Source organism: Crotalus tigris, unplaced genomic scaffold (genome assembly GCF_016545835.1).
Source record: "Crotalus tigris isolate CLP2741 ecotype Arizona unplaced genomic scaffold, ASM1654583v1 scf7180000017601.7605149639:7615979, whole genome shotgun sequence".
In the NCBI taxonomy this organism is placed as follows: Eukaryota; Metazoa; Chordata; class Lepidosauria; order Squamata; family Viperidae; genus Crotalus; species Crotalus tigris.
The window spans coordinates 2,153,362-2,270,491 of NW_024096505.1; the positions used below are offsets into that span (position 1 = coordinate 2,153,362).

The following is a 117,130-nucleotide window of genomic DNA, read 5'->3' on the forward strand; positions in this document are numbered from 1 at the left end:
GGGATTGCAGTCAGCACCTTGAAAGGGCTCTAGGATTAGGGCGAATGTCTCAGAGCTGTGCAGTAGAATGGCCTTCGAATACAGAATAACAGAGTTGGAAGGGATCTTGGAGGTCTTCTAGTCAACCCCTCTGCTCGAGCAAGAACCCTATGCCATTTCAGAGAAACGATTATCCAGTCTCTTTCTGAAAGGCTCCGGTGGTTCTGATAAGCCTCCAAAGAAGCCTTGCCACTCAGCAGCTCTCTGCATCGCCCTTGTCTCTCTCTCTGGCTCGCGGTGTAAGCTTAGGGCCTGAAGAGCCGGAAAAGAGGAGCGCTGCGCCAAGAGCAGGACGTAGCTGGTAGCGGGAGAAATCCCCGCCCGGCTCCTCGGGAAGAAGAGGCCGCAACCTGGGTCGCCTCCGCTTTTCCTTTCGGGCTTGGGAATGTTTTCCTTTGGTGACCCGCTTGGCCGCTCCTCCCGGCCGGCGCCCGCGGGCGGGGGGGGGGGTGCGGCGCGTCAGTCAGCTCAGCGGCGCGCGGGGCCGCTCCCGTGACGTTGCGTCTCCCGCTCGCCGCATCTTGCCGGCTGCGCCTCCGACATCTCCAGCGCGCCCCTTTGGCCGAGGCGGAAGGCGAACACCTGGCTCCGAGCCCTGTCGCCAGCCGCGCGCTTTCGCTCCGAGCCGCGGCTCTGGACTTGGCCAAGGAGGGACCGGAGGGAAGGACGCATGCCCGGTGTTTGCCGCGGAGGGAAGGCGTCTTGCCATGCGAAGGGCTTCCCTGCTCTTGAGAGGAAGAGAACCGGCCCGGTAAATATGGTCAGTCATGTCGTGGCTGGCTTGCTGGCTGGATGAACTCCAGCGGTTCTCGCTGCTCTCCTTGTTTACAGCCGCTTTGGCCGTCCTGGCCGTCTACCTGGTGCGGTATGGTCTCAGCGTCCTGCGGCAAGGCGGTGGGAAGCCGCCTCCCCGGCCGTCGCGCCCGGGACTCCTGCAAGAAGACGAGGGGGGCTCCCTTTTCACCTGGCTGCTGGCCCTGAGCAGCTGGAGGGGCGAATGGCAGAAAGCCTGGGTCGCAGCGCTGAACAAGGAAGCCGGATTGCGGGAGGTGAGTGAATGCCCGGATCCCCGTCCAGCAGGGTTTTTTTTAAAATGAGACGTCCGTGAGCTCCAGTTAACTTAGGTACTTTTAGCCAGGAGTCTCAAAGGTGCCTTTTTACGAGGCAGCTGGACTTTCTTGTTTTTCTTCGAAAAAGTTTCGTTTCTCATCCGAGAAGCTGCTGCTGCTGCTTCTTCTTCTTCTTCTTCTTCTTCTTCTTCTTCTTCTTCTTCTTCTTCTTCTTCTTCTTCTTCTTCTTCTTCTTCTTCTTCTTCTTCTTCTTCTTCTTCTTCTTCTTCTTCTTCTTCTTCTTCTTCTTCTTCTTCTTCAGAGCTAAAGAAGCTTCTCGAATGAGAAGCCAAACGTTTTCAAAGAAAAACAAAGAAAGTCCAGTTGCCTCGTGAAAAGGCACCTTTGGGACAACCATGACCTGGATGACTTGAGAGGCTCCATAGACTTTTTAGCCAGGAGTTTTTTCCGCATCAGAAGTAACTAAACCCACAGAGGTAAAACTAGAACGCAAGCAGCGCCTTAGTGATAATCATTGTACTGGGGAGCTTCTACAGCTAAAAAGTGTGCCTTGACTATGGCGTGTAAAGGTTTGCACTGACCTGGTGACAGGTAGTGTTTTGTCTTGTGATGCAGTCCTGTTTTGTGTGGGAAGGTGACTTAAAAAAAAAAAATCAACAGAATGTGCTTAGTAATGGTTCGATCCTAAACAGAAATTATCTTGAATTCAATGGGGTGGAGGGTCTCTTTCAGGGGAAAAGATGATAAGCTTCCCTAATCCTTAAAAGTACAGGCAGTCCTCAATTTACAACAGTTCATTTAGTGAATGTTCCAAGTTACAATGGCACTGAAAAAAGTGACTTACTGCTATGACCATTTTTCACACTTATAACCATCACAGCATCCCCATGGTCACATGATCAAAATTCAGATGGCAATTGGTTCCTATTTACGACAATTCTACTGTCCTGGGGTCATGTGATCATGGCAAGCAAAGTCAATAGGGAAGCCAGATTCACTTAACAACCGTGTTACTAATTTAACAACTGCAATGATTCATTTAACAACTGTTGCAAGAAAGGTTGCAAAATGGGGCAAAACTCACTTAACAAATGCTTCAATCAGCAACATAAATGTTGGGCTCCATTGTGGTCGTATCTCGAGGACTGCCTGTATTTGCAGATATAGTCATGATGACGCCTTCCTAAATTTCTAGAAAGTAATAGTAAATAGGATAAAATGATAGTTAATTTTCCCCTGCTTCTTCCCGAGCAATGGCTGAGAGAATTCATTTATCCTACTTAACATGACTTTCCAGCCTGCTATTGCGTGTGTTCCAGTAATAATTTTTAAAATGGAAAATTAAACAGTAATTTGGGGAAGAGGGTCAAAGAGTAGGAAACAACTTACTGTAGAAAGTCGGATAGGAAATTAGCAGTACCTTGCCTGCGTATATCCTTTCCAAGAAAGCAACTGCATCCTCTTCAGTTCACTGCTTGGCAGACAATGTTTCTGCTTCCTCACTCAGCCTTCCAAACTCAAAACAATGCTGTCATTGCGAAACTGCATTTGTTTTTGCTGCTTTGCCACCACAACAAACAAGACTTGGAATAAAGGGAACACAGTCCATCACAAAGCACATGCCACAGATGTTACGTTCTTTATTATTATTCACTACAGCCTAATAAATTCCATGGTTTAGATTAAGATATTAATTTTGGAACTACTGGTGCATTTGACAATATAGATGACACCTGAGTTCTGTTCTCCATTGGATATTTAAATAAAGTGAACATGTTTGTTCCCTCTCTCCTTCGTGCTGTTTTCCACTAAAATTATTCCTTATATTTAAACACATATGGAAATGTAAAGAAAAGAGAGCTCAGTCATAAATATATCAGTTCATTTTATTGCTAAACAACCATGGGTTTTGTGATAAACATTTATATTTAATATAGCAAAATTATACTATATAGTACAGTATACCACAGTCTATGAAATTAGGCCTGACTGTATAATAAGATAATATTTCTGTGTGCCTGACTGCCTTTTGTCAGGAACACATTCAAAACATAAATCATTTGGTTTGGCCTCTTAAACTAGATGCAGAAAAGGTGGAGGGGCAGCCTGTGAAAGGATCGCTAAGAAAAGATGAGGAGCTGAACAGCTTTCTCCAATCTAACACTTTCCAGATTAGACCTAACTCCCATTATCTTTAATCCACATATTCAACTACAGTACTAGAGAAGGGTGATGGAAGGATAATCAAATACACTGAATGAGTAAAATCGTATGCAGCATCTTCTGAACCAGTTTGGAATTTTGGGCCTTAAACTGTAGCCCTATATAATATTGTACAACTGGAAGTCATATTTACCATATAGCAATGAGCAGAGCTTACTCATGTACTCATTCTAAGATAATCAGTACTCATCATGGAACATAGTGTATACTGGATTCACACATCATATTAAACCTCTATGCAATTTGTTTCTGAACCAAAGCACTGTAATATATAAACTTTGATTTATGGCTTAATAAATATATGGAGCTACTTATTTATAGCTTACAGATAGTCCTTGACTTACAACCATTCATTTAGTGACCATTTGAAGTTACACCAGGAAACTTCATACTTACAAAAGTTGCAGCATTCACATGATCACTTAATCAGAATTTGGGCACTTGGCAACTGGCATGTATTTCTGGCAGTTCTCTTTATACTTTGTTGTTATAAAGTTCTCTTTATACCAACAAAGCCTAGATGAAAAGAAATACTTTCAGAAGGTAGCTAAAGATATTATATGAGCAAGTCTATTACAATGCACTGTAGGACTTGTATTGAGAAAACCAGCCAGAAGTAGGATTTTTATAGGTCCGTAGGGATTTTTATAAACTTGATGGCAAAACTGGACATGGACATCCAGCAAACCACAGAAAAGGTTTCTTAAGAGCACAGGCAGATATATTTAAATTTGATTAACAAATTGCAGTTAGTTACAATTCCCAGTTATTTATGCCCATGGAAGTTTGAAACCAAAATGAATGAAAAGCCTCACTGGATATGTCCATACAAATCCATTTAATTATTTGGTTACCCACCTTATTTTGGTTCACATATTTTAATTCCAGTGGGTGATGTTGATTTTTCATAATATTACTTAATCTATGATGATTACAGGTAACACAATAAAGAATTAGGGATGTGCATTCAAAACCTATTTTTAAAACTCTGTGACTCAACATTAACGATAAGAATGATTTGAATTAATTTTACTAAGCAATAGACTGGCAACAGAGTGCAGGTGGTTACTAGGGACTTCCATAATGAAATACATTAGCAAAACTTTGAAATGGCAGAACTCTTGATTTATAACGAAGCAGCGTTTAGTTGAAGATTGGGTTCTTAACTTTGTTCATTAGCACCACAGCCTAGTAGAATCTAGATATCATGATATTATTTTACAATGATAAAAATTGCTGTAATTCAGCAAAAGCTCAAGCATCCCATTCAAGGGAAACTGAGGGACTGCACAGAAAGCATATTGCCATGCGCAGTGCTTTTTTTCTAAAAAAAAAAAAAAAGGTGCCAGAACTCACACAGGTCATACAACCCACCTTGCCTACCCTACAAGGTTCCATCCAAAAAAGGTGCCGGAACTCCATTCTGGGTGTTCTATGAGAAAAAAAAAGCCCTGGCCATGCGTCTTGTTAATAAACATTATTTCAAGCACAACTTTCACTGGTTTAGACTTCTTCAGTGTTTGGCTGATTCATTTTTTCAATTTCAGTAATGTTCAGGCCTTTTTAATAGCTTTGTTTATGTCACTTTTTCTCTTTCTTCCTATTTCTTCTTTTCCAGAACACTTGCTTGTTTACAATTGATGAGCATGCAGCTCATCAGAATCAAGAGCTTCGAGTACAAGGAATGATAAGTCTAGTAAAATCTGCTGAAGAAAAGGTGAGCTTTTCTTGGCATTCCTTAATTTATAAGCTGGAGCCTGATGTATAAAACTGGTCAGCTGCTTATGCATTTCCCTACCATGCAGGCCCATGCATGCTCTCTCTCTCTCTCTCTCTCTCTCATCATTAGCGTGTACAGGAAAACGGGAAAATATTTCAAACTGGGGAACATGCCCTCAGAAATCTCACTTCAATTTTTGTTACTTGTTTGCTGTTTTGCACTATTAGGTAAATATAATCTATGGATTGTTATCTTTGGTGTATTAATCCTTACATAAAAAGTATGTGTATTAGGAATTAATGCTTAGTTGTAAAGGGTAGATTTGGTGGATTGATATTTAGCTGTACAGTAGAATATAGTGTATCGAAAAGAAGAGTTGCATAAAATTGGCAAAATAATAAAATGGATACATTAAAAATCCTTTCTTTAATAAATATGCTAGTAATTGGGTTGCATGGCAGAATCCAATCTAAACAAATTACATGATTTAACTGATGATACATGTTTTTGAGCTGTTTGCAGATAATAGTTTTCAGCTTACTGTTTTTTCACATAGAAAAAGTAGGCCAAGAATACTGGAAGCATATTAGTATGGTATACCAATGTCTCATAAAAAGCAGAGATAACTATTCAATTTTTCTGACATCAAATCATTATTTTCCTGCAAAATGAAAGCATAGTTATGAATAAAGAGAATATAAGGGGCATTATTGAGTAAATACAGAAGTATAATCTAATCCTATGTAAATAAGAGTAGGGCAAGATCAGTTGGCAAACAAACCTTTATATTTGTATGCTTCTTTATGTAAAATGTTTTACTTTCCCTGGATTGTAGCACACCTTAAGCAAAGTTCATATTGCTTTGATTACATTATTAAATACATATTTTTCTATCTAGAATTGGGCATGCATTTATGTTAATAATTGATTTTTAAAAATCATCACAGACTACAAATCAAAAGGGTGATAATTATTGCTACATTTCACCCTCCTAGTGATACCCCTAGTTAGCTCTCTCTGAGTCTTTACAAATAAGCAAAATGTTAAAAATCACTTAAATGTGTTAACAGATTTTTTTTCCTGATAATCAGAAACGTAGACTAAACATGAAGTTAGGAATATGGGGCAGGATTTGAAAATTAGGGAAGAATATGTAGACTTACTCTGTTTTGAAAACAACATTATGTCAGCTTTTTATTTGGTCTGTACTGACTGTTTTCCTAAAACAATAATAAAGTTTCAAGATCAAAGAAGGCTGTATTCTTCCTCCCCCCCCCTTCCCTTCTTTAACATCCAGATACCCCCAAAACTTGTTCAGTATTACTGTGCATGAAAGGTTGGTTTCTTGCAATTGGTTACTGTACTTGTAAATTGCTTATGGAAGGACATGGCTTTAGAACTGGCAGCGCAATCAACAGTCACTCCTTTGTCAGTCATCAGTAGCTTTACTTAGCTTTCTATGGGAAATTACAATTTCTCTCCTACAAAGCTGATTCCTACTTGAGCAGCAATTGGCAGCAGCAGTCAATTATGTTCTGACTTAAATCATTTCTAATAGCAGCAGACTAACTCAAGTTTCTGATTAAAGTCCAAAAGGGTTATGAGGATAAAGGTAAGCAAGAAAATCGTTTATCTGATTAGCGTACAAAGGTATGTTTTTAAGGCACTTAGTCTGGTATGAGCTATATTCAACCTCTAAATTTTCATAGTTATTTCTGGCTCTTTTCCCAAGCTTGTTTTTGCAATTTTTTAAACCTCAACGTGTTTAAGTGTGTGGCAGTCTTTACTTCATAATACTCTTGTTCTAAGCTTTATAAGGTAGGTTAATCAATTTATACGGCTAAAATACAATACCGCATACAAGTTGCAAAAGTACAGATAACCATTACATGCTAATTCTTTGCTGTCATCTAGTGGTAGTCCAGATTTTTGAGCAGCTTAGAAATTAAAGTGATTCAGACAACCTTACTGTCAGGAATGTACCTTTATCAGTTGGAGGTGAATGCAGAGGAAGAAAGAAATTGACAGCATTGAAGGAGAAATAAAACTTTCATGATTGTCCTGGTATTTAAGAAGAATTATAGGTTTTATTCCATTTAGGCTCTCATCTTTCAGGTTGTACCTAATTATTAGGACCAAGGAACACTTCAAGGCTGAATACTTTGTACTTACCTAAATAGGTTTCCAGCCTTCAGCAAAAAAAGAAAAGAGAAAGTGTGTATATGTAATTTTTAAGTGAAGAGCAGCCTAAAAGGAAATATTGTAAATTTGTCTAAAATAAAATTTGATGTTTTAGGTCCCCCCCTCCCTCCTCTGTCTCTGTCTCTGTCTCTGTCTCTGTCTCTCTCTCTCTCTTCTCTCTCTCTCTCTCTCTCTCTCTCTTTCTCTTGGTACTACAGTGATAAAAAAGAGAGCTTTTGGTTCACTAGCTCATCTATTTTGTTTTCTGTTCATCATACTGCATTTAAAATTGTGTATTGTAAGCTATTTTGGAAAGCATTATGAGTTATTCTAATTGAAATGGGTTTTGTTTTTAGTTTTGTCTTGGCAAACAAATAGTAATGGAGCTTAAATTTGAAACATGGCAAGAACAAACAATATAATCAAATAAATGTTTAATTTGTATGATAACCAAGATATATATATTTCTATACATTTTATTGCATATGTAATAGAAAAAAACATTCTTAGTAGCCGATTTGCATAGAAGTATGCAGATACTTGTGAAAGTTCAAACAAAAGTTTGATTGCATTGGTAATCCAACTGCTAAATAGGAATTTGATTCTGAAATCTATATAGTACTAAAACACTAATCTTCATGGCCTTTAGCTGGACAAAATAGCCCATCATAGGGCAACAATTTTCGGACCAAGGTATTCAAATGGGTTACTTACAGAATGCACCCAAAATCTAAAACCCATGACTCTTGAAGGAATGAAATTTGGGGAAATCATGGCTGCTTCAGGGATAGAGGCTGGTGCTGTGGTCATGTGCTCATTTTTAGTATTTTGTGACTATTTCTCAGTCAGTCTCGCAATCCTTCCCTCCCTCACCCTGCAGTAGTCTCTCACCTATCTGCAGGAAAGAGAAGGAAAGAAAGGAAGAAAGGAACAGGAGGAAGGAAACTCACATACTCTTGCTGGCCCGTGTACCCCTTGAACAACTTCCCGAATGCCCTCTGCAGGTCTTTCCCGACCTACGCAGCACCTCCTGCGTATGCTCATGTACCTTCCCAGATCAGTGTTGTCTCCCATGCACTTTCCCTGACCCATGCAGCACTATTATGCACTCACACACACCCTTCCCAACCTGTGCCCCTCTTGCATGCCTTCCTGATCCATGAGGCACACCTTCAGGCTCACACATCTTCCTGATCCAGGCTGCCCTCCCTGAACACCATCCCCAACCAGCATGGCACCTCTTGTGCACTAACAAGCAATTCAATGCATCTTCCCAGATCCTGCCATCTCTACCAGCACAGGACCTCACACATACCCCTGCCACCCCCTTGGATTGTTCTTGACCCATTCCACCCCCTGTATACCCTACCTGACCCATGCAGCACCTTTTACACACCCGTGTAACCTCCTCTGCACCCTTTTTGATCTGTGGCACCCCCTCACACACCCCTATGAAACCTACACAGCACTTCTTTTTTTAAAAAAATATATTTTATTGGTTTTATAGTTTTATCAAAAAGTGTTTAAGACACACCGTGGTGTTTGGATAAACAAAGATAAAATCACACAATTACAGCTCAACTTAATACATTCGCTATCATCTCTCTATTTCCCTCAAGTAACACAGCAAATTTAATATATTTCATTTCTATCCTAAATTTCTATTACTACTAAACTTGTTTATTAAAACTTTAAATCAATTTCAATTACCATAATCAGATAGTGTTTTACATCAACATATTATCACTTCAAATACCTCTTGCAAATATATTCAAGTTCTTAATCCCTCTCATCCCTTTTTTATCACCAATCTTATTTATTTCTTCTTCCAATAATAACTAGTTTAGTTAAAAAAAACAATATTATCATATCAAATCGTATTAATATACACAAACATCTCTTAAGTAATTAAACATTACACATGTATATAGTTATAGTTTTCTTACTTCTAAATCTAAATCATTATCCTTAATTTTTCAGCCAATAAGTCCATTTTTGTTACTTATAGTAGTCTTTGACTTAATTCATTGCCATTCATTAAAGAAACCAAATTACATCCAATTAATTATTATACCATATCAAGACGTATTATTATACACAAAAATCTCCTAATTAATTAAGCATTTCAAAATTTCAATCTATTATTCCAAGGAATGTATTCTTAGTCTCTGTAAAGCCAAGTTTCTTTTTTCACTCCACATTTAACTTTCATATTTCCATATTAAATTTCCATAAAACAAAAAAGTCATCAAACTAAATTAAACACACATAAATATAATTGTAGACTTCTTACTTCTAAATCTAAATCATTATCCTTAAAACAATCCATAGAACCAACATTGCCTTTTAATCCATTAAACAGTTTTTTACTAATTTAAACACGCATGTATATAATTGCATTTTTCCATTCTAGATCATTAGCCTTAAAACAATCCATGAAATCAACATTGCCTTTTACTCCATTAAAGATTTTTAAATTTGTTTTTCAATCTTATTCTGGGTTTCTTTCTATACCACACAGGCTTCTATAAAAATGCTTCCCTTTCAACCAATAAGTCCATTCTCAATGCTTGTAATAATCTTTGAGCAAATGTACATCCCTTTCTCTGCAGTAAACGTCTTTTTTCTCTTTCAACCAATAGATCAGTTCTTATTGCTTGTAGTAGTCTTTGAGAAAGTATAAATCTCTTCCTCTGCAGTAAACGTCTTTTTCTGTTCTCTTTGCAATATAGTTGCTTTGTATTTTGAAGTCTTAATCTTTGCTTCTTCTGGTTCTCTAAGTTGCTGAAGAGGGGATTGTCAGATGAAATAAGTTCCACTTCTATCTCTGTAGATTCCTCTTCTGGTACATTTTGATTTATGACATGATCAGTTGTAACCTGGACATCAGCTTGAGCAAATGTAGTAGAGTCTCTGGATCTTAATTAAGTACAGTTTTTAAATGTAGCACAAATTTCTGCAGTGGCCTCATAGATCTTTTCCAATATAAGTGCACAGTTCAGTTATATCTGAGGTTTCTCCATTTTAATACTCTTAAAAGGAAATCTCTTTTTCTTTTTTTGTAGAGGCTTTGTTTAATGTAAAAACATCCACCCCCACAGCATCACAGGTGCACAGCTTATCTTTAATGTTTGAAGTTCATAAAAAAAGTAAGCAAAGTTACAATATTAAATTTTCGCCACTAGATGTCCTCAGTGAGTTAGGAAAGTCTTTTCCAAAAATCAATTCTTTTTTTCTATCTTTTAAGATATAATATGTGTATATATATATATATATATATATATATATATATATATATATATATATATATATATATATATAGTAGAAATAATAATGTTCTTAAAAATAAAGGAGACAGGAAACCTTTTCCTTCTTTTTTTTTCCTTTTTCATGTCCAATTTATAGCCTTTCAGTGTTTATAAAATGCCTTTCTTCCCCCCCCCCCCCCAAAAGCAGAAGCCGCATTTCCAAGCCAGGGAAATAATTTCAAAAGCTCTTTACAGGCACACAATCAAAGAAAAAAGCGGAATAGAGAGAAAAATAAGAAAAAATTCTCACCCGGATTCACCATGGGGGCACTAAAAGCTTAGATGTTTTCTGACTTACGGTCTGAAGCGGCAGGGCGATCGGCCATTTTCATGGCCGATCTTCTTCTCTGTCAGCCCTCAGAGATTCGTCCGGACAGCTGGATGAGCTACCGCTCCTCTGTAGCTGAACTGCAGCCTCCTCGACAGAAGTCGCACCCTCCAGGGCAACTTTGGACCTGTATAAGGGTCCACTGACGAAGGGAAACCTAGTTAACGAGGAGAGGAGTCTCTCCGTACGACTAGTGACGCCGCGAACCGGAACCGGAAGTCCTACACAGCACTTCTTGTGCACCTCCAGGCAGGCTTTCTGCCCTACAACGTCCACCTTCATACCTCCCTGGCCTGCCTGATATCTCTGGTGCATACCCACCCATCTTTCTCAACTCGTATGGTACCTCTTGCATGCCCCCACATACCATTCCTGACCCACACCCCCATGCCTCCCTTTGCTTCCTCTCACCCAGTAGTTGTTTACCTGCCTTGGACCTTAGACTTGCATCTTCCTGCTGGCCTCCCCACTGACTTTCTCTCTGCAGCCTTACTACAAAGTAAATGGGGAACTCAGTAGAAAGTCAGAGTCACTCCCACTCCCTATTTGCTGACTTTGAGTAATTCTGTTTCTCTGTTTAGGTAAGGAAATCACTCTGAAACATTGACCCAAGAGGGCAGGGGTTGTCTAGTTCAGGGGTAGGCAACCTCAGCTCTTTTATGACTCATGGACTTTAACTCCCAGAATTCCTGAGTCAGCTATGCTGACTCAGGAATTCTGGAAGTTGAAGTCCATGAGTCATAAAGGAACTGAGGTTGCCTACCCCTGGTCTAGTTGGCATGAAATTAACCAAGGACTCGCTCCTTCGTGGGTTACTTTGCTTTGTTACACAAATTTAACAAACAGTAAATTATTTACAAAGTGCTGCCTGAATAATAGTACAAATGTTTATGTGTCAAAAACCAGAGAGTCATACTTGTCCATATTTGAAGCAAAAATGATATCAAATGGTTAATATCTATCAGTAGACAAACTTGTTCTTAAAAAAGAAGATACCTTGAGACCGAGAAGCAGAAGTACTGATTGAGATTACAGCAGTCCCAATATTAGCACTTTCAAAGGTTGGGGGGGGAGGGCTTTCTTCCAGGCTCCCCGATAAGCCAAAAAGTATCTTTTGGTCAGAGAAAACTTAAAGTACCTTTAAGCAGAAGCAGATAAAAATGATAGGATTTTTCTCTGATTGCTTGATCGTCCTCGATTAAACCTTAAATTCCTAAATAATAAGTAGAATATGTGTACCTTTTAAGAGAAGAATAAACACCCTGATCTGTTAAATTTGGAACAAAACCAGATATATCTGTACTAAATATAGGGTCCTGTACAGTGGTGGGATTCAAATATGTGAACAACTGGTTCTCTGTGTGAATGCCACTTCCAGAAGTCCATTCTTGGCCTGGGCAACCAAAAAATTAGCTACCGGTTCTGCCAAAGTGGTGCAAACCAGCTGAATCCCACCACTGGTCCTGTAGTGTTGGAATGGAATGTACAGATGTTGGGTTGGGGAAAGGGCAGTTCAAGCTAAAATTTAAGTATACCTGTATCCAATATAATTAAGTATCCCTAACAGAGAGAGTATCCATGTGGTTGAATTTATGGGGAAAATTTTAGGAGGAAGAAAGTAAAAAAAAAAAAAGCAACCTTCTTTCTTAATGTAGCAGTGATATCACTTTCATATCCAAAACCTAAATATGTAGACAGAATCTAAATTTAGATATCTTAGACAAGGAACATGAAAAATAATAGCCTCATCCTTACCAGCCTTTCCATTGAACTCCTCCACATACAACTGAAAAGTTTCTGTTTTAAACTGTTTGGAGCCCAAGTGGGAAAATTTCCTTGGAAGGCTGGGAATGCTTCAGTTCTGTTACATTGTTACTCAATCCTCTGCCAATATTACTCAAATGATATTAATCTTCTTGAGATACCAACATCCATGCAGTTACTTTATTTCTTCAGTTTATCATATTGATGCAGCTATGTACAAAGTTTTTTGAGAGCGCTCTGGATAACAAAGCTTGAAAAATGATCTTACAACATTTCACTACAAGTTCCTGCTTGCTCATTTTAGTTTGGCTATAAAATAATAGCAATAGAATTACATCAATGAGCTTTGTTTCCCACAGACAACATTATATACAAGCTTAATTGACCTAAGAGGCAAAAAAACAACCTACTTTTCTGGACAAATGCAACTGCCAAGAATTGAATTCTGATGTCAAAAAATGGCAATCACTTTAGCATTCAAATAAATGCTCAGGATGTTTTTTCTATAAACATAGCTGATAATAAAACTATATTTTATTATTTTAGGTGGTTTCCTGTAATGTAATTGGAAATTCCTTCCATTTTCTTGTCAGTGTCTCCCAAGCGCCACCTCTTACTGGAGAATGTCAGTCTTACAGTGTAAAACTATTTCCACTTCATTTGCAGGTAATGTTTTGAATTTAAATTAACAAAACTTGCAGTAAGACATCTTACCTATGTATTAATTCATTTAGTCCTCTTGCACATTCTTGTAAGTCAAGGTACATAACTTCTTCTGGTAGAGGACATATCTACTCTTTATGTGATTTGTTGGGGGGACACTCCTTAAAAATAGTATGGTCTGGATGAAAACTAAATTTGATCTAATATTCTTTATATTTACATTGAATTAATATAGTTGATATTTTTACAAATTAATGATCTACTAGTAATTTTCACCTTATTTTTATTAAAAATTACTATTTTAAACAAATTTTGAAGGGTTTGTTCAATATTGTTGTCAGCCATAGACATAGCTATTTCTTCTTTCCATATATTGTTCTCTTAATTTACTGCATTATGGTCCAATTTGGCTACTGTATTGAAAACCTACATGGAATCTCCTTATAATTCTGCTCTGTAGTTAAGGAAACTACATTTAATTGTAGTTTCCTGTTTGACCCAAACAAGGAAATATATTTAATGTCTTTTAAACAAATCAATAGAAGCCAAATTTAAACGACAACTTCATATTATGATTTATTTAGAGACAAGTTTACCAATTTGGATATAATGGGAGTATATGTTTAACTAGCTTCTGGTTTGTTTTATTGCTTGTATCAAGAGAAGAGTGAAGCAGTTGTAATATATGTGGGCATTGATAGCTGGTGCTTCGAACCAGAAAACTCTATTTAAATTTAGAATTTCTAGTCAATACTATAGATAGAAACAAAAACTTAAAATCTGCATATTTGATTGAGTACTTCATTTATAGTTAGTGTAGGACAAACTGATCAGTGGATGCTTGGCATTTACATTTTAAATTTGTTAAATTCTAATGCATACCCATCAGAAATTATGTCAAAATGCTAAGCACTTACTAATCAGTTTGTCCTATACCAATTATGGGGTTTGTAGCTTTCCCAGTCTGGGGCTGGGAAAGAGATGCTAGGATCAAACTCCCAGAATTTTGAGTCACCAACCAAAGATTGTCCAGCTAGCGTGATCAATTATGAAAACTGAGGACTAATTGATCCCAAAGGTGGTTATAGTTCACTGAACTGTGCATGTACTAGATAGCATTTTGATTACAGAGAGTGAACATCCATAACTAGGATAATCAATCTGCTGTTCTTCAAGAATTTTAAACTACAACTTGCATAATTGTTTACTATTGCCAAGTTGCCTGGAATTGCTGGGAATTGAGGCCCAAAGTCTTTGCAGGGAGTGTGTGTATATGTGTTTACATCAGATTTCTATCTGAATTTATATACCCAACATAATTTAAAAATTTCAAACAAGAAAGATTCTGTACCTCATGCTGAACTGCAATTTATATAAAACTGCAACTGGCATTAACACCTGCTTAATTTTGCAAAATAGAAATAACAATCCTTAATAAACTATCATTATCAACAGCTAAAACTTTCAGCAAAATCCAAAGAGGAAGACATCCAGATCAGGTGGTCATTCATCTACTCCTCTGAAACAAATATTGAAGTCAAACCTACTAATGTGAAAAAAGTAAGTATGTTGTCATTTTCTTATATGTAACTATAGCAGATTTAAATATATAATTCTAAACATTTCCTTATCCCTTCTCTAAATCACTAGCCCTTTGATTCTACAATCCAAAGGACTGGCTTCTAAGTAAATATAATTAGGAGCAAGGTTTCTGGCATACTATGTGTGTAATGTGACAGCCTTTTGAAAGGATGACAATTACAGGTGGCTGTAAGTTTTGCAAGAGTAATTATATGCTGCTACTTCTAAAAACAATTGCAATAATAGTCTATAAAGCCTCTTAGTATTTGCCACTGGGATAGACAACAACAGCAAACTTCGGTATACATAACTACTTTACTACTATTTCCTTGGAAATTACTATTTTCACTGTATATAACAGCTGGATTTTTACACAGGATTTTTAAAGCTATATTGATGGTAACAAGAAAGGCTGTTTTTTTTTTCTCTCCAGTTGTTTATTGGACAGAATTCAAAATATTGCTGGAGGTCTCTATTGCTGGAGGGAGGCTTTAACAGATTCTCCCTTTAAAAAAAAAAAGTCATTCTTAAGGTTCAAATGCTTTGTGCTTCCTAAGCACTAACTATGATTTATGAATTGAAGATAATTACTGTATACCCTGTTGAACATTCAGGAATTAAAAAAAGACAGGGCCATGAAAGACCTATAAAATTGGCTATTTATTCATAAATTGTATTTATGAATAAAAATCAGTAGTTCTACATAGTGGGCATCCCACTCCTCCATTCAATGAAATTACAACTCCCTGAATTCACAGTGGGAGGGGGCACCAACTTGTGAAAAGCTGCTATAGATGGATATAGATGGCACAATGCCACAGAGTGAATGGAATAGCATTTATATGGACACTGATAATGCTGAAATGTGTTCTATTGACTTTATTGAGACAATATTCTGTAATTAAATTTCCTGATTAAATATTTATAATTCATGCCTAAACTTTGCATTAAAAATTCACCTTTGTTAAAAAACAAAGCAAGAAAATTTTACATAGTGTAAATTAAATGTCAGCAGGTAATTTCAATCTTGGTGAGCTCTGTGAATTGGCACTTTTAAAAAAGTTATAAGGAGCCCTCTAAAACTAGTCAGGCAGTGAGTGTTCATTGAATTTTGGTTAATGTACATTACTTATCTTCGGAGCTGACTTTTGAAAAATTACTGGATTAATTGAATGCAACTGACAATATTTACTCAAAGCACTCTTTAAAATTAGTGTCATGAAGCCAGTCAACTCATTAGCCTCTTTCTCCTAATGATCCCCATCAAAAGAACTGATTCTCTCTTTTCCCTGCAGCCACGTTTCATTTCCTCCAAAAGTGAGGCATGTCTTTTCTGTCTGTCTGTCTAATTAATGTAGTTTTAACCAATTGTTGGCCAAGTGTGGGCTGAAGATACTCCTGAGCTTTTCAGATATGCTTTGTTTATTGTTCTCGATGAAAAATATAATGGAAAGGAAAAGTACAGTTGGGTGTAATCTAATCTATATATTAGTGACCATTCAACATCTCAGTAACCTTCCCAATATTCAGATATAAAATAAATACTCTGAGGAACCAAATTTGATGGCTCTTGTAGAAGACCCATGAAGCAATACCAGAGGCAATTGCCTGGATAGCTAGATTAGACATCCACTTATGAGGCCACTGCCGTAAAAGTTTTGTGTATAATTACATGGATTATGTGCATATATTTACTTCTCTTTGTCATGTTTTCATGATATGCTAAATAAATAATAAGTGTTTAATCGTTTGCAATTTGATGTTTTGCTGTCTGGCTTTCATAACTATTATGTTTGATGCATTGTCACTGAGATGCGTTAGCATTTTCCATTTTGCCTGCTTATATCTTCTATATCATGGTCTTCATTTCTCCATGATGCACAAATTAGATAAAGTACATGAAGTGATCTCACATCTGTATACATTTGTCTACCTCTACATGTACTATTTATTTTAATCTGAGCTCATTCTTCTTCAAGTATTGGAGGGTAAAATGATTTCGCAATGTAGAATTTGTAGAGTAGATGATGCTGTATTTTGAATCAATGAGCCAAGCAGCATGCTGAATACAATCTTGAAAGTTTTCTCCTATATGCTCGTCAAAGTTTTAAAAGCGATGCCACCGTTTTTCTCTTTGTAGGATGAGACTCTTGGGACATGCACTGTATTAGAAACATTTAAAAGTGTGTTGCAGAATCTCATCAGTTGTACATCACCTGTTATGATTCTGAGTACAAGATCTACTGATATAAAAGGAACACAGGTATAGTTTTATTTAAATTAATGGATTTGCTCATTGCTGCTTTGGCTCCTTTTTCATACTTCCTGTTGAAAGATTTTCATAATTTAATACCTCAGCTGAGTCTACATAAATGATTCATGTGCCTATACAATGCTTGTTGATGTTGAGATTTAATGTATGAGAACAGCATTATTTATTGCACATTTATCTCTAATGAAGCTATTTATTTTTTGCTTCCTATTGACAGAATGTAGGGGCCATTCCTCAGGGTGCTAGTCCTCCTAAGCCTCCAAGGGCTCATGAACTAAAACTGCTCATGAAAAACATCAAAGTAACACTCACCAATCATAATATTGCAGGTATAATAATTTATACTTTGTTCTCCCTGTACCCTCCTGAATTGTATAATATATATTCTGGTTTAATTGCAATCAGTAGATTAAAGTAGATTCTATAAACAAGGAAAAGGAGGCATTTTAATCAGGAATGCATAGCATTATTGACTGGTTTTAATTTCTGTTCTCTATCCTGTTTCAAGTATCAAGAATTTTTATAAATATTTTTTTTTCTATGTCGGCACCTGATATGTATCCTTTTTTTGGCCTTTGTGGGAAATATTTCATAACATCTTTGCAGAATTCAAATTCATACCCAGAGGTCTGTTGTTTCAGGAATTTGAGCTTGCTCTTTACAATATTGTATGGCCCAGTTTCCATTGAGAAGTGATGGATAATGCACACCCAGAGATCTCTATACTTTAATATTGTAAATTAGAACATGCAAAATGTTTGGAATGCAAAGCACCCTATTTCAAGTGCAAAATGCCTCTGGCTCAAATATGAATCCACTGTTTTGAGTCTAAAATGGACCATTTCAAACATTTCATTCAAAACAGGGTAATTTGTATTTGAATCAGTTGGCTGTGAATTTCTTATTATAAAGAATTTAATATCATTGCAAATCAAGTGCAAAGATTTTTTTTAAGCAGTTCTTAATGTTTATAGAAGGGGGAATAGGAAAGAGTTCAAGGCCATCTACATATTCTTATATGAGATAAACTTTTCATATTCTTTCTTTTAGAATTGGCATGTGCTAACAAGTATAATGTACAAATCTGCAATAATATCTTTGCTATACTCTTCTAATCTTTATATATTGAGGCTTCTTAATTTATATGAACACTTGTTGATCTCTCTGTGAGCGATGGCCTTTTGTGATTGTAATAGGACTACAGGCATAAAGAATGTACAGAGTTAAATTGGTGAGACAGTTCTGCTAGCCAAATACTATCTTGAACATACCTCACAAGAGTCAAACATTCAGACAGCTCATAATATCATTATCATCAGCCATTCAGTCATGTCTGACCCTCGGCCCCTGTATGAATCAGCATTCCCCATGCCCCTGTCTCGCATTACCTCCTTCAGATCCATCATAGTCATCCCAATGTCATCTTTTGTAGTGTCCAGCCAGCAGGTACTAGGGCAACCTTTTCTCCCTTTTCTGCTGATGATTCCCAGCATGACTGGCTTTTCGAGTGACTTAGCTCTCATGACATGACCAAAATACGACAGCCTCTGTTTGGCAATCTTGACTTCAAATGATATTGTTGGTGAGGTTCAGTGTAGGATGCCTTTGCTACCTTTGCAGTCCGTGGGATACCTAATTGTTGCCTCCAGCACCACAGTCCAAAGGTGCCCATCTTTCTCCAATCTGCCTTTTTTAGAGTTCAGGTTTCACAGACATAAGCAGCAGTTGGAAAAATTATTGCATTACCTGCATTTGGTTCTGAGGTTTTACTCTTCCAAATGTTATTCATGCCAAACATTGCAATTCTTCCAAGTGCTATATGCTATAACATCAAGTGGTCAAACTTCAAGTACTAAGTCATGCAATATGTGTTTAAAGGGGTGAGTACATAACTTGTCCATCAGGTTTTGTAAGCCTTTACGAGCCTGTGCTTGCATACTTCCTTCAGGGAATTCAGGGAAGATGAGCATTAAGGAAGACAAGTAGTCTACCCACATTGCTTCTACATTCTTTACTGTGTTTTCCTCCTGCTTTCTAAATTTTGGTCCTGTTTTGATTGAATTAATCTTTGAACTAGATTTTGGTTGGTTTAAAATGTGGTTTGGCTATTTTTTTCTTAATGAAGGTGTGCATGACTGGCTAATAATGGCTTTGACTTCTTAAATAATTTTATAATAATAATAATAAAGTTGGAAGGTACCTTGGAGGTCATCTAGTCCAACCCCCTGCTCAGGCAGGAAACCCTACACCATTTCAGACAAATGGCTGTCCAGTCTCTTCTTAAAAACTTCCAGTGTTGGAGCATTCATTGCTTCTGGAGGCAGGTTGTTCCACTGGTTAATTGTTCTAACTGTTAGGAAGTTTCTCCTTAGTTCTAGGTTGCTTCTCTCCTTGATTAGTTTCCATCTGTTGCTTCTTGTCCTGCCTTATTGAGTTTTTTTTTCTCAGTCCATTTTTTTTGTCATAAAAGAATAAATCACTCTTTTGCACATAAGAGACATCTCAAGCTTTCGATATCTCCACCAGTTTACTTCTATTTGGTCATCACACAGATAGTAAACACTGCAGTATTTATGTGTTGGTACATGTTTACATTCATTATTTAAAATCTTCCAAGCACAGCAGAAGTTCTTATATGGATAAGAACTTACATTCCATTAACCCACTAATTTGAAATGCATAAAGCCATTTTTTTATGTAGCTGCACATCAAGTAAGAAAGTCTTGTTTTATTTAAGTTTATTTTTTTTCTATTTCCCTTATTACAGGTATCATTAACCCCATCTGTGTAGTTCAACTCAATGACCCTTTGCAGAAATGTTGTACCTCTTTTGCCAATTATCCCATGGACCTTTCTTGGAAAGAGGAATTTATTTTGTAAGTACTCCTTGTAATACTTTTACAAGTGTGGTAGAAAACAATTCCCTAATTTTTTTTTATCCTCCTAATAGGAAAAATCTTATTAGTTTTCTGAGGCTGAAAGCCTATATACGGTAGTACATAGCATAGCATGAAGAATAAGGGGTATGATCGCATCCTTATTTTTGATTCTTCTGGAATGTCAGTTATACACCCAGATCACACACTGGCAAATATTGTAGCATGGGGACAGGGCAGGATTTTACATTTCTTTTGTTGTATGCTGTTTGAATCTTTGACCATTTCTTGGTCTAATTTGCTGCTGCTGTCTGGAATCTATATTGAATTTTGGGATGGGATAGAATAATAGCTGTAAGTGTGCACGGGATGGGGGTGGGTGGCACAGTTCTGTGCTGGTTTGGCTCCTTTCTTCATGGCAGGTCCCAATCAGTATTGATAGGGAGTGAGAGGTTCAACCCTCAGGTGCTATTTTGTGGTGTATCACTCCTTTTCAACATCTACATGAAACCACTGGGTGAGATTATCCGTCACCAAGGGTTGAGGTATCTATTGACATCCAACTCTATATTGCCACTTTTGGTGACCCAAGTGATGCTGTGGCCACCATCTTGCAGCGCCTGGAGGCTGTGGGGGCCTGGATGGGAGACAATAGACTTCAACTGAAGACTGAATGGCTTTGGGTATGTGGGGCTCCGGGATCCAGAACTTTGTCATCTTTGAGTCTGGATGGGTGGCACTGCCCCAGAAAGACCCAATCTGCAACTTGGGGATTCTCCTGGACTCGTGATTCCTGTTTGAGGAACAGGTGGCAGTCACAGCTAGGACAGCCTTTGCACAACTTCATGTTATGCACCAGTTGCGGCCTTTCCTGGATCAGGATTCCCTACACTCAGTCGTTCAATTTCTAGTCATCGGCTGAACTGTTGTAATGTGCTCTACATGGGGCTACTCTGGAAGAGCATTCAGAAGCTACAGTTGGTACTTTTCAGGGCCCCAAAATGACCCCTCTAACACTACTGCTCCGCGAGCTGCATTGGTTGCCAGTCTGTTTCCAGGTGCAATTGAAGGTGTTGGTGATCACCTTTAAAGCCCTTCATGGCATGGCCCCAGGTTACTTGAGGGACTGTCTCACTCCACTGGGAGTGGTCCGTACCACTTGTGCTGGCAGAGGAGGCCTGCTGCAGGTCCTATCAGCCCAATTATTCTGGCTGGTGGGGTCCAGGATGAGGGTCTTCTCTGCTGTTGCTCCTGCCCTCTGAAAGATCTTGCCCTCTGATGTAAGGTTGACCCCAACCCCAATCTTTTCATAAGGGCCTAAAGACATGGCTGTGCAGTCGCTTGGGGCCCAAGTGCGGGAAGAGCGCAATGGAGGTGGTTGATTAATAACAGATCACACCTCCCCCCCACTCCATGCCCACCCTCCCCATGTTTCCTTGGTTTTAATGTCCTTCTATGTTTTTAACTGTATATGTAACTGTAAGCCTCCCAGAGTTACCCTATGGTAAGATGGGCAGCCTATAAATTTTATAAATAAATAAATAATAAATTATGGCTGAATTTTAGATGGACAGAATATGCTCTTTGTTTCTATATACTCCTGTTTGACTGAAGTCTTTTTCAATAGTTCACATCAGTGCAATCCTATGCAAACCTACTCAGAAGTAAGTTCTACTGAGTTCAGTGATTCCTATTACTGGAGGAGTGGGAATATGATTGCAGATTCCAACCACAGAAATAGAAACAGCTGAATACAAAGCTACACCTTCTTTATAGTTAACTTAATTTAAATACTACAAATTAAACATTGATAAACTTACTGAATTAGTGAAATGATGCTAGCATTGAGTTCCAGTACTTCAGTAAGTTTATTGATGATTAATTGTTAATAAAGCTGAATGCTTTGTTAACTAAACGTTTTCTTTGTTCGCAGTGAATTAAATGCCAAATCAAAAGAGCTGCAAATCAACATTGTGGAAAATGGGGAATTGGATGGTAAGTATTGTAGAGACCTATTCTTTCCAAAGAGGTGCTTTAACTTATGTTCCGTGTTTGTAAAACTGAGGAGAATGCCCAGTGAGTGCAGCAGGAGAAACTGCTGAATACCATAGAAGCCCAGGTGTCATTTCTCCAGCCATTCTTTCCTCAGTGATCACTAAGCAAACAGTGAAACCCGAGATCTTGTTTAACTATCTAATGACTAACCCGTTTAGCTTCAGAAAAAAAAGGATCACCCAGCCATTAAGTACCACATGGTCACAACTATTTAGCAGATTTATATGGCTGCAAATCATAATAAGGTAACTCTGAGCAACTTACAAAAATATAATAAAAGCCACAAGGAAATACCAAATTAAAAATCAATGAGCCTTCTCTTGTGTGTGTGATTAACAGTAAAAAAGCAAAACACATATGCTGCCCTCTATTATTATCCTAGCCCTAATACCTGAGGAAAAGGCCTTCAAGGCTTTCCAGAAGGTCAACAGATTCAGGGCTGTCTGGATCTCGGGAAGGAGGCTATTCCATGGGACAAGCATAATGACAGAGAAGCATCCTTGGTCCTACTGTGGTGGTGTAGTGGTTAGAATGCAGCACTGCAGGCTAACACACTGCTCACTCCAGGAGTTCGATTCTGAATGGCTCAAGGTTGACTCAGCCTTCCATTCTTCCGAGGTCGGCTTAATGAGGACCCAAATTGTTGAGGGCAATATGCTGACTCTGTAACTTGCTTACAGAGGGCTGTAAAGCATTATGAAGCGGTATATAATAGCTATTGTTTCACAAAGCGGTCCTGACAGCTGAGGAGAAATGAACAAAAACCACTGGGGTAACTAGTAACCACTAGTAACTTGACTTTATGCAATGCAAGGCTTTAAAAATGACAAACAGAATCTTGAATTGCACCCAGAAGCCTATATAGAACATGGGCAAAGATGTATAACTAAACATGCTGTTGATTCTCTGCCAATAGATTCGTCGTCAATTGTTTCATATAGATGTTAAATTGGGAATTAGGCCTCAGGAACTTGCAAAATAGGATTAGGGCTGGTCCTCTCTGCCCCACCAGAACTGGAACCAATTTAAAAAAGGAGAACTATCATAAAACTGTGCTCTGCACTTCCAGCTTCCTAAGTCTGTTCAGAAGGATACCATACTCAATGATACTGAAGACTGTTGTGGGATCAAGAAGGCCTAGTACAGATCCACTGCCCCACCACAAGCCTGCAGACATTATCCATTAAGTGATCCTGATAATATGGCTTGATACCCAAATGAAAGTAATCCTGGAAATCTGTTTCTTTCGTGCTCCTTTGAAGCTGCAAAGCCTACCACCATTTCAATAATCTCTAAAAAGAAAAGATTAAAGATTGGACAAAAATTTTTCCGGTATTGTTGAATGGCCTCTTGAGGAGAAGATGAACCACCACTTTCTTTAAAAGAGGTGGGACATGTCTCCAAGGTGGCCTTAATCAATCAGGAGGGATATGGATCTAAACATAAATGGCAGGACTCAAGAGCCCCAATATCTACTTCCTGAGTGACTTCCTTATGAAGTCATAAATGGTACAGTAGAAATAGTAATTTCTTTTTTGCTTTACTTTCAAGATAATTATATTTTAATATAATATGTCCCAAAATATTTAAAGCTTGTTCTCATCATAATTTTCAGTACTGAAAATTTTAATAAATTGCTTCTGTTTTATTCAGGTAACTCTTCTGTTTCTGCTAGTGTTCCTTTGGATTTATTCAGGAAACAGCCTTCTGGACTGCAAAGTTTTGCATTAAACAGCCAATTCAGCAATAATAGCTCTGCAATAGGATCTGTCTCTGCAGAGGTACAAAGTTTAAAATTACCTGAATTTTCTTTTCTTGAATATATCCTGGCCCAACTCATTTGACTTATTATGCATACAGTGGTAAAATGTAGACCCAACAGTAAAGTTACCCCCATCTCAAGCCGATCAGAGGCCATCTTTTTGTACATGATATTTTTTTAAAAAAAAAGAGTGGGACTATGTTGACTCTTACAGGTTTTTGGAATTCCTTTTTCCCACAAAACAGAAGATATATGTTCAACTATCCTTATTTTAAGATGCCAAGTAAACTTCTCTTTCTTTAGTTCTTATACATGGAACCTTCAGAAGCAAAATCACTGCAGGTGCCTGCCAAGCTTCCTGTTGCAAAAGTAGAAAAGGATCGAACTGTGATGCCTTGTGGGACTGTGGTCACTACTGTAACTGCTGTGAAAGCCAAGACTTTAGTGGAAGGGAGATCATCTATTCTGCACTCAGGTGAGAATCCAAGAGGAAGTCTACCTTGCTCTAAGAACCTGACCTTTTAAGACAAATTTGTAAGATGAAAGACAGGATACAACTTGGATTGACTCATTACTTTTCAAACCTATTTGGCTGTGGAACGTTCTGGGACTGAAGATACTGAGAGATAACATGCATGCTAGTTCTTAAAAAAGAGGAATTTTTTTTAGAATGAAAAAAGTGATTAGATTACTTTATGTAATTTTAAAAATGTTCAACCTTTGAATCAATAAAAAATAGTTATGAACCTTAAATAGCCTTACATGTTACCTTGTAACAACCACTTTACTTATGCATATAAAAGAAGTGATTGATTACTTCTTTCTTTCTTTGCACAAAAGATTTTTAATGGGATCAGTGTTTTGGCTTCTGCGCTTGCTTCTTTCACACCATGAAAATCCTGTTTCACATAAATGCAGTGAACAAAAAGGAGGAATCATGTTTCTTTGTTTTGTGCACCTATTTGCATAGTCTTGCAAGTTAAATATTGGAAAAAATAGGCTTCAGATGATTAAGCAAAATCCAACATCATTCAGTTTCTTTGCTAATTCTGTTTGGGAGAGTTGCCCAACACCACAGGCAAATCTTCAAGGCACATGTAAGATTGCAGAAGAGAGAAAAATTTCCCTTCCTGCTTTATTAATGATTAACTATGCAGGTAAAATTATATTGCAGTAATAAATAAAATACAGGACTACAGTAGTAGCTAGTAGTAGTAATAAGCTAGTTATTACTTCTGATACATAAGTCTATTTTAAAGATGTTTAAAATCCGTTCCAAGCATGATAGTAAATTAACTATGCTGTACAAAACAAATAGATGTTACATGTTGTACTGTGAAAACAAAAATAAGAGTGAAAATTCTATGCTATGAGAAAGAATTACAAACAGTAACTCTGTGGTCTGACTGTCTTATAAATGGTTATCTGTCTCTTGAATTTCTAGACAGTATATGTTTGTATCCCAGAAAGCATAATTAAAAAAAACCCCTGAAATGAAGTAGGTGATAGATTGGAATCATACATTACAGTAGCAATAATTTGCTTAATTGTGGTTTGTTGAATGAACCACCATATGCACATCATGCTGTATATATTTCAATAAATGGATTCATACACTGCTTTAAGCTAAGTCAAAAGCAAACAATCAACAGTATGGCTTAGTATAGTAACTGATCAGTTCTATGTATTTAATATATTATCTATTTGCAAAAAGTGAATGTTTTGCTGGGTTTGTCTTTTGTAATGTATAAATGAAACAATAATCATGCTGTTTTATCTAGCAGTTTCACCAGTTCAAAGTCCTGCTAAACTGAAAAGGATTGAAAAGGATTTATCCATTCAAGCAATCCATTGTCAGAATGTTTCAGTAAGCAAGGCATTATCTTCCTCAGATACTGGTGAGTTTGTATTTTCTTTAGAGAGGCATGGGACAATCTTCAGACAGTGGGACTCTAATAAACTGAAACATTCAGCTTGCATGTGATGGTTTTTAGGGTCAGTTTTACAACTGATTTTGAATTGTAAGAAACTAGGTTAAGTTAGTCCCCCCCCCCAAAAAATGCCTGTTTGATACAATGACTTACTTCATACAGAATAATGATAAGCCTGATTTCCATGTCTGCCATACGTGCCAAGGTGAACAATAATACTTAAACTTAACAGAGGCATAGAAATTGAGCAATTTGAATTGGAAAGGAATATCTAGCTGCTCATTCTTGCTTTTATGAAGAAAACATGCTAAAAGTTCACTGCATTTTCTACCACATTATAATCTTCCACTAAGAGAGTTATAGTTATGATAATGCCATAGGAAATATGAAATATCAGTGGGCATCTTCTATGAAGTATTAAGAAAGTATTACTACTCCAGTCTGCTCCTTTGACAATAAAGAGATTCTGTGGGATTTCTCCTGAATTTATCATGTGCTAATTTTTTTCTTTTAAGCAGATTATGATATGTCATAAAGACAGGAATTTCTGCCTCTATTTCTAATTATTTCTTACATTTTTTGAGCTACTAACCACACTGAAATCAGGGAGTAATAATAAATGCATTGATTGTATCTATTCTTTTTTATCAGTGTTTTAAAAAAGGAAAAACTACAGAAAAACATGCATTCCATTTCAATGAGTGCTGCTTCTAATCACTGGTATTTAGTTACAAGAAACCAGTTGATAGAACCTGAAAAGCAAATCTGCCTCTGAAACACTTAGGACTAATTTGATATGAAGCTGTTTATCACATAACCTATACTATTCAAATAATGTATTTTGATTACATGTATACTTAAACTTTGAATTAAATATTGGTGAAATGCAAGCAAAATTTTCAGAACTGTTTCTTGAAATGCAAAGCAATGGAAAAATATTTGTTTAGTTTTTAAAGTATTGAATTTTAATTTATACAAAACAATACCTTTGTACTAAGGCATTTCTGCTTGATTCTGTATTGTGCACTTTATTTTTTTATCTAGTCATTTTTCTTATTTATGTATTTATTTTGGCAGAGTTACTGGTGTTGAATGGCACAGATCCTGTGGCTGAAGTAGCCATTCAACAGCTCAGTGAATCTGCAAAGCAAAAGTTCAAATCTCCCAGAAAAAAAAGCACCATCATAATATCAGGGATTTCAAAGGTACAAAATAATCATGACTGTTTTTTATTTAATGAATTCAAGATCAGGTATTTTTTCTACTAAAACTTCTTTTAAAAAAACTCCCCACTGAGTCTATATGCTATTTTGAAGTTGAATGTTTAGACTAAGACATGGTTTCCCAGAGAAGAAAAGACATTTCTTCTGAATACTGCAAGCGTCAGAAATATTACATTAATTGTTGCTAAAGTTTTTCATGTCATGCGGTAAAAACAAAAACAATAATTTGTGTTTCTCTGTATGATACTTAGGGTAAAAATCATAGTCATTAGACTCAGGTAGTGTATAAATGTAATGAGTTAATTAATTAAAATTTGTCTAGAAGTGAAGAGAAAGTATTTTTTTCAGGCCTGCACAAAACCAGCTTCTAATTTTGTTATTGAAATATGTGATGTAATACCCATGGCAGTTTGGTGACATTAAAGATACTCCCGGCAGTCATTGGCTACTACTGTCAAAAATATCCTGGCTTCTGAAAGAATAATGTCTCTAGTAGAATTAATGTCACAGAAGGAAATGATCACCTCATATACTTTGGATGCTTCTGGATTGAAAGGATTATCCAGCTATAAGCTGTTGCCTAGGGGACGCCCGAATATGTTAACAACATACATTCTTTGGGGAGGCTTCTTTCATGTCATATGTACAGTATACCTGCTCCTTGTGTCCTGACCAGTGTACACTTGAGGACCTCATGGCAGTGCAACAAAACGTAATATTGCTAGTTCCTATTTAATTTGTACATATTTTAATTTTGTATTTTATATTAAAAATTATGTTGTATAGTATGCCTTAATTTAATTGTGATGCTTCTGACACAAATAAACAAAGTAGAATTAGTTCAAACATACCAGGATTTTGTGCTGGATATGAAAGGATAATTTGGCCTTGGAAATTTTTCATAGGAGTAGCCACATAAGTTAGAAGAGATCCCAAGTTGTGCTACACTAAGACATGTAGAGCCCAAATATAGATATTTAAAAGACGAGAATGGGCAATGAATTCAGAAATGAGTGTGTATGACAAAAGATGTGGGGAAGAAGAAAAGGCCATTGAAGAAAGAGAGGAAATGGGTGGCTATAGCTGAGAACCAAAGGAGAAATGATCTTGGGCAAAATGTTAGGTAGGCCCTAGAGAGAAAAGGGTCACATGCTGCGGATGAGAAGAAAAAGAACAGGGAAAAATGCTTAAAGAGGCAAGAGCCAATTCCTAAGAGATGCTGTACCATTTGATGGTTTATACAAGAAGACCAAGAAATCAAGCAGATTTTAACCATTTCTATTTCATCCCCCAGTGACTAAAGATCTATGGGTGTGTATTTCCAAATAGGTTCCCTGCCCCATTATATATGATTTTATAAAAGAAATATTTGTATTAAATTTTACTTTAAAAGTCATTTTAAACAGTAGGAAGAACATAGGGAAAAATAAACATGGTTATGAAATTAAAGGAAGCCCACCTTTTATATCCACAGCATGTCCAAGTGTGTGTGGTGGAACATTGCCACAAATATCTAAGCATACCTAAAAATTATTTTTGATCCTAATTTTATTCCAAACCAATAATGTTCTGGCTGCGGTATTTGTTTTTCATATTTCAGACTAATTTATCTCAGGACAGCAAAACTGCACTCATGATGGGCTATGCAGCAGCCATGGATGGCTCCTGTAAACAAGATGATACTTTTAGTGTTGAAGGGTGTCTTGCACAATCCCCTTCAGATGAAAAAGTATCACTAGCTGCCTCTGAAACGATATCTGCCCTTGAAGAACCCCAGGAACACAGCCATGGTGCATGGACCTTAGATGACAGTCACCATCAATGGCACAACAATGCACTACTAGACCAAGACTGTGATAAGATATCAGGGAGCTCTGTAAGCATCTCAGAATCTGAAACTGTGAAGAAGTCCAAAGGTATGAACCTTTTCTCTTAAAGGGGTATCAATGGTATAGCCTTCTCCAGTTAGGCATTTTCTAAAACGGGGGTGGGGAATTGTGGCCCTTTTTTGATTTGTGGACTTCAGCCCCCAGAATTCCCAAGGCAGCTATGCTGGCTCAGGAATTCTGGGAGTTGAAGTCCAAAAGTCATAAAGGGGCCACAGTTCCCCACGTCTGTTCTAGGCATCTTTGGAATTCCAGTCCAAACCTTTTTAGAGTGCCAGAAGCTGCTCTAATCACTCTTGTGTTTAAAGGGAAGGCAATATTATTGAGCTTTGGGCACACTTAGAAAATGTATAGCATATCACTGGGTATGTGTATCTCCCATCGGGGTTGTGAATGGGGATTACAGTCCACATCAACCCTGACCAACATTTATGAAACAGAGGCAATCCAGTATAGTTATAGAGCACTCAATTGCCATAGTTTAGGGAACTTTAGTGTTTCGAATAAAGTTGATTTGTGAAGCTAACTATATATTTTCATTGTTGCAGGTAGAATATTAAAAAAGAGTGCAAAGTTATTTTTTCTCCGAAGACACCATAAAAAAGACCCAGGAATGAGCCAATCACATAATGATCTCTCCTACCTACAGCAACCCAGATCTGATGGTACTCAAAAGAAAGGAGGAACTTTAACACGAATTCTAAACAAGAAAACTATTTTTAAGAGCAAAACCAAACTAAATGGCTCATCAGTTGGACCACATGCATAAAGTCTAGAACCTGCCAAATTATGTTAGCTACACATGACCAATTGTTTACAGAAAAATGAACTACCATATACTTTATGAGATTTACTAGCAAGGTGATTCACAGAAGATAATAAAGCATAGTTAGGGAATAATTGGAGTTAGAACTATGGTTATTAAACTATAGAGAATAATTCATATTTATTTGGAAAATTAGTTAATTTAATTCAGTAGGCCTTAAGTCTAAAATATAATTTCTAAAAATCAGGTTTAAAATATGTTTTTGCTTGAAATTCAAGTATAGCTGAGAGTTACAATGAAAAACTATTGCATTAATACATATCTGTAGTTGTTGCATTTTTAAAGAGCCACAATGAAAATTTTAAATGAGCTATTGTGCCTGCAGGAAAATGGAAAAAAATAATAAATTGTGATAAGGGTTGATTGATTTAAGAAAACTGTAGGAGAGATCTATAGTAATCTATGAGATCCAAAAATCATATGGAGTCTGGGTTCACTTTTGCAGACTAACACATGTTATTAATATGCATAAGCTTTCATGAACTTTATGAAGGCTAATGAAATAAACTGCAGCTCATGAAAGTGTATACCTTTTAATGAAATCTGAAAACATGCTACCATATTCCTTCAGATTTATGATCTGGGAAATATTTTACTGTGCAGTTGTATGTTTGTGCACACATGTGTATATATATGCACTTGTGTGTATATGATAGGATTAATTCTTGTTGTATGCATTGGAACTTAATCCCAGATAAAAAATGCATAAAATTTCAGCCTTAACATGTTTCTAGAGAGAAAATAAAATATTGAATTGGGAAACCTGATACAGTTGTTGTTAAATAAATATAAAATGGTATTGCTTCTGATAGATGCTAGTAATACAAACTGGTAATTTATATAAATACTTATTAGGAATCTAATTTTTTTGTTCTGTTGGTATCCTTTTAGTCTCTAGGATAATGAGCCCACAGATTACTGAAGCTTACTTTTCTTACTTCTACAATACTTGGGAACAATATTGCCAATATTGCAGTGTGCCTTGGAAATCCTAAAATACAGTATATTAATACTTTAATAGCAGCATACAGACAGCCAGGGCTTTTTTTCTCATAGAATGCCCAGAATAGAGTTCCGGCACCTTTTTTGGATGGAACCTTGTAGGGTAGACAAGGCAGGTTGTATGACATGTGTGAGTTCCAGCACCTTTTTTTTTTTTTTTTTAGGAAAAAAGCACTGCTGACAGGTAACATTAGAACATTAGAGTGCAAACTTTTTCAGTTTCAACTATTATATTTCTGTTTTGACACAAATTGCTTATTTGAAAAAAATAAGGGGACGTGTTCCCCCTTTCTTTATATTCAATATTATAACTTGCTCATTTAAAAAACTGTATTTCTGTCTATCTTACCAAACATTACGTATTCTGACTTAGTGGGGATTTGTTGTGGAATATGTGGCTTGATTGTAGATCCTAGAATCAAGTTCTATATTGCATTTATTCAGGGTAAATCTGGTGCCAGTTCCATCACTGTGATTTAAATCAATAAATGAAGAGGATTCATAGAAATGAGGTTGTGCCTCCTGTGGATCAATGATTTGCATAAACTGCAGTAATGATGTTAAGAATACAGTCTGTTGAAGTCCAACATGCAAAAGAACATTACTGAAATGAAACAGCAATTTCTGGAAAGTTATGCAAATTCTAATTTTTGTAATGACAGCATATTATAAACTGACTGCTACGGGGTTATCTACATGAAATACTTTATTTTCACAGTAAGTGCAGGTTATCCTTGCTTAACAACCCTAACTGGGACCAGAATTTCCATTCAGTGTCATCATGACTTCAAACAGTCACTGAATAAATGATTGTTAAGCAAGGACTACCTATGCTATGATTATCTTAGACACATATCTTTGGATGTAAACTTGCTTCCATGTATCTGGAGTTAGAATCAGTTTGCATGACATTCCGTCTTGTCTTTTTAAAAAATTGTATAGCTTTATGTTGGCACAGGACTTGCTCTGTAACTCTTACAAATACTTGAACGCATTTAAAACTGTTATTTGAATGACTCAAAACTATGTTGCTGGATTTTAAAGAAAAGTACCAAAGGTATGTCACGTGGTTTGTGATTTTTATCTTAATTGCTATAATAGAAATGAGTAGGAATAGCACTTAGACTTATATACTGTTTTATAGTGCTTTACAGCAGTCTCCAAACGGTTTACAGAGTCAGCATAGTGCCCCCAACAATCTGGGTCCCCATTTTACTGACCTCGGATCCTTACCAATCTTGAGCCAGTGAGGATCAGACTCCTGGCAGTGAGCTGAATTAGCCTGCATTCTAACCATTGCGCCACCACGGCTCTAGTAGCATCCTGATACTGCAGTGGAGTGACATACTGACCAACATTACTTCTGTTCAAAGCAAAATGATTATATAAGGAATATACAAGTTGATTTATGAAATTTAAAATATAGTTAAAATGTAAATCATTGGAAATATCTTGCTCATATTCTTCTGAAATTAATTGAATATTTATGCCCTATTTCAATAGACAAGGGAAGCTTTGCAAAACCTCTGATTTTTGTCTTTTATCATTTGATAATATGTGGGGTTTCCTAAAAAGGAATTCCTAAAAAAGAAATAATATTGTTGTCTTCCTTTTTTAACATTAGCTTGCCCAAATATGCCCAACACAGATATTGCAATTATTAATTAGTAGTAACATCCAGAGAAACTGAATGCTTTTCAAGATTACTTCAGACAGTAGGTAGGTGTAAGACGCTAAGAAAAAGACACAGGCATGTCTCGAGCAGAGGTTTGAAGCTGCAGGACACAGCTTGACAAACTCTGAGTTTATTGCTTCTTATATACTTGTTATATACATAGGCTTTACCATTAAATGCTGACATTTTACATTCATAAGTTTAACCATTAGATGCTGACATAAAGTTTCTTCATTGGAAAATTCCTTCATATAAGCAACTATTTTCTAGTAACACATTACCTGGTCAAAGACCAGATAAGAACAAATACAGGGAAATAAAAGCAGAAGGAACTAACAAAGACAGGAAGAGATAGGAAGGAACTTAAGCATATTATCTGTTTAGGTAGCTGAGGCATTAAGTCAAAAGGGTATGACCTTCTGGCTGCTTCACTGGGACAAAGGGTATCAGGTATCAAAAGGTTATGAGGGTTGTGGAGGGGAAAGCATGGCAGTTTGCTGCACATGCATTTTTCCCCACATCTCACTCTTCTCTATTTTATTAGTGAGGACATTATAACTTTGCATTTGTTTATACAAAACATAACTTGTTCCTGAGGTAAGTTAATGTAGTTTAGTATGGAAAATTGAAAGTAGAGAAAAAAAGACATTGAATAACCATATATGTGCATAATTAAAGGATACCTCTTGAAAGGAGGTACAATTTAAAATTCTTTGACTGACATGTATACAATGAAGTTTTTTAGGTGAAGTAGTACAGTTGACAATTTTTGCACAAGTAAGATTTGTAGGCACAGCTACAATTGGTATATGCAAAACAATAGCATCAAAGGATAGCATATAAGAGACAGGACCCCAGTTTGACATAGTTGCATAATGAAATTCATTGTCTGATAGAAAATTGCTTAAACCAGTATAATTTTTTTAAAACTGAAGCTGGAACACACAAAAGTATAAGACAGGTAGAGAGTAGATTTTCCATATCATATGATTCAGAAAGACAAAAGTCTGTCACTTGTGTGACATTAGCTAATTGCACCCAAATATTATATTTCATCCGTGATTCTAAAGGATGAGGTGGAAGAGCTTGAGCCCCCACACAACAATTAAGAAGGAAAGAGAGGCAAAGAATGACTAAGGAATTTGCAGTCAAAACCACAAATATGGCAGCGCATAAATTCTCTTGTGTAGGTTCTTTTCCCTGTTGCCGCAAAACCATCTGTGCTTTGGATGTTAGGTTTTTCACATCGCCTTAGGTTGTTGGTCAACTGCGATGGTGAGAGAGAAAGGGATATTGTGCTGTGTGAAGAGTCACCTGCTTCATTTCCAGTATTGGGTTCTGGACTTGATGCCATGACATCTTTGGCTGGTCGCACACACTGGGCTGGAATCCAGAGAGGGCCTGTAGGAGCAAGCACAGCAGCATAGCCTTGCCCTCAAGTTAGTAAGGGAATTGGACCTAACCAGGTTTTATCAGGCAATTGCCGATAACATACTTTCTGATGAAAGTGACGCTGGTAGGCAGTAGTTTTTTGAAAAGAAATATTTAGCTGATTTAAAGTTATTAGGATTTGACCAGTTATCCATGCCAAATTAGGTACCCTTGATCCCTCCTTTTTTATTTGTTTGTGAAGGCAGTCCTTAAAGGACTGATACAAATGTGACAAACAAAGGATAGCTGCAGTAAAGTTAAAAACAAAGCCATAGGATTGGGGTTGATCCTGGGCATGATGTAAGCACCTGGAAAATTAAAAATAAGTTGGCACACATAATGAGAATCTGAGATTAAGTTAAAAGTCTGTTGAGAAAAGGTGTGGAAAGCTAAAATAGCAGCAGATAATTCTGAGCGTTGTGATGAGAATTGCACTGCAGTGTAGGCAGATGATATGAAATACAGCCTATATAGTCAGCACTGAAAAGATAAGTTATTCTGAAAATAAAATTGAAAATCAAATTTGGGATAGGAAGGACAATATTAATTAAATCAGTCCCATTTCAAGGGCAAGCTCGATTGTGTCCTAAGGTTATTATTTCAGCAACATCCTGGATAAAAGATAAAACATTTTGGGATGGGATAAGTAAAGCCATTCAATACAATATACTTTTTGCACTTCTAATACAGCTAATACTCCTGTAAGTAGCTTACTAGTAAGAAATATCAAAAGTGTTAAGTGACAATTCTTATGTGGAATTCTGTCCACAAATTGAGCACTCAAGTACTTAATTTGCTCAACTGTGGTAAATGCTGCAAGTGGAACTACAATGAGATCTCCAGGTTCTTTTCCTTTGGTCAATAAATCAAATTCCAAGTTAATCAAATACCATTCAGATGGAAACAAATTTCCATTAAGTAGGTTAAACATTTACAAATTTTAAACGAAACAATTCAGAGTCATTTCTTTTGGCTGATAGATATATAGGTCTAACTAAACAATTTAAACTCAACAATTCCCCCCCCCCCCAAAAAAAATTGTCCAACAATTACTGTCTCCTCTTTCAAGTAAAACTTTGTAATCTGAAACTGCAAGACTGGGCATTAAATTTCATCTTCATTCGCAAACCGGAATTCTAAGCAGAGAGGAAAAAAAGTTTAAAATGAACAGTTCCCACCCTTCTTTCTGTCTCTCTTGCTCTTAAAGCAACACAGCCAGTTGAAAAACAAAAGAGACAGGAAAATTTTTTGTTACAAACTTCTCACCACTAAAAAATAGTTTTCTCTCCTTCACATGCATTTTCCATAAATTCTTTCACACATTCTCCATGGGACTCTTCTCATGCAAACACTTACTATTGCTTTTCAATTTACTTTTACAACAATAAAATCTGCAGTTTATTATTTCTTTCACAGCTTGGGAGAGAGTGTATGGGGGGTGGGGTTTGAGGGCTAACACACACACTTAGGTATCAACAAATTAATTCATTCATTTTCATTCTAACTGCTTGTATAAACAAGTCCACATACAAATATTTCATTTCATACTTTCTCCAGGCAAACTATTTATTTTTAAATAAGGCCTTTTTGTGTGATGTTATCAGAGAGGGTTTTGACCCTCTTCCAAGTCTTGAAAATAACACAGAACACAGACAAACATATATACACAAATACATAAAGAAAACGCACATCAATTTGGGGTTTGAGGCTAAAACAGGCCTCCCCTTTTAATTAAAAAGGAGGGAAACATTTATGGTTACTTCCAATTTATCCCAGCAACTTCAAAAGACATTGGGGAAAGACTAAAAGGAATATTGAAGGTGTGAAGGGTGAGGGAAAAGTAGCAGCCTCCTCTCCTCACCTCTGACAAAGGGGAATTGAATAGAGCTAGATTAAAAGGGGGAAAGGGGAAGAAAAAAAACTTGCTTTCAGTTCTTTGAATTTTCTTTTCTTTTTCTTCCGTGGCTTTAGTTGTTATCAGATAAACTAGCCAACCAGAGGCTTACAAAGTTTTTCAATGTTGTCTTGTTAAATATTATTTATACTTCTACACATCAACACAAAGCACTACCAGACATTGTTTGATAGGGTTAAACTTAACAGCTACTTGAAGTTTCAAAAATCCCAATTGTTCAAAACACATTGCAGAGGAGTACATTTTAATTTGTTTCTTTAAATTTCTCTTGACAATTCCCCATATATATTTTTTCTAGTTTAAGATTGTTCCTCTAATATTTTCCTTATGTGGGTGTATGATGGCTATAAGGAGGCAAAAGAATTAGCCTCTTCAGAAGGAGCTGAAAATCCAATTAAAGATGCTTTCGGAGGCACAGTTTTTACTTGATCCTAATCAGGTGTGGGGCTTGTAGTTAATTGTTGCCCTGCTAAAGCATCTGAGCCAAATTTTCCCACTGCTTGATGGCACTGATGCCATTGATGTAATACCTGTACTAGAGCCCGAGATTCAAGATGTAAAGTATGCCCTATCTTTTCCCCATCTTGTAACCTAAGCGTCCAGCGCTTAGGATATCAAGGGGAATGTATCCCTACCTCATCCACCAGCTTCCTTATGTCTGCCTCAGGCGCTTTCACACCTGATTTGTGTAACAGGAATCGGAGTTCCTGTACATGTTTCTGCTGGTGCTGAGATAGATCCTATGGGACCCACTGCGGGGTCCCATAGGATGAAAGTGCACTTAGGGGTCTATTCCAGACGCTGGTAAGTATGTTGTCTGTTGCTCCCTCGGAAGGGGGGACTGTCCTAGTTGCTCCAGGGGGGGGGCTGTCCCTGTTCGGGCGCCAGATGTAAGACGCTAAGAAAAAGACACAGGCATGTCTTGAGCAGAGGTTTGAAGCTGCAGGACACAGCTTGACAAACTCTGAGTTTATTGTTTCTTATATACTTGTTACATACATAGGCTTTACCATTAAATGCTGATATTTTACATTCAAAAGGTTAACCATTAGATGCTGACATAAAGTTTCTTCATTGGAAAATTCCTTCATATAAGCAACTATTTTCTAGTAACACATTACCTGGTCAAAGACCAGGTAAGAACAAATACATGGAAATAAAAGCAGAAGGAACTAACGAAGACAGGAAGAGATAGGAAGGAACTTAAGCATATTATCTGTTTAGGTAGCTGAGGCATTAAGTCAAAAGGGTATGACCTTCTGGCTGCTTCACTGGGACAAAGGGTATCAAAAGGTTATGAGGTTTGTGGGGGGGGAAGCACAGCAGTTTGCTGCGCATGCATTTTTCCCCACAGGTAGAGTAGATGACATTTCAAGTTGGTTTTATGGAAGAAAATGAAGGACTTTTTTATGGCACTCAGAAAAGCAAAATGCAGTTTTCTTCTTTCCATTTGTCTCCTGTTTAGGCTTTTGAATGCTTTTATGAGATTTATATGGATGAAAACCATAGCATAGGCACCCAGGAATAGAGTCAGATGTTTAAATTTTTCTAACTTTACACATGGGGACTATCCTAATTAAAGACATAAAATAGAATATTAATCACACTGTATATTAGCAATTAGCAATTATTATTGGTAAACTATTTTTTCATGTAGCATAAAATCAACTTATAGTATTACCTCTTTTCTCTCATATAAGAACTATGATGATATTATTATGGTCTGATTTCAAATATTGGATAAGCCTACAATTGTGAGATGCAGCTGTAGTTGCTGAATTCATGCACTGAGTTGAATTCAAGTTCTAGATTAAGAATAAGAAATCAGATTCTTAATTATGATTATTAACCTTAGAATTTCAACTCATGATGCAAAGAAACATTATGCTTAGAATTTAAAATGTTTTATTTTACTGAATCAAAACCTGACTACAAAATCCTAACTCCTCCATTTTAATTGTATAAGCTGAGGTCATTTCATTGCAGTTATTAAAAAAGAAAACTATACTGTGTGATGTATCAGTATATTCCAATCTACTTTTCATCCTATTATTGTAAACCTCTGTATTCCTTTAGAAGTAGGATTTTTATTTTGTCAAAAGTCAACCTGATATTCTTGACTGATTGTATTTCATGCAAAACTGAGAAAGGGGAAGATTCACACAACCTTCAGTTTATACTGAAATGTGCATCAACTATCTAACCTTGAAGGAAACATCAAGAAGATTTTTTTTTATCTCTAGTACAATACAGGTAGTCCTTACTTACCAACCACTCACTCAGTGATCATTCAAAGTTGGGACGGTGCTGAAGGACTGGCACTTTTAACTAGGGTCAACTTTTGGCCATTGCAAAACCCTTGCAATGATTTGGGTGATTGGCAATTGGTTTCACTTATACTATTTACAACCTTCCCTGCCAGCTTCCCACAAGCAAAGGCAATGGGGAAGCCAGCAGGGAAGGTCGCATGTAGCTTTAATAAATCCCAATGGACTTCTTGCACTCACTCTGCACCATCCTTCGCTTGGGCCTCCTGTGTTCATGTGCAGCCTCCATCAGGCCTCTCAAGCCTTCCCCCAATCTCCCCCACCTCACCCTGGCCTATGCCGGTCCCCCCAGGACCTCCTTGCAATATCTCTCATCTTCATGAAACATCCTCATGACACTTCCCACACTCCTTACTTGAGACTATATCATTTAGCAATAGCAATCCTAGTCCCAATTGCTGTCATAACCTGATGACTGTCTGTATAAGGCAAAGGAGGGAAAATCAAGTTGCCGAGTTGGAGGTATTAAATTACAAAGACCATATCAGAACTGTTGGAGGAAAGATCCTTCCACGCACAAATACATATAAAATTCTACCAGGCATAAGCCATCAAACTACTGTACTATATGGGCCAGTACATGAGCACAGTTCAGAAGGGCATTGGGAACAACACCAGAGACTCAAAATGCCAGTTGCTCACAAACAGAGTAGTTGCCCAAGACTCAAGGGCTAGACAGATCAATTTGTGCATAGTCTGGATTGACTACAGGAAAGCTTACGACTCAATGCCACACTCACAGATCTGCGAATGCCTAGAAGTATAGAAAGTCAACAGGATACTAACAGCCTTCCTCAAAAGCTCAATGTGACTGTTGAAGACAACACTGGAAGTCAACTCAATATAGGTCACACAAGTAGCTATTATGTGCAGCATATACCACAGTGATGCACTATCCCCATTGCTGTTCTACATAGGCTTGAATCCCCTCTACCAGATAATCACAAGGACTAGATATGGATACAGATTCGAGAGTGATACTACCATCAGCCACTTCTTGTACATGGTTGACATCAAGCTGCATGCTAAAACTCATTGTTCCACCTGACATGGGACTACAGTGAGGACATCAGAATGTCATTCAGACTAAAGAGGTGTGGGCAGATGGTAGTCAACAGGAAGACACAGACCACCTATAAATGTGAAAAGGGAATGTAGAGATAGAGATAGATAATGGAAACTGTTATTTACTTGCACATGCACAATCTAGGAAAACAATTGGAAAAAAATCAATTACTTTCTTTTACTAATATAGAAATGCTGAAGATGAAACATTATTTTCTCTCTCTTCTGTGGAAGAATAGATTCCCTCACTCCATTCAAAAGAAAATGAACTCCACCTACTCCCCAGGCTATCCACATCCCTATTTTATGCAAATAGTCACCAACGTATCTGTAAAAATAGAATAAGTGGTTTAGCTTAAGGACTGGGTAGGGGCCCCAATTGGCAGGGCTTAGCTGGGAATGACAGGAGTTCTTATCTAGTGCATTAGCAGGCCCAAGTTGGAAAAGATTGCAGTGACATCTCTTCCAGCAATTTTCCTGTTACAGCAACAGACAAGTTTGAAAGTTTTTGTGAAGAGAGAATTATTAGGCTGCAACAACTATGCAGCAGCAACCAACTATGCAGTTAACATTATCCTCTTGGGATGTTCCTACATCAAAGCATACTCAGTCAGCCAAGTCAGCCTATTCAAAGATAGTCCAGGGTTCTTCCTCATGACTGCATTCATTCCTCCAGGACCTGAGTTGGCAGAAAAATTTGCCAGCATAATTTGATCTGCTCTGATGGGCATGCTGTAATCTGCCTCAGCAATGCGGTTTCTGGATGGTCCTCTCTATACAGTTTTGCTGAGGGACACTAATTGGTAGATTTTCCTGGCTTTATTTCTAGTGTCATCAGCAAGTGTGTTTTTGCAAGGGGGGGGGGAAATTGCTCTTCTTAAGGCATGTAACTTTAAAGTCATAAGTCATATAAATGTTCCATTATCATCAACCCAGTTTTTTTAATATAGATATGAATATAGTTTTTGACACATGAATGGAGCAGAGAATAAGCTGGGGTGAAGCAGGAGAAAACTGACAGGACACATCTTGAGAGCTATCTCTCATTTCATCCTAGCCTGATCTTCTACCCTATCACCCTCTCAGTTGGGCTATCTTTGGATAATGTTGGTCTTTCTTGGGCTGGCAGGGTAACCGGAAGAACTATTGACAGTTTCAACCCAGATCCCAAATGTACTAGATTGGTAAGCCCTGCTGGAAAGTAATGGTGCTGATAATCAATGGCCAGTTAGCAGCACCTAGAAAATAGCCCATATAATATGTAAAATGGTGTTGTGCTTTCCAAAGTAATAAAGACAATGCAAAACACAGACATGCAAAATTCTTCATTGAAAGAATTTTATTTTAGACCAGCGGTTCTCAACCTGTGGGTCGCAACCCCATTTGGGGTTGAACGACCATTTTACGGGGGTCGCCAAACAACGCGATCCACCATATTTTTCTCTTAGGGGGCGGCGGCACGTCCTTATGACCGGGGTCGCCGTATAAAAAGGTTGAGAACCACTGTTTTAGACAAAACCACCAACAGAGCTCTCTCTGGCTCAAATTCAACTACAGGTCCTTTCTTAAATATTTTTTTTGATAGAAGGGCCTAAGGTAGAAGTGCAGGTCAAATATTATGGGCCAAATGCTTCTAAAGAATCCAGATGTTTCTCCTACAGAGTCCAAGTTGGAATGGACATGGAGAATGTACCTCAGTGACCAGAGGCCAAGTCCCCCCCAGTAGCCTCAACTGGCCAAATATCAGCTCCTGACCATCAATAAGAATGAGATGCACTGTAGTTGTTTGTTTGTACATCAAGGCTTGTGTCAGAATAAAATAAAAAAGTCTGCTTTAAAATGGAAACAGCTATAAACAAATTAAATCTGCCTCCATAATGGACTGGGGATAAAAAGCTGTCTCACTGAGGACCTGTCCTCTAAAAAAAGTGGTCAACAGTGATGAAAATAAGCCTTCAGTCTGGAAATCAGGTAATAATAATGATGGCGATGATGATGATGATGGCGATAATGATGATGATGATAATAATGATAATAACAATAATAATAATATAGAGTTGGAAGGGACCTTGGAGGTCTTCTAGTCCAACCCCCTGCTCAGGCAGGAAATGGTTGTCCAGTCTCTTCTTAAAAACTTCCATTGTTGGAGCATTCACAACTTCTGGAGGCAGCTTGTTCATTGATTAATTGTTCTGTCAGGAAATTTCTCCTTAGTTATTGCTCCATGTTCATATTGAGACACTATGAAATAACAGTTTTATTTTCTTTATTTATTCAATTTATATCCTAATTACAGAAATGGAACTGAAAGCTATACTTACAGCTCCATTCTGAATGCCACTCAAGACATATTCTTGTATTTTAAAATCAAGTCTCCAGTGACAGTTAACATTCGTTGATAACTTGAAGGAACTGTATTAACCATACTAGCTTTATCATATTCGTCCGCTTGATCAAAAGTTGGAGGTAATCAGGTTTTATTCATTCTACTGCTTTTAGGTACGGCAATCCACTTCTATCACTAAGACTGTGCCTTCGTATTCTGTTAATGCCAGAATTTATCCCGGACTTCGATATAGAATGGTTATAATCGAACCAGTACTTTAATGCCCACACAGCAGCTACTAAGGTAGTCATTCGCCCCTTTCCTTTCTTGGCTGATAATTGTCAACTTTTCCGTCCATTCCGTTCGAGCAACCCAACTTTATTCCATCCCGAACTACAATTCCCATGATGCTTTGCGACGTCACACGTTAGCTTCCGGTGGCGCGTGACTTCCGGCTCGGATCGGAACCTGGAGTCCGGACTCGATCCGGGTATCAACATTCCAAAAACAGGTAATGCCAAGCCCCCGCTTTGATCCGCGTCTCTCTCTTACTCTCAGGAACTGTTCCTTGCCCCGTGCGCTAGACCCAGTGCCGGTGAGCCCTTTTTCACCTGTAGATTTTCCCACGGCGGCGCGGCGTGGCTCCTTCTGCGCCCGTGCTGCCTCCTGCTCTTCCCTCCCCTCCGTCCCGCTCGCGTCCTCCACGCCGCCTGTTCTTTGTTACAGGCAGGAGTCGCCAGCGGCCGCGCGCACTGTGAAAGGGTGAGGTGGGTCCGAGGCAAAACCCGGCGGAGCCGCTCCCGGATCCCCAGCCCGGCCCGATCCAGGCAAGCCACTGCCTCCCTGCGCGGAGGTGACGGGCTTGCCTGCTCCTGCTGCTGCTTCTGCCGCTGCCGCCGCCCTGGGCTGTCGAAGCTCCTCCGCTCATCCTCCCCTTTCTTTTTCCCCTAATTCCGCGCCAGAACCGGGTGGGATACCTTGAGAGCGAGAATGAGGCACAAAACAAGCCGTCAGGCGAGCGGCGGTGGGATGGGCCTTTGTGGGTACCACTCGCCAGCCTAGTAAGGGCAAGGGGTTTGGCGTCTGCAGAGGGAGGAGGAGGAGGGAGCCGCCTCGGATCTTTCCTTTCCTCCTTCCTTCGGCCGGGCTTGAGACTCGAATCATCGGCGAAGAAAAAAGCCAGGCGCTCTCTAGTCTGGCTGGGTCGGGCACAACGTTTGTTCTCTCGTAGGCATGGGGTCTCTGGCTAGGGCAGTATAAGAACAGTACCGCACCACATCTGGAATGCAGCGCTTCAACTGCTGCAAAACTCACCTGTTCGATTCTGCGACAGCCTGTTCCACAATCCACGAAGGGCTTTTTCTTAGCGATCGGACGGAAGGGATCACCTCTTTGACCCTTTTACGCATAAATTTATTCTCCAACTTCATATGAAGGAATTTGATCGAGCGAACATTTCTCATTCTTTTAAGTGCAGTATGCAAAGTAACTCCAAGCGCCTATTGCATGGATAAGCAAAACCATGGAAAGAATACTTGGAACCTTAAGCAAAGCACATATTTTTACCATTTTTGCACTCTTATGTTTGCAGAGTAAGAAGTGGAATACTGTATTGATCACTAGCGACTTGATAATTCTTAAGGTGTGGTTAATATTAAACATAATTTGAAACCATATTTTGCATCTATTCTTCCACAGTAGTAACATTTCTTCCTCTATAATGGAGTTAGTGATTACAGATTTATTAGGGAGAGTGATATATGGAGAAATAGTGTCGGAATGGCAAGTTCTGTCTACAGTGTTCAATGGAATATCTAAATATATGTGTACTGTATAGAATTCCACACTTAATCACCATTAAACCTCACTGATTGTGTTTCATAATTAAAATAATGAAAGATCAGAAGTGGACTATGTTTTATGCTATTTGCTTTAATTTAGGGCCATATTTCACTGTTTACTGACAAAACTTAATAAATATGCTGTGTTACATGTACTTTGGAAGAATCAGAAGAATGGCATTTGGACAGGGACACTTTTAATTATAGTTATATGATGTTTTAGCAGAATGTATGCTTTCATTTCAGACTGTTATTTTTAAGTGTTTTCTGTCTGGATTTGCAGTGACATATTTTCATCTTAAAATGTATAAGATAATATCCTATAGTTTCTAGAATTTTTCCTATAGTTCATTTTATTGCAGCACTAATTCTATCTCATCTCTAAAGTAATAATTGTCTGCTAAAATCTCACATAATTACTATTCTGTAAATGAATTAAATTAGAACTTAGAACTAAATTTGTTAACTGATTTACTTCCAGGTAAGTGAGTATAGTTTTAATTTTCTTTCTCCCATTCAGTTGCACTGATACATTCCATCTACTGTACTCTTGGTATTGGTTATAAATAGGACGACATTTTTATCACCGAAGAAATGTTGTCAAAAGTATATTGCATTTTTCTTCAATATGTATGGATTACACAATTTTAGTAACTCTCTCTGGAGCCAGTAGGGGTCAGTTGTGTCACATTCATACCAGCAACCAAGGATTCTTTACATTTTAAAGGAATTGTTCAGGCTTGAAATTAAGGCAACCTTAAATACTGGAAGAGAGTACTGTAAGACATGAAGTGGATTTGGGGCAGGAATCAATTCAAGTATGAATTCATATATTACTCTGTCATCTCCCACCCACATTTCATCTTATTTTTAATGTAAATAAATCAAAAATCTGTTGACTGGGCAAATAGTTTTATAGTATATGTTTATATTTTAAATTTTGCATTGTTTAGAGTTGGTATTAAATGGTTCGTTCAGATGGCCATCCTTTTCCTCAATACTCACTTATGACATAATGATACGACTCTTCTCATTGAGTTTCTTAAATTTATTAGATTTTTATCTCACGTAGCCTGAAGAATAATATACCACTGAACAGATTAGTGCAGATATGAACTATTTTTACCAACTGATGTTATTTCTTCAGTTAGTGTCACTATTCATATATATTGTTTTTAAATGACAGCATTGCAGTGACTATCATTATTTTTAGAGCGAATTGGAATTTGGCCTTTGGTCTCTTAAAATAGTATTTTAAAAGGTAAAAGAACCATTTTATTAATAGGGACGTAAGGGTTTAGGATTTTTACAGAAATCCCGCATCTCAGTGTAAAATATATTAATCTTGTTTTTGTTATTTTGTTGGTGTGTGACTTTGTAAGATTGATTAATAGTTTCTTTCCCCTCCATTCTCACAATTTCTGCTATGAAATAAGCAGAGTAATTTTGATCCCTTGCTTATCTATCTTCCAAAGCTTATAGCAGAGTAAGAATTAAGGAGGCTTGTTTTGAAACTACAGTTCAACATTCTTTTTGCAATTCTACTGGTTGAAGCCTCTGATACAGTTACCTCTACATTGGAGTCTAAGATTTAGTCCTGAGTATTCACGTATCATGGTTTTATGCCACTCAGAGAGTGTTCATCTGACTATAAAACTAACTTTTAAAACTGTAAGAACTAAATAAGTTCTCATAGCTCTCACTCTCCATGTCCTTTCTTCAGTGAAAGCACATCATGATTGCCAAAAGCTAGCAAAGATGTAGTAATATAAAACAGTAAGGGAATATAGCTGTCATCCTAATATTGATAAGCAAGCTCCGCTGAATTGAGTGATTTTTTTTTCAATTGAGATTTGTATAGGATTGCACTATGAAAATTCTAAAAATCAAGCAATATAACCATACGTATGTTTTTAAAGAAAAAATGGCTTAGAGTTAGATTCATAATACTATAAAACATGCCTGGGAATCAACCCTACTGAAATAATAGAATCCTGTAGAGATGTACAGTTTAAAAGAAAAAGAAAAATCATATATACGATGCACTGGAAGGAAGGTAATATTCTCTGTTTTAGAATTAGATCCTAAGTGCTTAAATCTCATACAATCAATGTTCTTTTGTCAGGGATTAAAAATGGCTTCTGTTTTATTGAATTGTTACTGGTGGATACAATTTTTCCTCCAGCTAAATAGATTCTTAATGTCTCATCCATCCAAACTAAATCTTTCTGCAGGAATGGTAGGAGGTAGTGTATTTTTGTAGCTCATACAAAGATTCAGGAAAGAGATTTACTGTCCCATTGTGTGACTATATTATGTAACTCATCTAATAATAATTCTACAATCAAATTCAGGGAATAAAGGTGAGTAAAATTTAAGTGCTACAGCAAAAATAAAGAATTTTACATCCAAAAGCTCCTATGCAGTATACAGAATTGTCTGTTAGCAACTGTAATATTATTTTGACAAAGAGCAAAATGTCTTTATGTTGGTTTAAAGATAAGACTTTGGAGCAAAATGAGCTAACTTCAGAGGCCAGCTCTATCAGATAATTTACCAATTTTGTAAATTTTCATGCCATCGAGTTAGTGGTAACTCTTAGTGACCATTCAGACAGATTTTCTCCACAGACTGTCCCTATGTCAGCGTTTCAGGTCTTGAAAAGATGTACCCATTGCCACTGTGACAGTCCATTCACCTTGCTGTTGGTTTTCCTATTTGCTTCTGCTTTTTCCAACATTAAAACTTTCTCTGGAGAATTAAGTCTTATGCAATGATCCATTTCTTTCAGCCTTGGTTTTAGTAAACTAGTGTGAAATAGTTGAATAGTATTTAATACCATTTAATATATCCATTGGCCATACAGGCAACGGGAAACACTTCTATTGTCAATTCCTGTTAATAATCTAGAACAGTGTTTCTCCAAACTGTTATTTGGATTGCAAAGAATATCCTTTGCAATCCATAGTTTAGCTCCATTGAAATACGTGCTCCCTTTGCACAGTTGTATTGTTTGAAAAGTGTGGTATGTTTAAGATATGGATTAGGAGTTGGAGACACATGTTGCAGTCCACTCTCCGCTACAGAAGTTCACTGGGCAATATTGAGCAAGTCACTCTTTGTCAACCCAATCTATCTCATAGATGCTGTTGTGTGGTGTACTGTGTATACTGCTTTGAGCTCTTGTTCTAAAGGTGGTATATAAATTTAATAAACAAGAAACAGTTTGTTAATAAGTTTGTTATGATTTATTTCTTTCCTTCTCTTATTTTCTGCGGGATCTTGGTGCTCTCTGAACCTAGTTGTTTTCTTAGTGCTAATAGCACTGATGCAGTTACCTAGTTTGGATAATGAAACAGCTACAAGAAAACATGCAAGCTCAGAGAGCACCAAGGTCCCCTCATTTCAATCCGGAGTTACAAATATTCGCCTTTATTTTTATTTTCTGCATTAAATCATTTTTCTTCATATTAGTTTTTTTAAAATTAATGTACATTTTATGTTTGTTAAAGGGCTGGATTATATACTTTGAATTGACCTGCACTGTAAAATAATGTTTTTTTTGACAGGATGCAAATTTCTACCTATCTGGTGATTTCATCACTTTTAGCCACTTGTCTGTTAAATAAATGATTCTGGGTTTTTTTGGTCACTTTAGGGATAGGTGTGGGTCAGGGAGTATCCTTTTGTTGCAACAGAGATAGATGTTACACCCTAGGCTTTGTTTTACACAGTATTGCGAAATATATTGCTTTCATTTTTTTAAAAAAATAACATGGTTTTAAATATGATGAAATGTGGTTTTGGAAATATTCTTGAAAGTTTATGGGGCACAGAGGATGTGTTTTTCAGCCAGGTTCTCTGTTGTGATTTTTCCCTATGCAAGAGTATATTTCTCAGGAGAGTTACCAAATGTTACTACTTTTTCCAAAGTGAAAAGATGCTTCTCTAAACCTCTCTAAAGGTTTTTCATGTGAACCTTTTTTTTTTACTACTCTTACAGCAGTGTTTCTCAACCTTGACAATTTTAAGGTATGTGGACTTCAATTCTCAGAATTCCACAGCCAGCAATTGCTGGCTGTGGAATTCTGGGAATTGAAGTCCACATGCCTTAAAATTGTCAAGGTTGAGAAACACTGTCTTACAGCATGGCAGCTTGAAGAGGTGTGAACTTCAACTCCCAGAATTGAAGTTGCTGGCTGGGGAATTCTGGGAGTTGAAGTCCACACCTCTTCAGGTTACCAAGGTTGAGAAATGCTGCCTTACAGTCTTTTTGAGAGGGAGGCAGATAGACATACAGCAACAATCCCAGTCCATGACTAAAGCAACCCCTTTTAAGTGCTTCAATTTTAAAGTAATGTTTTCCCTCTTCCTCAAACACAGCTTTTACCACAGATACAATCCAGCACACTTCATCAATGATGTGATCAGGCCAAGTATTAGTTGAGCTGCTTATCTCCACTTTAGGCTGTTCTGGGTACACATTCTCCCTTCTAGTTACTGGGCACTGTTCTCCACTACCATTTGGGTTTGGGATGCAGAAAAGAAGATTGAACTTCTCCTTCCATGCAGTCCTCCATGCCTGCTAACCTGACTGACAGATCCCAGTTACAGAGGAGGAAGATGGGGTGAAGTGGAAGGAAATGCTCCTGATGGTCACAACCGCTTCTCTGTACTCATGAAACAAAATGCTGTTTTTGAACATGGACTGAGCACTTAGAGTGCTAAATCTGAATCTAAAAATAATCTAGTGACATTCCTCATCCCTTACTCTTTCTCTGGGGCCTTATTACTTGGTAATTAGGAGAACAAATGTCAGTATACATTTCTGCCGGTTCAAGGATTGGTAGATTGCATCACAAATGCTTAGAAATCTTGCGACTCAAGAAAAGGCATTGGGAGACATTAGAAGTCTGCAATTTACATTGCTTACTTATTTGTTTACTTACTTACTTAAATTTATACACACTGTTAAGCAATTCCTATACCCATAAGGAATTTCATAATATTGACTATATCACAATATATTTCTTGTGTGTCTAATCACACTTGGACAAATAAAGTGTTCAATTCAATTCAAGATGAGATTTTTAACTAACATGGATAACATGGCTGGTCAGTCACACATATGGAATTGAGTTTTGTATTATGGACAAAAAATAAAATAAACATTGGTATATTCATTATATATAGGGAAATACATATTTTTTCTTTCTGGAAACAGTATTTCTTTTGGAATTCTTATGTAATTCAGACAGTCCTTAATAAAAGCCTATAGATAACAGAAAATCAGATCAGAGATAGTATATCATTGGAGATATTTCATTTTATTCATGGTGTACATTGTTTTTAAAGCATGAAACTTGATGAGTTTTCAGATGATTTAGTTCTATCGAAAACATTCTAGTGATCTGATTGATATTTCTGTCCTTTTGGTTTTGACAGATACCAGAAATGGCTGAAGAAGGCAGCGACTTTATATGTAAGTGCTCAAGAAGAAAGAATAAATCATTGCTATGATTTTTTTTGTGCTGTTAAAATTGAATTTGTCATTCTGTTCTTCTATATTCGTCATTTAATAGAGTAAATGTAGGGAAGATACAGGTAGTCCTCAACTTACAACCATTGGACTTAACAACCATACGACCATTGTACATTTGTTTAGTGACCATTCAAAGGTACAATGGCACTGAAAAAAGTGACATGACCATTTTTCATATGACTGTTGCAGCATCCCATAATCAAATGGTCATGTAAATAAAATTTAGATGGTAATTGGTTCATATTTATAATGGTTGCGGTGTCCCAGGGTTATGTGACCTTCTGACAAGAAAATGTAATGGCAAAGCCAAATTCATTTAATAATCATGTTATTAAGCTAACAACTGCAGTGATTCACTTAACAGCTATGGCAAGAAAGATTACAAAATGGGGCAAAACTCACTTAACTATCTCACTTAGCAACATAAATTTTGGGTTCAATTGTGGTTGTAAGTCAAGGACTACTTGTACTTCTGTGGCAATAAAACAATAGTTTTAACTTATTGCCTTTGTATTGTATTAGTGCTATTTTACACAGGTGCTAGTTTACTTTTTTGGTAGCTAGTTTTCCTTTCATGTAGAAAAATGAAAGACTCGGCTCTGTCTAATTGGATGGCCTCACTTCTTTCAGCATTATTTTTATTTAGTATTTATGTTCTAGAAAGCAGAATGCAGAGTGGTGGAAGGAATGCTATTGTGCTATTAGCTCCTTTGAATGTGATATTGTGTCTCAAGTCTCTCTCCTTCTCATAGTTACTTAAATAGTTCTATGTTGTAAACAGAGCCCTTGTCTCCAAATAGCTTAAAAAGAGGAATTTAATGGAAGTGAGATCTCTTACATACAGTGCATTCAGAAAATATTCAGATCCCCTTCACTTTTGGTCAATTTTGTTATGCTGCAGCCTGATTCTACAGTTGTTGAACTTAATTTTTCCCCATTAATCTACACTCAGTATCCCTCAGTATCTCAGTATGTCCTTTTAAAATAAATTTACAGACATTTCTAAAATTCTGTTTTCACTTTGTCATTACGGGGTATTGAGTGTATGAGAAAAGAAATGAATTTCAACAACTGTAGAATCAGACTGCAGTATAACAAAATTGGCAAAAGCGAAGAGGGTTTGAATACTTTCTGAACTTATGCACATACTTAAAATAAAGTACGATGCAAGAGCAAGAGTATATATATAGCACTTAGACTTATATACCATTTCACAGTGCTTTACAGCGCTCTTTAAGCGGTTTACAGAGTCAGCCTATTGCCCCCAACAATCTGGGTCCTCATTTTACCGACCTTGGAAGAATGGAAAGCTGAGTCAACCTTGAGTGGGTGAAAACTGAACTCCTGGCAGTCGGCAGAATTAGCCTACAATACTGAATTCTAACCACTACACCACCACAGAATATTAAAGATAAAGTGAGATTGAGGATGTGCCAGAGACAGGTATTTGCTGTGAAGATTAGAGCTTTTCCATTGCATGCATTTGGTATAAAAGGTCAAGGTAAAGGCTTCCCCAGTCCTTGTGTCTGACTCTAGGCGCTGGTGCTCGTCTCTGTTTCTTAGCCGAGGGAGTCAGTGTTGTCCAAAGACCTTTCCGTGGTCATGTGGCCAGTATGACTATATGTTGAGAGCACATGGAATGCATTTGGTATATGCAGATCTTTTGGGTTCTTTCAAGAACTTGAATCATTTTAGATAATTTTATTTGCTGCGGGAATTTGCTGTGTGCATTAGGGGACTGAATTTGTAGCAAAGGACATAACGATTATCTAAGGCTCCAACACAGCCTTCTATATTACTTTTTCAACTATTATACTTTATTCTAAGCATGTGGTTTGCTGATTTTTAATACAGTTTCAAAACTATATTGAGCTTCATGGGTTGTCCAAGGCATAAAGGATCATGCTACAGGTAGTCATCATTTAGTGAGCACATTAGAGACTGACAACTCGGTCATTAAGTGAAGCAGTTATAAAGTGAAACTGAAATTGTGCTTACAATTTCACTTCAGTTTTCCTTTGCTTTACAGACCAGTGAAAGTTGTAAATATGAGGATCGGTCACAAAGTTACTTTTTCATCACCCTCATAACAGCAAACAGTCATTAATGAGGCAGTTGCTAAACAAGGACAGCCTTATACTATTCATTTATTGATTCTGTATTACTGATAGCAATAGCAATATCACTTTTACCGATCTTGGAAGGATGGAAGGCTGAGTCAGCCTTGATAGGTAGAATAGTTTTTTAAAAAGAATTTCAACAGCTGGCAAATTTTATTTCAGAATTTTGCATTTTATCAGCAAGGTAAATAGATAATATGTGAGACATAATTCATAAATGACAAGACTCTGGGATATATTATTAGGGAGCAGAACTGCGAAACACACAACAGTGCAGGTCTGAAAAAAAAATAACAAAAATTTTATAATATGTATCTTTGATTCAACTGCTAAGCCAAGGATAACATCTACTTTGCTAGGCTGCAGTGGTAGTTTTGTTTTGCCTACTCACTGGTGTCTGCTGTCCCTTAATTGTTTCAATAGTGATAATAAAAATGTCATAGGTTATAAACATAAAATAATGTATTTGTCTTTTAAGTTTGTAACATTGGCAATAATGCACGTATTGTTTCCAAATTTTGATGTGGCAGTTGGATTGGTAAATCTTGCTACCTCTCCTTACCACAAAATCTCTAAAAACAGCTAGCCTGTGATTCCAGCGAAAAGGGAAAACACCCAAAGTCAAATTAACAGATCTGTGAATAGAGTTGGCCTAAGGAATCCATCCTTGTCTTTGTGATTTTCATGTATACCAGAATCCATTCCTTTTAGCAGGATTCCCAACTAGGATTTTTGCCAGTTCAGATTCACACACCTGAATTCTGGTGGAACCCCATTGATCAGAGTATTCTAAAATTATTTTCTCATTTTAATGCAACATGTTTCTTTCCCATGTTTTAGAGTATTCTTTTTTTTATTGAAAGTTTTTTAAATTTTACAAAACAAATCCCCTCCCCAAACCCCCCCACCCTCCCATACCCTCCCCCATCTCCCCAAACCTCCCAAACCCTCCCCCAACCTTCCCAGAGCTGAGTACAGGCTTAATTAAAATTTTTCAGAAAAAGAAAAGAAAAACTTAAAACACATATAAATCCTAAACAAATCTAAATACATTAAATTAAATAGGTTATCTTCTCTAAAAAATAATAATTGCAATCATTAAACACATTATAACATACTCTAAACATTTTCTAGTATCATACTTATATTATTATCCATCATTCTGTATAAACTCCCTCCAAAACACAAATTTAAACATTACTTTCTTTGAATATCTATACCTACAATATAAAATCTAATCTCTCCCTCTTTCTTTATCCTAGAACACAAAAATAAACATATAAACCTTCATTATACCATTAAAACTAAATACTCTTTGAATACTTAAACTAAATACTTAAACTTAAACTTCTTATCTAAGATTTTCATTCAATCTCCATAATCTTCTCTACTATCAAAAAAAACTTAAAAGACATATAAATCCTAAACAAATCTAGGTACGTTTAATTAAACAAGTTATCTTCTCTTAATAATAATAATAATAATAAATTTTCATAAGTATAGGCTCTTCAGACTGCAATTCTACCTTCTTTTCTTCCAAAGCTTTAAACTTAATAGATGGCAATGAACATACCCCCAGGACCGAAGTATAAAAATCTTTTGCTTGAGAAACAGTATTAAGTCTATAACATATCCCCAGGTAATTCATCACCATTCCAATCGGAACATCCCATCTGAACAAGATTCGTCTCTTTTTAAGTTCATCTGCTATAAAAGCAAACTCCTTTCTTTTTCTTAAAATTTTAGATGGGATTTCCTTTAGAATTATAACATCTTGTGAAGCAATTTGAAATCTCTTCTTATAAAAAGCTTGTATAATTTCATTGCGCAGAGATCTTTTCCCGAAGTAAATTACCACATCTCTTGGCAAATTCTTTTGCACTGCCACCACAGAGTTAACTCTAAATAATTTTTCAATTTCACTAAGTATTTCCTCTTTTTCTTTATTCAAAATCACAGCAAAGTCCTTTGCAACCATCTCTCTCAGATCTCCTTGCACAGACTCTCCCAAACCTCTGATTCTTAAGGCATATTCCATTTGTCTATATTGAAGCATAAGAATCTCATTTTCCATTTCTTTTTCCATGCTTTCAAATTTTCCCTCCATCAATTCCACTTTTTCTGGTACCTCTTCTACACGAGAGTTCAGCTTTTCAAGAACAGAGGCAACTCCTTTTAGAGCCAAAACTATCTCTTGCCTCAAAATCTTATTATTTTCCTCTAAAATCTCTTTCATTTCTGCCCTAATTTGAGATATAACATTTCCCATCATATCTTGCAAATCCTTCACAATTATTGGCTGTACCAAGGAAGAGGGTGAAGCTATTGATTTAGGTTGTTGCACTGATGATAACACCGAAGAAGAAACCACCTTAGGAGCTGTAGGAATTACTGGACGCTTTGGAGCCATCTTAAAAAAAATCTTTACTCCTTCTTAAAAATTACAAAAATTAAGCAAAAGAAAAAGAGAGATTAAGTCCAAAAAAATTCAAAAAATCCTTCAAAAGGAGATCATTATAACAAAAAAATACTGAACGCTTTGGAGCCATCTTAGAAAAATCTTTACTCCTTCTTAAAAGTTACAAAAATTAAACAAAAGAAAAAGAGAGATTAACTCCAAAAAATCAAAAAATCCTTCAAAAGGAGATCATTATAATAAAAAGAAAGGAGTTAAAAAAAGAAAAGGGAAGAAGAAAAAAATAATTAAATAGAAAAAATCCATTCCATTTTTTTAAAAGTACAAAAAGCAAAACAAAGAAGTTAAACAAAAATAATAATGCTTCTAAAATCCAAACCCAACATCAAAATCAAATCCACATTCCGTTCCAATCATTAAAAAAAAGGAAAAGGATAAAAAAAAACACCAAAAAGCCTGCCGATCGCCATTCTACCTTCCCCCCCCCCAAAAAAAAAAAAACCGAAAGGCTTGCCGATCGCCATTTTACTTTCCCTTTCAACAAAAGGAAAAAAATAAAAAGAAGGAATATAAAAGTAAAACTAAATCTTTAAACTTAAAATCCAAATAAAAGCAAAGAAAGCAAAAGCTAAATCCTCTACTCAGCTCTGTCCGCCTCTAAAAAAACCTCACCAGATCACTTTAATCGCGGAGGTGGTTGCAGCGGCTTGTTTTGTCCCTAGGGACAAAAGCAGCTGGGAAGCGGAGACAGTCTGAACTCCGTGGGAGCACTCCTCTCACCCCCCAAAAAAAGCCTTGGGGGTGCATGAGAGTGGCTCTACCACTATTCAGACAACCCTCTTCCCCCCCCTTTGCCCGGGAGGGGGATTTTGAACCGCTGAACAGCTGATGGCCGCTGTTCATAGGATTCAAACACTTACCCAGGAGGACGGCTACAAAGTAGCCGCCATCGCGCGCGCAGATCCACCGGAAGTCTTTTAGAGTATTCTTAATAAGGTTCATTTGTTACACATTTATTTGAAATGTATTTTTATAAATGATATAGCAATAGTTTATAAATTCAGTGTAATTTCACCTGCTGTCTCATTGAAATTAGTTGAAATAATATTGTAGTTACATTTTGGCTATTAAATGGGCTATTGTGAGCTATTAAATACCACAATTGTTTGAAATAAAGACTTGAATTCAATATAGCTACTTGACAATATATGACCAAAGGGTACCTTTCTTGTCTCTTCCAGGGTGTGAAGATTGCAATCAGTATCACGATTCAGAATGTCCAGAGCTGGGTCCTGTGGTGACAGTCAAAGACTCCTTTGTGTTAAGTAGAGCAAGGTAACTTTTACAGTATTGCATTTTTGAAGTAAACCAAACCTATTTGGCAACTTTTCAAAAGAGAAGCCTCTTTGTGAACTTGAATTTTGCTTTAGGTGTTGCATTTTAAATAGAGAGTATTCTAGGTCTTATGTTGATTTTATCTAATTCTAAATGTCATCTGAAATGAGCTAGCATGTCCAAAGAGTTGGACAAGGATTGGAGAAACATATGTGTAAGCCTATCGCCAGTCATCAAAATTCACTGAGTGGCTTTGAGCCAGCCCCTTTCCTTTTCAGCCTAGAGTTCCTGAAGGAAAGGTAAGATGGAATCTAGTAGATAGTCATCATGATCATCATCTGTGTCTTCAGAGCCTCTGGAGTTTTTGACTATCAAGAAGACAAATAATGCTGTATGAATGACTCCATTTCAGCTAAGTGGAAATTCATGACCTTTTCATAGGGTTAGAGAAGTATTCCAATATAATGGCCTCCAAATGTGTTGAGGGCTACAGAACACACCATGTATTATTCTAGAAGTTGTACTTTCTTATTTCAGAAGGTTATTAGAATAGGGAAGCCTCAGAGAGATGGCAGCTTTCTAGGATTTACCAGAAAAAGCAGTGAGAGAGATTCATGAAAATTACACTATATTAGTAGCATAAAATGGGAGCAAAAGAAGCCATGTTTATATAAAGAGTCTAGGTCACGGGTGTCAAACTTGTCACGTGACGTGTTGCGATGTATCGTGACTTTTTTTGCATTACCGGAGCTGGGGTGGGTGCAGCCTCCATATGATACAACTGGCCCACAGGCCAGCAATTTGACACCCCTGGTCTAGGTAGTCCTTGTATAGCAGCTACCTTGGACAGCGATTGTTTGCAATTGTGACAGTGATGAAGAGCTAACTCTGTAACCAATCCTTGTATTTGCAGGTCTGTAAAGCAAAGAAAAGATAAAGTAAGATTCTAAGCATAGCTGCAGTTTCACTTAGTGACTGCTTCACTTAATGACTGAGTTGATGGTCTCAAGTTGTGGTCACTAAACAAGGACTATCTCTACACATTTGCAAATTTATTTTGAAAGGCCACTATGTTCCAAGAAGTGAAACAAATGTTTCTGTTTAGGTAAAGACAAGCTAAAATACACATCACAAAGATTAGTTTTTTTCTTGTTAGACATAGTAATGATAAATTTTCAATAAATGTAACAGGATGGAAATTTGTTTAATACACCATTTAGTCTATGAGTATTTAAATTCTTATTACCAGATATAATTTGTAGCATGCCAGGAGGTTTTCACCTTTTGTCTTTGTCACAGCAATGTGTTATAAATGTACAACATGAGTCACAATTGATTGATCTATAGAGAAAGAATAATACAGAAAAGGGGTGAAAATAAATAGTTCGCACAAAAATTTTTCAAACCTTTCCCATAATTGTTTCCAATGACATGCTTTTTATGCAGCAGTTTTGGTTATGGGATAGAAAATATTTTTTTCTCACTTTCAGTCCCTGGCCTTTTCATTTCAAATGTCAAATAATCAGATAGCAGGAGATACATGGGACTCCTGTTCTTTACCATACAGTAATGTCAAAGAATATAATCTGGTTTTTCTTTTATATTAGTTATGGTTTGGTATGTGACATTCTTGCAGAGAATCTATCATCCATGTTAAGATTCTGCATTCATTCTATATGGGTTGAATTCTTCCTTCCAAAACTACTGCCAGATGTGTTTTAGCATCACAATATTCAATTTTTAGATCATCCCTTCCTTCCAACTTGGAGATCAGACAACTTGAAGATGGGACTGAAGGTGTTTTTGCAATAACTCAACTTGTGAAGCGTACCCAGTTTGGTCCCTTTGAATCCAAGAGAGTTGCCAAACTAGAAAAGGAATTAACATTTCCACTGAAGGTACAGTGATTCCAAATTCAGGTTAATCAATTATAAGGACATTGAAAATATGTCTAGCTTTCCCTGATCTGATGACTTCCATACTGTAGATACAGAATTTCTAAATGAGCATTGCTATGTTTATTGTGAATTATAGTTCAATACTACTAGCTGATCATTTGTTCCTATGTAACTTTCCGATAATGCGGAGAATCAAGACAAAGTTATTTGTGGCCGTGGACGAATTCAAATCTCATAATCTAGACAGAAGTACTGAATTCAAAAGCCTTCCTGCAGTGATTCAGTGCTTTGATCAATGTAATAGGCGTCTTCATATCTTGCCTTTGAATTTCCTAAAGGAATACTGAGCTGGATAGATTTTTCAGTCAGATATAACAAAGCAGACCTTGTATTTGTATTCAGGACAATTAACACCTACTATCAGATATGTGAAAGATAAAGGAAAGATTCTAGCAGATCTACAAAGAATGAAAAATAGAACAAGCCAGACATATTAAAATCATGTTAAATACATTAATAAATGAATGGCAATAATGTACAAGTAGCCACCAAACACAATTCAGATTGTTCAAACCAAGAATTGGAAAGAAAGCCAAGATGCTTTTAAGATAGAAAAATCGAAACAATTCAGGTTATTGTTTTCCTCATTGCTGGAGGATGAAACCTAGTTGTTTCTGTTATTTTCTATGCCATTACACTGAATATTTGGACATAGGGAACCCATTGGCATCTGGTCATGTTCAATTCTAGGGGTTCCCCAATTTGAGGGGACCTTGGGCACATTTTGCATTTTTAAGAAGTGCCATGGCATACAACTATAAAATAGTGTGATATATTTTGAAATAGCCAGGTGAAAAATGCTGGGGGCATCTTGATCTTAATTCTGGAGAAAATAGCTCTAATAAATAAGTGAATAAATTGTACAGTTTGTTACTTTATCAAAATAATCATTAGGAATAAGTTTGCATTGAAGTTCTACATGTATAGGTTTTTCAGAAGGAGGGGTCTCCGGTCTATTTTGATACATCTAATGAAGACGACTGTAACTGGATGATGATGGTGAGACCAGCCAGTCTATATGAGCATCAAAACCTGACTGCTTTTCAACATGATAATGACATTTACTTCACTACTTCTCGGGACATCCCACCTGGAACTGAGTTAAGAGTATGGTATGCAGCTTTCTACGCCAAAAAAATGGAAAAGCCAGTTCTAAAGCAATGCATTGTCAATGGTATGTTTGGTTGTTTATGGGGAGGTTCCTTACTACCATACAGGATCTTCCCTGACTCAGTTATTGTGGATATTTTCCTGGGGTGGGAATATTCATACAGGCATCTTTTCCACATCAAAATCGATACATTATTTTCTCCAATTCACACATTATTTGAAGGTGAGGCTGCTAAACTGGATCCAAAGATACCCAAATAGAACTTTGCTTCCCATTTCCAAGCCTCTGATGAAGCTCAAGAGTCCCAGTGGAATGGTATGTGATAGGCACAAGGATTTCAATAGTTGGGAGAATGAAAACAATTTGATAATAATTTTACCTTGTGCAGGCAAAAGTGCTTTTCTCTTCTTTCAAAATACATTTGGACCCAATCTGTTATATGCAGCCTGTTTTATTCTGTTTCGCAGAGACATAGAACACACACACACGAAAGAATAATCAGAAGACTGAGATGAAGAGTTAATAAATCAGTGTCTCAGATATGCTAGTTGCTGAAAGTTATCCACAGTCAATGTGTAAGTTGGCAACCACATCCAAGGAGTATGGAGCCAAAAGAATGATCCACTAAGTGTTTCATATTCCAGATCCTGAGCATTAGCTGGGTTAAACAAACTTAATTTCATTCAGATTCTGCTACTACTTTACATATTTTTCCTTCCAGACTCACCTCAATTTAATTGGTACTGTTTAGTATTCTATATATGTGGCCTATGTTAAATCAAGCTACTGTGTGTAGTTACTAGGAATTAAAAATGACTTGATAGCACCTAATCAATCATTAGGATTCTGTCTTCCAATGAGTTTGAAATTGACGTTGATGTTGGAGTTTGTTTTGGACTGGTAGATTATAGATCATGGTCATAGCTTCAGATTTTATAGGTTTTATAGAGTTGGAGCTTCTTTAGCCTCCCTGTCTTTATCTGAGCTTTAAAGGGGATGAAAAAAGCCCAGGGTCCGTATTCCTTTTCCCTGGCATCTCCCCTTACACCATGGAGGAAGAAATCAGGGTGGACATGATGCAGCCTGAATGTACCATTCAGCTAATTGTTTTAAAACAAAAAGCTTCAAAGAATTGGATTTCAACAGAAATGCATAGAGAATGAGAAAGAAGAAGATACTGTTGTTTAAACCTTGTTTATCATACTATGTTCTGTTAAGAAAGAGAAAATAAATATAATGCACATGTGATATCCTCCAGACCTGGATTTCTATGTTATTTTTGTACATAACATTAAGTCAGAATTCTTTAAAAAAAATTTTATTGAACAACTTTACCTAATTAGTTCACACTTAAGTCTAAATGGGTGTGTTAGTCCCCTCCATCCAATATCTGAAAAACAGACGTTAACTCTGTATGAACAGTGAATTAGGACTATGTTAGAATAACATTTCTTAGTTGTCTATATTCCTGGCTTGTCTAACAACAAAAATTTCAAATATCCTACAGCCCTTTGCAATAAATGATTATAACTGATTCTCTTTTTCTGTTTTCTTTCTATATATGCCTTGAAAAATATTGTTATATTAAAAAGAATGTACACCTTGCCTTAAATTTCTTGAATTTAATTTTAATTTAATAATTTAAATTTCAAGCATTTGCTAATGTAATAAATGAAAAATTACCAGAATGAAGATGGCTTTGGATATTAGTGAAGAACTGTTCATCAATTTATATGCTCTCTTAGCATTGTTATAGAAATTGGCTAAGCTAATTAAAAATATGGTCTCTTTAATATGTGTTTAGCTGTGGTGGAATGTGACCAACAACGAAATAAAAGCACTTATCCTACTACCTTTTCTTTTGAGAAACTCAAGAAGTTAGCCAAGAATAATCAATCTGCTAGAACTGATCCTTCAGGTATCAATACATTTTCGTCTCTATTGAATATGTACAGTATAAATCTGGAATATTTTATATTTGTGTATTATCCCACAAAGTAAGCATGCAAATATAATAACAAGAGTGATCAAATATAAATTGCTTTGTAGTGATTTTTTTTTTTTAGTTCTGTATTTTCTCTCAGCCTTTTTTCTACAAGATATCAGCATAGATTATTTTGAGGCCAGTTATTGACAACTTTATTTAAATGTCAAAGAGCTAGTGTATATGATTTAAAAGAAGATCATGCAATGGTCATCATGCCTTTAAAAAAATCCTCTGATAGTGAGGATTTGGTGCTTTATATGATAGTAAGTTTATAATGTTTTGTATGTTATGGTTAGAGCGAGTAGCATTCTTGGCCTTTTATATCTTGGGTGGTATTGATATTGTCTCAGCTTTGTGCAAAGGTCAGAGTATAATACTGCTGACTTCAGAGGGGGTTATTAAAATAATAGATTTTTAGTTGCTTCTAAGGCTCAGCTGGCCATTTCCCCCTGTGATGCAGATTCTTACTGCTTTTTCTTTGTAGAACATGGGCAGGGTCATTTGGAGCAAGGTAAAACAGTTCCACAGAGCAGTCAAAATGATGTTCATCTAGAGAAGGCTATGGAAGTTCCCCATACTGATCAACCCATCACTATCTGTGAAAGTGCCAATTCCCAAGTGAATATGAAGAAAAAACCTCGACGGGGCAGGAAACCCAAAGGAACAAAAGTAGAAACACCTCTTGTGATTGTGGATGATAAAGATTCTACTGGTGAGACTAGGAAATTGTTAAAAGTAATCTCCGTACTTTTATGTTTGATACAGCAATAGTGAAATAGAATCTAGAATGGCAAGTGATTAGTAAAGGAGTGGGGCATGGAGAGCCTCATCTTCCACCTTACGATGTGATTGTAATCGGGAACTTGTGAGAAAGAAATAGTACAGATAGTCCTTGACTTAGGATAGAAATTTGCAGAACTGCATCACTTAGCAATAACAATCTCTGCAGACATAATTGCTGTTGTTAACTGAATCTCATGGTCATTACATGAGGCAACTTCTTGCCAGCTTCCCACAAGCAAAGTCAGTGGGGAATCCAACAAGAAGTTGCCAGTCCCAATCCCACAGGCAGCTAAGGAGCTGCTAAAGGGCAGGGGCAGGAAATGAAGTAATGCATGGAGATGCAGGAGAGGTCGAGCAGATGCACTGGGGTGAGCACATGGCTGGGTCAAGTGCAGAAGGGCTGGGGAGGGTGTGTAGAAGAGGGAGAGTCACTCTAGCAGCTTGTGACCTTCCCTGCTGGCTTCCACGTGATCATGGGGCACTTGGTAACAATCGTTCAGTGCCATTGTAACTTGGAAGCGATATGTAGCCTAATGGTTATAGGTTAAGGATTTCCTGTATAGCATAACTTGTGGATAGGTCTGATAATTGATCCACTTGATTTTAGCTTTCTAAAATCTTGGTCAAAGCAATTTTTTTTACCAAAACAGGCAGGACACTGGCAATCTATAAGTATATATCCTGTCACTTTTTTTCACTTCAGCAGATGAAACAGGTATTATATGAAAGTTCCATAATTTGAATTTAGGGTTTTTTTTCTGACTTCCAAGCTACTTCAGAGATTCTGAAATTCATTTTAAGTGGAATCAAGGGATAACATTAAGTTACATTTCTCAAAACCTAAATTGTTTCCAAAATTTGTGGCATTCCCAATATACTGAATTCCAGCTCCCAGGAATTCAGTATAGCATGACTGGTGATTAAAGTTCTGATTCAGCTATTATTAATTTTCATTGTTTTAATTTTCTCACAGAATGTTTGGCAATTTGTTCACCTTTTTTACTATATAATATAAAATTACAGAATGGATAACTTAACTAACAAAAATAAATATCCTAAAAAATAGCTTTGTGCTATACCTTATTGTTGCATATTTACTGTTCATGTTATAGTAATGAAATGTCAGTAATTAAAGGACTATTATAATTTACAGCCAGATTAGACATCATTAAAAGCAGTCCCTACATTTCTATTTGAATAATGGTCTGATCTGTGTATCAATTGCAACATGAATTTAAACTAGTTAAATTCTACTATGTACAATAGACAAAATAGCATTAAGATTATAATCATGTTTATACTTATTTTCTGAGTAAACATATATGTGAATCAGCTTTGATTTAACTTAGGTATAGATGAACAAATTCAATCAGTTTTTTTAAAAAAAAATAGTATGCTTATTTTTTCATAATTCATTGATTTTTTTTCTTGGTAGCAGTGAATACAGTGGACCATGTGGCTGAAATTATCACTGAGGTCCCACCTGATGACACAGCAATTCCTTCAGCAGCAGAAGATCAAATTATGGAGCTGATGTTAGCAAAGCTACCCAGTACTGCAAACAACGTGGGTTCATTAACAAAGTAAGCTTTCCCTGCAAAGAAAAAAATGGCTTTAAGTCCTGCTTTCTTGTAATAAGTCTGCTAGATATCGATCACTTATAATGATCATGAGGTGGAGGAAATATGGAAAAAGCTTATTGGAAAAAAGATACCTTACCATAGTAAATATAATGGAACATGGAAATAAATAAATATCTTGTTACCTATAATAACAGTGAATACGTTGACATACTTATACTGACAATGAATACTAGAAGTCCTTGCCTTTATGACCACAACTGAGCCCAAAATTTCTGATGCTAAGTAAGACATTTGTTAAGTGAGTTTTGCCCCATTTTATAACTTCTTGCCAGTTGTGTGAATCACTCCAGTTCTTAAGTTGGTAACATGGTTGTTAAGTGAATCCCCATTGACTTTGCTTGCCAGAAGATCGCAAAATATGATCACAGGAGCCCGGGATCCTGCAACTTTCATAAATATGAGTCAGTTGCCAAGCGTCTGATTTTTGATCATGTGACCATGGGGATGCTAAAAGAGTTGTAAGTGTGAAAAACAGCCATAAGTCACTTTTTTCATTGTCGTAACTTCAAATGGTCACTAAATGAACTGTTGTAAGTTGTGACTACCTGGCAATCTGCTTATTTACAGTAGGTATATAAATGCCAACCTACATTACTAGTGATAAAGGAATATCCACAGTGAGACCTAATAGCTTTCCTCGATATGGCGTCCTGCAGATGTATCGGGAATGAAAGTCTCAGAAGTTCTAGCCAGTAACGAGTGCTAATATATGCTGATTTTTTTTGCTCATCACTGCCTTCTTTTTAATCTGTTAGGTTTCCTCACCATCAGAGCTCTGTATCCCTTAAGAGAAGTTTAATCCTTTCCAGCCGACACGGGATTCGACGCAAGTTGATCAAGCAGCTTGGGGAACACAAGAGGGTGTATCAGTGTAGTATCTGCAGTAAAATGTTCCAAAATAGTAGCAATCTCAGCCGACACATCCGCTCTCATGGTAAATTTCAATTTAGCTGGATTCTTCTTTTGCAAAGCTAATAATTGGTGGAAGAGAAATCTTTAATCCAGCATACAAGAAGCAGAGAATATTTGGAAGCTGAAGCAATAATTAAATAGATCAACTGCATGCACCCATGGCTTAGGATAAAGGGATGATAAAATAATTTGTCAACTCCCAGGAGGAGCACTTGTTTGCTTCAGAGAAATTGGGCAAAGGTTTTTCTAATTTCAGCAATCCTCAATATCTGCTCCTTTAAATAATTAGGAAATATACCAATGATAATCTAATTTTTAGAACAGTTTACAAAAGCACAATCTGTTCATAATTAGAGGTATCTCAGATACATTAGGCTAAATATAGACTGCTAAATTTTGGAAGCCATGTGAGACCAAGTTGATTTACTTTACCTAGCCTAACCATTTAATAATTTTTGGTTTTAGTATTATTAACATTTCCTAAATTTTACAGCTTTCTAAAAATAATGAGTGTTTTTAATTGGTTCTTTAGGTGACAAACTATTCAAATGTGAGGAATGTGCTAAGCTTTTTAGTCGAAAAGAGAGTTTGAAGCAACATGTTTCATATAAACACAGTAGGAATGAGGTTGGTATGGTACTTTTTGTTTATGGAACAGAAATGGATTATGCATAGACATTGGTCAACTTCATATAAAATCAAGGAGGAAGATAAGTTGAAAAAAATAATCCCTTTCATGCTGATAAAGCAGAAAAATCATAGTTCTTTTAAAATGATTTTTTTCCCTTTTCCAAACATTTTACAAAAATGTTTCATGTTGCTCTTAATGAGAGGGAAGTAAAATTTATTTATTTATTTGTTTTTCATATTTTTAATCGTCCCTCTCGAAAAAGGCCTCTGGGCAGTGTACGATATAATCAAAATCAAACATTAAAATCAGAATAATTTAGGATTAAAAATTTTTAAATTATAAAACAACATTATAAAAATTTCAAAAGGTAAAGAATTCTAAAGTGGTGAATTAGCAATTGTTAATACAGGCAGCCGGGGGGGGGTCCTCATGAGGCCAGCCAGCCCCCTGGTTATGTGGGCTCATGTGTCCCCAATGCAGGGCTACACAGCCAAGTTTTGACTCCTTTGCGGAAGGCCAGAAGATTGGGGGCTTTCCTTACCTCTGAGGGTAAGATGTTCCACAATGCAGGGACAGCAGCAGAAAAGGGCCTCTTCCTTGACCCCACCAGTCAAAATTCTCTGACTGAAGAAGTCTATAGCATGCCTTCCCTGCCTGAACGAGAGGGTCAGGGTGATGGGATGGGGCAAAGCCGGATCTTAGGTAACCTGGCCCATGTCATGTAGGGCTTTATACTTTGAATTGGACTGTAAGCAAACCAGCACCCAGTGCAATTTGCAGAGCAAGGGTGTTATTTGTGCTCTTCTTTGGGCACCCAATATGGCTTGTGTGGCCGCACTCTGCACCTGCTGAAGCTCCCAGATACTTTTCAAGGGTAACTTTATGTAGAGCACATTTCAATTGTCCAATCAGGAGATGACCAGAGCATGACTGACTAACCGGAGGACCTCTTTTTGCCTCTCTATTCTTAAATCCTAGCAGTAGAGAAGCAACATACATAGGTATTCTCATTATTGCATGTGGGAGGCTTATGTAGATGGCCCTTCCTCTCTGCTTTTCATTCGCTCTCTCTGTAGACAGGGAGTTCTATTTTGTTGTCCAGCTGTCATGTCTTCCCAGGGACCATAGAAATATAAGTATAGTTATTTTGCCTTCATATAAATCTTCATATAAAGAGCCTCAAAAACTCTTGTGCAAGACTTCCCTTTGATTTAAAGGTGTCTCATTTTCCTTGAGTTTATTTTTAGGAAAAGTTCTATTTTGGAAACAAATTAAAAGAATAAATTATGACATATTTCTTGTGCCTTCTCTAGGTTAACAGTGAATATAGATACAGATGTGCTACATGTGAAAAAGCTTTTAGGATAGAAAGCGCATTAGAATTCCACAACTGCAGGACAGGTATGATAACAATCAGGTAACTCTTGATTTACTGTATATGAAATGGTATTGACTTTTAATTCTCTGGTAAGAAGAGATAAATAAAATTGAGAAGTAGGTATAGGTAGTCCTTGAATTACGATAGCAATTAGGGTTGGAATTTTTGTCACTAAGCCATGCAGTCATAAAACGCAGTGTCATGTGATTGCGTTGCTTAGCGATGGTACCGTATTTTCCGGCGTATAAGACGACTCGGTGTATAAGACGACCCCTGACTTCAGAGAAGATTTGCATGGTTTAGAAAGTCATCTTATACGCCGGAAAATACGGTAATCCTTGCATGTTAACTGTTAATGAGTGAGGATCATGGATCATTAAGTAAGCACCTCCTTATAGGGAGGGGGAGACTTACAAAAGCAAGTTGCATCTTTCCCTTCTGGCTTCCCCATTGACTTTGCTTGTAGGAAGCCAGAAGGGAAGGTTGCAAATCTCTAGAACTGTTGTAGGTGCAAGCAGGTTGCCAAGTACCCAGATTGCGATCATATGACTGTGGTTGTAACTGGGACGGCCAAACTTTGAGGCCCAGTCATAACCATCACACTTACTCACTTACTGCATAAATTTGAGTAGTTGCTGAACAAGTGCTTATTAAACAAGACACACCTGTATTCTTAATTTCCATAGCCAGATAAAACATGAATAATCTACAGATAATTTCATCCAAGTGAGATTTCAAATGATGTTTTATTGGTTATGCCCTTGTTCTGTCTCTTTTTTTAACTAGCTGAATTATATGTTGTGCTGCTGTTGTTTTCTTTAATTTTAAAATTTTATAACACGATTAATTACTTTGAATCAGGTTGTTTTATAGCATAAGACAGAGAAAGCTGGTTCTTCTGTTTTAGAAATTTCTCTTGTAAATGTGCACAGATAGTCCTCAACATACAATAGTTCGTTTAGTGACCATTCGAAGTTACAACAGCACTGAAAAGTGACTTATGGCCATTTTTCATGTTTATGACCATTGCAGAATCCCTATGGTCATATGATCGAAATTCAGATACTTGGCAACTGACTCATATTTATGACGGTTGCTGTGTCCCCGGGTCATGTGATCCCCTTTTGAGACCTCCTAACAAATAAAGTCAATGGGGAAGCCAGTTTCACTTAACAACCGTGTTACTAACTTAACAACTGTAGCAAAGCACTTAAAAACTGTGGCAAATCAAAATCATAAAATGGGGGCAAATCTCACCTAACAAATGTCTTACTTAGCAACAGAAATTTCGGGCTCAATTGTCATAAGTCGAGGACTACCTATACGATTTTTTAAATCATATCAATTACATTTAGAATAGTTCATCTCCTTTTCTTTCAGACGATAAGACATTTCAGTGTGAGATGTGTTTCAGATTCTTTTCTACAAACAGTAATCTTTCAAAACATAAAAAGAAACATGGGGACAAAAAATTTGCCTGTGAAATTTGCAATAAACTATTCTACCGAAAGGATGTGATGTTGGATCATCAGAGGCGGCATCTGGAAGGTAAGTACATTTGTGATTAATGTCTTCAGAAATCGTGGGTGTTCCATCACTGGAGATTTTTAAGAAGAGGCCAGACAGTCACTTGTCTGAGATGGTATAGGTCCTCCTGCTTGAGCAGGGGGCTGGACTAGAAGACCTCCGAGGTCCCTTTCAGCTGTATTCTATTCTAATCAGAATTCTAATTCTTGGACCTTGTTCTTGAGTCTGGGATTGGGACTTTCAGCACTCAAAGAACTGGTAGTTGTCAATTGTCAATTACTCAAAACTTTAGTTGTCAATTTGTTAATGATCTACTGTAATAGATTACAAGAAAGCTGTGAACCATTCAAGAATAGCTATTTTCTAAAGTTGTTGTCTAACTTACTGATTTGTTATTTGAGCTTAAAAGATTTTTCACAAAATCTCTCTTGATGTTATAATTTATTACCTGTGATTGAAAGTTTTTTAGAAATTGCTTCTTATTTTTGTTACGCTGGAAGCACCCAAACTTACTTTTATTTGTAAGCTATAATGTGTTCCCCATTACTTCTTCTAGCAGCATCTATAATAAACCTAGTGATGCTGATATAACATGTGCATATTCTCACACAGATGTCATGATTACATACTTGTATCAGGATAGCTGATGTTACCATGTGTGTTGCAACATTTGCATGATGAATCACACGTTTTCATCCCTGCAAACATATATAATTTCTTTTTTTCCCCTTACAAATCCTTAAGGACGGAAAGACACAGTAGTCAACGTGTCTTTTGATTTAGCACAAGGATTCACCTATTTGGAAACTCTTATCAGAGAGCTAGCCATTTTAGTAAAACAAGGATTTTATGGACTAGATTGTAATCCAGTTAATCAGCTTCACAAAAGCTTGTGCTATGATAATTTCATAATTTAAACTTATTAGTCTTTAGGCAACTAAAAGACATCTTTGATGTCTGGAAACAACTTTTTTCTTTTCTTGTCATTAAAGCCAGAGTACAGTAATTTGTTGAATGCTAACAGAAAGAAGCAAAATGCTTATTACAAGGCACCACTTTACTTTTGCTACACAAAAAATATTTGTGTAACCATTCTGGGTGGGTCTTGGGGAATCACATCCTGTTCTCCCATGCTTGAGTCATTGCAAGAGCCTGGAAAAGTCCCTACCTCATTTTTTTGTATGGCTGTAAAATAGTACAGTAAATGACTGTGAAACTAATTCAGAAGGGAGCTATTTTTCTGCTGGAATCAGTGTTTGAAATAAACCAATTAAAGTTGCACTTTAAAAGGATTTGATACAAACATAACCCTTGTTTACAACATGTTCTGTACAGTTTGTTCTCCTGGGTAAAAGCTTAGATTACTATCTTCTACTTATTCTGAAAGTTATAACCAAAAGGGAAAAAGAGAAAATCTGTTAATAGATTTTCAGAATGATTTAAGTGTGTATTACTATTTTAGTTTCTATAATAACTGGGAAAACCTTGCTTTAGCCAAGAGTGTTTTTCAGTACATGAGTAATTGTGTAAGTAATTCATAGTTCCAATATATAGAGTAATGACAATCCAAATCAGGGTGGGCAATTGGTACTCCTCCAGGAAATGAAGAACTGCAGTTTGTAGCATTGGCTTCTTTGGACAAAGCTGCTGGAATTTGTGTTCAAAGCAGGAAGATAACAGCTTCTGTTGAGCTAGGAAGTTCTACAGGAACTAGTGCACTGCAATAAATAGAGTCAGAATTGTATGTGAGAGACAAAAATTAAACCATGACATTTGAGCAGTCATCTCTCAATCCAATCTGTGCACAGACAAACAGCTAAAACTAAATCATTTATGTAAAGTGTGTTATTTTGTTATTATGCCTTTTATTGTTTGGATCATATTAGTAATACATAGACTGTTAAAGAGGAAAGTAGAAACCATGGTTCTGTATTCTTCTCTTGGCGGGAATTGTTACCTTAAGGAGTGCGACGTGTAAAAAGAGAGGAATTTGAGCACAATGCAGAGAGTATGGTTCGCTACAAGAAAGAGCCTTCCAGATGCCCAGTGTGTGGAAAGGTAGGATTTCCCATTGGCCATAATTAGGGGTGTGGGGGGGGGGTAGATTTTAGAGCTGTGTTCATGCAAGGGAGTGCAACAGCTTTGTTGCACTGATTCAGTATTTATGATCATTAAAAGCCACTTGACAACTGGATACATCCTGCTAAACAGCATAACCAATGAAGCCATGGATTTGGTGCATATTTCGGTCAACTTAGTTATTGTTTATTATCCCACCTTTATTATTTTTATAAATAACTCAAAAGTGATGAATGTCTACACCTTCCTCCTATTTTCCCCACATCAACAGCCCTGTGAGGTGAGTTAGGCTGAGGGAGAGTGGCTGACCCAAAGTCACTATGCCAGTTTCCATGCCTAAGGTGGAACTAGAACTCACAGCCTCAAGGGTTTCTAGTCTGGTATTTTAAAAAAAAAAAAACTAGATCAAATTGGGTTACCTTGGTCAGCTTCCACAATTGGTTGTTGTCCTGTTGTTTTGGAGAATATCTCCCATCATCCATAGCCAAAATGTTTGTGTGGCTGTTAGCGGCGAAGTATAAAACATCTCAAGGGCAATTGGGAAAAGCTATTCTGGAATACATGGAATGTCTGATTGCCAATTTCATACTGAGTAGGCTCCCTCTCATTTTTTGCCTTTGCGAGTCATAGCCAAAGTGATAGAACAGACTTTGGGGAAGAGATCAGCATTCTTGTCTCTTTTCCAAATGCCCTACTGAAGAGAAGGACTTTCAGAGTCCTTCAGAAACTTAAAAATTATTCCAAAAAAGTGGTGCCATTACCAAGAAGTGTTTTCTCTGCTTCATCTTATTGGACAGGCAGATTCTGTTCAGAAAAGTAGCTTGTAAATCACCCAGGCGCTGAGCCATGTAGGCTTTTTAAAGGTTAAAACTAAAATATTGAATTGTACACACAGAAGTCAATTGGCAACCATGCTGTTCCTATAGTTGAGGTGTCACATAGGCAAACCTCAGTTCACTTTACTTCCTGGGCTGCCACCCGCTGAAATAACTTTTAACTAATAAAGCAAGTTGCAGAAAACCAAGCATGAGGTGACAACTTTCCATAAGCAAAACCTTTGGATCCAGGATTGGTCATAACTGGTACGCCAGATATAGTTATGCAAAAACCTGTTGGCCTTAGACTCCACCTAGTATTTTAGTCTGAGCTAATGAATCCAAGAACTCCCTGATTGCAAACTATCTCCATCTGAGGGAGTTCTAACTCTTCCAAATTTAAGGTATACCTTTAGATTATCTTCAGCATTGTTTCCAAAGCCACTCCATCTTCCTAGGATTAATCTTAGGTCTGTTTCTCCATCAGGTCCCAACAGTTTCTGAGCATCAAGGATTAGTTGCCCTTCCTCTTAGCCCAGGATGGTGATGAATAGCAAAGTAGCATCTGTTCATTCTTTGCTCCTGGCTGTCAGTTCCTGCATGTAATATTAAATAATTGCAGGGAAAGTACCAAGCTTTGTGGTACCTCACAGCAGATCACCCAAGGAGTCAAACTTCCATTATCTCACCTATAAAGACTATCCAGAAACTACAGGTGGTCCTGAAGTATAGTGACCTGATTGCTAGTAGGTGTAGTGTTTATAGTACCAATGTCACATCATAAGGTTGTTTTGATAACATCCACTACTGTATCTTTTTATTTATTGGTATTTGTATTGTCTTGTATTGCATTTAAGATAAATAAGGAGAGAGATGTTATTAAATCAATTCTGCTGAATTTTGTATAACAAATTATAAATGAAATCATTGAAATAATTTGGGAAGATGTGAATAATTTTTATCAATATTTTTTATCTCCAGATTTTTTCGTGCAGGAGTAATATGAATAAGCACCTTTTGACCCATGGAGATAAGAAATATACATGTGAGATTTGTGGCCGTAAATTTTTCAGAGTCGATGTTCTGAGAGATCATATTCATGTTCATTTTAAGGTACAATATTTAGGTGTGTGTAATAGTTTTATGCCAGGCTGAAGCTCAGCAGGAGTAGGAAGAAGTTACTCAGAAGAACTGAGAAAACACTGAAAGTGAGAATGCTTGAAGGACCATTGCCTGAATTGTTTAACAACAGATGAAATTGCAAATTGGGAGAAGGTTCCTCCCAAAAATTGTTTTTAGAAGCTTATAAAAACCAACCAACAGGAAGGTAATCTGATCTCCAAAGGAAAGCTGCAACAGGAAAACTGTCTCTTTGCTTTAGCCTCCAATCCTACTAAAAATGTGAGACTTGCAGTAGATTTTCCCTGCTAGATCTAATTGGTTGGGTTGAAGTGGGCTGGAGAAGGTCATCCTGAAGACGCCAAACCAGGAAGGGCTTTATAGGTCAAAATCAGCACCTTCAGTGGGCAACCAATGTAGAAGCTGCAAAATTGGTGTTCTATGTTCCTAATATGAAAGAAAGCATGTGGACTACTGCATTTTAAACCATTTCAAACCAAATAGAGCACGTTAGTTAGTCCAGCTGGAGACTAGGATGCTGATGTATCAGCAGCAATTCTAACTTGTCAGGGTTCAACTTTAGTCTGTTCTCTCCCATCCAGACCCTGACAGCCTCCAAGCACCAGGAAAGAGAGAACATGATCTCCCCCATGGCCCAGGGTGAGGATGTACAGCTAAGTATCATCAACATATTGATGATACCACACTCCAAAAGATTACCTGGCATGTCCCAGCAGCTTGATACAGATGTTTATTTATTTATCTATCCAATTTATGTTGAAAAGCATGGGAGATAAGACTGATCCTGTAGCATCCCACAAGTCAGGAACTGCTGGGCCAACGTTTACTCTTCCACCAACACAGATTGGAAACTCCCACTCAAGAAAATAGCTTCAACTCCCAACCCTTGCAGATGGTCCGAAAAATATTCAGTGGTCAAATCAGTACAAAAGTCAACAAGGAGTCTAAGGATTATCCCATCCAGGTCCTGAGACAGGTCATCCAGGTCTAGATAATCTGCTTCCTCTAGGATAACTATACATTTAACATCAGAGATAAGCTTAACGACAGGAGAAAAATATATGAGGCAACAAAACAAAACTTATGTAGGCTGTTTTTTTCCAAAGGTTTTATGAAAACATTACAGAGTGTAATTACAGTAGCATCAGTTTCCTTTTGGGTTGAATAAGATATTTCATTTGAACCATCCTCTATACAGGACATAGCAATAATGGATGACCACCAGAGAGAAGAATTTATTGGAAAAATTGGAATCTCTTCAGAAGAAAATGATGACAACTCAGATGGAAGTGTGGATTCTGAGCCCCACAAGTATAGCTGCAAAAGGTGCCAGGTAGTTTTACTCCTTTCAATACTTTGGTGTGGGATTGATTGAAAGTGCCATGAAAATGTTGAAGATAGTGAAAAAATACTCCAACATATTTCCTGATCCTAAGGGATCTCTATATTTTATTGAACAGATACATTTCTTGCATATGCAAGCTTTTGCTTTTCAGTAATGATAGGACTTTGCATTCAAAAAGGATACATTTTGCCACTATTGAAATAAAAAGATGTACCGTAAACAGGAAATCCTTATGCATACATTGTCATTATTGAATTAAAACATGGTTGTTAGACAAAATATCACATGATTGTATTGTCACTGCAACAGACCTATAACTTAGAGGACTGGACGTGACTACTGTTTGTCCGGGGCCATCATAACTTTGAATGGTCACCAAATGAATGCTTATTAAGTGAGGGCTACTTATGAATATATTCCATACTTGATAAATTCTGATATATTTTTAATATGCATTTTTGTGGGAGAATTTTTGCAACAACATAAAAAACAAACTAAACAAGTTAGACATGAGAGTGTTTTTTTTGTCGTGGTAATTAATATCCATAGCCGGTAATGATACACATCTCCTTCAGGGTTGTGCATTCACTGCTGTTTCATTTTTCAGTTAACATTTGGCCGAGGTAAAGAGTACTTGAAACACATCATGGAAGTTCACAAAGAGAAAGGTTATGGTTGTAGCATCTGCAACAGACGCTTTGCTTTGAAGGCAACTTACCATGCTCACATGGTCATACATCGGGAGAACCTACCAGACCCCAATGTGCAAAAGTAAGCCAAAAAATATCTAATAGAGCTAAATTAAGTGCACTCTGAACAGTTATGCCTAGGTAAATGTTGCATGCAAGCAGTTTCACAAACTTAAGAATAAAACTTTAGCAAGGTGAGGGGAGTGATGGACTGTAAAACTGGCCTGGTTTTATTTTTACTTAAAGTTATTTATTTATCTTTGAAAAAGAATTTTGCACATGTGCTGCCCTGGTAGCAACCAGTTTTCTTGTTATAGAAGAGGATATTGTTTAAAAGGTAATATAATCAACATGAGAGCCAGTTTGGTATAGTGGTTAAGGCAGCAGACCAGAAACCAGGAGACTGTGAGTCCATCCTTAAGCAGGAAGCCAACGGGATGCCTTTGGGTCAGTCACTCTCTCTCAGCCCTAGAAAATAGGCTATGGCAAACCACTTCTGAAAACTTGCCAAGAAAACTGCAGGGACTAATTTAAAATCAACACTGTCTAGAAGGCATTAAAAAATGGTCATAACAATAGCAGCAAAATAAAATCGAAAATGCTTCTTCATTTGATTGTTTTAAGACATTGTGACTAGAGTGTGTCTCAGAAATGGCCTCAGGAAACATCTCTATGTACAGAGAAGGAGAAAAGAATGAGAAACAACAGCAGACGCTTTCAAGGGCAGGAATCCATGGAGGAACTATATTTTTCAGAGTGCCAAGTGAGCCCTTTTCACTTCAACATCTTGCTAGATATAGTGGGACTACAACTCCCAAAGGTCATGTGGTGGAAAATACAGGAATTGAGGTTCCTATAAATACTGTGTTGAGGAAGGCTAAGCTAGATGGAGAAATTTACTGAAATGTACAGTATGTATTTGCACAAATCCAAGTGCCGTGGTATAGTTATAATAATCTCTTTCCAATATTTATTTTCAAATAAAAATTCATTATAGGGATTCAGATTATCCTAAAAAAATAATCTTACAAGTTGATCCTTATTTTCCATTTTAGATATATTCATCCATGTGAAATCTGCGGAAGGATTTTTAACAGCATAGGAAATTTAGAACGACATAAACTTATTCATACAGGTAAACTTATCCTATTTCTTTTTTCTGAGTAAGAAAGATTTTGCTCATCTTAATTCTGTAAATAAATCCTGTAGTTGAGAAAAGCTAATGGGTATTAATTTATTTTCTAATTGAACCTTTTCCATTTTGCTGGTATGGATTAGAAGGATTCTTATACATTAGACCAGACATGTCAAACTTGTGACATCGCGCGCAATGTATCGGGACGATTTTGCTATTGCCGGCAATGGGGTGGGCATGGCTTCCGTGTGATGCGTCCGGCCTGTGGGCCGGCAGTTTGACACCCCTGCATTAGACAAAGCTCATGGAAATTATAACAGAGAGGCAATTATCCTTTGCTGAATGTTATGTTTTAAATTAGTAACATTTTTCCACATTGGTTGCTTTTGTTTTGTCCAAGTCATCCTTGCAAGGTGGATTTTGTGTGTGTGTGTGTGTGTGTGTGTGTGTGTGTGTGTGTGTGTCACAACAGTCCAGAGAAAAAACTGCTGTAGCTGGACAACTGAGAAGAATTGGCTTTCCCCTCTCTAACTCCTATTTTAGTTGGATATACCATCTGGATTCCATCCAGAATAGAAACCTGTTGTGATCACTTTTCTGTCCTCCAACATAGTATATTCAACATTTTAAAATATCTTATTATTTGCTTTAGTCATTCTGCTACTGTATTTTTTAATCTCTCCCTTTTCCTCCCCTTCTCATAACAAGTATTCTTTTACTTTCACTTGTATCCTGCCACACCTTAAAATTCTTTCTTCTGTTCAGTTCTATAGCTAATAAAGAACACTTAGATTTCCTTGTATTTGCCTCTGCCTTATTTCATGTAATTCTTTTTCAATCTTTTTTTTTTTTTGAGAATAGGAAGGATTTTGCCTTGTTTAATTTAAGGGGATATTTTTGTTTGCTTTCTTTTTATTATTAAAAAAAATAAAAAATATGTTTTTTGTGAAGGGGTGAAAAGTCATGCCTGTGAACAATGTGGCAAATCATTTGCAAGGAAGGACATGTTAAAAGAACACATGAGAGTCCATGATAACATCCGAGAATATCTATGTGCAGAATGTGGTAAAGGTATGGTATCTTATCTGTGAGGCATGAGAATATGAATTTCCATGGCTATTTAAATTAAATTACATTCCTCACAAAATACCACAATTGAGCATTTAATTTTATATGAAAATGTGATCTTATCCTGTTTCATTTCTGTTGGGTTTGGATGTGGTGTCTTAAGCACATTCTTATTGCTTCTGAAATGGAGTAAGATATTATGGCTGCTGATGTTAATGCATTCTTGGTTTAGATCTTCTCTTAATGGAATCTCAGCCACAGATTTGGTCTTAGCATTAGGCAGAGTTAGATGGCCACTTTAGAAAGCTGACATTAGGTATATGCCAGCTATTAATCATAACAATTAATGTCATTATAGACATACAAGAAAAGAAGCTATTCCTGTTCCAGGAACAAACTCTCAAATTAGGAAGGGAATCGTAATATTCAGAAGACTGTCCCTTATGAAGCTGGCAAATTTGCAGATCATAATTATTATAGTTTTGGATATGTTCCCATTGACCTGTCTCTACTGCAGACTGTAGATGGCTTCCTCTCCGGTTTCAGGATCAGATCCTTAGCAGAACCCACTTGTGCGTAATGATGCCAAATAAGGTAATTTAAATCCTATGCTGATGTTAGTCCCAGTCAGTCTGGCACAAGAATGCCACTCAGGAGAACAGTTGAAGAATAGAAGATGGCCATAAATGCCAGTCTTAACAGGGTGGGCAGCTCACTTACAAAACAGGACTGGGCATGGAACATAGCCCCATTATGAGTCACCATTGCTTGTCATCCAGTTAGACCAGGGGTCCTCAACCTTGGCAACTTGAAGACTTGTGGATTCTGGGAGTTGAAGTCCACAAGTCTTCAAGTTGCCAAGGTTGAGGACCCCTGAACTAGACTGAAGAGCAGTACCACTAATCCTAAAATTGGACTTTGACCAGGTGAAAAGGTACTGCCAAGTGGTGTAAAATGGCAAAATTACAACTAGAATCATTGAAATAATAATAATAATAATAAAGTTGGAAGGGACCTTGGAGGTCATCTAGTCCAACCCCCTGCTCAGGCAGGAAACCCTATGCCATTTCAGAGAAATGGCTGTCCAATCTCTTCCTAAAGACTTCCAGTGTTGGAGCATTCACAGCTTCTGGAGGCAGATTGTTAGGATAAATAGTTAGGACGAATCCAGTTGAAGGGCCTTCAGTGTCCATATCAGTGAAATATACAAAAGGCATTACTTATCACATCTCCAGATTGGCTAAATCAGCAGCATCTGTCGCAGAATGGGTTGTCCATCTGATTTTCATGAAACCTCAACAAAACAGCAATGTCCCTCTCACCTTGGCCATGACAGTGAACTCTTCTTAGCCTAGAGCAAGAGGGGATTGTTATGTTTTTGGCACTCTGGGCAAAAGGATGACTCTGGCTCAATTCTCACTTTTTTCAGTGCTCACCATGGTGCCACATAAATTAAATTGCTTGAGGCAGCATAATTATACTTATTTTGAATTCACGCCAATACAGTAATATTTACTCCTCCTATTTTTCTTAGCAAATCTGACAATTGGAATTTTTTTTTAAAAAAATCTGTTTGTACTGTATTATGTGTATTGTGTGTTATGCTATAAGCCACTTGGAGTCATATGTTGAAGAGACATAAAAGCATTTGTCATACTTACATATTGTATAATGGGTTTATATGGATCTTACAGTTTCAGCAGTCAAGACCATCTTGAGTAACCAGTCATTTGGTGCACCTTTGAATGGTGCTACAAAAGGCAAGACATTTGTGGCACTAACAGCAGAAGTCCCTAAGGGGGACATCCCAAACATTCTTTCCTAGAAATCAATTCTCTGAAAGTCCCAATTTAATCTTTTGACACTGGAAAAGTTTAGGAATGCTCAGAGGGATATATGCATGTCTCTACAAACAGGAAATCAGGAGAGTTGAAGTTCTCATTCAACAATTTACAGATAGGTTAGAAAATGCATTATGACAGCCAGCAAAATGCCACACCCCCTGCTTCATAGCATTTTCTGTAGAAGGGCAGAAAAGGAGCTTTATTGGCAGACTACTGTTATAGAGTGACTCTGGGTTAAAATCTCTTTTGTAAAACATTGTAAAATAGATTAGTTTGTGTCTTCAGACACAGATGTTGGCTACATTGGATCACAAAGTGCTATAATTTACATGTATCCCATGAATACTGCTCTGTAGGTCTCTTTCCTGTCAGCTCCATCTCCAATGAATGAGAACGGCAATTACATATATTGTGGAGTACCTTTCTGGTCTTCAGAAGATGGGCCCAGCAGTCCCATCCTATTTAGAAGGGAAAATAGATTTAAGACCAGGTGGCCAAAGGATAGAGATAAGTCTAACTGCTGTTTCTCTTGCATGTTTTTGAACGAAGAGAGCCAGTATGGTATAGGGATTAAGGTGTTTGACCAGGGGAGCCTAGGGTCAAACCCATCCTCAATTGTAGAGTCACAGTAGATTAATTCAGGACAGTCACACATTCTTAATCTAACCTACTACCCAAGATTGTACTGGGAAAAAACTGGAGGAGAGGGTGCTATGTAGGCTGCCCTGAGCTTTTCGAGGAAGGCAAGATATAAATGTAACAATAAATAAAATATAACATAACCAAATATGCTTAAAATGGCTTGCCCGCCATGTTTTAGCATGGAGTTTATTCCTTGCAGGCATGAAAACAAAGCATGCATTGAGACATCACATGAAGCTTCACAAAGGAATAAAGGAGTATGAATGTATGGAATGCCATCGGAAATTTGCACAGAAAGTCAACATGCTTAAACATTATAAACGGCACACAGGTGAGCCCCATTGATAGGAGCTTCATGGACCCTGCAGAGAGTGAGTCAAATTGCCTGGAAGTTGTTGGGCTTTAAATTAAAATGATGTCAGTTCATTTTTATAGCAATTATACTCCAGGTATCTTCAGGAGTAAACAGTATAATTGTATACCCAGTTATTCCTAGGAAATGCCCAAAGAGTTCAAGCTGCTGTATTTTCTACATGGCTATACACACACACACACACACACACACACACACACACACACACACACACACACAAATAAAATAAACACGGTGTAAAGATTATGATTAGCATTCTTTAACCCAATATAATTTTACCTGACATATTTTATCTTTCTGATAAAACAATATTAAAGACCAGTTTAAAACAATACATTCTAGCATATTTGCTAAACTCCAGAGAGCAGATTGAAAGAAATAAAAAGGATTGCTAACATAGATGGAAGAACTGATGATAAAAGGCTGAAGGATATTTGGATGTTTGAAACATGTAAGAGAATCCTCCCCAGTCCCCAAATTTGCTCCCCTGCCAACAAAACATTTCTTTGGAGATCCAGGCCAAAAGACAAACTGCTTATCTGCAGAAACTACAAAGTTGAAGTTTGGGTTTATTGTGTTTAATCGTGCTAAATTCAGCATTGCCACTTCAGTCCTGAGACTTGTTCCTCATGAAACTAATGAAAGAGCAAAAGCAGGCTGTCATTAGTATGGTATTGAGAGCAGTTTATCCCAGGTCCCGAACAATTTTTTTTGCCAGCACTGTGTCCCAGATCTCTTCTTCCTATTGCATTCTTTTAGTACTAAGGAAAGGCATATTATTGTTACATACAATTTAATATTTGATATACAGCAATATAAGAAACCATTGTTTTGGTACTTACTATGGTTTCTAATTAGCAGGGATCAAAGATTTCATGTGTGAGCTCTGCGGAAAGACCTTTAGTGAGAGGAACACAATGGAAACCCATAAACTAATTCACACAGGTAAATACTAGAATATTAATCCTAAAATAAAAGTAGGCCTTCCTCATCTCTTACATTGTTCTGCCTTTTTTGATTCCATATTAATCAGTTAATAAATGCCTGCTTCATGCATTATTGTAATGTATTTTTTATGCTGCCTACATTCCTTCTTCCCTGAACTGATGCTTCTGAGAAGTATTGTACTGCAATATTCAGCTTTGCTATTGATTATTCTGTGTAGGATTCCTGCAAGTTTAGTCCCCAAATATCAGGCAAATACCAAGTTGAAGAAGCTGCTCTACTCCAAGAATGGAGAACCCAGTCTTCCAGATGGTATTAAATTAATATTCCCAACATCACTAATCAGCGCCATTCTAAGCTGAAGCTACTAGGATTTATAATTCAGAATAGTTTATGGGGCCCAGAGGTTCCCTGTTCCATTTTTTCACCATCAACTCTTTAAGAAGTGCTAAAATTGAAGTCCTCAGAAATTGAGTATTAAGAAGTGTGATTACATATTAATACAAAATGTTTTGTTTTGCTACTAGTGGGGAAGCAGTGGACATGCTCAGTGTGTGATAAAAAGTATGTCACAGATTACATGCTTCAAAAGCATATCCAGCTGACTCATGATAAAGTAGAAGCTCAGAATTGTCAACTCTGTGGGACAAAAGTATCTACCAGAGCTTCAATGAGTCGTCACATGAGAAGAAAACACCCAGAGGTGAGTATAGTAGCAGATTAATAAGTAAGAATTTTTGTTGACTTCCTCTGAGACAGGTAAGAAATATAGATTCTTGCTCTGAGCACTAATAGCAATCCAATAACTCAGAGCTCTTCAACCTTGGCAACTTTGCGACTTGTGGACTTCAATTCCCTGAATTCCTCTGCCAGCAGGAAAACCACAAGTCCACAAGTGGTAAAGTTGCCACAGTTGGCAATAACTCACTTCTTTTCCTGTGGTGCTTATTAAGATGCTTCTTTTGATAATATTAATACATAGTGCAGTGTTAAAGACCACATGGATTATGGTTTTTAATTTGGGAGAAATAGAAAGTACTAATTCCTAACATTAGCAAGTTAACTTAAAAAAGAAAATTATCTTTTCCTGATATACTATTTGAGACTCCTTTGTCTAAATATTCTTATATTTTAAATTTTGTGTTGGGTCCCTTTTTAAAAAGAAGAGAAAGAGCAACATACTTCAGTGGATGTTCAAAATATTTAAGGCATACATATGAAAAGAACCAACTTAGAGCAGTTTTTTTATTTTGCATTTACACAGCCTTCATCCATAAGCCCCAGGACCAAAAGATACAACATTTTGCATCTGCTTGTAGTTTTATAGCCAGCTTGGATGAAAACAATTATGAGAGGAAAGGACCTCAAAAAGTCGTTGTATTAATCAGTGGAAAGACGCTTCCCTCTCTCTTTTTGCTACAGAATAATGGAATGGCCATTAATGTTAGAACAAAGAAATCATGGCAATTGGTTTCAGTTGAAGAACAGACTTGGTCCTTTTTTTCTATCTTTCCTGTGTCTTCACAGCATTCTTTCCTACTGAGTGACTATCCTTTCTACATAACTGCAAAATAATGTTGCTTTGGTTATGTTTTATTTTCAGGTTCTTTCAGTTAGGATTGATGACTTGGAGCAGCTATCAGAGACCACAACTATTGATGCTTCATCTATAGGAATTGTGCAGGTAAAGTTCACATGTAGTCAGATAAGATGCTGTATTCAATCTCATGTTTTTGTATTGTATAATAAAAAGAAAGCCCGTAGCTTGCAAAAAGAATTATCCAAGCATGCATGCTTGGGGGTTCGCAGGAGCTTAATCAGGAAATCTTTTCAGAATACAGATTTTTATCCTATGAATAAGAGATTTTGCAACTTCAGTAGCAAAAACAAAATTTATTGCTTTTATACTAGGCATACATTTGGTGTCATACATTTTACCATTTGTTGAATAAGAATACCTCTATATTGATGCAGTATATACACTATCATATGTGTTTAAATTAAGGATAATGAATCGAAGTCCTAGAGATGTAGACTCTCATACCTTTCCAGTTTTAGATGAGAGACTCTTAGACACTTCTTTGATGAGATACATATGGAGTTCAGTCACAGGAAAATCACAAATCTGTTACACTTTAAAAATCAACAAGGTTCTGTTATTTCATGGATTAGAGCATGTTTTATCATATGCATTAAATATTTCCCTTGGTTAGCAGCTACAACAAATGCTAACTTAAAGGGAAAAAATCTAAACAATGGGGGCAGAAGGGTAGGAAGTGCAAGAGGTGTCATTTGTGATATTTTTATTTATTTCTTAGATTTATATCCCGCCTTCCCTTCAGGAGTCATAACACTCCCTCAAAATTTTCCCCACAACCACCACCACCCTGGAAGGTAGGTTGGGCTGGAGAAACTGACCAGCCCAAAGTCACCCAGTGAGGTTCTGTGACTGTGATTCAGGATGGACTTGAACCTGGGTCCTAGTCAATCTCTTTAGCTATTATATTGGTTCTCCCTCTATTAAGGTTCTACAGATATGTTTAATAGCTATTTCTATTCAATCTCAAACGTAGGTAAGATAGCTGAACACTATGATAATTTATAGCACGGATAGTTAGCCCAGAATACAATTTTAGTAGCTTTTGTGCTATTTTAGTATGGGCAATGTCTTAGTTGAATCCTAAACAAGTAGAATTGAGGTTACTTACAATTTTGTAATCTTCCCATTTCGAATTAGAGCTTATTATAAAATTCAGTTATTGAAAAAAAGTACTGTGAATGAGAAAGGTGATATTGAATTTCATTAAAATGTCTTCCTATAGCCAGATCTAGCTCTGGAACAAAGTGAATTACAAGAAGGGAAGCATACAAAGGCTCATAAACGAGGTCATAAACAGAAGCACAAACCTGGCGAAGAAGAGGAAACACAACTTCCTGAAGATTCTGCGTTCACTGAATATACAGAAAAAGAAGTGGAATTTACAGGAAATGTAGGGGATGAAACTAATTCAGCAGTGCAAAGCCTTCAGCAGGTGAGTCCCACTTGCAACTAAAAAATATGAGACTTCAAATATTTTAATGCATGGCATTTGCACAATGATGTTTAAGAATTTACGAACAGATTTGTAAAATGTGCTTGTTGCAAGTAAAAGAAAGGAAGGGGAAATTATTAAAATTAGGATTGTGTGATGTATAAGCCCCCACAGTGAATGAATTCACTCCAGTCAGAGCAAATAATACATCTTTTGGGAAGAAAAAAAAGCTTGCAGTCTGCTGGAGAGAGGATTTTCCACGGACCGGAGTGGGTGTGGTTTTGTGTGCTGTCTGTATCCTGTGGATGGGGTTTTCCTTGCTTGTGTGAACCAGTTGCTGGCATGCTGCGGCCTGGTACTGGACCGGGGGGTGGGGGGTGGGGACCCCTGATGTAACAAATTGAATCAAAACAGTATGATGTTTTTGTCCAGACTTGTTTGAAATCTTATTCCATCCCAGTGGAATAAGGGGCTTATTTCTCTGTTTCCATTGTGTCTGCACCCTGAAGAAGTTAATGATGCTTAATCATAGTATGAGGCATTACTTCCATCATAATGTTTGGGGAGGAGAGCTAGAGTCTTGCTGTGAGCAATTTTCATTGTTCTTTACAGACAAATTTTATGTATGTATGTATGTATGTATGTATAATATATGTCTATGTATGTATATATAGAGATAGAGTTAGAGAGAGAGAGAGAGAGAGAGAGAGAGAGAGAGAGAGAGAGAGAACCACAATTAGGTAAGTTCACACAACTTACTAAACACTTTGTCATTGTCTGGAGGCCATTCCTGGACCAAAAACATTTTATTAGCATGAAGCATATTGAGTACTCAGTAATGCTTTTAGCCCTTAATGTAGTGATAATCACATTTGTCCAATTTTTTGCTTGAGCATTGGATGTAATAATCACATTGATAATTTCAGCCCTATCAGTGCTAATTTTCATCCCTTTATTTTCAGGTGGTGGTGGCCCTTGGAGACCCGAATGTGTCAGCTCCTTCTAGTTCTGTTGGTTTGACCAATATTAGTGTTACTCCAATCACTACGACTGCTGGAACCCAATTTACAAATCTACAACCTGTGGCTGTAGGTCACCTTGCCACGCCTGAACGCCAATTGCAGCTAGACAATTCTATTCTCACAGTGACATTTGATACAGTTACTGGTTCTGCCATGTTGCATGGCAACCGCCAAAATGATATCCAGATACAGTCACAGCCTGAGGCAACCAACCCCCCATCAGTAGCTCATTTTATAAACCTAACAACTCTGGTGAACTCCATTGCTCCATTAGGGAGCCAAATAGCAGAACAGCATCCCTTAACATGGAGGGCAGTGCCTCAAACTGATGTCTTGCAGACTCAGGCCCAGCCATCCCAACCACAGACAGGGCAACAGCAGGTTCAACCTGAACAGCAGCAGCAAATGTACAGCTACTAACTTCTACTTGAAAGAAGACAACCAACCTCTGAATGGGTTTGCAGAAGCCCATGGGACACCAAACCTAAATCAATTGCTGGAAACCAAACATATGGGGAATAAAAGGCTTATGGTGTGAGATGTATGCTGATCTTAACCCAGCAACTAGAAATGCCAAGCCCTTGAGAATTTCACACTCTTCACACTCATTGCTACTTTAGCAAATTATGGGTACTGTTAATCAGCTGCAGGAAATAGGTACAAGGCAAGTTTCAGGAGAGTTGAGACTGTTTTTAAAGCAGAAGAGGAAGAACAATGTAAAGCTAGGATATGCCTGCCTGACAGTGGGGTGCAAGAGCCTAACTGAGCAAAAAAAATAATTTTTGTTTAAGTTTTGCTTTTTCTTCCATAGACCAATCCATTGTATCTAATGGAACAAAGTGGGTGGAAGTAGGGTGGGGATAGTCTGTGATGTGATATGTGCTTCGTTTCATGTATCATTTTCATTATAGTGATGGAGAAACCACTCTATACATAAGACAACATGGGACGTTACCTGGAATTAGATAGTCTAATGTTAAAGTAACATTTATGGTCTCTTGCCTAGTAAAATTAAAACCTGAATCCAGCTTGTTCTGATCTAAATCCGTAATGAGGTAATATATTTACAAAACTGCTTGCTAATTAAGTTCTTCCCATTGAAATTGATTTGCCAGTTGGTCATTAATTCACCAATTTGTCTGTTCTATCATGTCATAAATATTTGGGTTCAGATGGGTGAATGGTCGTTTTTCTATAATACCCTTTGCAATTCATTCTGTGTTCCTGGCAGGTATTTGCAAATTGAGGGACCCTTTCCAAACTGACATCATATATCCACTTGTATCATTTGTATCAGCTGATAGGAGAATTCTGCTTCTGGAAACAAAAATGCATAGCAGCTTACTACAAATTAGAGTGTAATATCCATTGCAGGTGATATTGACCACAAAGAGGTAGACTGAACAAATGCTAAAGAAAAATATTTGTCCTAAACAAAACATGGAAGAAAATTCACATTATCCACTCAAACTAAAGGGAACATCTCTGAACCCTTACATGCTGTATCTGCTTGACGTTGTTAAGTCCAAGTTCAGTCTATATTGTGTGTGTATGCTCATTAAATAAAGGAGAGTAGCCCAGTGGTTGACGGGGAAAAAAATTGAATAAATCTTTCCTTTGCATTTTTAAACAGCACTTTTTTCTAGACAGACAGACAGACATTTGAACTATTGTCCATAAGTTGACCAATGATTTTCTTAAACCTATTTCTGATAACAAATGGATTTTGCTATTAACAAAAAATATTTTCTAACCTAGTATATTAATTAAGTGCTTGGATTATAAAAATTAAGAATCAATTATGGCTCCTTATGATTCTCTAATGCCGTGAATTATTTTGAATTATGCCATGGTGGCGCAGTGGTTAGAATGCAGTATTGCAAACTAGCTCTCCCCACTGCCAGGAGTTTGATCCTGATAGGCTCAGAGTTTATTCAGCCTTCCATCCTTCTGAAATCAGTAAAATGAGGACCCAGATTTGGGGGGCAATTGCTGACATTGTAAACCTCTTAGAGAGTGCCGTAAAGCACTATGAAGCGGTATATAAGTCTAAGTACTATTGCTATTTTTATGGAGATCCCTTTGGAAAAAGTATTTATTAATGTATACATTCTTTCAGCAGAAACCGCAAAAAGGAAAAAGGAAATAGGAGAAATATATTGGGAAAATTGGTAGCATTAGGAAGGAAAAGAATGAAAGGCAGATGAATATCAGTGATAAGGCAAAGGGAAAAAAAAGTACCTAGAAAAAGGAAAAAAGAGAAAAAGCTTGTTTAAATGTTACAAAATATTAAAAACACCAGCAAAGTGTGCCTCTCAAAAATAGCTAAACTTCAAAAGGTGGAATACTTTACAGCCTTAGGTATCTGTTGTCAATTCCTTTGTTTTCAATCACTTCTAGTCTTATCAGCAAATGTAAAATAACACCCTATCCTATTTCAGGAAAAACATTCTTTCTGTCAAGAAAATATGGTATATATTTATAAGAACCTTCTGTCGTACAAACCAGTTCCTCATTATGAAGCAATATAGCCCAAAGCAGGAATAAGATACATAGGATACAGATACGTAGGAGTTTCAGTTCCAATAAGCCCCACTCAGATAGTTTAATTGTAAGGGATTGTTAAGGTATAGTTTAGCACAGGGGAGGCAACCCAAAACACTCAAAGAGCCACTTGGACCCGTTTCCCATCGAAAACAAAACACTGGGAGCCACAAAACCCTTTTGATATCTAAAATGAAGATAACACTGCATATATCCTTTTTTACCTTTAATGTGTGTGTGTGTGTGTGTGTGTAAAATAAAGTTAAAAAAGGATATATGCAGTGTTATCTTCATTTTAGATGTCAAAAGGGTCTCTGTCTCTTTCCTTTCTCTTTCTCCCCCTCTTTCCTCTTTTTCTTTCCTCTTTTTCTCTTTCCTCTCCCCCTCTTTCTCTCTTTCCTCTCCCTCTTCCTCTTTTCCTCTTTCTGTCTTTCCTCTTTTTCTCTTTTCCCCTTTCTCTGTTTCCTCTCCCCCTTTTTCTCTTTCCCTTTCTCTCTTACCTCTTTCCTCTTTTTCTCTTTCCTCTCCCCCTCTTTTTCCTCTCTTTCTCTTTCCTCTCCCTCTTTCTCTCTCTCTTTCCTTTCTCTTTCTCTCTTTCATCTCCCTTCTTTCTCTCTCCTCTCTTTTTTCTTTCCTTTTTCTCTTTCCTCTCCCCTTTCTCTCTTTCCTCTCCCTCCTTCCTCTCTCTTTCCCTCTTTCCTCTTTTCTCTCTCCCTTTCTCTCTTTCCTCTCCCCCTCTTTTTCCTCTCTTTCCTCTTCCTCTTTCTCTCCCGCTCTCTCTTTCTCTTTCCTCTTTCTCCTGTCTCTCTTTCCTCTCTTTCATCTCTCTTCTTCTCTCTCTTTCCCCCCCCTCTCTCTGTAAAAGTAATCCTGATCTATATGATATTGTCTTATATGGCTGACACAGTAACATGAAAAGAAGGGGCACAAACTAGATGCATCTTCTGGTAATCTTAGAGGACAGTGTGATGTTGGTAAGCAATATAATCCTGCACTGAAAAGTGAGCTGAGGAACTGACTTGGGTGTTGCTGAACTATAACACCTGCTGATAATAGGAGTTGTAGTTCAATCCTATTTGGAGAATCAAAGATTTCCTTCCCAGATATATAGGATGTTTAGAGAAAACATTTAGCAAAGTGCCTGTGGCACAAAACTCCAATTTATACAAAGTATGGGCGGGGAGGGGGAGCAGGACGGGAGGCAGTGGCTCCGGTGGTGATGGTGTGGCGTGGCTGCAGCGTCCTCAGCTGAACGGGCGGGGAGGGGGAGCAGTACGGGACGCAGTGGTTCAGCCAAATGGGCGGGGAGAGGGAGCAAGAAAGGAGGCAGCGTCTCCAGTGGTGGTGGCGCAGCCCAGCTGCTGCATCCTCAGCCAAATGGGCAGGGAGAGGGAGCAGGACAGGAGGCAGCGGCTCTGGTTGGCAGTGACATGGCCCGGCTGCTGTGTTCTAAGCCGAACGGGCGGGGAGGGGGAGCAGGATGGGAGGCAGCGGCTCCGGTGGTGGTGGTGGCATGGCCCGGCCATCGTGTTCTTAGACGAACGGGCGGGGGGAGGAGCAGGACGGGAGGTAGTGGCTCCGGTTGGCGGTGGCGCACCCTGGCCACTGCATTCTAAGCCGAATGGGGGAGAGGGAGCAGGACGGAAGGCAGTGGGTCTGGTTGGTGGTGGTGCAGCCCGGCTGCTGCGTTCTAAGCTGAATGGGCGGGTAGGGGGAGCAGGATGGGGGGCAGCGGCCCCAGTGGTGGTGGCGCGGCCTGGCCGCAGCATTCTAAGCAGAATGGGTGGGGAAGGGGAGCAGGATGGGAGGCAGTGGCTCTGGTGGCAGCGGCCTGGCCTGGCTGCCGCGTCCTTAGCCGAATGAGCGGGGAGGGGGAGCAGAATGGGAGGCAGCGGCTGCTGTGGTGATGTCGCGGCCCGGCCGCTACATTCTAAGCCAAACGGTTGGGGAGGGGGAGCAGGATGGGAGGCAGCGGCTCTGGTGGCAGTGGTCCCGCCTGGCCCGGCCGCAGCGTCCTCAGCCGAACGGACAGGAAGGGGGAGCAGTATGGGAGGCAGTAGCTCAGCCAAATGGGTGGGGAGGGGGAGTAGGACAGGAGACAGCGGTTCCGGTGGTGGTGGCGCAGCCCGGCTGCTGCGTCCTCAGCCAAATGGGCAGGGAGGGGTAGCAGGATGGGAGGCAGCAGCTCCGGTGGTGGCGGCATGGCCCTGCCGCCGCGTCCTCAGCTGAACGGGTGGGGAGGGGAAGCAGGACAGGAGGCAGCGGCTCTGGTTGGTGGTGGCGCAGCCTGGCCGCTGCGTTCTAAGCCGAATGGGCAGAGAGGGGGAGCAGGACGGCAGACAGCGGCTCCGGTGGTGGTGGTGGCGTGGCCCGGCCATTGCGTTCTTAGATGAACAGGCGGGGAGGTGGAGCAGGACGGGAGGTAGCGGCTCCAGTTGGCGGTGGTGTGGCCTGGCCGCTGCATTCTAAGCCGAACGGGCGGAGAGGGAGCAGGACAGAAGGCAGCGGCTCCGGTTGGTGGTGGCGCAGCCCGGCCACTACGTTCTAAACTGAACGGGTGGGGAGGGGGAGCAGGATGGGAGGCAGCGGCTCCAGTGGTAGTGGCCTGGCCCAGCCACCGCATCCTCAGCCAAACGGGCGGGGAAGGGGAGCAGGATGGGAGGCAGCAGCTCTGGTGGCGGCAGCACGGCCTGGCTGCCACCCCTGCTGTGTCCTCCCCAATGGGGGAATGCCACTGCGGGGATGTCCCGGCCAGCCCCACCGCCTTCACAGCCCAAAGTCTCCTCCTGCAGTGGCGGCGGCGGCGGCAGCGGGAGGACAGCAAAGTGGCATGGCTGCCCACTCACCACCGCCTCGCTCAGCACGACCAGCAGCAGCGGCAGTGGGAGGACAGCCAAGAGGACCACGTAGCAGGTGGGGAAAGGGCCAGGCAGGCACCATGGGGGAATCCACTGCCCATGAGATGGCCAAAAGGCGCAGGCGGAGAGGGGAAGCTCCGGAAAACCCCCGGTGACCCCCCCAACTAACAGAGGTGGCGGCGGAGCAGGGCAAGGGGAGACCCGCCGGGCAGGGAAGAGGCACCCCGAGACCGGCCACCACATGCAGTACGAAGAAGGAAAGAGGTTTGTGGGCAGTCCAACAAACCAAAGAAATTCAACCAATCAATTCAAACTTCATGAGAAGTTTGAATTGATTGATTGAACTTTTTTAGTCCCACTTTTTTTTCAGACTGTATATGGTGGCTGAGGACAGGGAGCCACAGGAGATGGCTGAAAGAGCCACATGCGGCTCCAGAGCCGTGGGTTGGCGACCCGTGGTTTAGCATATCCAGAAATCTCCATGTTGCACACTATTTTTCCTCCACTCCAACATGAGGCTTTAATTTGCATAATTTGGATTATGATCTCATATTGTGATTAGACTCATTTGGGAGTAAAGTTCATTGAATTCAGGGAGTCTGAATCAAAATAGAACTACAGAAGACTGAGCCGTTAGTCATAAAGAGGGCAGGCACCCTGGCTGTCTTTCCAGGTATTGCCCACATATTTCCAAGCATATTGTAGCAAAAATTATTGATATACCTGTCATATTGAGGCAATTTCTCAACACATAAATGTTGTGATTTCAGCATACAGTATATACACAAGACTATATCTAGACAAAGGTTAGAATGTAGATAATATCAGTCTGTTGATGCTTTAAGGGCCAACTGCTAATAAAGAAAACAGCAGCATGCAAGAAAATATGAATCATTTATGAAACATTTTTTGTTGCATACAAAGTCAAAATCTGCTAATTTTAGTTCTAGCCCAGCAAACATAAAAGAAAGGTTTGTTTGCATGAAGTAGATGGAATCAAGCCCAATGAGCAATGATAAGCTTGGATCCATGTGTATGAAAGCAAGTTAAAACTACCTGCAGAACCAGAAGAAAGAATGGGAAACTTGTTCCTGGAGGCAAATATGTCTAATCTTTTCTCCTTCTCCTCCCTCTTCTGCTATTTTCCCATGCTATGCACACAGATCTCAACATGCTTAAAAATTTCCTGCAGGCATAACTACCCTTTGTGGTTATTTGAGTGAGAAAATGGGTTGAGAGACAGAAATTTTCCAGAAGCAAAGCAAAGCATAATGAATTGGCTCATGGTATACTGTATCATAAACTGTTCTAATTGACTGGTAACAAAGGAAATATTTCTGAGCAACTGATAGACAGTACAGGTTCGATTCTAACGTGCGTTGAACAGCTAACTTCTTATTTTAGTACAAGGAAAAACACATTCAGTTATTGGCACCTCCATACCAAGATTGGTGCCCAATTTGGAATTGACTCCAGATTGAGCACAACCCATTGTATGCTTTTGGGAGTTGATCTGATTTATTTATGATCCTGATCCAGGTTATTTGAAACCAGAGCAAAGCTGATATTTTCGCTGAATCATTGTTCTACAAACGTGGAGAATCCATTTTTCCCCTGCTGGGAATTATTGTAACCCAGCTCCTGGGCTCCAGACAATATTTATTCTCTCCCACCCTCACCCTGCCACTGTCTACACAGAAATTTATTATTCTTTTCCTGAGGTTCGATTGTCCAGAGTTGACCATATAAATATGGTCAGTTGTCACAGCTTTTGGACTAGAAAATTGTGTTTATGCTTTTAAATCATCAACTGGATGGTTTTCTTGGCACTTCCCTCTTAATTAGCTGGGGGATAAGCACTGCTTGGATCACCGCACTTTCTTTGAAGCTGTTGGTTAGCAGAAGTGAAGAAGATAATAGCCCAAACTCAGACTGTTTTGTGAGGAATATGAAAGTGTATGGGTGGAAATACTCAGGTTGTACCAGTGTCCCATGAACATTATCAGTAAACATTAGAAAATAATGTGAAAGCATTATATCTTGAACAGCAGGCTCCTAGTGAGGGTAGTGGAAATAACACCTTGTTGATAATTTTCTGAGTAAACCACAAAGATTTCAGAGTATCACTTGTGCCATAATAGCAACAACAAAATATCTTGTAAATTGTACTACTAAAAATACATTTAGGGATAACCTGGAGTAAATTTTTGCATGGAAGAATTATTACAAGCATTATTGAATTCTGGCAGTCAAAACAAATGTCTAAAATCTTCCTTTTTCAGCAGATTCCACCTCCTGGATTTCACAGCTCTAACAGTAGGCAAAATAGATCCCATATTCTAAAAGCCTGACATCTGCCCCTAGTTACCTAAATTATATGAGAAAAAAGTATTAGACGGAATCTATTCGACTGCACTCAACATGTAATCCTTAATGGAACTGCATCTACACAGAGGGAAATATGCATTAGGGTACTTCAAGACTATTTTAGGCCCAATACTTTTCAATATCGTCATAAACAATTTGATGGGGTAGAAGGGGAACTCATCAAATTTGCAGACAACACCTAGCTGGTGGGAATAGTCAACATTCCAGAAAATAGCCTCAAGATACAGAAGTATCTTGACAGACTTTAACACTGGGCCCTATCTAACAAGATGAAATTCGAAGATGAGAAAAGGTTTTACACTTAGGCAAGAAAAAACAAACGCACGTGTAGAATAGGTGGTACTCTAACAGTAATTGTGAGAAGATCTTGAAGTCTGAGTAGACAACCACCTAAATATGAGCTAGCAGTGTGCTGCAGCTGTTAGAACAGCCAATGCAATCCGAGGCTGCATTAATAGAGGGGTAGATTCAAGATCACACGGTGTTAGTACTGCTTTATAATGCCTTGGTAAGACTACACTTGGAATATTGCATCCAGTTTTGGTCCCCATGATATAAAAAAGATGTTGAGATACTAAAAAAAAGTGCAGAGAAGATGACTATGGAACTGGAATCTTAAATATATAAATAATGGTTGCAGGAATTGAGTATGCCTAGTTTAATGAAAAGAAGGATCTACAGGTCACGTGTAGCAGTGTTTCAGTATTGGAAAGGCTGTCACAAAGAAGAGGGGCATTAGCCTATTCTCTAAAACACCTGAAGGCAGAACAAGAAGCAATGGATGGAAACTAACCAAGGAGAGAAATAACCTAGAAATAAGGAGAAATTTCTTGAAAGCACAATTTATCAGTGAAATGGCTTGCCTTTAGAAGTTGTGGGTTCTCCAACACTGGAGGTTTTCAAGAAGAATTTGAACAACCATTTATCTGGAGGTCAGAATCTCCTGCTTGAGAAGGAGGTTGGAGTAGAAGACCTCTAAGGTCCCTTCCAACTCTTTATTTGGTCCTATGTTTATGACAGACTATTGCAAAAACAAAGGAATAGATTTTTTCAGTGCTTTTTTTGTTAAAAAAAAAAAAAAGGTGCCGGAACTCACACACGTCATACAACCCGCCTTGCCTACCCTACAAGGTTCCATCCAAAAAAGGTGCCGGAACTCCATTCTGGGCGTTGCATGACAAAAAAAAAGCCCTGGATTTTTTTTCCTCTTAAGATAGTGGCACAATCAACTGTATGGAAATACCTGCACATATTCAATCCAGCATCTCTTGGGAGGATTTGAAATTTTTGTTCCCCTCCCCCTCCCCCAAATTCAGAGAGCTGGAGAGACCAAAGATCTGACTCAGTATAAAGCTATGTTCTTCTGTGTTATTGTATTGTTGGCACTGTAAACATGCCAGCTGAGTCAGTCAATCCTTTTGTGAGAATATAAACCAGGTTCAAAGCCAGCACCTGGTGTCCTTGCATAGCTGCCAAAACCTTGGCACTCTGGCAGAATCCAGAGCAACAGGAATGTCAACATGACTTTAGAGAGAGTGCTGATTATCACAGAGAAATTATGTTTTCTTTTTCTCAGTAGCTATCAAGGCAGCAAGCATGATGGATTCTTCAAGTATGGATAGTGAAGGAAACAGCTGAAAGAAGTATGAAATATTAGGAAGATAAACATACGTTCAGTATATCCATTTTACAGCAGTGAGTTGCTGCCACATAATATTTGTCAATATTTGAATTAGTCTTTTTTCAACAAAAGTTTCCAAAGGGGAAAGACTTTGAAACAATCTGATCAACTATTCTTATGTCATTTTGTCTGTGATACAAACTTCCAGATCTGTTTGTTTTAAATGTTCTGTTTATAGATTGTTTATGTTATTGTTAATTCATCCACAATAAGTGGATTTGGTATTTGTATCTTGTTCATCAGCTTATTTATCATTATCATCATTCAAATTATTTTTTTCTATTTTAGCACATGGAAGGACAATCATTAGAAATTCCAGAACAGTAGGCCAAAAAGAAAGCAAAACACTGTGCCAGAAGAGGGCAATTAAAAAAACCTTCTGTATTGTTGCCAAACAAACAATATGACCATATCCATCAAGTCAGTAGTAACTGAGTTTAATTTGAGAGAGAGTTTGCCTTAATCCAGGGCTCTCCAAATTTGGCTACTTGAAGGCTTGTGGATTTCAACTCCCAGAATTCCCCAGCACAGTGGCTCCTGGTCCCCTAGGACAGTGTTCCCCAAACTTGACAATTTTAAGGCATGTGGACTTCAACTCCCAGAATTCCACAGCCAGCAATGCTGGCTGTGGAATTCTGGGAGTTGAAGTCCACATGCCTTAAAATTGTCAAGTTTGGGGAACACTGCCCTAGGAGCAACTCTACTTTTACACCTACTTTTGTGTACACCTGCTTTTATAACTGGAGTTTAGAACAGCTCCAGAATCATGGCACCTCTTTCTCCAGGCCTTCCAAGTATTGTGAACATTTGACTCTTGCAAAAGCAGATCCAAGGAAAAATGAAGCTTTTCAGCAGCTGAAAAATATGTGAAAAGATTGCCACAGGTACTGCTCAGAGTGGCAGAAATTTAAAACACAGCATTGTGAGCCAGTAATTTGGTGAAAGAATACCTATTGTCTACTGAACAACTCAGTAATTTCTATAGGGTATTTGAGCATTTCCATGGAAACATACTGCAATCATCTGCACTGCTAATCTTGATGGGCTGGTAAACACAGCTATCAGTGCATGGATAACATATGAGGTCATGGAGTCTGATTCCTCTTGAGTAATAACTGAGCTTAAATCTGGGGAAGGTGTGCCTCAACCATAAACTGTAAACAAAATCCAAGGAGGTAAGTAATTTTCACTGTACTATTTTCTGTAATATCTCTGTGGTTATTTTATGAAAAATAAAAAAATGTGAAGTAATAACCACTTAAACTAACCTAGAAACTTAAATTCCATGAAGGAATCTTAGATATTTCATTCCAAACAGGAAAAACTTCTGACCCAAATCTTTTGATAAAAATCAAGCATTTCAGCTTGTAAAATACAAACTAAATTGCTTGCTAATCTCAAATGCTTTAAGCAAGCCCAGATATATTTTTTTTCTTTCCTCATGTTTCGGTCTTGTCTTGGATATAAAAGAGCACAAACATTTAGTAAGGGGAAGAGTGAATTTAGCAGATGTAATTTGCATGAGTAACTTTTAAGTTTATGCAGCACTTCAAAAGGAAAGAAAATGAATGCATGCAACTATTCACATAGCACATGTTGGCCGCTGTTTAAAACAGCTGCAGCAGGAAAAGATTCCAGGGAAAGATACAGCTGCTTTAAATAGTTACTAACAGGTGATGCAATGAGCACCTTATGTACTTTTCCCTTGAATGCAGCATGCTGCACATCCCTAATAGCCATTAGATAATAGACAATGTACTTTTATCAGGCCAGTTACAATTGCATATTAGGGTGTAGGCTTTCAGGTTCCCGTAATTTTTACATCAAAAGAAAACAGAGAGAGAGAGAGGGAGAGAGAGAGAGAGAAAGGCGTGGTGCCGGAATCCATATTTAGTTACACTCTTTAGATGGAATGTGGGAGGAGGTTGTAGACATTCAAATTAGGCTTCATTGAACACTGAGGCTGTTTCAGGTTACACCTGAGATTTTTCTCAATGATTGCTGGGAAAAAATACTCAGATTCTTCACAAGATGGAAAATAAAATTAGAGAGAAAATGATTTTTATCCAATTTTATGTTTTATTTATTTGTAACCTCTCTCTGTATGTATGTATGTATGTATAGAATAAAATCAAATCTATTTAACTATGAATTATTTGTATATAGCCTGCCTTTCTATTTATATGAGCAGCCAAGCTAATTTACAACATTAAAACAAAATACATGATATCTGTGTGATTGGGTTAAAAGCAGTTATTTTCTATTACTCAAAGGATAAAGAAGTGTACTTCTATGTCAGAGATTCTATGATATTTTAAAATGATATTTTGTATTGATTATATTATAGTGCTGTGTGGTATTCATTAGTAAACCAGTGACTATTGATAAGTTATATATTTTAGACAAATTTTTTCCTTTTTTTCCTTTTTGTTTGTTTTTAAAATCGTTTTTCTTTTCTCTCTATTTTTTTTTCATTACAATTACACATGATCTAATTTCACTGTGTGGGGGAGGTTGTGTGCAATCTTTTTTGTAATTATATATATATATATATATATATATATATATATATATATATATATATAAAGTTATATATATGCATTTGTATGCAGTTATATAAATTTTACCTCTCTCTGTCTAGATAGATTTAGATAGGTAACATTTATATAACTGCAATTAAAATTAGTATTAATATACTCAATTCAGTTAAAGATTTGGTGAAATTAATGTGTTTTTGCCATTTTCTCAACCTCTGGAACAGTAGGAGTTGAGCATACTTTTCTGTAGAGAAGATTCCATAGCACAGAGAAGCGACAAAGCAAAGCTTGAGTGAATGGTAAACATATCAGAAAAGCTAAGACTGCTAATCTAATTGGCTGGACAGGTTCATGGTAGGAAAGATAACCTCTTAGAATAGGGGTCTCCAACCTTGGCAACTTTCAGACCTGTGGACTTCAACTTCCAGAATTCTCCAGCCAGCCATGTTGGCTGAAGAATTCTGGGAGTTGAAGTCCACAGGTCTTAAAGTTGCCAAGGTTGGAGACCCTTGCTTTAGAAAGTCTTACTAGTAAATCAGATCTGAATGACATACATAATTAAATATGGAGATAATTTTGATGTAATTTGATATTTTTTGTAACTTATGCCACTGTATGCATGTGTACTCACAAACAATCCAATGTAGTTTGATGGGTCATAATCCCAAGTAAGTGTATATTGGGACTGTGGTTAAGATGTGTTTTTTATAAAGGATTGAAACCAATTAACTGGAGAGTTGGTGGGTTCCTCTTTGTTGGATGTTGTCAAACAGCACCTAGACAATGAGTGGCTAGGCTGCTTTAATTTGATTCATGTGATGAATATGGGGTAGACTCTGATGACCCAAATAGTATCTACCTTTGAATTGAAAGTATTTAACCACTGTTACCCTACCATGGTAACTTTAAGTAGCTGAGTAAGAAATTCTGGGAGTTGAAGTCCACAAAGTTGCCCCGGTTGGGAAATACTGATTTAATCAATCTTTGACTGGTTGCATATCATTGAGCTCTCCAAACTGTTTTACCATTAGCATTAGGGTATATATACATGTGCCAAAATGGTATGCTAGAAACTAAAACAATACCTGTCTGGGTTAGAGGAGATCTTGAAAATATTTCCACTGGAGCTAGCCCCATCGCTCTTGGTTTCCTTGCTATCTCTCTTTGCACAGTTTATACAGAATACAGCACTTATTTCTGAGTCTGGGCTAATACACATGATGTCAAATGGAATCCACAACAAATAAAAAAATAGGAGCAAAAAATGGGAATAATGAAGATTCTGTTAAGAGTAATTGCTATTGCTTTTGACTACAAAGAAATCAGATACACATTTCTAACCTTACAAGAGATCTGTGCAATTCAGTTGTGCGCTGCCTGTCTTTGCCCATGGATAAAGAAGATTACATGAACTATTTGGAATCTTATTTCTAACATACCTTTCACCTTTAAATAACCCCAAAACCTTTTTAAATAGTAGGCAATAAGTCAAATACTTAATGGTTTTAAGTCATTCAAGGCATGCAAAGATTCCTTTGATCTTAAAAGACCCCTTTTTTTACTTATGTAAAGTCATCCAGATGCAGATCGTTTTCAGAATCTTTGAGCATATGCATAAAACATCACAAGAATGTGATTTTAAAGTAAGGCTAAGACTGTAGAATGTGTTGTGTATATTGGATATTCAGAAAAAGTTTAATAAAGGTTGGTTACAGCTACCTTGTTGAGGGACAAACATTTCAGATAGTAGGACATTAAATGTCATGGTCAGAACTTGTCCTATTCTTGTCTCATGCTTGATTGAAACTATTAAAATGATTTTAGATTTATTTTTTCATGTGTATCTGTTCTTGGCTATATCCTAGCTGTTGGAATCTATTAAGATATGGAGAATAATATATTTTTCGAATATGTAGTTGGTTATCATAAACGATTGAAAAAATATTATACATCTATATCTGATTAGCAATAGATGGTGGTATTATTTTAAAGGTTTATATTAATTGTTCTCAGACAAAGGGGCAAGAAAGAAGGATTCTGAGCAATATGGTTGATTCCCCCCCCCCATGTTATTCTGTTTAAAACATGTTTTCCTGGGTTTCTCTTTTTTTCTAGTCAATAACTGAGAATTATTTTATAATATTTTTCTACAACTCTATGTTGCAGGAGCAAACCAACTTATGTATTCATACTGTTCAACATGAATATTGTGGAACTTCCAAGATCCATTGGAAGTGGATCTTCATGTATACATTGCTGCCCAAAATTTGGTGACATGGACAATATAAAAGCATTGTAGATAAATAAATGCAATCTTAAAACTTTAATGCAAATAGTGGAGCAAAGTCTGACCTGACCTTCCACTCTGAATTCTCATTTAAGGATCCAAGGAATCTTCCTCAGTATATGACTTATAAACTTCAATTAAGCTTTAGAAAAAGAAACACTGGGATTTTTCCTATCTAGGTTTTTAAAAAAAGGAGGTTATTTTTTTTAAGTCTCATGAACTTACTGTATAACTACTGCTGTAGGTGGCTGCAGGGTATGTACTCAATTTATGTGGAAGGAGAAGATGAAAGGCGTGAGTGTAGACTGATGAGGCTGGTTGTGTGGAGGAGGTTACTTCAAGCCTAACATTTAGAAACTATTATCACTGCTAATTGAGAGGCTCAGTAAAGTAAGAAAATAATTCCCAGCTGAGTTTTAAATAACTTATCCACCCTGTTTCGATCCCTCCTCTATTATAAAGTAAAGCTAAAAAGTCAGGAGGCTGGCACACTTTACTCTGGATTGTTAAGAACAAAATGTTGTAGATGGATTTCTATGAAGAGAGGCTTTGATAGAACTATAGTTAACCAATAACAGATGTGTGTGCCCATCTGGGCATATATGCTGTGAAATGGGCACATTATTGTATTTTGTGGATGAAAATACACAGTGACATTAGTTTTACCTTATATTTAGATACACAGGCAAGTTTCTATATTTTTAGCATTGTTAGTTTGATTTCTATTCAGTGTGCTGTTAATATGACTGATTGTGCCAGTTGTGAGACCATTTGCAGCAAGCCCTCAAAGTGCCCAAAGGCCCAAACCAGTTGGGAACCCATATATCCTGAGGAATATTCGTAACACAATTGTTTTAACATATAACAAAAGAATGAAGAACTGCAGGGGAAAACAGAATGCAGGCATGCAGCTTATCCCGTGATTCAAAGGAAAGGAGACATCATTTAACATTGTGATAGTGATTCCAAAAGTCTGCTTTGCTTTATATCCCACACTTCAGCTATACTTTGCTGGTAAATTAGCAAACTATTTTGGTAATATAAGGCCCTGGTAGAAAATAACAAAAGTTTGATTAAAGCCTTTGGAATATCTAACTGATGATATTGCTATGCAGGAAAAGAAATTTTGAAGCTGCAAAAATAGAATTGTAGTGGGAACACTGAACATAAGAACTATGAATATGGGGGAAAATGTACTGACAAATGAAATGAATTCACTACATATTGACCTTTTAGGCATCAGCGAATCTCTCTGCGAATGCAAGATGGAGGGGGGAAGTAAAAGGTCACGCTCAGGAAAGGTTGCCTATAGATTGCTTATGAGGTTTTTTTTTTTCTTTTTTCCTCTCCATGAAGAACAAAGAGTTTGGAGAGGAAGGAATTACAAAACAGAGGGAGTGGCAGGAAAGAAAAACAAACAAGAAAGAATACTGAATGATAATAACTCAGATATTCCTATTAAAAATACTTTTTAACATTGTTTTGATATGTTAAAGCAGTCTTTCTCAATCTTGGCAACTTTACTATATCTGGACTTCAACTCCCAGATTTAACCAGTGATGGAGCACCCACAATTCAGGGAGACAAACTGTTATGTCCTGAGCCTGTGCAAGCAGGCTCGGGGCATTGCAAACGGTCCCGGGCAGGTGCAAGTTGCCCGGGACCAGACAGGCTGTCGCCAGTACTTGTGCGCATGCGCAAGTGCTGGCGCGCCAAAAAGTTGCAGATTGACCTGGGGATGGCCTATATAAGAGGCCAGGAGTTTTGGGCGTTGCCGGTGTCTTCTAACTGTAAAGCTGAACTAAGAATAAAGAGTTCCTGAGAACTACAACTGCTTCTCGTGTCTTGCCATTTTGCGAAGGACGCAACACTGGCGATGAAGGTGGGATTGCCTTACATCGAAGAAGAAAAGGTGTAAGCTTACCCGAGTGAGTCCTGAGCGGCAGGAACGGCGTTGACTCGGCAGCTACCCGCCAATCCAGCGTGCATTCAGGGTTAGGCTGGCTGATAGACCCGTCCTTCTACAAAAATGGCAAAGATTAGAAGGCTTTCGGAATTTGACGTCTCACATCCAGAGAGGTGGGAGTCCTATGTAACCAGGGTGGAAAACTACCTCAAGGTGAACCAAGTAAGGGAAGATAGTTTGAAGGCTGCCACCCTGCTGTGCGTTTGCGGTCAAGACGCATTCGAAATCACTGAGAACCTTGCAGCACCTGTTCCTCTAGATTCTGTCAGCTACGCAGATCTAAAAAAGCTACTGAAGGAGCACTTCCAGCCCAAGATGTCCGTCATCATGTGGCGCCACACCTTCGAGCAGAGAGATCAACGACCCGGAGAATCGGCCAAGGAGTACATCACCGCATTGAGGAAGGCCGCCAAACATTGCGAGTTCAAGGACCTCGAAGAACGACTGAGGGACAGATTTGTATGCGGAGTAAGGCATCGAGAGTTACAACAGAGACTTTTTGCCAAGGAGGACTTGTCTTTCCAAGATGCCTTGAGAGAGGTCACCGCAGAAGAAGCAGCGGGCGGCGCCGTCAAGAACATGCGGCCGATCAGAAACAGTCCAGATGCTGCATCCGTGCACCAGGAAGAAGTCCAAAGAAACTCTGAGGAGGATCCTGACAAGGAAGTGGACCGTCTCCAACCCACAAAGGAAGGGAAACAAAAAGGAAGCTCTTCAGCGCTCCCCAAGTGTATCGGCTATGGAGGTTGCCACAAGAGAACCGACTGCAAGTTCCGCTCTGCTATCTGCAGGGCGTGCGGAAAACAAGGACACATTGCAGCTGTGTGCCTGGGCCGTCAGAAGGTACAACCTCAGGAAGAATTGCGCCTGAAAGGTACCAGGGGTCCCAGCCAGAATAGGGTGGGGTTTTGCGCTTTGCGAAGAAGCATCTATAGGACAGGCACACACAAGCCTATTAAGAAAAAGCTGTCACTCAAGGTGAAGCTACAAGGGGTTCCATTAACTATGGAACTGGACATGGGGTCTGCACTTTCAATCATTTCTATGCATACATTTAGGAAGATTTGTTCCGGCAGCGGAATCCAGGCCAAGTTGAGGCCTTCTGACATTATGCTAACAGACTTTCAAAACTCCAGAGTGTGTGTTAAGGGGGAGGCCACCCTTAACGTGCAATATAAGGATTTTAAGAGTCCACTAGACCTATTAGTAGTAGGGGTGAACGAACGAGTCTCATAGGACTGATTGGTTTGAGGCCTTGGGGATACACGTCACAGGGCTCAACAGCCTACAAACACTCGACCTACAGGAAGTCTGCAAAGAATTTGCAGATGTTTTCAGCCCCCAGCTGGGCACATTCAAAGGACCCCCTGTGTCATTAAAGCTAGACCCCACTGTCACTCCCATTAGAATTAAAGCAAGAAGGGTCCCTTTTGCTTTAAAGAGTAAAATTGACACTGAGTTGGATAAACTGATCCAACAAGGAATTCTAGAACCTGTTGACTCCAGTCCCTGGGAGACCCCCATTGTCACGCCTCTCAAGGCAAATGGGGACATTCGCATCTGTGCTGATTACAAATGCACTCTGAATAAGGCATTGCAGCAACATGCCTATCCTGTTCCTGTGGTCAGTCATATTCTGGCCTCCCTCAAGGGGGGCGTGTTTTTGCAAAGCTTGACCTAGCTCAAGCATATCAACAGCTGCCTGTTGATGATGATGCTGCTATAGCTCAGACCATTGTGACCCACAGAGGGGCTTTCAAGGTAAAGAGGCTACAATTTAGAGTAAATGTCGCTCCTGGGATTTTCCAAAGCGTAAAGGAAAACACACTACTGGGCCTTCTGAATTTCTACAATTCCTTTCTTCCACATAAGGCTAGTGTAGCTAAGCCTCTTCACAGGCTATTAGATAAACAGGCAGTGTGGCAGTGGTCACAAACACATGAGGCAAGTTTCAATGAGGTCAAGGCCTTACTCACTTCTAACAGTGTACTTGCACATTTCAATGAATCCCTTCCTGTGTGCATCGCTTGTGATGCTTCCCCTTATGGGGTAGGAGCTGTACTGAGCCACCTCAGGTCTGATGGAACTCAGGTTCCTGTTGCATATTACTCCAGAACATTGTCTTCTGCTGAGTGTAATTATGCTCAAATAGACAGGGAGGCCTTAGCTGTTGTTGCTGGGATTAAAAAATTCCATGATTTTTTATATGGTAGGCATTTCACGGTCTTCACTGACCATAAGCCTTTGCTGGAACTGTTTACCACACGTAAGCAAACCCCCCAAATCATCTCCCCCAGGATGCTCAGATGGTCTATCTTTTTGTCTGCATATGATTTTTCCCTACTTCACAAGTCTGGGAAGGAAATGGGCCATGCTGATGGCCTCAGTAGATTACCCCTGCCGGTAACAGAAGCTGACCCCGCACCAGCCATCAATCTTCTTTCTATCCAAGCCTTGCCCGAGTCCCCTCTGAATGCCAGGGATGTAACTGCTGAATCAGGCACAGATCACGCACTTTCACGTGTCCTTTCTTGGGTTTTGTCTGGATGGCCTGAGCACTGTCCTGGTCCTGAGTTTCAGAGTTTCTGGTCTAAAAGGAACGAGTTGTCCACCTCTCAGGGTTGTCTGCTTTGGGGAAGCAGAGTTGTCATTCCCACCTCAATGAGGACTAGGGTCTTAGGTTCCCTCCACAAGGGTCATCCTGGCATTGTACGAATGAAGCTCTTGCGCGCAGCCATTTGTGGTGGCCGGGCCTAGACAAAGACATTGAAGCTAAGGTGCATGCATGCCACCTTTGTCAACGCTCGCGCCCTGAAATGCCCCAAGCTCCTGTACATAAATGGGAGGAAACACAGTCTCCATGGTCTAGGGTGCACATTGACTACGCTGGGCCCTTTCAGGGTCAATTCTTCTTGGTCCTTCTTGACAGCCATTCAAAATGGCTTGAGGTTGTACCTGTCTCATCCACCACCACTGCAAAGACCATTCAGGTACTGAGGGGGATTTTTGCTGCACACGGGCTCCCTGACGTCATTATGTCTGACAACGGCCCACAATTCACTTCCTCCGAATTTCAAGCTTTCTTGCAGGCTAACCTGATTCGTCATGCCACCTCTGCACCTTTCCACCCGTCCACCAACGGTATGGCTGAATGCATGGTTCGCATCACCAAGGACGCTTTGAAGAAACTGACCTACGGAGACTGGCATCACAGGTTGGCTGACTTCCTCCTTTCTTATCGCACCACACCGTCCACTTCTACAGGGAGAAGCCCAGCTGAACTTCGTTGGGGGCGCAAACTGACTACCAAGCTTGACCAGTTGCATCCGGACAGACTGCCTCCTTCTGTCTCTCACCCCAGGGCACCTAGGCAACTACTTGTGGGTGCCCCGGTTTGGACTCGTAATTATGGGCCTGGTCATACATGGGTCCCCGCTTCTATATCCAGGGTCACAGGTCCTCTGTCTTACGAGGTGTCCCTGGACAACGGTCGTGTCCTGCGTCGGCACATTGACCAACTTCGCCCTAGACGGGACCTTCCCGCTGAGACTCCTGGGTCTTTTCCAGGGGGGAGGGGGAACCCTTTGGGCAAAGGGAGGGGCATGGAATGATGCCCATTATCAATGGGGAAGCTACAAACAGCCCATCTCAAGATTCCGCGAGTGCTCCAAACAGGAATTCAAGGAGCCCAACTAGATACCAGGCATCAATGCCTACTCCAGCCAGGGAGTCACCCCAGGGGCATAATCACTACTCACCCGCATCACTCAGTACTCCAGTCAGGGAGAATACCCGGGAGCATCCCAACAATCCATACCCTGCAAGAGAGCTGGCACACACTCCTTCTAGTTGGCCCAACACTACCCCTGTCCCCAGAAGGGGGCAAACACACAGGGAGGTGGTCGAGGAACCAAATCCCGACTACAACACCTCTGACTTCACTCAGGGGACAACTGAGTTTTGGGACAGTATTGAAAACCACACAAGCCCGGACACTGAATGGGATTCAGGGGACCGACAGCCTCCTGACAGGTCTTGGACGGACCTAGGAGGTTCTACAGGAACGCCCGACAGTGATAGCCACTTAGAAGGGCCAGAGAGCCTACAGCTAGGCGGGACAACCAGGTTACACAGAGAAAGAAGCCCTGGCCTGACGAGCCCGGTGGGCAAGCAAGCAGGCCAGGCAGTGGAGCACAGCCCTTGGGAACCACCAAGGCAAAATAGGGGAGACAGGCACGCATCACCCCTCAGTCAAAGGGTACTTGGCAAATACCCAGAACTTAGGAGGTCACAGAGAGCAAGGAAATCTCCTAAGTATTTGGAGGATTTTGTAACTCTCTTGGCAAAACAGAGCTAGCAGAAAAGTAGAACACTGAGGCTGATGGAAAACGGGAATACCTGGTATTGGGGAGCATGGCACTACACTAAAAAAATGATTTATGTGTTATTATGATATGGGGAATAGTTTTAGCCCGGGGGGAAGGGGTGTTATGTCCTGAGCCTGTGCAAGCAGGCTTGGGGCATTGCAAACGGTCCCGGGCAGGTGCAAGTTGCCCGGGACCAGACAGGCTGTCGCCAGTACTTGTGCGCATGCGCAAGTGCTGGCGCGCCAAAAAGTTGCAGATTGACCCAGGGATGGCCTATATAAGAGGCCAGGAGTTTTGGGCGTTGCTGGTATCTTCTAACTGTAAAGCTGAACTAAGAATAAAGAGTTCCTGAGAACTATAACTGCTTCTTGTATCTTGCCATTTCGCGAAGGACGCAACACAAACTGTTCCCTTAACTATTCTGTGAGGAAATTCCTCCTTATTTCCATGCTGGATATCCCTCTGATGAGCTTCCACCCATTGCTTTTGCCCTGCCTTGCTGCTATGGAAAATAAATTGACACCCTCTTCTTTTCAGCCCTTCAAGTATTCAAGACTGCTTTCATGTCTCTCTAAGCTGTCTCTTTGTTAGGCTAAACATACTTAGTTCCCCTAGCCATTCATTGTAAGATGTAGCCTCCAGACTACTTATCATCTTTGTTGCTCTTCTCTGCACTCTTCCTAGGGCCACAGCATCTTTTTTGTATTATGGTGACCAAAACTGAGGAGAAAAAAGAAGGTAATTGAGGTATTCAGGAACTGAGTGGGTAATTCAGGTAACTGAACTGAAACTAGGTAAAGTTGTTCCATATTGATGAGGCCTGCTCCTAAATAATTCCATGCAACATCTTAGCATGTAAGAATAGCCAGACGCCCAGTGAAAATTTCATACTTCTGGAACAATAACATAGGAAGTGGTGCTTGTTCAAATACTATGGATTTAAGCAGTATTATTCTGTACACATGAATTTTAAAACTGTGTTGCCAATCATTTTCAAGAATGTAGGTACTGTTCACTAGGAAACAGGTAATATATTTCATCTTTCCAGAAGTACTTGAGATATTTAACTAACCAAGGCCTTTGTTAATAGGGCCTAAAGCAGAAATATATTGTTTTCTTTGCTGGGAGATAGTGAGAAAAACTTACTTTATGCTTAATTCTTGTTTGCCCTAGAAAGTTAAAGGCAGGAAAAAGTAAAATCCTAATTCTCTGATCATTTACTAGCATTTTACACATTTAGACCTTCAGAAATCAATATTCAAATGCCAGCTGAAAGGTGGAATCTTGTCCAAGGCCATTTATTATCTCTTTCCTTTGTTCCTTATCTGTTCTTTTGAAAATAGATTATTGAAGTAAAAAGGATTAATGAGATAAGATGCAATGATTTTCAACACTGATTTGCTGTCACTTATTTATGTTTTAATTGTCAATTTCTACTAAAGCAGCACTTTGATTTGAACAATTAAGATTTGGTTATCAAAGGGTCAGAACTTCAAAGTGATACAGTCTGTTTTTCAATAGTCTGAAATGCAAACATAAGGTTTTTAGGTCAATTATTACAATTTCTGTGAATCCCAAGCTTTCATACCACAGAAGAGAGATTTACAAATTACAAGTGAAAAAAGGCATTTGCAGAATTGTTGAGATCAGTAGATTATCACATAGATCTTTACATTGACACAAAATAAAAAATGATAATATTCAGAAAATACTGGAAGGATAATCAACCTCATGAAGTTGTTACTGTGGGAAAACTGAACAACAGAGTTCTATTCATGCTATCTTGAGTTCCCAAAAGAAAGACAAGATATTAATCTAACAAAGAGAAAGGGGCAATGGGATATTGAAATGTGAGCTACCATAGTAAATTGAATTATTTAGCCTTCTTAGTTTAAGACTTTCCACCAAGAACTGTGAGTATTAATAGTAGGCTAACATAAGTAAGCAAAGTTATATAAAAAGGTTTCAGAAATGTTTGTCTGTAGGTCTGACACAATAGCTATGCTGATATTATTAGCTTATCTAACAACAGAAGATATAATTTATTTTCTCATTTAATTTTAATTTTTTTCTTTATTCCTTCCTATATGAGGATATTTTCAAGCAGCTTATAATATCATTGTTAGGATACCATAAGAATAACATATTAACATTTTTGATAAAAAAACAAAACATTCTCACAGGGGAAGACATGAAAGTGAAATATTGGGGCTTTGTCAGGTATTAAAAGATATAAGAGGAGGTATCTAGCCACAATAGGTGGTCAAAGTTACTGAGGTTCCTATTACAGCAGTGAATCCAGGAACAATGAAAATACATTCCTTTTATAACAGATAACCTAACCAGTTCCTGTACTCAGAAATCATATTCCCAAAAAAGCCTCTGCTTGTCAGGATTTATCCATCCCATTGTTGTGTTTAGACATGCACAGCCTTTCCCTGATACAAAAGTTATGTAGAAATAAAGCTGAGTCTAGTTTTCCATAATGCTGATGATGCTAAGCCCTCAAACTCCTAATGATTGACTCCAGTGTCTTCATATGGATAATGGACAGGATTGGAGATTAAAAAAAAAAGGTTTTGAGGAATCCTTCAGTATAGCTGCTGGAGTGCAGGGGAAGAGTCATCCAATACTACTCTCTGCCACTGGAAATAGGAATAAAAGAACAGAAGCATGCAGTTTCCAGTATCCAGATGGTACAGGAAAATATGCTCTTCATGACATAACCATAATTATTCAAGGGATCGCCTCTGTTTGATTGTTTCTGTGGATCTGGCAAGATCTGGCAGAGTGAGTTGCTTCAGGTCCCATCAATTAAGCAGAGTCATTTCATAGGACCCTAATAGTGTGCCTGCTCTGCTTCACATCATATCACATCATTCTGAAGTGATATCCAGATTTAAATATCTGAAAAACCATATTAGTGTGGCCTATATTATCCTCCAAGTTTCTCTAAATGAGAAGATATTGCAACACATTTAGTTTTAGTATTGGGCTTATTTAGTTTTGAAAAAAGGATTCCCTTTTATCTAATAGAATCAAAGGTAACTTTTCTATTATATCCCAATATCTACCATCATTTATATATATTATTTTTTCTATTAGAACACTTTCATAATGCTGTATACTAGACATCTAATGATGGAGCTTCTGAATTTTCACAATATTGTGCTAAAGCCAATCTTGTAGCAACAATCATGAATTGCAGTTATATTTTCAGTTGAGTTATTTCATTAAACAGTAACAGTAAGCATATCTTGTACCTTTACTAAGTTTTCTGATATACACGGGCCTTTCCCGGTAATTTTATTAACTTAAATGGGGTATAATGAATCCGATATAGATAAATGTGTATCATTATTTTAAATAATTTTCCTGATATTTGCTGATAGCAATCATAATGGAGTTCTTCCAAAGTTTACCTGAGATATCAATTCTTAAATTTGATTCCTATGCCTCAAAGAAATTAAGATAATATTGAGAGATATTGATCCCACTGTAGTGGTTCATTTATATAAACAAAAAAATGATGTAGCATTATTTTCTCCCTATATTGACCAACTTTGTAACAAAAGACATGTGTTGCAAGTTTTTCCTAATCATAATAAGAGACTTAATATTTAAAATGACTAATTCAGGAGACACCTTAACACAAGTAGTATTTGGGTAGGAAAAGCTAAAATATTGTTAATGAAGATCATTTTGATAGGGTAGTAATTTCATTTTCACATTAAGTTATGATTAACTTTTGTGGACAGATTCTTAGGAACAGAAACACAGAATGTTTTCTTCTGTCACAGCTTTTCCCAACCTGATGCTTTCAAAAGTGTGAGACTGCAAACTATATTATCCCTAGTCAACTGCAATGTCCAAACAAGAAATGAAGGTAAGAAATGAAGGTAAATTTCCATTGGAAGTCATGACATTAAAATAATAACAACTGTTATTGTTATTATTTTAATGTCCAGCTAATTTCCTTAACAAGGAACATAGGTGGGCATGAATGTTGCAAGTGCACCAGACAGCTGAAAGGAAAACAAGGAGGGGCACTGGAAGAATATCTGAAGGACAGTGAAGACGATGCATTGAAGCTAGTATATCAGGAAGGCTTGCTGAGTACTGGAAAGTCCAAATTGGCCTAAGATCAAATGAAGAACAGAAAACGGGCATAGCAAAAAAAAAAAAAAAAAGCTAGCAGGCAAAGCAGATAACAAGACCTGATAATGACTAAGAGTAGGAAAATTAAAGAAAGTCTGGGGCTGGCTGCAAAAAAGCAAGCCTTAAGAACAGAGTTGGATGCAAAATAAAATGCAAAATTAAGAAGATAGCAACAAACAGCAAATGCCATCTCTGCAAAGAAGCTAAAGAAATAATGGATCACCTACTTAGCTGCTGCAAGTAGATCACACAAACTAACTACAAACAATGGCACAATAAAGTAGCAACCATGGTAAATTGGAATATTTGCAACAAATACCATTTGCCTGCAAGCTGGAACTGGTGGGACCATAAAATAGACAAAGTAATAGAAAATGAAGAAACTTAGGGTTAGGGTTAGGGTTAGGACTTGTCACATAATACCTCAGATTAATAAGAAAGACAAAAAAGTCTGGTTAGTGGGCTGGAGAAAATAGAAGAGAAGAGAAAGAAACGGAGAACTGGAGAAAATTACAAAGCAGAAAGTCAAATGACTATGGCAAAAGAGAGCAAAGATAGTACCAATAATAATAGGCGCCTTGGGTACAATCCCAAAACAATTGGAGCACCACTACAACACTATTAAAGGTGAAGGTTTCCATATCTAGTCATGTCCAACTCTAGGGTGCAGTGCTCATCTCCATTTCTTGGCCGAGGGAGCCAGCACTGTCCAAAGACATTTTCCGTGGTCATGTGTCTAGCATGGCCATATGCCAAAGGTGCATGGAATGCTGTTACTTTCCCACCGAAATGGTACCAATTTATCTACTCACATTTGCATGTTTTCAAACTACTAGGTGGGCAGGAATTAGGTCACGTAATGAGAACTCATCCCGTTGCATGGCATTCAGGTCTCAAACCCAGGCTATTAAGACTATGAACCTAACAAATGACTATAACATAATATATATAAAACATAATATATCAACAAAAATATAGAAAAACGAACACCAGGATAAAAATAAACAAGACCATTTAATATAAACAAGCTTATAAATAAAAGAGTTACTGAGCTTTGGTCGGCCAAACTGCCAACGTCATCAGAGTTGGAATGCTAGGTGATTAGGGAGCTTGCCTATATAGCTGCCTGTCTCTGCGCCCGGCTTCTCGAGCGCATCATCAGCCCATTGATTGTGTTAATTTGCAACATGCTAAGTTAATTCGCATCCGGCAGCCTGTTGGTGGACCCGATAGTTGTGTTCAGATCCTCCATTGCTTTTCTGGTGCACATGCGGGCACCTGAGGGGCAGCTGTCAAGCTGTCTCTGCTCCTTATCTCTCTTCCCTCTCATTTTGGAGTGATCTCTCAATCTGCATTTCAAACGCCCTGCAGGGCTGTCATCCTCCCCTAAGGCCACCATTGTTTCGCCCATAACTCCCTCTCCCCAATCTTGTGAAGAGCAACTGTTTGGATGTTCCTGCTCCCTATTCCCCCCCTTCTTGTCTCTCCTTCCGAGCCGCTTCTGCGTGTCCGTTTCCAACACCCGATGTTGACATATCGTGAGTTTGTCGTCTCCTCCCATAGCAGCCATTGCCGCCTCACCTGTAGCCCTGTCACTCCAAACTTGCTGGTTGCTATCTCATTGTGGTGTCACCTGGCCCCCCCTCCCGTTTTGCTGGTTCTCTGTCCACCCTAGGGATCGCAGCTTCCCTATTTGTAAAGCCATGGTCCTGCTTTTGCACCGTGTGGGATGGCCATCTGCTCCATGGATTACAACCTTCTAAGAGTCTGGTACGCCAGTAGGAGGTCTATATGCCGGTTGATGGAATTCTCATCCGAAAGCCAGGCTTCTTTAAGAAGGCGGCCACCCTTAGTGGTCTCACGGGATATGGCCTGTGTGTTTTCCAGATTGAATGTGTGGTCCAGGTTGGCCATGTGGGCCCACACTTGTGAGCGCTGCTCCTGCCTTTTAATTGCCAGTTCATGTTCATGGACCCTAGTCCTGAGCCTTTTAGCTGTTTCCCCAACGTAATCGCAGGGGCAGTTCCTGCAATTAATTCTATAGACTATGGAAGACTGTTAACCGTTGGGGAGCGGGTGATCCTCTGGCACTCCAATGAATCAACCAGGGGTACCCAGCCATTAGAAACGCCTCTAACTGCTGGCTTGCCCTTGCGGTGGCTTGATGAACCTAGCATTCCAACTCTGATGAGGTCAGCAGTCTGGCCGACGAAAGCTCAGTAACTCTTTTACTTACAAGCTTGTTTATATTAAACGGTCTTGTTTATTTTTATCCTGGTGTTCGTTTTTCTATATTTTTATTGATATGTATATACCCAGGATTCACATTTTTAATGTTATTAAGGACAATTATGAGCGAGCTATATTGCTCCATGCTAGGAGATGGGAAAAATCTGCATGGCGTATATCCATCGGCTACTGCAAATTGGCCTTCCTCCATGACTGCATCTGTGGAGACCTACCCCCCAAGTCGCAGTGTAGAAAACCCCTGGTTGACTCACTCATTGGAGTGCTAGAGGATCACCCGCCAATTCTAGCACCATACCATGCGCGCCCTGATTAATAAGCAGCATAGGCGCATAGACATATGGAAGAACAGAGCCCATGAACATTGGGATCTCTGCCACACCACATTGACACATCAACACTACCAGGCCCTTCACCAACAAGTTCATCAAGCCACCGCAAGGGTGAGCCAGCACAGATGGTATTGCTCCAATGCAAAATGGGCACCCTAAGAGCATTGGACAATGACAGACACACCTGCAGGTTGGTCCACAATTTGTTCTCCAAACCCCTTACCCATGAATAGGTTACCCTCCTGGAAAGGGATGCAGGCCACAACCTGATGGACGCACGGGTGTTTGACTTCATGGCACCCCTGGAACCCGCCATCCAATGTATTGAGGCCAATGACGAAGTCAGGAATTCAATCAGACAACGTGTTACAGGCCTATTGATAGGCCATAAATGGTGTCAGGTACTTCCTAGAGAGGAAGAAGATGCCCTGGAACAACTGAAAAGAGATAACACTATTGTCATCCTGCCAGCTGACAAGGGCAGGGCAACCGTGGTCATGGATAGATCAACATATACTGATAAAGCCCTGGCACTACTTAATGACATCACGGCCTACAAAGTCATTACCAAAGATCCAATGATGACACATATAAACCGTATAAACAAAACACTCAGCAACCTCAAACATCAGGGGAAAATCAATGATGAAATGCTGAGGAAGATATGCCCCGTGACGCAGCCATGGCAGAATTTTATGGCCTCCTGAAGGTCCATAAAGTTGGCATTCCTCTGCGGCCCATCATGTCCTTTAGGGGCACACCGACTTCAGGACTAGCCAAATGGCTTAGCGGTCACATTGGGCACCTGGTTGATAACAACAAGACCACAGTAAAATCTGCTGAAGAGTTTCTGGAGAGATTAAAGCCCCTAAGGATAGAGGAGGATGAGGTAATGATCTCATTTGACGTTACCTCATTCTTTACCTCTATCCCCCAAGATCTGGCGGTCTCGGTAATAAAGGATTGCCTACAAGAGGAGGAGGAAAAACATCTGGATTCTCTCAATACCAATGACCTGATACAGCTGTTATCCCTATGCCTGAAAACATACTTTACTTTTCAGAGCACCATATATGAACAAATAAAAGGCAGGCCGATGGGATCCCCCATCTCAGTTAGAGGTGATTGTAATGGCTAAGTACCGCCCCAAATTTTGGACATGCTAGGTGGATGACACTTTTGTAATTATCAAAAGATGAGACAGCATCAAATTCCTGGAGCAGTTGAACTCCGTATATCCGGACATCCGGTTTACGGCAGAAGAAGAGACCCAAGGCACACTTGCCTTTCTGGATGTACTAGTTAGTCGGCACCCTAACCGTACATTGTATACATCCGTCTATCGTAAACCCACTCATACAGACAGAACGCTGCACTACAGGAGTAATCATCCAGTAGCACACAAAATTAGTTGTGTTAAAACTTTATTCAAATGAATCAACTCCCACTGCAGCACGGGTAGAGCCAAAATTGAAGAGAGAAAACATCTATATCGCACTTTTAAGCTCAATGGTTACCCCGCGAATTTGTGAGACGTTACAGCAAACCACATCAACCTCACAGGGCCCAACCTTCTGGAGCAACGACGATACCGGCCACACAGATAATCTTACCTTACATCTGTGGTGTTTCCGAAGCCACGGCATGGCTGCTGGCCTCTCACAATGTGAGCATTGCCCATAGACTAGAGCAGACCCTAAGAACTAAGATCACGAGTCCCAAAGAGCCGCTCCCCAATGGTTAACAGTCTTCCATAGTCTATAGAATTAATTGCAGGAACTGCCCCTGCAATTACGTTGGGGAAACAGCTAAAAGGCTCAGGACTAAGGTCCATGAACATGAACTGGCAATTAAAAGGCAGGAGCAGTGCTCACAAGTGTGGGCCCACATGGCCAACCTGGACCACACATTCGATCTGGAAAACACACAGGCCATATCCCGTGAGACTACTAAGGGTGGCCGCCTTCTTAAAGAAGCCTGGCTTTCGGATGAGAATTCCATCAACCGGGATATAGACCTCCTACTGGCATACCAGACTCTTAGAAGGTGTGAGAGACAATGTTGCAATCCACGGAGCAGATGGCCATCCCGCACGGTGCAAAAGCAGGACCATGGCTTTATAAATGGGGAAGCTGCGATCCCTATGGAGGACAGTGAACCAACAAAAGGGGAGGGGGGCCAGGGGACACCACAACGAGATAGCAACCAGCAAGTTTGGAGTGACAGGGCTACAGGTGAGGCAGCAATGGCTGTTATGGGAGGAGACGACAAACTCACGATATGTCAACATCGGGTGTTGGAAACGGACACGCAGAAGTGGCTCGGAAGGAGAGACAAGAAGAGGGGGAATAGGGAGCAGGAACATCCAAACAGTTGCTCTTCACAAGATTGGGGAGAGGGAGTTATGGGCGAAACAACGGTGGCCTTAGGGGAGGATGATAGCCCTGCAGGGCGTTTGAAATGCAGATTGAGAGATCGCTCCAAAATGAGAGGGGAGAGAGATAAGGAGCAGAAGAAAGTAATGCCAAACCAATTCAGTATTGTTACAAGGAAAACTGCATAAGTGCCGTGTATCTTTAAAGTCATCAGTAGTCAAGCTCGGTTCTGGATATTTTGTTTTTCTACCTTTACTCACAAATGTGATGAAAACTATTTTCAATCTTAGCTCTAGTTTAGAGGTTACCAATTTAGGACTACATTCAATTGCTAAAAATCTTAGACATGGCTATTAGCATGGTATAATTTTTTTCATATGTGAGAATGCGGAAGTTCAATACTTAACAATGAAGTAATAATATAAGCTATAGACTTCCATTTTTAAAGGTAAATGAAATAAAATCAAATTTAGATTTAATTCTGGGCCTCACTCACTGCTCTTTTGGATTCACACCTATAGAATTTTCCAAGATCAAGTGTGGCCCTTCACTTGGAAAAAGTTGTGGGTCCCTGCTCTTGTTGGTACTGACCTAGGGGGCCTAGTGTTTCTTTTTAAAAAAATAAACCAACAATGCTTCTAGCCTGAGTTGAGCATTAAATCTAGTTTGGTCTTCAACAACAAGCAAATTCTGACCTGATTTTATGGGTACTGTATTTTTCCATCTCTAAACCTGATCCCAAATAATCCTTTCCTACAGCTTGTATTCTGAAAGCTAGCATTCAGCAATGTGGCTGGGTTTGAAGAGCCCCCTCCCTCCTCAATTTTCTATCTTCATATTCTTAGCATCTTGTAATTATCAAAGCCCCATACGAACCAGTAGCCTTCAGGGAACAGCTGGTCTTCCTTTGCTTTTGTTTTAAGTACAAAAGCCATTTGTCTCCTCTTTCCTGTTCTACAGTTTTAAGAGGGCTTGTAATCATCATAAACATGTTGAAACACATAGCAATTCACCTTAAGACAGTTTGAGTTAGAGAACTAAGCTTTCTTACTTCCTGGATCAGGCATACCTGTAGTTAACACAAAAGAACACACAGCTTGGCATTAATAACACAATGAATTTAGCTTTGACAGATTATAAATGTATGGTATACATGTTTCTACAGACAATAAGATATTGTATATGAGTATGAGCCCAAACAAAGCAAATATTCTAAAATTTCTGTCTACACTTTCTTATACTGTTGTTTGATACCATTTGCAAACACCATTGGTTTATTATGAAATTTTGTTTCTTACAAAGAAGTCATATACCAGTTAATTAAAAAACAAAATTAAGAATAAATTCAGGTATTTCCTCTATTGCCTGACATTGCAAGGTTCATTGAAAACATATCTTTGGTCTCTTTAAAAATAGATGGAAAGAAATAATCTGTGGACAGTTTAGCAGTTTAATATTTTGATAAAGTAAGGGCCATATAATTTACTCATCAATCACTCTGCATTACTCCACGCCTCTTAGACTAACTCCAAGTTACAGGCATTGAGCAGGGATATGCGATATGGGATAAAGCAACCAGAAACATTCTCAATACTCCTCACATCCCATCTTCTAATCCTGTGACCTTTCATCAAGATATTTTTGAATTAGGGTTTTGTAGTCAAACATCAGGCAAGGCTCTACATTGCTCAGCCATAATCTTCAGGATAGTTCCTTTCTTGTATACTTTTTTGCATTGATGTCCTGTGGTCTTAGGTATTTTGCACTTCCTTCTGTGGTAATAGAAATAATATCTTTATCATTCAAACATTTTCCCTTTTTTCTGACCTAAAAAAAAGGGAAGTGCCATCTTTGGGACTGGTTGAAATTGCAGGAAGAGAGATGCATTTATGGCAATATAGGATATAAATAAGCATGTTACTCCACTGTATTGATCTCATCCTAATCAAGTATTATTCTTCTGCTTTTCACTAATACTCTGGCAAATGCTGGCATAGCAGCTATACCAGTGGATAATTACCTAACCAAAGTAGTATCTTGGTGGTTCTGTAATAAACAAAGATGCATTCTAGAAGATGGAAATTTACTTGAATGATCAGAAACTCAGATTTCTCAATATCAAACTATCAAATACAGATGTAATTGTAGTTATATGACAGAAACATTATCAACGAATATCATCTTCAACTTAATGAAGTGGAAATGACATGAATAAAAATAAAGATGTAAGTCACTTCTGCTGCTTTCTCAATTCTAACAGTACCAAATGCCAAATCTTTTTTTCATCTGTCTGCTCATAACTTTTTTGTTTTCCAAAATGTCCACTTTATCATTAATTTAATATCTCTAGTCAATTGTCCTACAGATTCTTAATTTCTTTCATTTCCTGTTTCCTCTTTCCAATTCTTTATTCCATTCTCTCTTCAAAAATTGCTGAATTAGCATTAATTGATTCAGATACCTTCTTGTCCAATTTTTCAAACAATTTCTGGAATAATTTCCTTTTCTGTAGGTTGCTCTAATGATCCTCTCCTCCTGCCTTTGCCATTCTAATATTATTATCCAAAAGCGAACAATGCCTCAACTGCAAGGGAAAAAGTAAAAGACAGAATCCCTCTCTTCTGTCTCCCCCCCCCCCCAATTTGGCCTTTCTGTGTCAATATTTTAGTCTCATTTGACACTCCGTAGTTAAACTCACATGGTCTCTTTCCTATTTCTTTTATCTTCTTGCTTTATAAAATTCCTCAATTGTCTGCAATCTTTTAATATTAAATAGCACTCCCACAAAAATCAGGTCTATTTACCTTTTTAATGATAATATTTTCACCAAAAAATAATTTTTGAAAATTTCTCTCCCGTTATCCATTTATACTTTCTTACATCAAATCCTTGTTAAGCCATTTGCTAGTAGTTTAAAATTCTTTAAAATAGTTTCCTTTCACTCCCCCCCCACCCCCAAGGTTGACTCACCAAGTTATTTTTCCCTTATCGTGCTGATTGGAAGATCTCTTAAACTTTAAATTGATTATTTCAAATAGTGATTAACAAAGTGAGAGTTTTTCAAATCTTATATCCATTACAAGCTGCTTTGCAGTAATGAGCATGATTGAAATCCTTTGACTCTCAGCTCACAAGCTTATAACAAAAAACACAATTCCTACATTCTCCTTATGAGGAGCAGCTGGCTGGAGTACAGGTGGGCAATCCCTCAGTCTCTCCTTGTTTAGAGACAGTCCCCCAACCAGAATTCACTGTCTGACTACCACAATGCTGCCCCTGCTCTTTGGGGATGTCTAGTCCACCATTAGACCTCAACCAGAAGACTGAAATAAGTTTAAAGAAGAAAAGCAATACATGAATCAGTGTATAATATAAAGGTAGTACGAGTGGCTTCTGACGATAAATATAGAGAGATAAGCCAAATGTTATTTGTATAAATGATTTAATTATTTTCCATTTCTCTTCATTGAATACTTCTTTTTGAAATATTTTAAATAGTGCAATTTTTTAAAACATATCTAGAAAGTTAATTTTTCTCCAGTGAATATTTATTAGTTAAATTCCTTATGTGATGTGAATTGAGTCATTATGGTTTTATAAATCATGGTTTAAAGATTAGTGTGCTGTATGAATTCAGCAAATTCATTCTGCCATGAATTATTGTTAAATAAAACAGAAGACAGAAATAAATTTCAGGATGATCTTGATGGAGAAATGGAACAAAACTGGATAAAATTTAATAGAAATAAATGCAAATTCTTCACTGATAAAAGAGAAATCCAATGCATGAATATAAGCTAGACATAAGGGTATGCATAATGTTCTGGGCATTAAAAGTCCCATGCCTAAATGAGTTTGAATGGTCTGTTCCCAATCTGCATGCTTCCAATCTTTTAATTTGGAAATGAAACGAAATGGGCCTTTTTATTCTGATACAGATCAAAATGTATCAGTCGGGATATCATTGAGTAAAAACCTACATTTAGTTGGTTTTCTTTGTGACAGTATGTGTGGATATCACTAGGGGCAGAATCAGCTAAAGAGAAGGAAGGGAGGAAAAAGAACTTCAAAGAGGATAAAAAGGGGGGTTGTTGGGATTTGTCACTCTGAGAGATCAGCAGGGGCACATACTGAGAGGAGGGACGGAAATGACCAAGTGGGGAAAAACATGGGTACAGTGGGGTGGCGAGTTAAGAAAGTATTAGCTTGTGACATCACCATTCCCCAAGCAGCTCTTTTGATGTCCCTGTTATTTTCCCTCTGAAGTGGTACCTATTTATCTACTTGCATTTGCATGCTTTTGACCTGCTAGGTGGGCAGAAGCTAGGGCAAATTGATGGGACTCGCTGTCCGGTTTTGAACTGCCAAACTGTCAATCTCTCATTGGACTTTTGACTCAGCATCCTAGCCACCAGACCCACTACTATGGGCCCATTAATACTATTATAATATTATTGTTATCCGTGTAATTAATGCTAGTCAAAACACACAGACAAGAGAATAACAGTTGAGGGTCTTCCAGTTCAATCCCCTATTCAAGTTGGGGGTCTTTTAGTCCAAGTCTCTATTCAAGTTGGGGGTCTTCTAGTCCAAGCCCCTATTCAAGCAGGAGACGCAATACCATTTCA

At 38.3% G+C, this 117,130-nt stretch overlaps 2 protein-coding genes across 5 annotated transcripts; both read left to right on the forward strand.

Moving 5' to 3' along the window:
* The first annotated feature begins 472 nt into the window (after positions 1 to 472).
* Positions 473 to 31,770, forward strand: C2CD2 (C2 calcium dependent domain containing 2). 2 transcript variants are annotated; one of them, XM_039369152.1, is made up of 14 exons: positions 473 to 1,088; positions 4,951 to 5,049; positions 13,180 to 13,299; positions 14,752 to 14,856; positions 17,018 to 17,140; positions 17,367 to 17,478; positions 19,917 to 20,025; positions 21,959 to 22,020; positions 23,734 to 23,861; positions 24,146 to 24,317; positions 25,624 to 25,740; positions 26,851 to 26,978; positions 28,597 to 28,912; positions 29,431 to 31,770. In XM_039369152.1, exons 1-14 carry the CDS (start codon positions 807 to 809, stop codon positions 29,649 to 29,651), a joined length of 2,094 nt encoding a protein of 697 aa, XP_039225086.1. In that variant the 5' UTR covers positions 473 to 806; the 3' UTR covers positions 29,652 to 31,770. The 2 variants fall into 2 exon arrangements, with proteins under 2 accessions (XP_039225086.1, XP_039225092.1); XM_039369158.1 differs by having other exon boundaries at positions 475 to 1,088; positions 25,627 to 25,740.
* Positions 31,771 to 41,243: 9,473 nt separating this feature from the next.
* PRDM15 (PR/SET domain 15) lies at positions 41,244 to 84,367 on the forward strand. 3 transcript variants are annotated; one of them, XM_039369170.1, is made up of 24 exons: positions 41,244 to 41,960; positions 48,736 to 48,772; positions 54,610 to 54,703; positions 56,448 to 56,601; positions 57,589 to 57,835; positions 59,577 to 59,690; positions 60,244 to 60,471; positions 61,978 to 62,125; positions 62,941 to 63,119; positions 63,630 to 63,724; positions 65,042 to 65,129; positions 66,487 to 66,654; positions 68,597 to 68,691; positions 70,509 to 70,640; positions 71,866 to 72,000; positions 72,620 to 72,783; positions 73,757 to 73,836; positions 74,788 to 74,907; positions 77,590 to 77,721; positions 78,622 to 78,708; positions 79,236 to 79,411; positions 80,312 to 80,392; positions 81,531 to 81,740; positions 82,703 to 84,367. In XM_039369170.1, exons 2-24 carry the CDS (start codon positions 48,745 to 48,747, stop codon positions 83,180 to 83,182), a joined length of 3,435 nt encoding a protein of 1,144 aa, XP_039225104.1. In that variant the 5' UTR covers positions 41,244 to 41,960; positions 48,736 to 48,744; the 3' UTR covers positions 83,183 to 84,367. The 3 variants fall into 3 exon arrangements, with proteins under 3 accessions (XP_039225104.1, XP_039225114.1, XP_039225121.1); XM_039369180.1 differs by having other exon boundaries at positions 78,625 to 78,708; XM_039369187.1 differs by having other exon boundaries at positions 61,981 to 62,125.
* Positions 84,368 to 117,130: the final 32,763 nt, after the last annotated feature.

Bases quoted from the DNA above. Each gene is read 5' to 3' on its own strand.
- C2CD2 (XM_039369152.1), top strand. From the start codon at position 807: ATGTCGTGGCTGGCTTGCTGGCTGGATGAACTCCAGCGGTTCTCGCTG. The intron at 20,026-21,958 runs GTAAGTACTCCT...CTTTGTTCGCAG, and splicing joins TGGAAAGAGGAATTTATTTT to TGAATTAAATGCCAAATCAA. The intron at 23,862-24,145 runs GTACAAAGTTTA...CTCTTTCTTTAG, and splicing joins TAGGATCTGTCTCTGCAGAG to TTCTTATACATGGAACCTTC.
- PRDM15 (XM_039369170.1), top strand. From the start codon at position 48,745: ATGGCTGAAGAAGGCAGCGACTTTATAT. The intron at 72,001-72,619 runs GTAGTTTTACTC...TTCATTTTTCAG, and splicing joins ATAGCTGCAAAAGGTGCCAG to TTAACATTTGGCCGAGGTAA. The intron at 73,837-74,787 runs GTAAACTTATCC...TTTTTTGTGAAG, and splicing joins ACATAAACTTATTCATACAG to GGGTGAAAAGTCATGCCTGT.